Source organism: Humulus lupulus, chromosome 2 (assembly GCF_963169125.1).
Source record: "Humulus lupulus chromosome 2, drHumLupu1.1, whole genome shotgun sequence".
In the NCBI taxonomy this organism is placed as follows: domain Eukaryota; kingdom Viridiplantae; phylum Streptophyta; class Magnoliopsida; order Rosales; family Cannabaceae; genus Humulus; species Humulus lupulus.
In genome coordinates this window covers 209036819-209180997 of record NC_084794.1, presented here as the reverse complement: position 1 = coordinate 209180997, position 144179 = coordinate 209036819, and the positions used below count along the sequence as shown (strand labels likewise).

General features: G+C 41.2%; 2 protein-coding genes and 1 pseudogene across 4 annotated transcripts; 2 read left to right on the top strand and 1 right to left on the bottom strand.

The window, feature by feature from the left end:
- Positions 1–66404: 66404 nt before the first annotated feature.
- Positions 66405–71234, bottom strand: LOC133818931 (uncharacterized). 3 transcript variants are annotated; one of them, XM_062252044.1, is made up of 12 exons: positions 71099–71233; positions 70647–70841; positions 70070–70367; positions 69780–69906; positions 69516–69674; positions 68970–69053; positions 68460–68549; positions 68026–68118; positions 67807–67950; positions 67298–67405; positions 66976–67027; positions 66405–66889 (listed from the first exon to the last, which is right to left on the bottom strand). In XM_062252044.1, exons 3-12 carry the CDS (start codon positions 70318–70320, stop codon positions 66858–66860), a joined length of 1140 nt encoding a protein of 379 aa, XP_062108028.1. In that variant the 5' UTR covers positions 70321–70367; positions 70647–70841; positions 71099–71233; the 3' UTR covers positions 66405–66857. The 3 variants fall into 3 exon arrangements, 2 of the variants coding, with proteins under 2 accessions (XP_062108028.1, XP_062108029.1); XM_062252045.1 differs by having other exon boundaries at positions 70070–70302; positions 71099–71231; XR_009886164.1 differs by having other exon boundaries at positions 66874–66889; positions 66976–67071; positions 71099–71234.
- A 103-nt stretch (positions 71235–71337) lies between these two features.
- Positions 71338–91245, top strand: LOC133818930 (nuclear pore complex protein NUP160). Its single transcript, XM_062252043.1, has 27 exons — positions 71338–71658; positions 71796–71928; positions 72066–72330; positions 72445–72505; positions 72900–73057; positions 73805–73890; positions 80396–80500; positions 80602–80705; positions 80806–80926; positions 81607–81789; positions 81952–82144; positions 82268–82845; positions 83419–83581; positions 83712–83983; positions 84085–84272; positions 85071–85147; positions 85248–85594; positions 86467–86535; positions 86616–86931; positions 87105–87227; positions 87346–87454; positions 87547–87618; positions 87753–87885; positions 88139–88246; positions 89722–89862; positions 90385–90558; positions 90658–91245. The coding sequence occupies exons 1-27, from the start codon at positions 71447–71449 to the stop codon at positions 90688–90690; spliced, it is 4524 nt and encodes a 1507-aa protein (XP_062108027.1). The 5' UTR covers positions 71338–71446; the 3' UTR covers positions 90691–91245.
- Positions 91246–91967: 722 nt separating this feature from the next.
- LOC133815127 (disease resistance-like protein DSC1) lies at positions 91968–119661 on the top strand (annotated as a pseudogene).
- Positions 119662–144179: the final 24518 nt, after the last annotated feature.

Below are 144179 nucleotides of genomic sequence, written 5' to 3'. Positions count from 1 at the left end.
TAGTGCAGTACTGGTACGTGAGGATAAGAAAATACAAAAACCTATATATTAGGTCAGCAAAAGATTATTGGGGGCCGAATCGAGATACCCATTAATGGAAAAACTGGCTCTGAGCCTGATACACGCATCTCGAAAGCTTCGACCCTACTTCCAAGCACACCCTATTCATGTATTAACTGACTAGCCACTACGGCAAGTTCTGTCCAAGCCAGAAGAATCTGGAAGAATGTTGAAGTGGGCTGTCGAACTCGGAAAGTTTGAGATCACTTATTGCCCGAGAACGACTATCAGAGGACAGGCTCTGGCAGATTTTATTGTCAAATGTACTGGGATCTCCAACGACGAAGTTGTAACCCTAGCCCGCGAGCTGTGGAAACTTTACATCGATGAATCCTCTAACGAAAATGGATCGGGGGCAGGCATCGTATTAATCACCCCAACAGGAAATCATTTCCACTCGGCTCTAAGGTTTGGCTTCGAAGCGTCAAACAACGAGGCTGAATATGAGGCATTACTAGCAGGACTTCGATTAGCCAACGAGCTCAAAGCAAGGACTAAGCGACTCGCAGCTGGTTATTAGCCAAGTCCTGGGGGAGTATCAGGCTCGCAGTATAAAAATGGCTGCTTACCTAGAGAAAGTAAAAGAAGCACTCAGATAGTTTGAGTTCTACGCTATAGAGCATGTCCCCCAGGAGCAGAATTCAAATGCAGACGTATTAGCCAGGCTCGCCACAACTAACCAGGCTGATACACTCAATGTTGTCCCAGTAGAATTTCTACCAACCCCAAGTATTAACAAGCTTGACGAAGCAGAAGTATGCATGATTGACTCACAACCAACCTGGATGACCCCAATAGTAAACTATCTCGAAACCGGCACTCACCCAGTAGACCGGAATGAGGCTAGAAAGCTGATGTATCAAATTCCAAGATACATTATTGTTGAAGGGACACTATATAGAAGGGGGTACTCTATGCCATTACTTCAATGTGTAACCCCACCCGAGGAAAAAAAGATTTTGAGAGAAATCCATGAAGGGTTTTGTGGAGATCACAATAGGGGGCATAGTTTGTCGAAAAAGGTGATAAGGCAGGGGTACTTCTAGCCCACAGTCAAGGCGGACTCGTTAGAATATGTCAAACGATGTGATAAATGCCAACAGTTTGCCTCAATTCCATGAGCTCCACCCACCGAGTTCACCATGATGAGTTCCCCATGGCCATTCGCAGTATGGGGAATTGACCTCATAGCTCCTTGCTAACTGGAAAAGGTGGAGTAAGGTATGATGTGGTCGCAGTTGACTATTTTACAAAATTGATCGAAGCTGAACCCCTGGCCACTATTACCTCGAAGAAAGTCCTAGATTTCTTAGTAAAAAATATCATCTGTAGATATGGGGTGCCCAGAAAGATAGTATCAGATAATGGGACCCAGTTCGACAGTGATCTGTTTACACATTTATGCGAAAAAAATGGGATAATAAAAATTTTATCCTCTGTGGCCCATCCCTAGTCAAATAGCCAAGTCGAAGTAATCAATAAGACTTTAAAAATCTCCATGAAGAAAAGGCTTGAAGAGGCGAAGGGGAAATGGCCCGAGGAGTTGCCTCAAGTCTTGTGGGCTTATAGAACCACAACACGGACTTCAACGGTGCATACTCCTTTCTCCCTAGCTTATGGATGCAAGGCCATGTTACCAATTGAGGTAGAAATCCCAACAACACGGCGCGATGCGTACAATCAGGCCTCGAACCAATCTCAGCTCGAAGAAAGTCTAGACCGCATTGAAGAAAGATGAGATGAAGCCCAATTGAAAAATGTTGCATACCAGCAACGAGCTACTAGGTACTTTAACAAGAGGGTTCGAGATAGAAAATTCAGATTGGGAGACTTGGTGCTAAGGCCCGTGTTCTTAGCCACATGAGACCCGTCTGCTGGGGTACTTGGACCTAACTGGGAAGGGTCTTACCAGATCGAGTCTATCATTCGACCTGGAGTGTATAAGCTGGCGAGGTTAAATGGAGAATTGGTTCCGCGAGCTTGGAATGGTGAATATCTACAACCTTATTATAAGTAATGTAGGAATGATGTTTTAATTGTAACCAAGCAAGTGATTGATTTTTGACTTTTTCTTAATTTCGTTCAAAGAGTTGTATTTTCTTTATAGTGTTGTACCTTTTTGCAAACCCTCATAATTCAATAATCCACGATCACACTCATAGGATATTAAGGGGACATAAGTGGTATACAATCATACCATAGGTTTGAAAAAATATAAAATATAGAAAAAGAAAAGTAATGTCTGGATTCTTAACCCGATGTGAAAATTTATAAGTGTATGGATTGAAAACCAAACATGCGAGCTAAATAAGTTTGGAATAAACCAGCAAAACCTAACCGGTAGTAAAATAGTTGGAATTCTAGATAAACCAACTATAAACTAAGTTGACTTTGGGGCTGGGAAATTTTGCAAATAAGTTTCAACCTCGAGAACATACTCGAGGATGAGGAAAAGTAACTAGAAAAGCAAAATATAACTAAACTACTAAGATTACATGCCAATTAAGTACTTTTAAGTGCATGGTAAAAGTAAGGTTCGACCTTGACGATAACAAAGACGAACATGGATACTTTGAATAAACTTTGCATGAATGCATTGAAATTCAAACTTAAATGAAAAAGATGTATTTGTATGAATAAACAAATATGAAAGCAATTCCTTAATATCGGCAGGCTCGAAATATTTCGATCTAGAAATATAAGGCATAATATTAAGGCAAAAAGCTAAAGGAAAAATCAAGTGCATAGAGATTTTTTAGTTAGAAAATTGTTTGCATAAAAATTGATAGTTATAAATTGATAGCTCAAAACAGAGATATAGAATTGTCTCTGCCTCAAGGGCATAAAAAAAAAGATATAGTCACAAAAAACATAAAGGGTCGCAGCCCATGATCTCAGCCTCATGGGTTAGATGCCTCTCTAGCCGCAGTGCTAGCTGCCTCGACTGCCTCCTTAACTTTGAGTTTGGCTTCCTCTTCTTCGAGTCGAGCTTGCTATTTGGCAACAAAGTCAGACTCCAAGTTGGCTAAGAAGCTAGTGTCAAGGTCAGGATTGTTCACCCAAATATGATACTTCGTCATGTCGACAGCATGATCCTTTTTGGACTTGAACTCCTCCAAAAGATGGGCTTTATTGCCTTCGAATACCTCAAAGGTCGCCTTCTTTTCCTCCTCCAACTTGGGATTTAGTTCTCGACGTTCCTTGATTTCAGAGTCTTTCTCCTTGTTCTCAAAATTCTTAGCCTCGACCTCCTTCAAGGTCACCGCCATTGTTGATTCGAGGTCAGACACCTTCTGGGAATTCTCTAAGGCAGCCTTCAGCTTCAGCTCGAGCTCGGAAACCCTCAGAATGGCTGTATCCCTTGCTGCCACTTCCAGCTTCGCTGCTTTGAGTTCATCCGCAAGCTTCAGTTGGGCATCTCTGGCTTCTTGGGCAATTGCCCTGCTCACGGTCACCTCGTTGTTCAGCATGAAATTGTGCTAAACAAAGGAGGCAAAGGCTTGTACACAAAAATAAACATGAGTTATTGAAGGTACAATATAGGTTAGTACAGTACGAGAGGGTCAAAGTAAGAATGACTAGCCGAGGAGATAAGCTCACCACCCTTATCAAAGATGGTGTTGGCATCGTGGCAGGAGGTTAGAAATTGCCATTGTGGGGCACCAAGGCTGCTGAGACTTTGACCCATGCGAGTCAAGATATCCGAGCCCAGATTAACTCCATGCGACCCTGCTGCATTGTCGAGCACAAACTCCGGAACGTGAGGGGAAATCGTCTAGAAACGTCCCGTGTAGGAGCTTGTTTCTTCTGGGGTGCAGGGGCTTTCTGGGTCAGTTGGACAACAGGAGGAGGCAAGGTGGTGGAGGGCGCCACTGGCTCGATATCAGCATTCGCTCTAACTTCAGGAGTGGCTTCAGCAGTCTACCTCGGATCCAGGGTGACCGAGGCTGGAGGAGCCACCTCTGGCCTTTTGGGCCTCTTTGAGGGGCGACCTCCTCTTTGCGATGCTCGTTGGTGCTTGCTAGCCTTCGCGGCCAGAGGTCGGCTGAGCACGTTATCGAGATCGGAATCTATTTCACCTGAAAAACATAAAGGTCATATTTTAGTGATCGAGCATAAGGTTACTGAAAGAAACAAGACTCCAAGATAATGGAAACCTAACTAGTACTCTCGACTGAGCTTGAGCTCGGGGACCAGGAAATTCCCCCATCTTTTGAAGACACTGGGGGAGTCCCATCTCTATAGGTGGGAGATAGCCTTGAAAGGTCTATATATATATATATTGGTTCCACATTGAACGAAAATCCCATCCCAAACCTTGTTTAAACTATACATAGTTTGATACTACCCTAACCAGCTATCGAACCCTAAGATCTACCCATGACCATACTAAGAAATTATTCCTGGGGTCCTTGGTGAGGACCATAACCTCGGGTTTGTGCTTAAGCAATGAAGGAGACCACATGGTGGAATTGAGCACAACTTTACCTCCATCACCCGAGCTTGGTGAGGCTTCATCATGAGCTTCTCTGCCCGAGACAGGCCGATCATGTCGGGGGAAGCAAGGGTGTGAAGTCGCGAGCTAGAAGATTTCCTCCTGGGGGGAAGTCTGTCGGTAGGGAGGAGCACCCACCTCGAGTATTTGCAGTATGTCGAGTCATATGTAGATTGGCCTTCTTATAAATGGCCGCAAGCTCGAAGCTGGTCTTCATGGAGGAGGTAGGACAAAGACCTTCGACCATAAGGCAGTTGAAGCATGGTTACCCTATGCTCCACCATCATTGCTGTTGGTGTGAGGCGGTGGTAATTGGCTATAGGAACAACTAAGTATCAATATTCTGAGCCTAACTATTCAATGGAAAAAGGGACAAGTATGATGAAATACTTACAGATGTGTTGGAAAGAATAATATTTCGAAGGAGCGAGACTGTCTGTCCAGAAAAAGGCGAGCTTGAAATTCGGAGGGTGATTTGGCATGTCCTCGAGCTTTTTCTCCTTCGGGTAGCTCGATAGGTAGTAAAATCCATCCCCTCCCCGAGCTTGAGAAGGGTTGCTCTTGAGACAAAAGAGATATAATTTCTCCTATGGCGAAGGCCCTTCCCATTTTTGCTCATGGTATAGAGACCTAAGGGCTATCGAAACCCTGAAGGAGTTGGTTTGGAGTTGGAATGGGGCGTGCCCGATGAAATCCAAGAAGTTATTGAAATATGACTTCAGGGGAAGCAGAGCCCCCGCCCTCATGTGTTCGCGACTCCAGGCGGCGAGCTTGATTTTATAGTCGGGATTGCCATCTCCTAGGGCAAAGCAGCTCCGTTCGTTTGAGGTCGCTAGCTGGCACGTCAGGGTGCCAGAGAGCCTAAGGTCGTGATACGCCAGCAGCTCGGATATCTGGCTGGTAGATGTGACTAAGCTTCAGTAGTGCTCAGCCTCAAAAAACTCATCTTTCGAGGTGGGGACTGAAAAGGCTTGGGAGGTAGAAGGACGTGATGAAGAGTCTTCCATTAGAGAAAATGAGAGTACACCAGGCTCGAAGGCGACGGTGACTTTGATCTTAGGATCTAACGGGACAGGTCTGATCTCAGGGTCTGGATTTGGATAAGCAGCAACTCAGAGTATCCTTCTCTTTTTCTCCTCGACCTCGTCTATTTGGCGTCGAAAGCGGTCTCAAATATCTTTTTTCTCACACCTTTATCTGTGCTTGCGTATCAGTCGCTGGTTTCGGGTGAAGGGCAATTCAAGACTTGGAGTTGATGGGAGGTAAGGGATAGCGAGCTCGGGCCCCCACCGATTCTCAGAGTACTGCGACATCTAACAAGAAAGAAAAGGGTGAGGGGCCAGTATATTGGAAATTGCAAGAAAAGTATAATTTTGATAACTGGAGCTCGAAAGCTCGAGATAACGAGACTGCCTTAATCAATATTGAGGTCTCGAATGGGCGAGATTAACTCGAAGGTGATCCCTAAACTATTGTAAAGTTCGGGCTTCAAGCATGTACTCACACAAAAGTGGGGAGGTTGGTGCAAAAAAATTCAGATTTTCAGGGAAAAAGCTGGCAGTTACCCAAAAAGGTGATATTTTTGGGATTTGTACATTTAAAACCTTAGATAAAAAAAAAAACCCTATTTCTTAGACTACACGAAACTTTCTCTCACTAGAATAACCCCATTTTTACATTTTTACACTAGAGAATTATGGTCTAAAACTGTGATTTTGATCACATTATAATAGTTTGGATCGTAAGTTTGCTTAATATCGATCAAATAGCCTTTAAAATTAGTGAAAACCCAATAAATATATCCACAATACAGAGGAAACACCTAATAAATACATATATGCCAAAGGAAGAGAGTCAAGAACAGAAACTCACGCGAAGTTGTCGGTGGATATAATGAGATCGTCGTCTGAAGGAGCGGTTGCAGGAAAGACTTCACAGAGTCAAAAGTGCTAGAGTTATTTTGTTTTTCCAGTTTGGAGAACATGCAAAAAATGAAAGCTCTGGTTCGCTCTGGTTCGTGTTTTTTCTCTCTGGATAATGAAATGAAGCTGAGGACAAAGAAGAAAAAGGGTTATATATATGTATTTCATAGGGATGTCAAAATTCAAACAAATTTGGGCCTTTGGTTTGATTTTGAGTCTGATCTGACGGATGGGGTATAAATGTGACATTGGCGGCAAAAAGGAGATATGAAAAGACGTGGGCAGATGTAGGGAGTACTGAAGTACCTGAGTGTACAATCATTAGCTGACGCATGTCCATATTCGAGTATGGCAGGTGGCATAGTTTTCAAAAGTAGAAGTTCAAAAGTTTCTTTCTCATAGGATTCGAACCAATACTTTTGAGGGGGAAAATGTTACACCTAAATTTTGAGAATAGAAATTATGGCCTCGAAAGATAGGCTCGAAAAATGTAAGCTCGAAATGAGCAAGTATGCTACGCCATCAGTATTTACGCGGATTGGGTTTGACAGTCTCGTTCAGTATTAAGACGACGATGATGGAATTGGTAAGCTTGAAACTACGTGCGGTCTTGAAGATGTTTCGAGGTAACAAATTAAGCTCCAAGCTACAACTACAAGGGTTCAACACTTGTATAAATTCCTGATTTGTTTGCATTGGTGAGTGAGTATCAGGCAGGAAGGTTCGAGCCTGGGCACTGCGAGCTCAAAGATGATGATCTCGATAAAGTTACTTTCTATGGATGAGGCTAATCAAAATGATGAGCTCGTGATGTTGGTCGACTTCGAAAGTATGTACATTAAATGTTCGAGATCGGTAATCGCGAGGTCGATAATCTAGTTTAAATACAGTTACTATTCAAAAATCCCTATTTCTTGGGGATTTGTTGTAATCTGATAATGAATCCTGATTATCATGAGATATTATGTAGTTAATGCATTTATTTTTATTTATTTGAAATTGGAATTATAACTTCCCAAATAAGGGGAAAGATATTTTGTAAACCAGCCTATAAATAGACTGGAGAAATTTATTTGGAGATATGCTGAATTTGGTACTAGGAATACTCTGTGAAAATTGCTTTCCAAAAGCTTTGAGAGAATTCCATCATTCAATAATATTGACTCGTGGACTAGGCGGATTTTAACTGCTGAACCACGTAAAATATCGTGTGTTTTTTATTGATTTTTCTAATTCTGCGTTTAGTGCTCTTCTATTCTAAGTTGACAAAAAACAGCATCAACAATACTATAAAGGAGTTGCTTAGTTATTAGAGATATATGACCAAAAAATTGTATTATTTTATGGTTTTCAATTTTCATTTATACTAAAAAGGATAAATGGTATAATTATAAGACATTTTTTGACCGAAAAATTATTATATTGTATTGTGGATGGTGATTATTATTAACAATGCTTTCAATTTATTTTATTTTAGGATACTTTATGTAGATGACATTACTCATTTGTGGGATTATGGATTATATCACTTTATGTCCTTTTGTTTATTTCTATACCAATTTACATTTTTCTTCCTTAATAAATACTGAAATACTATTTTTGTACGCCTTGAAAATCAGCACGTGCCTTTTGAGGCAGCTCGGGTATAGCTGGCAAGAAAAAGGATATGATTAATGTTCCACGTGGTCATCTTTTGTCCGGGGAAGTTCAGCACGATTCCCTAGACAAATATCGCGAGATGATGAGTTCGTGGCAACATATTGCCTGGACCAGGAAGATGTACCAGGATCTACAAACTTTATATTGGTGGTCTGGGATGAAGAAGGAGGTGATTGAATACGTAGCCAAGTCTTTCACCTGTTAGCAGGTAAAGGTTGAACACCAGTGACCAGTGGGGTTGTTACAGCCTTTAGGTATTCCCGAGTAGAAGTGGGAAGATATTGCTATGGATTTTGTGGGAGGTTTGCCCAGGATGGTGGGGCAACACAGCTCGGTGTGGGTGGTAGTAGACAGGTACGCCAAGTCAGCGCACTTTTTGCCAGTGAGGACGACCTATACTATAGATCAGTACGGGGAGTTGTATGTGAGGGAGATTGTATGTCTCCATGGAGTTCCTAAATTTATATTATCAAACTAGGATCCTATATTTACCTCAAAATTTTGGGGTGGTTTATAGAGGGCTATGGGAACAAAGTTGAAGTTCAGTACAGGCTTTCATCCTCAGCCAGACGGACAGTCTGAGAGGATGATTCAGATATTGGAGGACATGCTTAAAGCATGGGTGTTAGACTTTGAGGGGTCTTGGAGTAAGTACCTCCCATTGATTGAGTTTTCGTACAGCAACAATTATCAATCAACGATTGGAGTAGCTCCATACGAGATGTTATATGGAAGGAAGTGTAGATCACCCATTCATTGGGATGAGATAGGGGAGAGGAAGTATTTGGGACTAGAGATGGTTCAGATGAATAATGAAGCTATTGAGAAGATCTGAGCTTGAATGTTCACTTCGTAGAGTAGACAGAAAAGCTATGTTGATCCTAAGCATAGGGACTTGGAGTTCCAGGTAGGGGACCACGTATTTCTGCGAGTTTTTCCATTGAGAGGGGTGAGGAGATTTAGGAAAAAGGGCAAGCTGAGCCCTAGGTTCATAGGACCTTTTGAGATCCTGGAGAGGGTCAGGCAGGTAGCCTATAGATTGGCTTGCCACCATCGTTATCAGGGTTCACGATGTTTTCCACATCTCAATGCTTCGTAAGTGCATCTCGGATTCGACCCATGTATTGGGATACGAGGATCTGGAGCTACAGACAAATTTTACATATGAGGAGTGACCAATTCAGATCCTAGACAAGAAGGATAAAGTTTTGAGTAATAACACGATTCCTTTAGTCAAAGTATTATGGAGGAAAAGTAAGGTCGAGGAAGCGACTTGGGAACTAGAGTCAGCTATGCAAGATCAGTATCCCGAGTTATTCATGTAAATTTCGAGGACGAAATTATAAGTAGGAGGGGATAGTTGTAACATCCCAAAATGCTAATAGGGTTTAGTGCCCTGATTAGTGTGTCGATATGACATAATTGGATATATGTGTGATTAATTGGTTAAATGCATGACTGGGTGGCATGCATGATTTATATGGTAATAAGAATATATTTAGATGCGTGTTTATGAGTATTAAATGTGCATGTGGGTCCATTCTTGTTTATAAGGGCATATTTGTAATTTTTCCCGTTAAGGACATAAATGTGATTATATGTGTTAAATGGTTGGGACCACATTATTATGTGGATATATTTACAGTATTTGGCTCGAGGTGATCCTAGTGAGCGGATTAGCGGAATAGTCACAACGGGTTTAATACCCGGCTCGGGGTGAGCCTAAGGGTATTTTGGGAAACTTAACATATATTTGGGATTTATCGAGTAACGAGTAAGTATTTGGTAGTTAGTTGGGCATGATGGGATTAATTGGTAATTTGTAGGATGACTCGAGGAAATAGCAGAAATTGGGGTTAATGACCATTTTGCCCTTAAGGGAAATTAGGAGGTTGGGTTTGAATAAGGGGCATTTTGGTTATTTTAATTAAAGAGTTATAGTTAGGAAGAATCAGACTTAGGCTAGAACATATCAGAACATTCCCCAGCTCTCTCTTTCTCTCTCTTACACGTTCACTCTCTTTTCCTCTCTTGTGCCTTGAAGCTGAAGGTATTTATGAAAGGAAAAGCTTGGTTTTAAGCTGGGAAATCTGGGGAAATTAAGCTAGGAACAACCAAGAAATTTTTTAGGGTTAAAGCTTCTAACTGAGGTAAGTTTTCAGGTTTTAGGTTGTTGAATTTCTGGTTAGTTGTGATCATGTTAAGGGTTACTTGAGGGGGGTTCTGAATTTGGCATTTAGGGAGGATTGAACTAGTGTTATAGGCTATTTATGTGTTGTTTTTGAAGTGATATTGGGAATTTTGGACCTAGTTTTGACTTGGGTATATAGTTAGGTTGAATTTTGAGGCTATAATTTGGGGAAAAATGCTAAGAAACCCAGGGATTTCTGGGTTCATGGGGGTGCGCCACGATGCAGTTCATGGGTGTCGCAGCCCGTGTGCCCCAGAAGGCCCTGGGAGGGCTTGCTGACTTGTGGGCACACCGCGGCCCTAGAGGGCAAGTCACGGCCCACCTCCCCCCTGGAACAAGAGGCTGGCACCTTTGACTTGAGGCACACCACGACCCTTAGGGCCAGGTCACGGCCCGCCTAGGAAGCCATAGCTAAGTTTCATTTTTAGGCTCGGGGACTTAAACCTAAGCGCTCGGGACGAATTCTACTACCATGTTTAGTAGAATTCGATGCCCCGGAGGCCAGCATTTGATTCCAAAGCATTTAATTGGATTAGATTTTGATAGTTATCCTTTGTCACTTATGACTAGGGTTACCATTAAGGCTCAGGATTGAGGATCGTGCTCGGGACCGCTTCATATCCTCCACTCAGTACTCGAGGTAAGAAAATTGCACCCAAGTTTTGAATGGGACTGAGATTCCCTGTAAATGAACATATGTGTTCTGTAACCTATATATCTGTTATGTGTGAAAGTATGGCCTAAGGGAGTCGGTGCTGATGTTAAACGTACTGAACGCAGCTTAGCCTAAGCGAGTCGGGATCAGCTAAATAACTAGAGGGCTCGGCCTAAGGGCACCAACACCTAAATATTTGTATTAAATATTGAATTATATGTTTGGTAGAATATGTTTACTATTGCCTAACTTATTGCTTGTATCTTGTTGTTTGTTGAACTAGTTGATCTAAACTTTACCGTACACTCTGTTGTTATCTATGCTTGTTGATTATGATTTTCTTGCTGAGCCTTGGCTCATGGGTGCTACATGGTGCAGGTAAAGGCAAGGGTAAGCTGGACCAGCCATGAGTTGGAGAGCTTTGGGGGCGGAGTGTACATCGACATCTACTCGTCCGCCACGACCAAGGGAGATACAGGGACTAGAGCCAAAATTTGTATTTTGCCATTTAGGATGGCTGCAGTTCTATTCACTTTTGGGATCCCATGTATCAAACTCTTATTTTAATGAAAGACAACCATTTTACGATCAAAATCTTATAACCCTTACCTATCAGTTGACCTTAGAAACACATTTACGTTTAACGACTTGGTTAATAAGTCTTGCACTATTTCAAACACATAGTGTAATGGTCTTGGTTATCCAGGGCATTACAGAGCACCTGTGAGCCAAAGCCCAGCAAGAAAACTCAACATATAACATATAACATAACATTTCACCGTATACAGCAAAATAGCCAACGGGCTAAACACATAGTGGCCTACGCCGTCCCATGCGCTTTACCAGACCCTGAGTTCACGGTCTTCACCGAGCTGGTGGATTCAGCACCATAGGAGGGTCTCGCCCTAGCAGCTTGCACTCAGCGTGCTTAATGGCGATCCCGGCCCCCAGCCGTACTCGACTTCTTGCCACTCATGGCCTTCGCCGTTCTAGGCTTTCGCCGTTCTAGGCCTTCGCCGTTCCCGGCTTTTGCCGTTCACTCACAAACATGCATAACAATCACAGTTATCCACACATGTATTAAGCATAGACAATAGGGTCGTGCCCTGAAACACAAACAATAGGGTCGTGCCCTGCTCTACAAGTACAACAGTTTTCTTACCTATGTCCCAAGGTGATAAGCAAATGCAATCCCGAGCACAGTTCCCTAATCCGAGCCTCATTGAAAACCTTGTCACAACGCATTGAAAATTACCACCATCAAGTCTTAAACCAGTAAATAACTTCATAATATTAATCTAGCCTTTGGGACCTTAGATTCTACTAAACCAGGTAGTAGAATCATTCCCTAGCCTTAACCTTCGAGTTCCCAAGCTTAAAACCTCAATTTCCCCTTTTTCCTGCTTTTGAGCCGCGTCATGCCCTCTAGGGCCGCGACCCGCTACTACTCAGAGGGAAAATCCCTCTCTGCTGGCAGACATAGGCTGCGACGCACTATACCCTGCGCCACGGGGCCTGGGCAGATTTCTTAGGCCCCCAGGCCTCTACATTTAAGCGGGTCGTGGCGCTTGATGAACAGGGTCGTGGCTCAAGCCTCTAAACCCAGAATTTCCCATGCATTTCACGAGCCAACCTCCCTGAAACCCACCAATTTCGATCCTTAATCCTAGAATTGAGCCTAGGATTCATATCTAAAAAAACATAACTGATACAAACATTTTAATAACTCAATAAAACCTCATCACAACCTAAGGTTAACACCTAAATTCAACCAAACTTGCACCTAGGCCCTCCTACCAGAAATTACAGCAAATTACTTAAAAATTTCAGTACAGGATTCTTACCGCTATGTTAGTTTTGGCCTGAGCTAATCCCTAAACACCTCAAGCCTCCAATCCTTCAATTCCTTAGTCTAAATCCTAAAAAAAAAATCCTTCAAGCTCCAAAAGAGGGAGAGAGCACCGAGAGATAGAGAGTGAGTAAGAGCTGAGATTGTTTTCTATTTCCTTCCCTTTGTCCTTTCCTTCATTCCAATGTTTTCTAAAAGTCACTCAGCTGCCTAAATGACCAAGCTGCCCCTATGTCTATCCTCATTCCTTTAATGCCACCAAGGGCAATCTCGTCAATTGCCACATCCCCCCAAATCCTCGAGTGTTCCTATAAATCCCCCTTTTAATCCTAACATGCCCAAATAATTGCTAAATTACTACCTGTTACCTGGTAATTCTCGAACATATATTGTATTCCCAAAATACCCCTAGGCTTCTCCTGAGCCGGGTATTCAACCTCGTTGTGACTATTTAGCTAAACTGCTCCCTAGGACCCCCTCGGATCGTGCATCACAAATATATTACCACACCATCGTGGTCTCAATCACAATACACATGTATCACAATTATGCCCCCAACGAGATAAAATTACAAATATTCCCCTAATAACCAAATAGGGCCCACATTCATATTTAATTCACTTAAACATGCATTTCTAATCATATAATCATTAAATTCACATATTAGCATAAAATAATCAATTATTTCCCTCCTAGCACGCTAATCAAGGCCCTAAGCCCTATTAGCAAATTTGGGGCACTACAGCAGTCCTCAAGTGATAAGTGATGTCAAATTGATTTAGTTCGACAGTCCACTTGAGGATTCTCCCTAAGGACTCCGGCTTTTGGAGGACTTGTCGCAAGGGCTAGTTAGTGAGGACCTTGATGGGATGCGCTTGGATAGGAGTCTCTTACTTATGTAGTACACATGGTGCTAAACGTAACCTTCCTCACAAACTAGGGCGGCATTGATGGCATGCTCCAAGACAACCATGTAGAGGAGGAGGGGTTCTTCGTCCATGGGTTTTAACAGGATCATCGGGTTAGTCATATACACCTTCAATTTCTGGAATGCTTTCTTGCATTCCTCTGTCCACTCAAATCTTTGACCTCCTTAGAGGATGTTGAAGAATGGGATGCACTTATCAGTTGCCTTGGAGACAAAGCGACTTAGTGCTTCTATCCTCCCAATGAGGTTTTGTACGTATTTATGCTTTTGGGGGGATGGCATTTTGGTCAAAGCTCTGATCTTCTTTGGATTTCCATCTATTCCACGGGTGCTAACTATGAAGCCCAAGAACTTACTGAAGGAAACTCCAAAAGTGCACTTATGGGGATTCAACTTCATCCTGAATCTGCGGAGGATAGAGAACACTTCCACCAGATCTCTCACGTGGTCAAGGGTTGTTCTAGATTTTACCAACATGTCTTCTATGTAAATCTTCGTGTTCCGACCTAGCTGGTTCTTAAACATCTGGTTTACCAGTCTCTGATAGGTAGCACCATCATTCTTAAGCCTGAAGGGCATCACTTTGTAGCAATATACCCGTTTGTCGATCTGGAAGCTAGTGTGATATTGATCCGCAACATGCATGGAAATCTGGTTATATCCCAAGTACGCGTCAACCATCTGATCGATCTTGGGCAAAGGAAAATAGTCCTTTGGGCAGGCTTTGTTGAGGTCAAAGAAATCTATACAGGTCCTCCAAGTGCCATTTGGATTGGGCACCAGGATCGAGCTAGATAACCACCTAGGGTACTGAGCTTCTCGGATGAACGCATTTGTGAGGAGCTTATCAACCTCCGCCTTTAAAGCCAGTGCTTGGTTCGGGTCAATCATTCTTCATTTTTGCTGTATTAGAGAGACGTTAGAATGTTTAAGGCATGGCATATGATGTTTGGGTCAATGCCTATCATGTCAGATTGAGACTAGGCAAAGACATCTTGATTGTCTTTGAGAAAGCTCACTAAGGCTTCTCGGACATCCACCTTGTGATCTTTCCCGACCTTCATTTTTCTATCTGGGATGGAGGTCTCAAGGATCACCTCCTCTATCTCTTCCATGGTCTCGATAGCCCTCTCTTCATGAACTCTGGGGTCCAGCTCATTGGACTCCCTTTCTTCTTGAATAGCTTGGACCTCCATCTCTTCGGGAGGAGGCTGTTTGGGGCATGTTGTTGCCTCAATTACCATTACTGGATGCTTGAGGGACACATTGTAGCAATGCATGGCCTCCTTTTGGTCTCCACGAATTGTGCCTATTCCTACCTCGGTAGGGAACTTCATGTATAAGTGGCGTATGGAGGTGACAGCTCCAAATTCTTTTAGGTTGGACACCTCAGGATGGCGTTATACGTGGATGAGCAACCCACAACCACAAAAGTGCAGTACTTGAAGGACTGAAGAGGCACTTCTCCAAGTGTCACTGGCAATTTGATTTGCCCCATCAGAATGAGACCTTCTCCCGAGAACCCGTATAAAGTTGAGGTGCAAGGGGACAGGTCACTAGTGGTTAGCCCAATCTTCTCGTAGGTTGTCTTGAATAGGAATTTCACTAAACTCCCGTTGTCCACTGGGATCCGAGCCACCATCGTGTTGGAAATTTGGATCTTGACCACCAAAGGATCATGGTGGGGAAAATTCACCCTCCGAGCATTGTCCTTAGAGAAAATGATGACTTGGTCAGTCATTCGAAGCATTTGTGCTGGTAAATGGGTTAACGTCAGCACTTCATCGTCATGGTTTAGGGCTTGTGCATATCGACTATGTGAACCCCTGGAAGTGCCCCCCAAGTGGGGTCCTCCGAAGATAGTCTCTAATCTCTCGTTCACTAGGGGAGGTCCATGGGCTATCTGTGGTTGTGGGGCCACAGGCACTTGGCTCAAGGCTTGAGGAACTCGTGGTGTGGAAAATGCACCCTCCGAGCAACGTCCTCAGAGAAAATGATGACTTGGTCAGTCATTTGGAGCATCTGTGTTGGTAACTGGGTTAACGTCAGTACTTCATCATCATGGTTTAGGGCCTGCGCATATTGACTATGCAAGCCCCTGGAAGTGCCCCCCAAATTGGGGTCCTCTGGAGATAGTCCCTACTCTCCCATTCACCAAAATCAAAATCAATTTGAAAATGTCAATTTTTAAACACTTAAATCAAAGAAAATAAACCCTCAATGAATTATTTAAACACTTTGATTTATAATGCTTTGGTTTAACATTATCTCCTCATTGAGATTAATTTAAAACATATCACAATCTTTAACCAAAAATGAATAAAATTATCTTTAATATTATTCACCATTGATGTGAAGATTCAAAATTGCTTCTCCAATTTTGTATTGTCTCCTCATTGAGACATTGAATATTTAAGAATTATTGTCACTAAATAATTCTCAAATATTTTCTCTTTTCACCATTCTTTAGACTCCAAGCCTATAAGTCAATATGTCATCCCATAATTTTGGATCCCCTTAATCCATTTTCTTGCAATAGCAAGACACATATCAAAAGATGTGACCCCTTAGGTTCATCTTTTCTCATCTCATAAGTTGAGATGATCAACACATAAATGAGAAATTTTAATTTCTCAAATAATTCCCTTTATTTACCAAATAAATGGTAACTCATCACATTGCAATAATAGAGGATAAAACATATTTATATTATTATCACCTTAATAATCATATTATATGGCACACCATAATAATCATGATAATTCTCATGTATATATCAAAATACTTTTATATATTAACATAATTATGTCTCAAAGAAATTTCACATAATTTGTCAACATATATCCATCATATTAGCATGCATTTTGAATCTCATAATTGTATTGTAAGTATATCACAAATATCATACAATAATTCACATATCCACATATTGATATATACTATTGATTCATAAAGTCAATACATAGGCATGTCAAAAACTACGTAATTATCATGCTTTATAAATTCTCCAAAAATAATTTTCTTGTCAAAAGTATGTCTTACTATCTCACATATAGCATACACATAAGATTATGTAGAGCTTGTCAAAAGTTCACTTCTAAGAATTACACATTATCTTTCACAAGTAGATGTGTCAACCATGTTAACATTTACACAATTATTCATATATCAACATTTGCAAAACATGCTAATACATGAAATAAAATTTCATCACTATTATATAAAATAGTGAATACATGTACTCTTACCTTGTCTTACCACCTAGTTCAATTGGATCCATCAAATCTATGCAACATCACTAGGTCTTGGTTCATGATCTTGATAGTCTCACCTTCCATTGAAACAAACAATGGGATAAGCTTTTGAATGTTAGGAAAAATAGTTTTTCCTCAATGGAAATGGTAAGAAAATACAACTCTAGACAATATATTACAAATAAATATTGATTGATTAAATAAAGTGTTACAACTCTATAACTGAAAAATACAAATAAAAAATGAAAAGAAGAAGAGAATAGTGAAAGATACAACTCTAAAAAAAAGATTACAAGCAAAGTAAAGGTGTTTGAAACAAAAGAGAAGATGATTACAACTCTAAACAAAAGTTACAAGTAAATAGAATAAGAAAATAAGAAGAAAAGCAATAGAGAAAAATGTAAGAACAAAACAAAAGGAAACTCTCACTTACACAACCTAAGTGAAGAGTGTTGGGGATCACCAACTTGAACAAGGTTTAAAACCTTTGTCCAAAAGCTTATTTCCCCCTAACTCAAGCACTAAGGGATCTCTCTCAGATATTGGAAAAGCTTTTTAGAATTATCAAGCCTCAAGGTGTTTCTAGCCAAGTGCTCTAATGGATAGAAATGTTGTATCTTTCAAGTGAGCAATAGGCTCTTATTTATAGAGTTTAGAGACACCCTTTGAATTTAAAATTCCACCAACCCCCATGGCTGTTACCAATGATTAATTTGATTATTATGGAATTAAAAATGAGATTTGGGAGTTATTTGGGTTTTTTGAGCCGTTCAACAAAGATTGAAAAAACTGAAAAATTGGTCAGTTTTTGGCCTGTGGCCGCGGCCAGGGACATCAGTGGTTGCGGTAACTGCACTCTATCCTGCAGGTCGCAGCCACTGACCATTTTCAACACACATTTTTGTGTGTTTTTCCAAACGGTTCCAAACCCTCCTAATTGATTTTGTAACCCCCAAAACACATTATTGGGGTTAAAATCATATCTCTAACAGCCATTTCACATATGGCTTTTATGAAATTCATCTCAATATTGTGTAACACCAAATTTACACAATAAAGGGTAATATTTGGAAGTTACAAATTTGTAGCTGAATTTGTAACACCAAATATGTCACATATTTGGATATTTCTCATATATCTAAATATTGTAACTCTCTATTATATGTTACAATATGTGACACTCTTTGTCACGGTTATTTAATCTAAAACATTATATTATAACATAATATAATAGTACATTATATTATAAAATAATATAACAGGTGGCACTCTAGCTCTAGCTAGGTGCATAGGTGGTACGCCAGTTGGCAGATCTTGTGCCACATCAGCGAGGTGCTCAGGAGGCACGCCCGCTGCATTGACAGGTGGTACTCTAGCTAGGTGCACAGGTGGCACGCTAGCTAGCTGCCTTGGTGGTACTTCACCATGGGGGTCCACTCACAGCCCATGGGCCGCCAAAGTAGACACCTGGCCGCAGAGCGCCATCACTTCTGGCGGATCCTCCACGTCCATGGGCTGAGGATAGTCCTCCTCATAGAAATCGTCACCTTCATCGCCGTAGCCAATGCACTCGTCGTCACCCTGGGTGGAACGCTCTGGGCTCCACAGGCGCTAGCAACCTGGCATTGTCCTCGGGCGCCATGCCCCTGGTCATCATTGGCCTTCTTCGAGGGCTGAATGTGCTCAAAAGCCTGATGAGTTCTCTTCTGCCACTGAGCAGGGTCTTTGTTTACTTTTCCTTTGCCACAATTTTCTGGCACAGGTGGGGCTCTACCTCCAGCTGGGTGCGCAGGTGACACTCCAGCTCCAACTGGGTGCGCAGGTGGCACACTAGCTGGCGGTTCTTATGCCACGCCAGCGAGGTGCTCAGAAGGCACACCTATTGCATTGGCAGGTGGCACTCCAGCTAGGTGTACAAGTGGCACGCCAGCTGGCTGCAGAGCGCCACCACTTCTGGCGAATCCTCCACGTCCATGGGTTGAGGATAATCCTCCTCGTAGAAATTGTCACCTTTGCCGTCGCAATCAACGTTCTCATCGTAATCCTCTTGGGCAATCACATGGAGATCATGTGAAGGTGGCCGCCTGGGTTCTCCCCCCTCAACTCCAGCAGGAGGAGCAACGTCGTCTGGGGCGTTTCTACGCGTGGTCACCATGACTGTTTTTTCAATCTCTCAATGAAAGCACCAAAATATTGACTACCTTTTTCACTATCAACCTAATAACAGAATTTAAAGAAAATAAAGAAGATTGACACTAAGATTTTATGTGGTTAAAGTTATAAAATAGCTCTCGTCCACGAGTCTTTAGTATTTGTGTTCTTGAAGCTTGAGATGGCAAGCTTCAATGGAGGTTTTCTTAGGCAGTGTATAGAGTGCTCTGAGTACAAGAAATTGTGAACCCTTTTACAATGGTGCCCTAGCCTATTTATAGAGGCTAAAGGCCATTAACTCTCTTAATGACGAGTTATTACAAGAATATTCCCACATAAGTGGGATTAAATACCTAATTAAAACACCTTTCTATTGCAAAGGTGGGAGTGGACCCATGCAACATGGGGCCCAATTTTTAGGTTGCAACTCACTCTTTTAGAGAAGGCATGTCCCTGACATTGTAAGAATATGTTTGCATGTTTCCCTATGTTAGGTGCCGTTGTGGGAAATATCAATTGTCGAGTGTACGAACTCGACACCACTACTCGAGACACCCAAAAAGTTGTCAGACGATCTTTTGGTGGCCCAGGGCTGCAGTGATTGACACTTGGCGCTCTCTTTAGGCCCAAGGAAAAACTCCTAGACCTGGAGGACTATCCGGTCAAGAAGGTGGAAAGACCGCTAGAGTGGTCCTCGAGACGTGGCCTCACCTGGAGACATCCACTCCTAAAATGGGATCACATCTTACTGGGGGGAGACTACACTCCTAGGAGCTCTGGGCGAGCTCTACATATCTTTACTATCTCTCGATGAACTTAATTATTTTTCTAATGACTGCCACATTTCTAATAATAAAACTACGGACAACAACAACAACAACAATGATAATAATAATAATAACAATAGAGCTATATATATCTATATAAATGAGAGTTACTAGAAAATGATGTGATACTCTAAAATTGCTTCAAAGCACTATTTCTATTTTCTCATTTTTCACATTTTTTAATTCCTTTTTTTATATTTTATAATTATAAATTATTAATTAAAGAAAAAAAATGTCTACAAGTTAGTTTTAACAATAAATGGTCCAAATGGATAATCGACCAAAATATATTGTTTTTAACAATAAAAGGTCCAAACGGATAGTTAACCAAAGTACACGTGGTTCAAATAATCTATCTATTAATTCTTATTTTCCTAAGGAGATGATGTGACACTTTAAAATTGCTCTAAATCACAATTTCTATTTTTTCACATTTTTTAATTCTTCTTTTTAAATTTTATAATTGTTAATTAATAATTAAAGAAAAAAAAAACATCCAAAAGTTAGTTTTTAACAATAAAGAGTTCAAACGGGTAATCAACCAAAATAAATTGTTTTTAACAATAAAAGGTCCAAACGGATAATCGACCAAAATACACTTTGTTCAAATAATATATCTATTTATTCCTATTTTCCCAAAGAGATGATATGTCACTCTAAAATTACTCTAAAGCACTCTTACTATTTTCTCCTTTTTCCACATATTTTAATTGTTTTTTTCAAATTTTATAATTATTAATTAATAATTAAAAAAAACCAAAATTCATGTGGTTCAAATAATCTATCCATTTATTCTTATTTTCCCAATGAGATGATGTGACACTCTAAAATTTATCCAAAGCACTCTTTCTATTTTCTCATTTTTTTCATATTTTTTAATTCTTCTTTTTAAAATTTTATAATTATTAATTAATAATTAAAGAAAAAATAATAAAATATCTATCTAATTTGAATTCCAATTTGATTATATATTTAATAATTATAATAGATGTCAATTAAAAATATCTATATAATAATAATAATAATAAATAATCTATCTATTTATATTTTTAATCTTTTGACAAAATACGGGGTCCAAAAGTTAGTTTTTAACAATAAATTGTCCAAACGGATAATCGATCAAAATACATGTGGTTCAAATATTCTATCTATTTATTCTTATTTTTCCAAGGAGATGATGTGACACTCTAAAATTACTCCAAATCATTATTTATGCTTTCTCATTTTTTTCACATTTTTTAATTCTTCTTTTTAAATTTTATAATTAATAATTAAATAAAAAATAAAATATTTATCTAATTTGAATTCCAATTTGATTAGATATTTAATAATTATAATAGATGTCAATTAAAAATATTTATATAATAATATGAATATGAATAAATAATCTATCTATTTAAATTTTAAACATTTTAACAAAACACAAGGTCCAAAAGTTAGTTTTTATCAATAAATGGTCTAAATGGGTGCTCGACCAAAATAAACGTGGTTTAAATATTCTATCTATTTATTCTTATTTTTCCAATGAGATGATGTTGCACTCTAATATTTCTCCAAAACATTCTTTCTATTTTCACATTTTTTTAATTCTTCTTTTTAAATTTGATAATTATTAATGAAGAAAACAAACAAAATATCTATCTAATTTGAATTCCAGTTTGATTAGTTTTTAATAATGATAATACATATCAATTAAAAATATTTATATATAATAATAAATAAATAATCCATCTATTTATATTTTTGGTATTTTGACAAAACTTGGGGTCCAAAAGTTAGTTTTTACCAATAAATGGTTCAAATGGATAATTAACCAAAATACACTTGGTTCAAATAATTTTTCTAGGTTTACAAGTTAATTTTTTAAAATAAAGGGTCCAAACGAGTAATTGGTTAAAATACAAGGTTCAAAATGGTGTGAACTCTAAAAATATAAATTATATAAATGTATAATTTAAATTTATAAATAATTTTTATCGTTTTGAATAAATGCATGTTCCAAATGTTAGTTTGTAAAAATAAATGGTCAAAATGGGTAATCAGCTAAAATACAGTGTTCAAATAATCGATCTATCTATTCTTGTTCTTAAACTTTTGACAAAACACGAGGCCTAAAAGTTAATTTTTAAAAATGAAAGATCCAAACGGGTGACCAACCAAAATAACCCTTATTATTCATAATTTCTCAAAAACCTGCAAGAGGTTTGTTGTACAATGAACATCATCATGAAAAAAATACAGTCATGATGCCCTCACGTGTCCATATAAGAAAGATGTTGTACGGATAGGGTGAAAAAGAATATCTACCAGCATTCTCCCAAAAAAATTTAAAATATATTTTTTAATTATTACAAAAGACTTCGTGAAACACATTTATGTTTTATAGTATTTATATAAAGGAGAGTCTCAAAGAGATGACGTGACACTATTAAATTGCCCTAAATCACCCTATTTATTTTCTTAATTTTTCTCATTTTTTTATTCAATTTTTTCTAAAAAAATATACTTTTTTATTATACTTTTTTGTATAAAATATAATAATAATTAACTCTATTTTATTTTATTTTCTAAATATTTATATATAATAATAAATTAATTAACTAATTTAAATGAGAGATATTTAAGTGTCTTTTTAAATATATATTTTTTTAAATATTATAATTAAAATTAAACGTACATGCATATATAAATATGTATTAAAATAACTTAAAATTTTAACTACAACACTGTTATATAAAAGAAAATATATTATGATCCACTCTATATTAGTCAAATATTATTTCCGAAAATTCAGTACTAACTATTTGTTCGTCAAATTTTTTAATAATTTATTTTCCCATTTTAAAAAATAAAGGGTCCAAATAAGTAACCGACCAAAATACATGTGGTTTAAATAATCTATTTATATATTCTTGTTTTTAATGTTTTGACAAAACACAAGATCCAAAAGTTAATTTTTTAATCTATATATTTATGGGAAAATATCATTTTGGCCCCTGTGTTTTTCCCGTATACGTGATTGACCTCTTTGTTTTGTTAAATGACAATTTGGACCATGTGTTTTACAAAATGGATCAAAATAGTACCCTAGACTCGATTTTGGTCAAAATATTTTCAATTATAAGATCAATTCTCGTTTCGTTAATGATGCGATGAGTTAAGAGAAATTGAGAAAGTGACCGAGGAGTTGAGAATGAAAGATTATATTTGAATTTTTTTTTACCAAAATTGGGTATAAGGTACTATTTTGACTCATTTTGTAAAACACGGGGTCTGAATTGTCATTTAACAAAACATAGGGGCCGATCGTGTATTTGAGAAAAACATAGGGGCCAAACTGGTATTTTCCTTATATATATATATAAAGGAGAGCCCTAATGAGATGATGAACACTCTAAAATGCTCTAAATCACTCTATCTATTTTCTCATTTTTATTTAACTTTGTATTAAAAAAAAATATTTTTAGGGAAAATACAATTTTGACCCCTGTATTTTGACCGAATACTCGAATGACCCCTATGTTTTGTTAAATGAAAAAATGAACCATCTATTTTGTAAAATGGAACAATATGATACCCTAAGCCAGATTTTGGTCAAACAATTTTTCAATATGACTAAAATACCCTTAGATTTTTTTAATTAATGAATTAAATTATATAAATAAAATGTTATTAAATTAAAAATGAATATAAAATATAAAAAATGATATTGAAATAATTAATAAAATATATTATAATTAATGAAAATTAAACACATATTTTTAACTCAAAAATTAAATTAAATCATAAATCTTCTACCTAGAAACCCAGACTTTTCATCTTCTACTCCTCGACTGTTCATCTTTCGTTCCTCATAACCCCACTGTTCATCTTCTATCCTAGAACCCAGAACTTACAGAAATGCAATTTGGTTCTTTTTCAGACTGACTGCTCAAATGTGGACACTATCATTTGTTCTACGAGTTCCATGGGAGTTCATGAGAAAAAAGGAAAAGAAAAAAAAGTCTAGATCATGGAAGAAGCCAGAAATTCTCCAGCAATGGCAACCCAGACCTTCTGTGCTTCTTAGAGAGCCACCAACACGTAGGAGGAGATAGAGCTTAAAGGAGCAACCCAGATTCGTAATACTCACAATAGACAACAATGGAAACTAGACAAATAAAATCAAATTCGTAATACTCAATAGGTTTTAATCAAAACTAGACAATAAAAAATTCAGATTTGGGTGGACAGGAAATTAGGGACTTATCATCCTGTAGAATCTGACACTCCAACAAACCATACTGTAAAAAAAAGTACTCATAGGATTGTTTACTTCCATGGACTCCGATCTCTCTGTCAAAACCATAAGGCCAACCATTCATGTCGCTCACCCTGCCCCTCAACCCAGTGCACCACTTCCTCCAATAAGGCAAAGATCCATGTCATTCATCTTTCCCTTGCGAGCGTTCGCCTCCTTCACCAGCCTAAAGACCTAGGTTAGTCTATTTCCCCTGCTTGCACTACCTCCTCCACCAAGCTGAATACCCATCAAGTTGTAACGCCCTGGATAACCAAGACCGTTACATTGTGTGTTTATAATTGTGCTGGACTCGCTAATCAAATCGTTTAGTTGAAAATGTGACCTTAAAAGTCCTAATCAAGCTAGGGTAAAAATATTTTGGTCATAAACATATAAATTTTCATTTAATTAAACGTTTAGTACATAGGATCCCAAAAACGGGGTTTAAAGAACAAATTTACAACTTTCAAAAGTTAAATACAAGCAAAGGCCACTCTAATGGAAAAATACACATTTTAGGTTTTCTTGTCCTTATACTATCCCTCGGCCATGGCGGATGAGCAGCTAACTATGTACATCCTGCCCCAGAGCTCTCCAACTCAGGATCGGTCAACCTTACCTTTGCCTTTACCTGCACCACACAACACCTGTGAGCCGAGGCCCAGCAAGAAAACCATATAACATAGCATAAACAATACAGACAATCAAATGATTCATTAAGCAGTTATCCAAGTAGTCAGCATATTATGACAGACACATAATCAACACTTGAAATCAATAAATCATAATCCATTTAAACCAGTATTTAACAAGCTATAAGAAACAACTTAACAATAGTAAGCATGTCATAGTCATCATACAAAACTCAGGGTCGACGCCCTTGGGCCGCACCCTCTATTTAACCCACTGACTCCTGCTCGCTTAGGCCGAGCTCAGTGATTGTTTAGCTAACCTCAGCTCTCAATGGTCGAGCCGCATCCTGTGTGAAAATATCAATCCCGGCACTCATAGGCCGTTTATTTCATGCTCACAAGGTACATTATAATCATACAGCATTCGTACTCAATATAAGGAACCTTAGTCCCAACACAGCCACACAAAAGGGTGCAGTTTTCTTACCTTTAATTCCGAGTGCTTTGGTTAATAAAAATGACCATCGAGCATAATCTCATTCCGATCCCTAGCGTACACCTAGTCACAATCCATAAACGGTACTTCGATGAGTTTAAATTCTAAAGATAAATCCCGGGGCCAATCTCGCGCTCTCGGGACCCCCAATTCCACCAAACGAAGTGGTGAAACTGTCCCTCGAGCCTCTGAGCAAAAACCCTAAAAAGTACCTAAAAACCAAGTTCTGAAAGCTGAGTAGCGCTACAGTGCTAGAGTCAGAGACCCTAGCCCCCAAAAATCACAGCCTAGCGCTATAGCGCTCCCAACCTAGCGCTACAATGCTGATCCCAAAGTTTCGAAATTCTGGGTTTCTCCCCTCAAATCTCCCTGAGCCAAAGCTCCAAAAATCCTCCCCAATCATCAGCCAAACACATAATTGAGCCTATAAATCACTATACCTCACCCAAAACAACCTAATAACATCAAAACTTAGCTAAAAGCCTCACCAAACATTGAAATCAAAACTGAGCTTTGAAGCTCAAGAACACTAACTAAAAACCAAAAATATTCTCAGAAGATTGAAGGAATCCTTAACTTTAGAGAGGAATTCAACCCTAGGTTGCCTCCAATGCCACTCTAAGCTTCAATTCCTCCAAGTCCCAAGCTTAAATTCCTTAAAACTTCATCCTAAAACCTAAATTCAAAAATCAAACTCAACTAAAACTCAACAAACTTAAAGGTCTGAAACCTTACCTCAATGGTAGCTAAATCCTCAGCTTCAATCCTTGAGCTTAGATTCCCAGACTTCCCAGCTGATTCTTGTCAACTTCCAACCTCAATCCAAGCTTAATTTCCTTCACTAAATTCAAAGCCCCAACACAAGAGAGAGTGAGAGAGAAAACGTGAGTGAGAGGGAGAGGGAGAGTTTTAGAGATTTCTAGTGTATTCTGATACATTCCCAACTCTTTTCTTGTGTATATCCTTAACCCAAAAAGAACATTTTTCCCCCTTAAACTTATTAGCCCTCAAATGGTTTCTAAGGGTAAAACAGTCATTACCCGATTCCCGCTAATACCTCAAGTGTCCCTACCATTTACCAATTAATCCCATCATATCCAAATAATTACCAAATACTTATTCATTACTCACTAAATCCCAAAGTATTCTCTTAATTCCCAAAATACCCCTAGGGTCCCCCAAGCCGGGCATTAAACCCCACTGTGACTATTTCGCTATTCTGCTCACTAGGATCGCCTCGTGCCAAATAATCCAAATACATCCACATAATAATGTTGTCTCGCACTAATATCACATATAATCACATTTATGCCCTCACTAGGCCAAAATTACAAATATGCCCTTATAAGCTAAACAGGGCCCACATGCATATCTAATACTCATAAACATACATTTCACATATCCATATAGTCATTTGATCATGCATATCATATAATCATGCATTTAATCATTAAATCATACATAAACCTATTATGTCCTCCAGACACGCTAATCAAGGCCCTTAAGCCTTATTAGTGATTTTGGGTCGTTACAATTATCCCCTCCTACTAAGAATTTTGTCCTCGAAATTTACCTGAATAACTCAGAATATTGATCCTGCATTGCTGACTCAAGCTCCCGAGTCGCTTCCTCGACCCTGCTATTCCTCCATAACATTTTAACTAGAGGAATCGCCTTGTTCCGTAGAACGTTATCTTTCCTGTCTAAGATCTGAATCGGTCGCTTCTCATAAGATGAATCTGTCTACAATTCCAAGTCTTCATACTTCAACATGTGCATTATATCTGAGATGTACTTTCAAAGCATAGAAACATGGAATACATCATGAACCCCCAACAATGATCGTGGTAGAGCTAATCTGTAAGCCACCTACCTGATCCTCTCCAGGATCTCAAAGGGTCCAATGAATCTAGGGCAGCTTGCCCTTCTTCCCAAACCTTCTCACCCCTCGCAGTGGTGAAACTCGCAAAAACAAGTGGTTCCCTACCTGGAACTCCACGTCCCTACGCTTAGGACCAGCGTAGCTTTTCTGTCTGCTCTGTGAGGCGAGCATCCAAGATCGGATCTTCTCGATAGCCTCATTAGCTTCTAAACCATGTCCGGTCCCAAAGAATTCCTTTCACCCATCTCATCCCAATGAATGAGCGATCTACATCTCCTTCCATATAACATCTCATATGGAGCTACTCTAATCGTTGATTGATAACTGTTGTTGTATGAAAACTCAATCAACAGGAGATACTTACTCCAAGACCCCTCAAAGTCTATCACGCATGCTCTGAGCATATCCTCCAATATCTGAATCTTCCTCTCAGACTGTCCATCAGTCTGAGGATGAAAGGTCGTGCTGAACTTCAACTGAGCCCTCATAGCCTTCTGCAATCCACCCCGAAACTTAGAAGTAAAGATAGGATCCCGATCTGACACTATAGACTTGGGAACCCCATGGAGACGTACAATCTCCCTCACATACAACTCTGCATACTGATCCATAGTATAAGTCGTCCTAACTGGTAGAAAGTGAGCTGAATTGGTGTATCTATCTACTATCACCCACACCGAGTCATGTAGCCCCACTGTCCTAGGTAAACCTTCCACAAAGTCCATTGTAATATCCTCCCATTACCACTTGGGAGCACCCAAAGGTTGTAGCACCCGCGCTGGTCGGTGATGCTTAGCCTTCACCTGTTGACAAGTCAAACACCTGGCCACATACTCTACCACATCCTTCTTTATCCCAGGCCACCAATACAATGTCCGCAGATCCTGATACATCTTCATGGTGCCTGGATGAAGTGAGTACGACGTAGTATGGGATTCATCCAGTATCTCGCATCTAATCCCCACATCAGTCGGAACACAGATCCGACCGTGATACCGTAGCAAACCAACCTCAGAAATGGAATAATCCTCAACCTCTCCCGCTAAGACATTCCTTCTAACTTCTTATAACTGCGTATCTACCAACTGACCATCCTTAATCCGCTCTAGAAGGGTCGACTGCAAAGTAATATTGTCCAACCAGCCCACCACCAACTTTATCCTCGCTCTGAACATATCTTCTTCCAACACTCTCGATATCTGAGTAGAACTAAACAACTATCTCAGGCTTCTCCGGCTCAATGCATCGGCCACTACATTGGCTTTTCCTGGGTGGTAAAGGATATCATAGTCATAGTCCTTTACCAACTCTAGCCAATGCCTCTGCCTCATATTCAAGTACCTCTAGGTGAAGAAGTACTTCAAACTCTTGTGATCAGTGTATATCTCTCACTTATCTCCATACAGATAATGTCGCCACACCTTCAGTGTGAATACCACCACTGCCAACTCTAAATCATAGGTTGGGTACTGCTGCTCATACTCCTTCGGCTGTTGTGATGCATAAGCTATAACTTTCTCATTTTGCATCAACACACAGCCCAAACACAACCTCGACGCGTCACAATATACCATAAACTTTCCTTCCTCCGAAGGAAGACTCAGCACAGGTGCTATAATAAGTCGTCGCTTCAATTCTTGAAAACTGTTCTCACACTTGTCTGACCATACGAACTTCAAAATCTTCCGTGTCAACTCTGTCATCGATGCAACAATCTTTGAGAACCCTTCCACAAACCGTCTATAGTATCCCGCTAATCCGAGGAAACTCCTAACCTCCGAGGCGTTCCTTGGCCTCGGCCAATCTCTAACTGCCTCCACCTTAGATGGATCCACTTTAATCCCATCCTCACCAACAATATGTCCTAGGAATGTCACTTCTAGTAGCCAAAATTCACACTTCTTAAATTTGGCATACAACCGGTGCTCTCTTAATCTCTGCAAGACCTGTCAAAGATGTTGCCCGTGCTCTGCCTCTGAACTGGAGTACACTAAAATGTCATTGATGAAGACAATCACAAATTGATCCAAGGAGTCCTTGAACACCCTATTCATTAGGTCCATGAAGGCTGTTGGGGCATTGGTCAAACCAAATGACATGACCAGAAACTCATAGTGCCCATACCTCGTTCGAAAGGCCGTCTTCGGTATATCCTCGTCCTTGATCCTTAACTGGTGATAACAATATCGAATATCAATCTTTGAGAATACCGTCTTTCCCTACAGCTGATCAAACAAGTTATCAATCCATGGTAGAGGGTACTTATTCTTGATGGTCAACTTGTTCAACTCTCTGTAGTCTATACACATCCTCAGAGTCCCGTCCTTCTTCTTCACAAACAAAATCAGAGCACCCCATGGCGAGTAGCTAGGCCTGATAAACCCTAAATTAAAAAGCTCATGTAACTGTATCTTCAATTCCTTCAGTTCTGCCAGTGCCATTCTATACGGTGCCCTCGACACTGGCTCTATCCCCGACGCCAACTCAATGATGAACTGAATCTCCATGTGCGGCGGCAGCCCTGGTAAATCCTCAGGGAACACATCCAAGAACTCACGAACTAATCTAGTCTCTCCTGACCCTGTTGGCAACATTCTGGTAGTATCCACGACACTAGCCAGAAAACCTAGACATCCTCCCTGTAATAGGTCCTTAGCTCTCAGCACTGATATCAAGGTTATGCGGGGTCCACATACTGCTCCAACAAAAACAAAGGGATCCTCTCCCTTAGGCTCAAAGGTCACCATCTTCTTCCTGCAATCAATGGTAGCCCCATATATAACCAGCCAATCCATCCCTAGAATCATATAAAAGTCTCCCATACCTAACTCAATCAAGTCTACTGATAGTTCCCTACCATCAACCACTACTGGTAGTACTCTAATCCATCTCCTAGAAACTACCAGTTTCCCTGTAGGCAATATAGTCTCGAACCCTGCAGTATAATACTCACTAGGTCTAGTAGCAGCAGCAGCAGCAGTAGCAGCAGCAGTAGCAGTAGCAGTAGTAGTAGCAGGAGTAGTAGTAGTAGTAGTAGTAGTAGTAGTAGTAGTAGTTAGTAATATGTTAGTTACCGTGGATTTTGGTTCAAGTCGGGACTTAGTTGGAAACTCATAGCAACAGTTATAGATTTTATAAGTTTAACCTATAGTCTCATAGCAACAGTTATAGATTTTATAAGTTTAACCTATAGTCTCATAGCAACAGTTATATATTTTATAAGTTTAACCTATAGTTTAAGAATATTAATTGTTATCCCCATTTCCTGCATGGGCTTGGGGCCTTCGTCTTGGCCCGCTGTCAGAGGGCCAGCTCAGCATGTGGACCCGGCCTAAGGTCTCTTGGTATGGAGAATGCCCAAGGGGACGGGTACGGACTGGGGACTCAAGACTGGGCCCATTTGAGGGGTCCGAGATGTCCCTCCGGGTCCGTCCTCATCAAGGATAGTACGGGCAATGTTCAGAGCGTTCAGACCATCGCATCCTACTCGTCCTGGTCCCGGACCCTGATACAGTCCGGGCCTGTGGTAAATGAAGCGGGACAACAGTAAACGGACCTGGATCACCTCACCCCCAGTTGAAGGGGCCAAGCGTCCAGGACCCTGAAGCCGGCTCATTCCACGTGGGCGTTGTCCCCACTTTTCACCTGCAGAAAAGGTCACCTCAGGATTGCACGCCGATGTGTCAGGACTGCGCAGCCAAGTACTCTGACTGGTCTTGTCTCCTGAATCTACCTCGTGACTCGAAGTGATCAGACCCAAAGCGCTGTTTTGTCGGGCGAGACGTAGCTCTAAGGTCAACCTATTAGGCCTTAGCTGGTTTGGATTTCGTGTATTTTGTATCTTTTTGTATTGGGCCTCCACTAGAAAGGCCGCTTGTATCCGTTTCCCCGACGGGCCTGGGTCAGATCCGGCCCAGACCCGGTATTCCCATCAGTTTATAAATATAAGCTACAGAGCACTGTAAACGGGGTCTCCTATTCATAAAAAAGACAGAAACTCTGTCAAGATATAGAGAGAAAACTCCATTGTAAAAGCTTCTTCAAGCTCTAATAATATGGACTCGTGGACTAAGGCTAGTTAACGCCCCAACCACGTAAAAACCCCGTGTCAATCTTCTGTTTTTCATCATTATTATCAGTAAATATTATCCATTAATAGAGTTGCCGAAAATCTCGGTTAACAGTTTGGTGCTTTCATTGAGAGCTGAAGGAAGCTAGTGCCAACGTCAGGCCTTTACTACGATGGTGAACACACGACACACCACCTTCGACCCTACCAATCCAGAGCAAGGCAACGGAGACCCGCCGCCTTCTCAGCAATTCCTCAGGACATGCCTCCTCAGACATCTCACCAAGATGAGTCGCAAGACTACGAGGGTGAGACAGAGTACGGGGTGGAAAACGAAGAAGAGTATTATGAGGAGGAAAATGAGGGGGAGTACCACGACGAAGCAGCGGATCCCAGGACACCCCACACCGATCAACAGGATTTGGAGGTGACTAGACTAAGGCAGCAAGTCCTGGACCAGGAAACCAGGATCGCTGAACAGGCGGAGGCACATCGCCGGATGCAAGAGTCTCTCCAAGCCCTACAGACGCTCATGGCAGCGCAGGGTCCGGCAGCCAACCCCACAGTTGGCCCCCTTCCAGAAATGCAGCAGCCCGCTCCCCAAGAGCAAGCCGGGGTCCCCAGAGGTGCCAGCCCGGTCCGCCCCCCGGAGCCTTTTGCCTAACCGGCTCCAGGAGTCCCGGACAAGGAGCGACGGAAGACCCGGGAGAAGACCACCCCCGTCGAGAAAGCCGGGGCACGTTCACGGCCGTTACCTAGGAAAGAGAAGGTGTGCCCCGTCCCAGGACAAGGCCACCCGATCGATCCGCAGGGGACGCGGCCACAGAATGGAAAGCCCCAGCACGCCCCAGGGCCAAACGAGCGGGAAAGGTCTTTGCACCCAAGTGCCTCGGTCAACAAGAACCGTCGAGAACAACCTCGCCGCGAGGAACGTCACGCCCTCAGTTCTGGGGATGAAACTTCCCGGATAGATTTACGCGATGGGCTGAACACTCGGAAAGAGCGGGCCCACAAGGAAAAAATACTCCCTCGAGACGGCGACCTCAGGAACAACATCAACGACAGGAGGAACGAGAGATTCCCCTTGGAGGATAGCACGGCCAGGTTGCTCATGGAGCAGATCGCCGCATTGAAAAAGGTCACTGATTGCCTGGTCCGCAAGCAGGAAGGCGCAGACACCGACTCCGATGAAAAGGATAAAGAGCCGTGCGCGAGGCACATCCTGGACGCCGTACTGCCCAAGGGGTTCAAGATGCCGAGCCTCACTGCCTATACTGGAAATACCGATCCCAGGGACCACCTGTCCCGATACAACCGGCTCATGACAGTGGCCCATGTCAGCGACGACGGCAAATGCCTCTGCTTCTCGATCACTTTGGGCGGTCCCGCCGAAGAGTGGTGGAAGAGGCTTTAACCGGGGTCCATCCAATCCTGGTCCGGGCTGCAGTCAGCGTTTCGAAAGCAGTTCGTGGCCGCAATGAGGATGGATATGCAAATCAGCGCTCTCGCCAATATTAAGCAACTACCCGCGGAGACATTGAGAGCCTACATCCAGCGCTTTACTGAGGAAGCCTCCAAGACGAAAGTCGATGACGGACAGCGCCTGGTGGCACTGCAGTCCGGGATCCGGGCCGGGTCCCCCCTTTGGGATGACATGCAGTGCAGCAAGGCCGCCACCTTGGAAGAATTCATCAGGAGGGCCCAAGGATTCATCAACTGGGAGGAAGCTCAGATCCAGGCCTTCGGGTGGCCCCCAGCTCCTCACCCCATCTCTCAGACGATTCCGGGATGTGCGGTACAGTTCATGGTGCAGTCCTACGCCACGCCCCCCATTGCCCCGGAATCGGTCGTCACGCCCGGAATCAGTTACACCCCTACGGTATACGGCCCTGCCACCTCGGGGTACGCCCTGGCCCAGTCAACCCACTTCTCCGGTTATGGCGTCGCGCCGGCAGGACACAGCATGGCCCCCGTCGTGGCCCAGCAGTCACAGACGGGAGTGACTGAGGCAAGCGTGAATCCCTCCCGGGGGAAGCGATCAGGCAAAGGCCAGAACCGGCCCAAGCTGGCCAAGAAGGGGAAGAGGGGCTACAAGCCCCAATATTCGGAATACACCAACTTGGTGGACACCCGGGAAAACATCTATCTGGCGACAGAAAGGGTGGTCCACTACCGGAAGCCTAGCCCCATGTTTAAGGGGGGAAGGAATCCGAGAGACACCAGCAAAAGGTGCGCCTATCACAAAGATGTGGGCCACACCACCGACGAGTGTCGGCAGCTCAAAGATGAGATTGAAAATCTCATCAAACTGGGGCACCTCCACCAGTGGGTAAGAATGCCCGTGGGAGTCCCGGGCATGTCAGCAAGCCCCGGAAAATCCACGGCCCCGATAGCAACTCGGACATACCCCCCCCAGGGAGGGTATGCACAGGGACCTCCAGCGCAGGCCCCTCAGGGGGCCCTTGCAGCGCAAGTTCCCAGCCCCGGAATGCCCTATCCCTCCGGAGAAGAACCCCCTCGAGTGGACGGGCATGTGGTGACCATCTCGGGCGGACCTCACCTAGGAGGACCCTCGAGGAATGACCAAAAACGTTATCTGAGCGAGCTGGACCACGACCAAGAAGTTTCCGCCCTTGTCCAAGCTCCGGCTCAGCGCCCTAAACTGATGATCCTCCCCATCACTTTCATGGAGGACGACGCCCGCAACGTCCATTTCCCGCACCATGATCCGCTGGTCATAGATGCGCAAATCGCCAACAAATTGGTGTCCCGCGTGCTGGTGGATGATGGAAGCTCCGTCAACCTGTTGTTCAAACCTGCCTTCGCCACCATTGGCTTGACAGAAGCAGATCTGGCGTCCTGCCCGACCCAAATCTACGGCTTCAACGGAGACGCGCTTCTCCCCATGGGAAAGATCCAGCTGCCAGTAACGCTGGGGGGTGAATTGCAGTACTCGTTCAAGTTCTGCACCTTTGTTGTGGTGGATTGCCCCACCGCTTACAACGTCATCTTTGGCCGGCCCGCACTGGTCGAGTTCGGGGCCATCACCTCCATCCGCCATCTTTGCATGAAGTTCCCATGCGACAACGGAGGGGTAGGGATCGTCCGGGGAGACCAAAAGAGCACCCAAAAGTGTTACCATATCTCCGGCCGGCCCATATACATGGTCCGAGAGGAGCCCGTCGAACGAGCCCTCCTTCCTGCTGAACAAGTGGTACAGGAAGAGGATGATCTAGACCTGCGCATAGGAGACGATCGCGTCTTGGAGCCAATGGACGAAATAGAAGAGGTATGCATCAGCGAAACCGACCCGGCCAGGATCATCCAAGTAGGAAAGAGCCTGCCGGCAGACATTCAGGCAGCCATCATCGCCCAAGTCCAGGAAAACCAGGACCTTCTGGCCTGGTCCCACTCCGACATGACCGGGATCGACCGCAATATCATCTGCCATGCGTTAAGTATCGACCCAAACGCGACCCCGGTCCGCCAGAAGTGCAAGCCTCTGGGGACAGAGAGGGCTGAGGCCCTCAAGCTGGAGGTGGAGAAGTTGTCTTCCATCAACTTCATACGCGAAGCTGTATATCCTGTGTGGCTGGCCAATCCCGTCTTGGTGCCAAAACCTAACGGGACCTGGAGGATATGCATTGACTTCACGGATCTTAACAAAGCATGTCCAAAGGACTGTTTCCCGCTCCCCCGAATCGACCAAATGGTAGATGCTACGTTTGGATACGAAATATTGAGTTTCATGGATGCCTACTCCGGCTACAACCAGATCTCCATGCACGTGGCGGACCGGAAGCATACCAGTTTTCAAACCGACAAGGGCATCTATTGCTACATAGTCATGCCTTTCGGACTCAAGAATGTCGGAGCAACGTACCAAAGGCTCGTCAATCGAATGTTTCAGGCCCAACTAGGGCGAAACATGGAGGTGTACATTGATGATATGCTAGTCAAGTCCAAGACGTCCCAGAACCATTCAGACGACTTGGCAGAGGCTTTCCCAGTTGTCCGGAAGTACGGGATGAAGCTGAACCCTAAGAAGTGCACTTTCGGCGTGGCTTCCGGGAAGTTCCTGGGCTTCATAGTGAGCTTTCGGGGAATAGAAGCCAACCCAGACAAAATCAAGGCACTGATCGACATGGCCTCTCCCCGGAAGCATAAGGACGTGCAAAGCCTGACGGGGCGAGTGGCCGCCCTGAGCCGTTTCGTTTCTAAAGCCACGGATAAGTGCGTCCCTTTCTTCAACGTCCTTCGAGGAAACCAACGTTTTGAGTGGTCGCCCGAGTGCGAGGAGGCCTTCCGGCAGCTGAAAGAGCACCTGGCCAAAGCCCCTATCCTGGCGAAACCAATAGAAGGAGAGCCATTGTATCTATACCTGGCCGTGACCGAGCACGTGATCAGCGCCGCGCTGGTGCGAGAAGAAGAAAGGACGCAACTCCCAGTATACTATGTGAGCAAGCGGCTACTAGACGCCAAGTCTCGATACCCATTGATCGAAAAGCTGACCTTCTGCCTGTTGATGGCATCCAAGAATCTTCGACCTTACTTCCAGGCTCATGCCATAAAGGTCTTAACCAACCATCCCCTGCGGCAGGTATTGCAGAAACCCGAGTCATCGGGAAGACTCCTGAAGTGGGCAATGGAGCTGAGCCAGTTCGATATATCTTACGTCCTCCGGGTATCCATCAAGGGACAGGCCCTGGCCGATTTCATCGACGAATGTTCCGAGATTTCTTCTGAAGACAGTATTCCCGCAGCCCCCGCGGCACCCTTGTGGAAAATCTTCGTAGACGGAGCCTCGAACGAGAATGGTGCTGGGGTCGGGATCATCTTGGTGTCACCACAGGGGCACTAGCTACAGAATGCCCTCCGTTTCCAGTTCAAAGCATCGAACAACGAGGCAGAGCATGAAGCTGTCCTAGCCGGTTTGCGCCTGGCCCGGGTGGTAGGGGCAGCGAACCTGGAAATTTACAGCGATTCTCAGCTAGTCGTTAGACAAATCTCAGGGGAGTATCAGACCAAGGGAGAGAGAATGGCGGCATACGTGACTCAAGCGAGGGAAATGCTCCAAACGTTCGCAGTGCATTCCATCCGTCAGATCCCCCAGGAGCAAAATGTCTTCGCAGATACACTAGCGAAGCTGGCGACCGACGCAGAGGCTGAGTTAGCCGGACTGGTTCCCGTCAACCACCTCCCCGTCCCGAGCATCAGGGCCCTCACCGTCCACACCGTCGACCACTCCATTTCCTGGATGGGACCACTGATCCGATACTTATCCACCGAAGAAGTTCCAATCGACCGGACCGCAGCCAAGAAACTCCTGTACCAGGCGCACCGGTACGTCATGATGGATGGAAAAATCTACCGCCGGGGGCTATCCATGCCTTGCCTCAGGTGCGTGTCTGGAACTGAGCTGAGTGCCATCATGCATGAGGTGCATGAGGGTTTTTGCGGAGATCACACGGCCGGGCCCAGTCTGTCCAAAAAGATCCTGTGCCAAGGATACTTCTGGCCCACCATGAAGAAAGACTGTGTAGACTACGTCCGCAAGTGCGAACAGTGCCAGAGGTACGCAAAGGTCCCACGGGCCCCCCCGACAGAAATAACCTTGATGAATATTCCCTGACCCTTCGCTGTGTGGGGGATCGATCATGTGGGATCCCTCTCGACCGGGAAGGGAGGGGTTAAGTACGCCATTGTGGCTGTGGACTATTACACAAAATGGGTTGAGGCAGAGCCCATGAACACGATCACTTCCAAAAAGTCCTTAGATTTCGTCATCAACAACATAGTGTGTCGGTATGGCCTCCCCTACAAAATCGTGTCCGACAACGGGAAGCAGTTCGACAGCGCCTACTTCACGGATTTTTGCGAGAGACACGGTATAGTGAAGAGCTTCTCCGCGGTTGCCAGGCCTCAGGCCAATGGGCAGGCAGAAGCCGTGAATAAAATCCTAAAAGGGACGCTGAAGAAAAAGCTCCAGGCCTGTAAGAGCAAATGGCCCGAGGAACTCCCCCGCGTGCTATGGGCCTACCGGACGACCGAGAGGACGTCAACAAGACACACCCCCTACTCTATGGTCTATGGATGTGAAGCCGTCATCCCAATCGAAACGACCGTCCCGTACCACTGACGCGACACGTATGATCCCACCCAGAACCACGCCTTACTTCAGGAATCGCTGGATCTCATCGAAGAAATCCAGGAGGAGTCACAGGTGCAGCTGAAGATGTACCAGGGCAAGATCGCGCGGCATTTCAACTCCAGAGTCAAGATCCGTAAGTTTGAAACCGGCGATCTAGTCCTGCGAAGAGTCTTCCCTGCTACTCAAGATCCGGGAGTGGGGGTTCTGGGCCCTAATTGGGAGGGGCCATACGAGATCCAACATGAGGTATGTCCCGGAACGTACCGCCTGAAGCGGCTCGACGGTTCAGAAGTCCCGCGAGCCTGGAACGCGGAGCATCTCCGCAAATACTATCAATAGTCCTAGAACTTTTCCCTATTTAATATTTTCGTTGTAAACAATGTACACCTCAGGGCGAATTTCTTTCGAACAATGAAAATGACGTGTGCAAGACGTCATGCAGGGCTATTGTCACAACTATGCCAAATCTTTCTCAAGTGACCCCAGACCTGTCTCCGCTCACATGCGGGGGGTACCATCCCAGGTATAAGCAAACACTTGGCGGGGCGCAAGCTCACGCTAGTCCCGGCTCGGAATACAGTCCGAGAAATCCGAGGACCGAGCCCCAGGCCGGTCCCACCCCGGACGAACGACGTCCGGGGGTATAAAAAAGGGCCACGCCTAAGGCTGGTCCCGCCCCGGATGAACGGTGTCCGGGGGTATAAAATAAAGAGGACCGAGCCCAAGGTCGGTCCCACCCCGGACGAGCGACGTCCGGGGGTATAAAAAAGGGGCCATGCCTAAGGCTGGTCCGACCCCGGACGAACGACGTTCGGGGGTATAAAAAGGGGCCACACCTAAGGCTGGTCCCGCCCCGGACGAACGATGTCCGGGGGTATAAAATATAGAGGACTGAGCCCAAGGCCGATCCCACCCCAAACGAGCGACGTCCGGGGGTATAAAACGGGGCCACGCCTAAGGCTGGTCCCGCCCTGGACGAACGATGTTCGGGGGTATAAAATAAAGAGGACCGAGCCCAAGGCTGGTCCCAGCTCGGACGAGCGACGTCCGGGGGTATAAAAAAGGGGTCGCGCCTAAGGCATGTCCCGCCCCGGACGAACGATGTCTGGGGGTATAAAATAAAGAGGACCGAGCCCAACGTTAGTCCCGCCCCGGACGATCGACGTCCGGGGGTATAAAAAGGGGCCACGCCTAAGGCTGGTCCCGCCCCGGACGAACGGCGTCCGGGGGTATAAAAAGGGGCCACGCTTAAGGCTGGTCCCGCCCCGGACAAACGATGTCCGGGGGTATAAAATATAGAGGACCGAGCCCAAGGCCAGTCCCACCCTGGACGAGCGATGTCCGGGGGTATAAAAAAGGGGCCGCGCCTAAGGCATGTCACGCCCAGGACGAACGATGTCCAGGGGTATAAAATAAATAGGACCGAGCCCAAGGCCGATCCCACCCCAGACGAGCGATGTCCGGGGGTATAAAAAAGGGGCCGCACCTAAGGCATGTCCCGCCCTGGACGAACGATGTCCGGGGGTATAAAATAAAGAGGACCGAGCCCAAGGCTAGTCCCGCCCTACACGAACGACGTCCGGGGGTATAAAAAGGGGCCACGCCTAAGGCTGGTCCCGCCGCGGACGAACGATGTCCGGGGGTATAAAATATAGAGGACGGAGCCCATGGCCGGTGCCACCCCGGACGAGCGACGTCCGGGGGTATAAAAAAGGGGCCACGCTTAAGGCTGGTCCCGCCCCGGACCAACGACGTCCGGGGGTATAAAAAGGGGCCATGCCTAAGGCTGGTTCCGTCCCGGACGAATGATGTCCAGGGGTATAAAATATAGAGGACCGAGCCCAAGGCCGGTCCCACCCCGGATGAGCGACGTCCGGGGGTATAAAAAAGGGGCCGCGCCTAAGGCATGTCCTGCCCCGGACGAACGATGTCTGGGGGTATAAAATATAGACGACCGAGCCCAAGGTCGGTCCCACCCCGGACGAGCGACGTCCGAGGGTATAAAAAAGTGGCCACGCCTAAGGCTGGTCCTGCCCCGGACGAACAACGTCCGGGGGTATAAAAAGGGGCCACGCCTAAGGCTAGTTCCGCCCCGGACGAATGATGTCCGGGGGTATAAAATATAGAGGACCGAGCCCAAGGCCGGTCCTACCCCGGACGAGCGACGTCCGGGGGTATAAAAAAGGGACGCGCCTAAGGCATGTCCCGCCCCGGACGAACGATGTCCGGGGGTATAAAATATAGAGGACCGAGCCCAAGGTCGGTCCCACCCCGGACTAGCGACGTCCGGGGGTATAAAAAAGGGGCCGCGCCTAAGGCTTGTCCCGCCCCAGACGAACGATGTCCGGGGGTATAAAATAAAGAGGACCGAGCCCAAGGCCGATCCCACCTCGGACGAGCGACGTCTGGGGGTATAAAAAAGGGGTCGCGCCTAAGGCATGTCCTGCCCCAGACGAACGATGTCCAGGGGTATAAAATAAAGAGGACCGAGCCCAAGGCCGGTCCCACCCCGGACGAGCGATGTCCGGGGTTATAAAAAGGGGCCACGCCTAAGGCTGGTCCTACCCCAGACGAACGATGTCCGGGGGTATAAAATAAAGAGGACCGAGCCCAAGGCCGGTCCCTCCCCGGACGAGTGACGCCCGGGGGTATAAAAAAGGGGGTCGCGCCTAAGGCATTTCCCACCCCGGACAAAAGATGTCCGGGGGTATAAAAGCATCCGCTTTGCCCCAGGGTAAAGCCAAGGTCTAAAACTGATAAAAGGACAAAACACCTAGTTAAGCCAAGCTCTGAGGGCCCTGGACTGGGTGTCAGGATTAGTGACTTGGAAAGTTAAGCCGTTTGGTCTAGTCCAGGCCGTTGGAACCGGAACTAAACCCCTGCAATCAGTTAGTCGCGAGAACAAAATGAAATTTCTACGGAACATTGGAAGGAGGCCTTCGTAAAACTAAAGAAAGTAGCAGTGTTTTAAATTTAATTACAAGTAAAAAACACTAATAAAAAAAAATCAAGGCCGGGGGTAGGGCCTACAGCGCATCCGCCCGGAGGTCCGCATCCTCCCTCTCCTTGGCCTCGTACTCGGCCCGCTTTGACTCAGGATCGGGGAAGACAAGGAGATTCATACTCTTATCCTTGCACCAGGCCATGTAGATGGCCTCATCAAAGGTGACATCCAGTAGGCCCTCAGCCTCCTCCTTTCCCTGACGGGTCGTTTCATGCGCCGCCTTCTTCTGAAGCAGAGAGTCGCCCAGTTCACAGACTCGGGCCTTCAAGGCCAGGATCTCCTCCTTGTCCAGGGCAGATTGTGTTGCGGCCGTCTCCAAGAGCGTCGCCCGTTCGTCGGCATCCTTTGTCTTCCGGGACAACTCCTCTTCCAATCCGACTTTGGCACGGCCGAGCGCCTCGTGCTCCGCCTTCACACGGGCCACTTCTTCCTGCAGGCGGGCCATCTCCCAGCCAAGGGTCTCCTTGACGGCCTCCCTCTGATTCACGGCCGCCTCCAGCTCTAGCTTGGTCGTCTCCATCTTTATGGAAACCTAGGCCACCAGATCGGCACTCTGCTGGGACAACAGATCAACCTGGAGCAAAGAAAAGTTAGAAAACAAAACCATCATCAACAAGTGAGGTAAGGAGTTTGAGAGAAGTTAAAGTTACCGTGGTGGCCTGGTGGTGGAGAGCCTGGGAGATGAACAGCACGTCCGGGTTGGCTATCGTGGTGTACCTCTTCAGCTGAAGGTTGGACATAGTGCTCCCAACCTGGTCCAGAAGATCAGCCGCCAGGGGGGCTGTGTCCTGGCCGAGCTTGGGCCGGAAGCCTGCTTCGGCGACTAGCCGGTCCAAGATCGGCTGGGAGGCGCTGAACTCGGCAGGGCGGTCCGAGAACTCGACCTGGCGACGGATTGTCAGGGCCTTATAAGTGTCGTCCCTCTAGCATCGGTCGTTTTCCTAGGTCCGGTTGATCATCCGAGACTGGTCATCCCGCAGGGCTAACTCCCCCTCCTCGAGAAGAGTTGGGCGAAGGGGAAGAACTGGCGGGGCGGGGATTTCTTTCGCGTTCAGCCGGCTCTCCCCGTGTGATTCTTCAGTCGAGCCTGCCCGCGTCGTCCGGGGCCTCTTCCCGATGTTGCCTTCTCCGGCGTCAGCCTACGGGCCCCTCTTCCCGGAGTTCTGGCTGGTAGCCGCGCCCGCCTCCAAATCAATCACGGGGGGCTGGTCAGAGGCGAAGTCTGCAGCAGGCTCCACGGCTTGGAAGGGAACCACGGCCAGAGCCTCTCCACCCAGACAGAGCTCGGTCCTGGGCGTTTCCCTGGTAAGGTGGGGCTCCGGGCCCGTCACCTCATTTCCTTTCTTGGCTGCCTTCTTGGCCGCCCTGTCCTTGATGAGTCTCCTCATTTCGCTGGCCGGGTTCGACATGTCAGAGCCTTCTGCAAAAGTACAGAAAAAGGAGTCAGGACAGTAAACCAAACAGATGAAAACACACAGCAGTCAAAGACGACCCGGGACGAACCCTCTTCTAGGCCCTCGGCAAGACTCAATTCCCTTAAAGCGAATGAATGGACCCGATCCCCTACGTCGTCCGGGTTCAGAAAACCCCCGTACTGGAGGAACCCGGATAAGAACATTAGGACCTCTGAGCCTACGGGGACAGGAGCTGAAGGCCTCATCTCCCCATCGGCCCCAAACCTGGGGCCCGGGGGGTACTAGCCTATCCCTAGCTAAGTCCCCAACTTGGGGAGCATACATTAAGATTAAAGGGGAGTTACCTCGCCCCGATACACTAGCCCTAGGAGTCCCGACATTTGGTAGGGCATCTTCGAAGAGCTCCTCCAGCTCCTCTAAGGTGGCCGCTTCCGCCAGGGGCTGGTTCTTCTTACGCTAGGCCGCATCGGCCCGCGCCGCTCTCACCACCGTGGCAATGTGGTCGAGGGCCAATTGCTCCTGGACGTCGACGTTCTTCTCGTAGGGTATGCCCCGAAGGTTCGGGATAACAATGGTCTGGGTGGCTGCGAGCATCCCAACCAGCCGGAGGTTGTCGTCCCTGACGTAGCCCCCTACATCCAGCTCCTCCGCAGTCAACTTAGCATAAAACCTCCTCCTTTCCAGAATGAACTCGGTAAGGGGGGTTTGAGCGAAGGGCCCTGCGACCCGGAAGACATGATAAGAGACGAGTAGAAAAGATGAATAAAAGAGAGAGGTCCGGAGGAATACTTACCCACTCGCTGAAAGTCCAGCAATAGTGTGGGGTTCTTGTCAACAAGGAACCCGGACGTCATGAACCAATAATGCCTGACATCCGGGGGGTGCCTCCAGGAGCTGGTAGGAGCAGGATAGCTACTACGCGGCTGCAGCCTGTAAAAGCAATCCAGGGTCTTATTTTTGATGTTGACCTGCAGCACCAGCTTGTAGAAGTATAAGACTTCCGTAGGGGTAGGCTCCTCGATCTCCTTCGCGACACAAAACAACCTCCACCCAGCAAGCAGGCGGTACACTTGCGGCAACAGCTGGAATGGTGCGATCCCCACGTACGTCAGGAACCGCACGAAATAGTCATGAAGTGGGAGCGTAGCTCCCGCGCTGATATGACTGGCGCTCCAGGCTCCGAATCCTTCCACGGACGTATGCGCCCACTCCTCGAGCCTGGCCAGGTGATTGTGAAAGAGGCCCGGGGTTGATTCGATGCCCAGTTTCTTCTCCAGGAGCAGCATCATCTGGTAGTTCCGGAACGAGTTGGCCATTACGTCCATTTCCCACCTATTTCCCTTGGGCGTCCGGGATCCGGGAACGACGACAGGGGCCCTATTGACCTCTTCTTCAGAGTGGAGCGTAACGCCCATTGCCATAATTGACGATCTGGGAACAAAGAAAGAAAGACCAAGCAGTCAGTACCTAAACCCAAGAAAGTCGGTCAAGGTACAGGGAATCTCCTAAGGACTGCTTGGAGTCCCTTCGGATTAGGTCTGGGCCCCCGGAAAGCCCTGGAACCCTGATCGGGAGAGGAGACTACTAAGGCCCTCCCCTTGTCCGGGAGGCATCCGAATACAGAGCAACCCGAACCAGGCAGCCTTCCTAGCAATTTCTAAAGCACAGAGCCTAAACGCACGCATCAAGAGAACGTAAGTTCACAAAGTTGGCAAGAGAGTTAAAAAATACTTACTGTATGGTGTCGACCGTTGAAGATGATGGTTGTCCGACTGTAAGGATGGCAGAACCTCGTTCTTGAAGTGGTGTAGCCGGTGTAGTAGTTCGTCGACGGGACAAACCCGAGAAGCGTCGTCAGGTAGAAGAGCAGAAGGTGGGGTTCTGGGAAACAGGCGGCGGCGCAGAACTAGCAGGTGGCGGTGTATGTCGTCGGCAATGTCGAACATGCAAAGCTCAAATAGTGTTTGCGTTTTCTTAAGCTGGTTCGAAGAGGTAAAAGTGCCAAATGTGGTTTTCTTGGGGTATTTATACTAGCCCCAAATTCTGGCCCACGATCCAACGGACGGGTGTCTCTTCATCAGACGGTCAGGAGTCGCGCAGGGGCATTTATGAGTCCTTTCAGGTTGGATTATCGCCGCCTCAGATCCGACGGCCCAGGAGTGGCGGATGCAAAAGGTCGCCCCATCCTACGGTCCACCTCATTCCAGGGACATTAATGATGGCCCCCCCGTGCGGATGGGACGCCTCGAGACGTGCACTGACACCCTAGTCTAGGCCTAGCGACCCTTGGGAGGTCTAGGCGACCCTTCAAGACCCGTACAGCAATCACCCGGCGACACGTGTATCCTTGCCATTAAGCGGGCCGTAGGTAAACGGCCCCGGATCGTGGTAAACGATCTGGGCTAAGCATCCAACCAGTGCCACGGCCTTCTGCCTGGACCCACAAACTCGGGAAAGAACTGGGGAGGTAAACTGGTGAGCGCTGCGGGGACGATGCAACCCTCCTCCCGGCGAGCCCAGGCGAAGGCTTGGGGGGTAAATGTTATCCCCATTTCCTGCATGGGCTCGGGGCCTTTGTCTTGGCCCGTTGTCAGAGGGCCAGCTCAGGACGTGGACCCGGCCCAAGGTCTCTTGGTATGGAGAATGCCCAAGGGGACGGGTACGGACCGGGGACTCAAGACTGGGCCCATTGGAGGGGTCCGGGATGTCCCTCCGGGTCCGTCCTCAGCAAGGATAGTCCAGGCGATGTCCAGAGCGTTTGGACCATCGCATCCTACTCGTCCTGGTCCCGGACCCTGATACGATCCAGGCCTGTGGTAAATGAAGTGGGACAACGGTAAACGGACCTGGATCACCTCACCCCCAGTTGAAGGGGCCAAGCGTCCAGGACCCTGAAGCCGCCTCATTCCACGTGGGCGTTGTCCCCACTTTTCACCTGCAGAAAAGGTCACCTCGGGATCGCACGCCGATGTGTCAGGACTGCGCAGCCAAGTACTCTGACTGGCCTTGTCTCCTGAATCTGCCTCGTGACTCAAAGTGATCAGACCCAAAGCGCCGTTTTGTCAGGCGAGACGTAGCTCTAAGGTCAACCTATTGGGCCTTAGCTGGTTTGGATTTCGTGTATTTTGTATCTTTTTGTATTGGGCCTCCACTAGAAAGGCCGCTTGTATCCGTTTCCTCGACGAGCCTAGGTCGGATCCGGCCCAGACCCGGTATTCCCATCAGTTTATAAATATAAGCTACAGAGCACTGTAAACGGGGTCTCCTATTCATAAAAAATACAGAAACTTTGTCAAGATATAGAGAGAGAGAGAGAGAAAACTCCATTGTAAAAGCTTCTTCAAGCTCTAATAATATGGACTCGTGGACTAAGGCTAGTTAACGCCCCAACCACGTAAAAACCCCGTGTCAATCTTCTGTTTTTCATCATTATTATCAGTAAATATTATTCATTAATAGAGTTGCTGAAAATCTCGGTTAACATTAATTATAACCTAAGGTTTGATTAATATTGTTGGTCATAGATATATTATTTATTATAACCTAAGGTTTAGATGGAACCATTAAGAGCATGACACTTGTCATAATCATGTTTATTAAGGAATTAAGTATTTTGATGAGTAGTTTTAATAAAAGAAAGATCTAGAAGCTCTAGAAACTTCCAGCAACTGTTAGGATCGTATTATGACTTAGTCAAAGATGTTTATCTAATTCAAATTATGCTGAAAAAGTATAATTACGTGTTTAATATGTTCACATATGCCGATATATCGCAGCATAGGGACCGATATATCATCTAACGGAAGATACGAAAAACACGTCGACTTTGCACAAACGATCGAACAAACCTCGGAAATACAGGGGGAGGCGATATATCGCCTAGGGTGGGCGATATATCGGCTCCATAAGTATATTTTTTAAAGTTTGACTTTTTATATTTTAAAAATACCCTTAACCACTTAGACCTGCCTTTGAACGATTTTGACCGAGTTATGGGCGTCAGTTGAACGAAAATTCAAATCTTTTTCATTTTATGATCATTTATTTATTCAAATTAAAAGGGGTTAGTTTCACTCCTTGAACCCTATAAATAGGACCTAGTGCTCAGCCATTTTCATCATTCTTCAACCATTTGATCAGAGCCTCCAAGGTGCTAGTGTTACTATAGAGAGATACACTTGGGTTTTGGGTTAAAGCTTTATTATTCTAAGCTTTTATAAACACTTGGGAAGTGAGGAATAGTGTGATTTTGGTATTGTAGTTTAGACCAACTCATAAGGTCATTCAAGGTATTCCTATTCCTTTAAGTTCAGTTCTATATAATTCTTTAGTTTTCTTTAGCTTCTTTTATTCAGATCCTAACTCTTGTTATTGATTCTTGATTAGGTATTTAAGTTTTTGAAACATAAGGTCTTTCTTGGTAAGTTTCTTCTTGATGATTTAGTTTCCATATTCATCTTTATTCTTAAAGATTCTCACCCTTTTCTACTATTGATTTATAGGAGTTTCTAAATCTCGTTCTTGTTTCCAAATATCCCAACTTTTGGTAAGGAAAATAGGATAGATTTTATATGTTTATGTTATGATATGATATGTTATAATATGTTTATGTTATGATATATATGAATACGTCTTGTAGTCCTTGGGGCTTATAGTTATTTAGCTAGCAAACCTCAATGATTTTATGTTGCTTGAGGCTTATAGATGCTTAGCTAGCAAACCCCAATGTTTTTATGTTGCTTGGGGCTTATAGTTGCTTAGATAGCAAGCCCCAAGATTACCATGATCATGGGTTAGAGTTGTGATATATATTTTATAGTATGTGGTTATGATATAGTCTTATGCTTTTGATTTTGATGTATGTTGTTAGTAGATTTTTCCTTACTGAGCATTAGGCTCACTCCTTTATTTTTAGTATGATGCAGGAAAATAGATATGGAGGCGGAAGGATTCTTGGTAGCTTGGCTTGTGTGTTGAGGATGAATGGACTGTGTGTCGATCGAGGATGAAGTTATTTACTTTTAGTCTTTTAAATTATGTTTTCTTAATGTAGTTCCGCAATTAGTATTTAAAATTATGTTTTTTGTTTTGTTTTGTAAACAATGGGATCCCATACCCTATCATATTTTATTTTATACTTTTATGTTATTGATACAATATTATTTTAGAGTTTCAATAAAGTTATGATTATTTCTTATGTATGTTTTCTCCAAGAGTAGTAGCTATGTCTAGTAGTTTTAATGGTCCAAGGTCTTAGTAATAGTTGGGTCATTACAGTACTAGAAACAAATGAATGTGTAGCACCAGAGTTAATTAACACAGTAAAAGGAGAGCCAGCGCTAGAAAGCTGACCTGCCACTACTGAGGGACTATCCTCGGCCTCTATTGAGTTAAGGTGAACACTCGAGCTGGAATCAAGTAGTCCACCAACCCAGCTTCCCCTTTCTTCACTGTTGGGCAGTCCTTCTTGAGGTGTCCCACCACCCCACATACATAACAGGCCTTGGCCCGACACTTGCTGTAACGCCCTGGTTACCCCAGAACAGTTACGGTGAACCGGAAATTTGACTCGCTACTCGAGTCCTTTGGTTAAAAAACGTGATCTAGGTACCATTAACAGGTTAAGGTGAAAAACCGATAAAAAGGAAAGGGTACATTTCATTAAGTAAATAAACTGCTCATGAGCCTTTTAAAATGTTTACAAGTAGTTCAAGTTACAAAAGAGTTGCTACAGTTCCAAATATACAATCTCCGCCGGCCTAAGCGGCAAAAATAGGGTAAACCCCTAGTCCCTCTGAGAACTCCTTGACCGTGGCGGTCAAGCGGCCCTGTATGTACATTACATCGCCCAAGCTCTCCACTCAAGGCTGGCCAAGCTTTTCCTTTCCTTTACCTGCACCACATAGCACCCATGAGCCAAGGCCCAGCAAGAAAACATAGCAAGACATGATATAATATCAACAACGTTCATAATGACCATTCAGGACTATCAGTCCAACAAATAGGTGACAATAGCCAAAAGTCACAATAATGAGCATCGCTCCCTCTAGCCATGTGACGATAGGGTCACCAGGGCTTAATCGATAAGTGTTTCATTTATAAGTTTGTTTAGGACAGGTGCAAGGTGATTAGTCACCAACATAACCTTCCTCACGACTCTAGAGTCGAAACTATGGACAACGTCCCTTAGCCTTGTGACAAACGGTCACCGGGGTCATATACCTTGGCTATAATCATCTGGTCGTAGACCAGGCAAGCGCTTATAAGTTTCTCGACCCCAGGGTCGGTCTAGCATTAATGCTATAGAGCCATTCAATGCATGATTCTCGACTTTAGAGTCGGTCCTTGACTAGTCAGTGTCTCAAGCAGGTATTCAGCATTCACTAGCACTTAATACGCAATCCATGTCCACATATATCAACCAGCATGCCTCAAATATCAAATCATACATGCCATATACCTGTACAGGGTGCAACTATATTCATACACTGTTTTCTTACCTCTGGTTCGAGTGAGTATTATAATATGAACGACCCCTGAGAACGATCAACCTTTAAATTCCTCGACGGTCACCTGGTCATAACCAAAATATAGGATTCATCAATAAAAATGATAATCAAGGGTTCCCAAACCAAATCCCAGCCCCCGAGACATCAAATACTACCCAACCGGGTACTAGGTCCAACCCCGAGGCCTATGGTTTGAATCCCTAAGCTAAAAACCTTATTTTAGCAAAATTGGCTCTAAGGGCCGCGGCCCCCTCTGCTGCGCCGCGGCGCGCCCCCCTGACAGAGAAGCTCCCCATCTGCCAGGCGCCAAGGGCCGCGACGCTCCCTTGCTGATACCATTATGTGACGCCCCACATCACTATGGCTGCTTTCTGGAATGACGACTAGCCCTACAAACCAAGACAAGTCTTTCCAGCGTGCTTTGTCCTCACTCGTACACTTCCTGGGAAAACTTCCCAAGAGGTCACCCATCCCTAGATTACTCCAGGCCAAGCAGGCTTAACCATGGAGTTCTCAAGTGATGGGCTACCGAAAAGAAGATGCATCTTCCTGATATAGGTAGTACCTATCAATCCATTTAAGCCCTCTTCAACAGTGTAGTCCCATACCTACACAGTCTTAGAATCATTACACTTGACCTTCCCCAGGCGGTGTGGGATTGCACAGCTTACCCGGTCATTCCCCTTACAGATCACGGGATTTTGACTGTCACAATCACCCCCCTTACGGGCCCGACGTCCCAGTCGGCCACACTTCCGGCTGGGTCAAGGCTCTGATACTTGCCATGATGGCGTCTTCTACATCTCGTGCACTCTGGGTAGCTCCTCCATGTGCCACCGCCTCCTTGGCGGCCACCCTGAACACCCCGACCCCTCCTATCAGGGCCAGCATCGGTCGAAGTGTCAGGGGTCTTCCTCTTCAGATCATTGGGGCCTCCGCCCCTACCAGATCCTGAATATGGAGGCACCACCCTGCGAACCTCCCGTCTAGCAGCGTTCTCCCTCCAAATCTTGTTCTTCGCTTCCTCAGCGGTAAGAGCCTTCTCAACAGCCTATGCATAAGTCGTCCCCTCAGGTACTGTTGTAATTCTCACATCTCGGGCTATCATAGCATTGAGCCCTTTGATAAATCTGTCCTACCTAGCTGCATCAGTAGGCACAAGGTCTAGTGCGAACTTCGCAAGTCGATCAAACTTCAGGGCATACTCTATAACTGTCATATTGCCCTGTACCAACCCCACAAATTCATTCACTTTCGCTACCCTGACAGCAATGCTATAATACTTCTGGCTGAACAAATCCTTGAATCAATCCCAACCTAGAGTAGTAAAATCTCTAGTTTGGGATACCACTTCCCACTAGATGCGGGCATCCTCTCTCAGCATATATGTGGCACAGGCCACCCGGTCATTACCCTTTACCCTCATGAAATCTAGGATAGCGGTAATCATACTCATCCACTGTTCGACCTTTAGTGGATCTGGTCCTCCCTCGAAGGTTGGAGGATGTTGTCTCCTAAACTGCTCATACAACGGCTCCCACCTGTTCGCAATCTCAGGTGCCTGAACAGCTGGTGCAATAACAGGTGGCACAATAGATGCAGTACTCCCTGACGGAGCCTGCTGTCTCAGTAAACGAATCTACTCTTCCTAGCTCTGAAGTCGGGCTTGCATGTCTACCAATATTAGTTTCCAGTTCTCAAGGACTGGCGAAGGGTTTTGGCCCTGGTCATCATCTCTAGCCTCAGACCCAGTGCCGACTAGTCGTATAGATCACCTTGGACGTATAGTTATCCAAGTTAATCTGCAATCAACGACTCGACGTTCAGACTATGATGACAGGGTAACAATCTTTCTGTGATCCATCATTGGAACACAACCAATCACAAATAATCAAGATATAACAATTATCCAAAAATTCATCCACATGCAACAGCAATGCTTGTAAGTACGCCTCAATATCATCACACCGCAATCAAGGGCCAGGCCCTATCAGTATCTCATGCTCCCTATTAGTCAACATATAAAAGCATTCTTATTCCTTTCAAACACTTAAGCATATAAACGTGAATATACAATTACCAAACCTTGAGTCAAGCTTGTCTTGAGCAGTGAGTGTACATGTCCAGCCAGTCTTCAGGAACCCTTAAACCTAGACCACTCTTATACCAAGTTGTAACGCCCTGGATAACCAAGACCATTACATTGTGTGTTCATAATTGTGCAGGACTCGCTAATCAAGTTGTTTAGTTGAAAATGTGACCCTAAAGTCCTAATCAAGCTAGGGTTAAAATATTTTGGTCATAAACAGATAAATTTTCATTTAATTAAACGTTTAGTACATGGGATCCCAAAAACAGGGTTTAAAGAAAAAATTCACAACTTTCAAAAGTTAAATACAAGCAAAGGCCACTCTAATGGCAAAATACACATTTTAGGTTTTCATGTCCCTGTACTATCCCTCAGCCGTGGCTGACGAGCAGCTGACTATGTTCATCCTGCCCCTAGTGTAATGCCCCAAATTTCCTAATAAGATTTAGGACCTTGATTAGGAGGTCGGGAGGGCCATAATTGATTTATTATGTTATTAAATGATAATATGCATGTTTAGGTGTATTAAATATGCATGTGAACCCATCTCTGATTAATTGGGTGATTTTCATATTTTGGCCATTTCGGGCATATTTGAAATATATGTGATATGTGTGGTGCTTTATTATTATTTGGTTATGCTAGGGTTACTCAGCACGAGATGATCCAAGGAGGTAAGCTAGTGGAATAGTTACAACGAGATTTATTCTTGACTCGAAGTGAGTCAAGGGGCATTTAGAGCATTACCGGGTTATTGGGTAATGGGAATCAATATTTGATGAGAAATTGGGAGTTAATAAGATTAGGGAAAATTCTTGAGGTTTTGACTATTTTGCCCCCGGGGACGTTTTCGGGACCCTGAGTTTTGAGGCTACTTAAGCTTGAAGTAACCTTTTAAGAAATAAAAAGAACATTCAGTAAGTTCTCTCTCCCTCTAAGTTCCACTTTCGTCTCCCGGTCGTATTTTTGAAGGAAACTTGAGTTCTAGGACTCAGATTCAAGCGAGGATCGAGGCATAGTGATCCTAGGGAAGATTAGAAGCTTATTAGCGGGAGGATTTAGTTGGGAAATAACTTAATTGGAGGTAATTCAAGTTTTAAGTTCTATGTTTTTGAAGTTTTAAGCTTGAATTGGACTTTGTGCTTTGATGAGTTTTTGCTTAATTTGAGACTTGGGTTTTGTTGGTTTTGGATCATGGGGATGTTTGGGAACTTTAATTTTTGAGTTTGGAGATTTTTGAATAGGTTTTAAAATGGTAAAATCAGGGAAAAATGGCTGGTTCGTGGTTGGGTCGCGGCCCTGTTCTTGGGCGCCGCGGCCCAGGCTCGATGAAGCAGCTGGTGGTTTCTGTTAGGCCTGAGGACCGCGACTCTTGTCAGGGGGGTCGCGGCGCTTGTTTCCATTTGTGGCCAAAATGAAGTTTTGATTCTGGGAACTCAAACATTAGGCCTCGGGATCGTTCCTACTAGCCGGTTTAGTGGGAATCGATGTCCCGGAGGCTAGGTCTTGGTTCCGGGTTTGGTTTTAGAACTTGAACTCATTGGATCACCGTTTATGGTTATGACTAGGTTATCACTAGGGGCTTGGAATCAGGATCGTGCTTGTGGCTCGTTTATTGGTAACCTGTACTTGGACCAAAGGTAAGAAAACGATACCCCGTATATGACATGCATGGTTATTATTGAGGCATGTCGAGTGTTTAAATGTGATGCCTGTGATGCACAAGGAACATGTGGTTAGGGCATGCCATGAATGTTAAATATGAGATTGATCAAAGCTTGAGTCTTTGTATTTGTGCATGATCCTAATTATGCTAGCAATTGTTAAGTAAGCATGCTGAATGCCCTGTATTCAGATATTTGACATATGATATATGCCTGGTAGCATTGCTTACTTGTGCGTGTTACTGACCTAAGAGTCAGAAGCAGCATAAGCGTCATGAACGCAGAGTTGATAAAAGATTAGATCTTATCAACATCGGCATTTAATGACTCATATGGAGCATTAATGCTGGACCGACCCTAAGTTCGATGAAAATTATAAGCGCTTGCCTAGTTCTATGACTAGTTACTCAGAGTCGAGGCCAAAGGCCCAGGTGACCCTATCGTCACATGGATAAGGGAGCGGTACCCATAATTGTGACCCTATGGTCACTCCCTTTTTGTCTAGTCTATGACTAGTTACTCAGAGCCAGAGCCAAAGGTCTAGGTGACTGTTTTGTCACATGGTTGAGGGAAACGGAATCCCACGTTAGTGACTCTAGGGTCACTCGGTAGGTTTATGTTGGTGACTATTTCATCAAATACCTATTTTGTTTAAGCTAGTGAAAGGATCACTTATTGCAAAGCCTAGGTGACCGTATTGTCACAAGGCTAATGGGAACGGAATCCACCTTAGTGACTTTTACAACTGTCACTCTTCTATTTAGGGCTAAAAGCCCTGGATGATTATTATGATCATCAGTTGATGTTATATACTCATCATTATCAGAATTTATTTGCATGCGTGATTAAGGCTATTATTGCTAGGCACGCACGTTATAATTTGATGACATGATATTACTGATCATGAGCATATTGAGTTTTCTTGCAGGGCTTCGGCTCACAGGTGCTATGTGGTGCAGGAAAAGGCAAAAGGAAAGCTGGACCATCCTTGAGTTGGAGAGCTTAGGTGACGATGTGTACATATGCGGCTGCTTGACCGCCACGGTCGAGGGTTGAAAAAAGAACCAGGGTTAAACCCTGTTTTGCCGCTTAGATCGGCTGGTTGTAAATATTTTCTTGTAATAGGCCTTTAAATTATATTTTTGGGATCCTAATGTATACAGTAAACGTTCTAGTGAAACATTATATCTTAACCAAATTTTTTAATCCTAAACCGCTAATCATACTTAGTTACACAATTATGGCCAAATGACTCGATTAGCGAGTTTAGCACTGTTTAAAATGCGCACCGTAATGGTCCCTGGAGTTTAGGGCGTTACACCTAGAGCTCTCCAACTCAAGATTGGTCCACCTTACCCTTGCATTTACCTACACCACGCAACACCCATGAGTCGAGGCCCAGCAACAAAACCATATAACATAGCATAAAAAATACAGACAATCAAATGATTCATTAAGCAGTTATCCAGATATTCATCACATTATGACAGACACATAATCAACACTAGAAATCAACAAATCATAAGCCATTTAAACTAGTATTTAACAAGCTATAAGCAACAACTTAACAATAGTAAACATGTCATAGTCATCATACAAAACTCAAGGTCGGCGCCCTTAGGCCGCACCCTCAATTTTAATCCACTGACTCCTGCTCGCTTAGGCCAAGCTCAGTGATTGTTTAGCTAACCTCAGCTCTCAATGGCCAAGCCACGTCCTGTGCGCAAATATCAATCATGGCACTCATAGGCCGTTTATTTCATGCTCACATGGCGCATCATGATCATACAACATTCGTACTCAATATAAGGAACCATAGTCCTAACACAGCCACACAAAAGGGTGTAGTTTTCTTACATTTAATTCTGAGTGCTTTGGTTAATAAAAACGACCCTCGAGCATGATCCCATTCCGAGCCCTAGCATACACCTACTCACAATCCATAAATGGTACTTCAAAGATTTTAAATTCCAAAGAACAATCTCGAGACCAATCTCGCACTCTCGGAACCCCCAATTCCACCAAACGAAGTGGTGAAACCGTCCCCCGAGCCCCTGAGCAAAAACCTTAAAAAGTACCCAAAAACCAAGTTCTGGAAGCTAAGTAGCGCTACAGTGCTACCTATTGGGCGCTACAGAACTAGAGTCAAAGACCCTAGCCCCCAAAAATCACAGCCTAGCGTTGTAGCGTTCCCAACCTAGCGCTACAACACTGATCGCAGAGTTTCAAAATTCTGGGTTTCTCCCCTCGAATCTCCCTGAGCCGAAGTTCTAAAAATCCTCCCCAATCATCAGCCAAACACATTGTAGAGTCCAAGAATTTTACTTAGCTAGTTAGATAGTAGTAGCAATAGTAATGGTTGTAGTATTTTTATGACTATGGATTTTGGTTCAGACCGGGATTTAGTTGGACACTCGTAGTAACACTTGTAGATTTTCCAAGTTTAACCTATAGTTTAAGAATATTAATTTTAACCTAAGGTTTGATTAATATGACTGATATTGGTGGTGATATTTATTATATTATAAGGTTTAGATAGACCCAATAAGATAGTAACACTTGTCTTGTGTATGTTTAATGATAATTAAGTATTTTTGAGGAATAAGTTTATTAAGATAAATATTTGAATATCCTAGGGTCTGTCAGCAGCTTTGAAATCGTTAGAGGACTTAGTCAAGGTTGTTTACTCAATTCAAATTAGGCTGAAAATGTGCAATTTCGTGTTTAATATTTCAGCGTATGCCGATATATCACAGCTATAGGGGCGATATATCGGCTCCCTTGAAGGATTTTTGAATGTTTTTAAAACCAATTTCATTTTAATCTTTAACCTCTTGATAAGTCCAACATCTTCTGAGGAAAACATAGTCTCCTACCTGAAACTCCACATTCCTGCGCTTGGGATCTGCATAGCTCTTCTGTCTACTCTGAGAAGCAAGCATTCTAGCTCTAATCTTCTCTATAGCCTCACTGGTCCTCTGAACTGCATCAGGACCTAAGTACCTCCTTTCTCCTGTCTCATCCCAATGGATGGGAGATCTGCACTTCCTACCATATAGCATCTCATAAGGTGCTACTCCAATGGTAGACTGGTAACTGTTGTTGTAGGAGAATTCTATCAAAGGCAGATACTTACTCCAAGAACCACCGAAATCCAGTACGCATGCTCTCAGCATGTCCTCCAAAATTTGAATCTTCCTCTCAGATTGCCCATCTGTCTGAGGATGATAAGTTGTACTGAACTTCAATTTTGTCCCCATGGCTTTCTGCAAACTCCCCCAAAACTTGGAAGTAAAAGTGGGGTCCCGATCTCACACGATCGATCTAGGTGCACCATGGAGCCGCACGATCTCTCTCACATAGAGATCTGCATACTGATCAACTGTATATGTAGTCCTCACTGACAAGAAGTGAGCTGACTTGGTATAGCGATCCACTATCACCCAAATAGAATCATGCTGACCAGTAGTCCTGGGCAAGCCCACCACAAAATCCATCGTGATGTCTTCCCACTTCCACTCAGGAATATCCAGAGGCTGCAGTGACCCTGCCGGCCTCTGATGCTCAGCCTTGACTTGCTGACATGTCAAGCACTTAGCCACATACTCTACTACATCTCTCTTCATCCCCGGCCACCAATATAACGATCTCACATCCTGGTACATCTTCGTGGTGCCTGGATGTAAAGAGTAAGGTGTAGTATGAGATTCATCCAGAATCTCTCGCCTCATTGCAGTGTCTAACGGAACACATATCCGCCCTTTGTATCTCAACAAGCCTACCTCACACACTATATAATCCCTGGATGCTCCAGCTAGAACATCCTCTCTAATCCTGATCAGTTGTGGATCACTCAGCTGACCCTCTTTGATCCTCTCTAACAGTGTAGACTGTAGCGTAATGTTAGCCAACTGGCCCACCAGCAACTCTATACCAGCTCTGGTCATATCATCTGCTAACTCTCTGGCTATCAGCCTCACACCATGAATCTGCCTCGGACCCTTCTGACTCAAAGCATCAGCTACCACGTTGGCTTTTCCTGGATGATACAAAATCTCACAATCATAGTCCTTCACTAACTCCAGCCAACGCCTTTGCCTCATATTCAGGTCTTTCTGAGTGAAGAAATATTTCAGGCTCTTGTGGTCTGTAAAGATCTCACATTTCTCTCCATAGAGATAATGCCTCCATATCTTTAAAGCAAAAACCACCGCTGCCAACTCCAGATCATGAGTAGGATACCTCTTTTCATACTCCTTCAGCTGACGAGAAGCATAGGCAATAACCCTCTCTGATTGCATCAAAACACAACCCAAACCCTGATGAGAAACGTCACAGTAAATCACAAACTTCTCCTGGTCTGTAGGAAGACTCAGAATCGGTGCTGTAATCAACCTCTGCTTCAGTTCCTGGAAGCTGTTCTCACACTTATCTGACCACACAAACTTCTGGCTCTTGCGTGTCAGCTCAGTCAAAGCACTAGCAATCTTTGAGAACCCTTCCACGAACCGTCTGTAATAACCTGCCAATCCAAGGAAACTTCTAACCTCAGAAGCATTCTTTGGCCTTGGCCAATCTCTGACCGCTTCGATCTTTGCTGGATCCACCTTAATCCCCTCCTTACTGACAATGTGTCCAAGAAAGGATACCTGAGACAACCAGAACTCACACTTCTTAAACTTAGCAAACAATCTGTGTTCTCTTAGTCTCTGCAGAACCAACCTCAGATGGTGCTCATGTTCCAACTCAGTCTGAGAATACACCAGAATATCATCGATGAAGACGATCACAAACTGGTCTAAGTAATCCTTGAACACTCTGTTCATCATATCCATGAAAGCGGCAGGAGCATTAGTCAACCCAAATGACATAACCAGAAACTCATAATGCCCATACCTGGTACGAAAAGCAGTCTTCGGTATATCTCCCTCCTTGACCCTCAACTGATGATAACCAGAACGAAGGTCAATCTTAGAGAATACCTTCATACCCTGCAACTGATCGAACAGGTCGTCTATCCTTGGCAAAGGATATCGGTTCTTAATTGTCAACTTATTCAGTTCCCTGTAATCTATACACATTCTCAGAGAACCATCTTTCTTCTTTACAAACAGAACTGGCGCACCCCAGGGTGAGAAACTAGGTCTGATGAAACCCATATCCAGCAGCTCTTGCAACTGCACTTTCAATTCTTTCAACTCAGCTGGGGCCATTCTGTACGGTGCTCTAGACACTGGCTCTGTCCCTGGTGCCAGTTCTATAACGAACTCAATCTCTCTGTGTGGTGGCAACCCTGGAAAATCCTCTGGAAACACATCCAGAAACTCACATACAAGTCTAGTATCCTCTGGTCCCACTGGCATGACCTGGGTGGTATCAACCACACTGGCTAAGAATCCAATGCATCCTCTCTGCAAAAGATCCCTGGCCCTTAACACAGAAATCATAGGTACACGAGGTCCATGCACAGTACCAACGAATACAAAAGGATCCTCACCTTCAGGCTCAAAGGTGACCATCTTCCTTCTGCAGTCAATAGTTGCCCCATATTTTGCCAACCAGTCCATACCCAGTATCATATCAAAGTCAGTCATAACTAACTCTATCAAATCCACTGACAACTCTCTGCCCTCTACTGTCACTGGCAAAGATCTGACCCATCTCCTGGATACCACTATCTCCCCAGTGGGTAACAAAGTACCAAACCCCACAGCATAGAAATCACAAGGTCTACACAACCTATCAATAATGCTACTAGCAACAAAGGAATGTGTAGCACCAGAATCAATTAACACATGATAAGGGGTTCCTGCACTAAGAAGCTGACCTGTAACAACTGAGGGGGAAGCCTCAGCTTCTGCTTGAGTCAACGTGAACACTCGAGCTGGGGCCGAGCTGTCCACCTTTCTGGGTTCCTCTTTCCCTAACTGAGGGCAATCTTTCTTAAGGTGACCCACTACTCCACACAGAAAGCAGGCCTTTGCCCTACACTCTCCCAAATGGTGCCTCTTGCACCTAGGGCATTCAGGACGAGTCTTCCAGGCTTCATTGCTCCCAGGACGACCTATTGTAACACCACGAGGTCTCCTGTCAGGACCTGGAACTGGGAAGGTATCAGGAACCTTCCTCTTCTGATCACTGGGGCCAACACCCCTACCAGAACCAACAAATGGAGGACCTAGCCTCCTGAAATCCCTTCTGTCTGCATTGTCACGCCAGATCTTAATCTCTGCACTCTCAGCTGTGAGTGCCTTCTCCACCACCTGTGCATAAGTAATGACTCCTGCCACAGTGGTGATGCGAACGTCACGAGCTAACCTGGGCTGTAGCCCCTGGAGGAATCTCTCTCTCCTGGTCCCATCAGTGGGCACCAGCTCTTTGGCAAACTTTTCCAAACGGTCAAACCTTAAGGCATACTCAGTAACTGATAAGCTTCCCTGAAGTAGCCTCATAAATTCATCGGCCTTCGCCGCTCTTATAGCATCATTATAGTACTTCTCATTAAACAAGGTCTGAAACTCCTCCCAGCTCAGAAGATTAACATCTTTGGTCTGACCAACCACTTCCCACCATATCCGGGCATCTTCCCGAAACATATAGGCAGCACAGGCCACCCTCTCACTACCCACTACCTTCATAAAGTCAAGGATAGTGTTAAGCATGCTCATCCATTGTTCAGCTTTAATAGGATCAGCGCTGCCTTCAAAAACAGGAGGTTGCTGTTTCCTGAACCGCTCATAAAGAGGTTCCAATCTGTTTTCAACCCCAGGCTACTGCCCAATAACTGGCATTGACACAGAAGGTGCCTCTGGTACATTAACCACTGTAGGCATTTGTTGCTGCCTCAGGAGACGAAGCTCCTCCCCCTGTTTCAACATTATAGCCTGCAAATCACTAAACAACTGCTGCCAGTTTGCAGGTGCTGGCTGTGGAATCTGAGAATGGTCATTCTCTTGACCCTGGCTATTGTCATTATTCTGACCCTGACCACTCTGGCCAGCTGTAGTGTCTGTCTGTTCTGGGTTCATCCTGTCACTGATACCTTACTGAAACAATAATAACCAATACGGCCAGTCAGGTAGTAATAACTAAACCTCTTGCCGCCTCACGGTCCAAGAACAAGCAGACAATTATCATATTCCACAGTCATTCAATATGCACAAACAGATACATGTTTATGGCACTCAGCACTCAGCATGTATCATATAACAATTCATGATATCTCACACATACAGGTAAAGCATTTGCACCACATTTAGGCAGTTATGCACATAACTACATAAAGAGTTACCAAACCAAGAGTCGAGCTTGACTTCAGTGATGTGTGTACATGCTCAGCCAGTCTACAGGAACCTTAACCTTGGCATTGCTCTGATACCAAGTTGTAACGCCCTGGCTACCCCAGAACAGTTACGGTGAACGGTGGACCGGAAATTTGACTCGTTACCCGAGTCCTTTGGTCAAAAATGTGCTCTAAGTGTAATTGACAGGTTAAGGTGTAAAACCAATAAAAAGGAAATGGTGATTTTATTACAAACTGCTCTGCAGAGCTAAACAAAACATTTACAAGTGGTTCTCAGTTCAAAATGGTCATTATAGTTTTAAATTTACAATCCCGCCGACCTAAGCGGCAAAAATAGGGCAAACCCCCTAGTTCCTCTGAGAACACCATGACCGTGGCGGTCAAGCGGCCGCATATGTACACACCACCACATCAGCTCTCCACTCAAGGCTAGGTGAGCTTTTCTTTCCCTTTACCTGCACCACATAGCACCCATGAGCCAAGGCCCAGCAAGAAAACATAACATTTTTCAATAACATTATCAAATGATTATCATTATAATCATACTGAACATAAAGCTTTCAACAAGCAAATGAACATCACATGATTTTAGCGGGAGAGTGGCTGTTAAGTAAGCCACTAGCCTCCAAGCTCTCTTTTCTAGCGGGAGAGTGGCTGTTAGGTAAGCCACTGGCCTCCAAGCTCTGTTTGTTCATCGACCCTCAGGGTCGGTCAGGCATTAATGCTCCTTGAGTCATTCAATGCTAATAATCGATTAGATCTAATCTCTATTGGCTTGCGTGAACCACGCTAAGTCCATCCTTGACTAATAAGTCAGCGATAAGTGACCAGTGTCCAATGTCACCGCCGAACCTGACTAATAAGTCACAGCTTCACAGCTGACACTAACACCTTTGCCAATTGTGACTGACAAGTCAGTGCAACGTGACCAGTGCCCAGTACCACTGCCGAACCTGACTAATCAGTCACAGCTTCACAGTTGATACTAGCACCTTTGCCAAACCTGACTAATTAGTCAGTGCTATGCACAAGCGAACAACATACGCTAAGCATCCATATTCAATCCGTGTTCATATTACACAATCAACATGCCTTAAAAATATCCATGCATGTCACACTTGGGGTGCAGTTTTCTTACCTCCGGTTCGAGCAAGAACAAATAATAGAGTGACCCTGAGAACGATCGAATTTTTGGTCCTTTAGCGATTACCTGGTCATAACCAAATTATGGGATTCCATCAATAAAATGAATAATAAAAGGTTCCCAAACCAAAACCTAACCTCCGGGACCTCAAACACTACTCAAACGGGTAGTAGGTTCAACCCCGAGGCCTTAGACTTGAATCCCCATGCTAAAAAGCTTACTTTGCCCAAAAATGCCTTAAGGGTCGCGACCCTCCTTGGCCATGCCGCGGCCCGCCCCTCAGACAGAGGCGCCTAAACCCAGCAGCCACCAAGGGCCGCGGCTCACCCTGGCCATGCCGCGGCGCAACGCCCAGTTCAGCCAAAACCCCTGTTTTTCTTCCTCTACGATTTCACTTAGAACCAACCCTTCAAACCCAACTTAAACACCACCCAAACCTCTCTCAAACACCCATTTAAACCCCTAAACAACACTCAAAACTCTCCTTCATCATAACCCGAGACAACCCCCTAAAACCTCCATCAATTCCAACAATCCTCCATAAAACTCAAGCTGAAACTTATCATTAAAACATGGCAAAACCAGAAAAACAATTGATAAAACTCACCTCAAACCTGGAATTGAACCCTCTCCAATGGCTGAACCAAGTCTATAGCTTAAGCCCCTTGATTTCCTAGCTTAATTCCACTCCTTGAGCTCAAAATCTCCAAAGGAGAAGCAAAGAAAATGAAGAGAAGGGAAGGTACGGGAAGGATGAAGCAAACTCTGTTTTGGGTTCTGTTTTACAGCCTTCCATACATCATATATATCCATATACCAAAAGACCATTATACCCCTAGGTCTTTAAAAGTCTCTAAAGTCAACTCAAGGGCAATTTTGACATTTTCCACCTACACCGTCAATCATAATTAACGCTTCCCAATTCCTGCTAATCTCAATATTCTCAAACACCAATATTTCACATCCCATTACCCTTTAATACCCAGTAACACTCTAAACATTAAAAGCACCCCGAGACTCACCCCGAGCCCCAAGCTTAAGCCAGTTATGACCAAACCGATAATTAACATTCCTTGATCGTCTCATGCCAAATAGCTCGAACAAACCCACATTATAATGTGGTCTCAAATTATATCACCAACATGTGAATAAATAATCAATTTACCCTCAACGGGTCAAATTACCATCACACCCCTGTATAAAGAAATATGGACACATATGCATGCATTTCACATCATATCATAATATAATCAACATATACATGCATTTAATCAACTAATAGCATAATTAAACAAGTATGGCCCTCCCGGCCTACTGTTCACGCCGTTAAATACATCGGAGAATTCGGGGCATTACAAATTTCGAGGACGAAATTATTTTTAGTAGGGGAGAATTGTAGAGTCCAAGAACTTTACTTAGCTAGTTAGATAGTAGTAGCAATAGTAATAGTTGTAGTATTTTTATGACTATGGATTTTGGTTCAGACCGAGATTTAGTTGGACACTCGTAGTAACACTTGTAGATTTTCTAAGTTTAACCTATAGTTTAAGAATATTAATTTTAACCTAAGGTTTGATTAATATGACTGATATTGATGGTGATATTTATTATATTATAAGGTTTAGATAAACCCAATAAGATAGTAACACTTGTCTTGTGTATGTTTAATGATAATTAAGTATTTTTGAGGAATAAGTTTATTAAGATAAATATTTGAATATCCTAGGGTCTGTCAGCAGCTTTGAAATTATTAGAGGACTTAGTCAAGGCTGTTTACTCAATTCAAATTAGGCTGAAAATGTGCAATTTTGTGTTTAATATTTCAGCGTATGCTGATATATCGCAGCTATAGGGGGCGATATATCGCCATACGGGGATACGAAAAACACGTAACTTCGCACGGCCACCTTGATGAGCCTCGGGCATATTAGCCCATGCGATATATCGCCTACTAGGGGTGATATATCGGCTCCTTTGAAGGATTTTTGAATGTTTTTAAAACCAAGCTCATTTTAATCTTTAACCTCTTGATAAGTCGAGCATCTTTCTGACCGAGTCTTCAGCCTCTGCTGAACGATAATTCAAATATTTTTCACTTAAAAATCCATTATTTTATTCAAGTTAAATGAAGATCTTTTCATTCTTGAACTCTATAAATAGGACCTAATACCCACCATTTATTCATTCATCAAGCTAAGTTCAGAGTCTGCAAGCTGCTAGGTTATTTTTGAGTGCTTAAACACTTGGGTTGGGGTCATAAGCTTTATCTTTATAAGCTTAATAAACACTCGGGAAGTAAGGTTTATAGTATATTTCGGGTTCGAGGAGTATTTCGGTCATAGAAGCATTAAAGGTATTCCAAATTCTAGTTCATTTTTGTATTGTTTCCTTAAGTTCTTATAGTTTTCTACTCAAAATCCTAACTCTATTCTTTATTCTTGGTTAGGAAATCTAAGATCTTGAACATAAGATTCTTGGTAAGTATATTTTCGATGTTATAGTTCTTTCATTCTTTTCATCCCTTTTTCTTTAGTATACTCACCTTTCTTTGATGGTTTTTAGGAGTGTTCCAAAGTCCCAATCCTGTTCTCATATCCCGGTATATTTGGTAAGGAAAATAGGATAGGATTTTATATGTTATCTTATGATTTATGTGTTATGTTATATGTTATATTATGTATGATTGTAGACTTGGGCATATGACTTGTATAACTAACAAGCCCCAATAAATTTATGGGCATATGACTTTCTTAGCTAGCAAGCCCCGCAAATCTAATGGGCATATGACTTGTTTAGTTTACGAGCCCCAAGTAATAATGGCCATTATAGTATATGTGACATATGTTTATGATATGTTTTAATCTATGTTGCGATATGAATTTTATGTATATGATTTATGTGTTAGATTTTCCTTGCTGGGCATTAGGCTCATTCCTTTATGTTTATATGTGCAGGAAAATAGCTATGGTGGCGGTAAGGTTTTTTGGCAGCTTGGGGGTTGTGTATTGAGGCAGGATGGAATCAGTGGATTGAGTGTTCGATTCAAGGATGAAGTCGCTTCTTAGTCTTTTAAAAATTATGCTTTATATGCATTTTCCGCACTTTATTTTTTTAATCCATTTATTTAAAGTTATGTTATGTTTATATTTTAAAAACAATGGGATCCCATATCCTACTTTAAATTTTATGTAGTTTAACATTTGTCTTACAAGTTTTAATGAAGTTATGATTATTTCACTAGTGAGTTCTATTAAAGATTAGTGTCTATGTATAAGTAGTCATTAATAGTACAAAGTCTAGAGTAGTTGGGTCATTACACACATAATTGAGCCTATAAATCACTATAGCTCACCCAAAACAACCTAATAACATCAAAACTTAGCTAAAAACCTCACCAAACACTTAAATCAAAACTGAGCTTTAAAGCTCAAGAACACTAACTAAAAGCCAGAAAACTTCACAGAAGATTGAAGGAATCCTTACCTTTAGAGAGGAATTCTACCCTAAGTTGCCTCCAATGCCACTCCAAGCTTCAATTCCTCAAATTCCCAATCGTAAATTCCTTAAAACTTCATCCCAAAACCTAAATTCAGAAATCAAACTCAACTAAAACTCAACAAACTTAAAGGTCTGAAACCTTACCTCAATGGCAGCTAAATCCTCAGCTTCAATCCTCCAATCCTTGAGTTTAGATTCCCAGACTTCCCAGCTGATTATTGTCAACTTCCAACCTCAATCCAAGCTTAATTTCTTTCACTAAATTCAAAGCCCCAACACAAGAGGGAGTGAGAGAGAGAACGTGAGTGAAAGGGAAAGGGAGAGTTTTAGAGATTTCTAGTGTATTCTGATACATTCCCAACTCTTTTCCTGTGTATATCTTTAAAAAGACCATTTTGCCCCTTTATTAGCCCTCAAATGGTTTCTAAGGGTAAAACGATCTTACCCGATTCCCGCTAATACCTCAAGTGTCCTTACCATTTACCAATTAATCCCGTCATATCCAAATAATTACCAAATACTTATTCATTACGCACTAAATCCTAAAGTATTCTCTAAATTCCCAAAATACCCCTAGGCTCCCTCGAGCCGGACATTAAACCCCACTGTGACTATTTCACTATTCTGCTCACTAGGATCGCCTTGTGCCAAATAATCCAAATACATCCACATAATAATGTGGTTTCACACTAATATCACATATAATCACATTTATGCCCTCAACGAGCCAAAATTACAAATATGACCTTATAAGCTAAACAGGGCCCACGTGCATATCTAATACTAATAAACATATATTTCACATATCCATATAATCATTTGATCATGCATATCATATAATCATGCATTTAATCATTAAATTATACATAAACCAATTATGCCCTCCTGGCACGCTAATAAAGGCCCTTAAGCCTTATTAGTGATTTTGGGTTGTTACACAAGTCGTCTTCACCCTCTACGCACACTTATTTATGGCTGAGATAATGTCAGCCATGGAGGTTCAACACTGATCTAGAAATAGATAAGAAGAATAAGTTGGTCATGGAGGTTTTGTGCCCCAGATCTAGAAATAGATAAAGAAGAAGAAGAATGAGAAAGAGAAGTTGAAGATGGTCGACTTGGAAGAAGTTGATATTGTTGATGATGGTGGTGGTGGTTGTTATTGTTTTTGTTAGGTTAGAGTTGCTGGAGGCAGTGTAGAGAGAGAAGAAACGAAAGAGAAGAGAAAATGAGGAGAGAAAGAGAGAATAAAATAACCTAATTTGAATATTTTTATTTTAAAATTAATTTAATTTTTATTATTAAATTTATTTATCATTATATAATTTAATTTTTTGATTAATAAAATTAGGGGTATTTTAGTCATATTGAAAAATTGGTTGACCAAAATTGGGTGTAGGATATCATTTTGTTCCATTTTGTAAAGCATAAGGTCTGTTTTGTCATTTAACAAAACATAGGGGCCGATCGAGTATTCAGGCAAAACACAAGGGCCAAATTGGTATTTTCCCATACTTTTTTTTAAAAAAAATATAATAATAATAATAGTAATTAACTCTATTTTATTTTATATTAGTTTCTAAACATCTATATATAATAATAAATTAATTTAAATGAGAGATATTTTTTCAAAATTATTATAATTAAAATGAAACGTATATGCATATATAAATATATATATTAAAATGACTCAAAAATTAAACTACAACACAATTACATAAAAAAAAATATATTATGATCTACTCTATTTTAGTCAAATATTATTTATGAAAATTCAATACTAACTCTTTCTTTGACAAATTTGTAATAATTTAATTTACAATTTTTAAAATAAAGGATCAAAATAAGTAATCGACCAAAATATATGTGGTTAAAATAATCTATCCGTATATTCTTATTTTTAATGTTTTGACAAAATATGAGGTCCAAAAGTTATTTTTTAAAAATAAAGAATCCAAACAAGTAATCGGCTAAAATAGAAGATTTAAAATGGTATAAATGCTTGCACAAAACATATTATATATATATTTAATTATTTTTTTTAACATTTTGAATACATACATGGTCTACAAAGTTAATTTTTAAAAATAAATGTCAAAATAAGTACTCAATCAAAATAGATTGTTCAAATAATCAATCTATCTATTCCTGTTTTTAACATTTTGACAAAATAAGAAAACTAAAAATTATGAGCGAGAATAAACCTTGTACAAAACATAAATTTATTTATACATAATTTAGATTTTTTTTATATTAAAAAACTATGCAAAATGTATAATAACAACAATATTAATAATAAAAATTGTTTCCAACAAATTGTTTGAACTTTATTTTCATTTGCTATATAATGAACACCGTTATAGACAAAAAAGAAAAAAAAGTAACTGGGATCAAATTATGTCATGAGAAAGAATTGTTATCTTCACATCATTCATGATCTCATCTATTTCCATTTGAGTTTCCTTTGTGTCATAAGTTAGTTGTCCCCATTCAAGGCACTGTTGAAGAGCCCGAGTTAGAAAGTTCAAGTTCATCAGAAATAATGATACGAACGTCTTCTTGTTTGGGTAGATTCCGAAGTAGAGACTAACTCTAAATACTACTAGGCCTTCTTGAGAAATCGGTCATCTACTGGAGCAAATGAATATCGATCAATTCCATTACATAAGGGGAGGCTTAAATTTCTGAATGCCACACCAACAAGAATGATTACAGGTTGCTACTTCAACTATGTGGCACATTCTTCTTGGACTTGACCATCTGCAGCATCCCACCATGTTCAGTTTTTTACATTCATGAATTGATTGAATAAAAGTTACTGTTTAAAGGGAAATAAGTGGTCTCACCGGCAAGGTCGACTGCCAAGTTTGCTTCAGCATCAGCCTCTGAGTTTAAGCCCTTTAGAAGATATACACGACAATATCAGATACCAGAGATGTTGGCTGCATCAACTCGCCTTGGTGGTGTGAGGTTTGAGAAAATAAATTTTAAAAGAATAATGGACTTTGCTTCTAGTTCAAAGAAGTTTTAACTAAGATTAGACGATTAGGAAGATAGTGTGGGAGGAATGTTGGTGAAATAAATTGTTATACAAATAAAAAATTAATATCAGAAAATGAAAGGCAGCTTAGGGGATCAGAAAACCTAAGCAGAATCAACTTTACTCACCCTCAAAACATGTTTGATCTGGAAAGAAACAAATTGATCCTTAAGTTTCTTCACCTCATCACACAAGTTTGACATGTTCTCATTTCTTGCCCTCCATAAACCTTGAACCTGTTGCAGAAAATAACTCCAGTCAATTTGATGATTAAAACTTAATCTCAAGTTTCTTCTGAGCTAATATACTAAAGAATAAATATCCCTCTCGCAGAAGCAACAACCTAAGGATTGATATTAACAATGATTGGAAGAAAGTTGAATTTTATTTCTTCTAGGGTTAATTAGTTGATGTAATGAACTAGAGTGCATGTGCAACTCTGTACCAGAAAAATGGTATAATGTATGCACAAGTATCATGGAAAAATAAAGGTGAAAAGAAAACCATGAAGAAAATCACTGAAGAAACTACGACAATAAAGTTATGAATACTAAGGCTGCTCATTGATCTTGACACTGTTTCTATTCCAATATCATATTAGGCGAAGGAAGATAAACCGATGAAGAAGGTAACAAACCTGCATACAAACAAGCTTGGAGTCTCCTTGGACAGAGATCCTATTAAAACCTTTTTTAATAGCATATCTCAATCCTAATAAAACAGCTCGATACTCAGCCACATTATTGGTAGCTATACCTAGGCCTTCCCGCAACTTACAAATCTAAGAAGAAACAAAGGTTAGAAGGAGAAGAAAATAAAAGGTATAGAAACCATATAGAGTAAAAGTAAAGTTTACCAAGCTTCCATCATCAGATAGCAGCACAGCCCCTGCACCAGCTCTTCCAGGATTTCCTTTTGATGCACCATCAAACTTAAGAATACATGAATGCTACGTGTGTAATAATATCACAGAGGTCAGGTTTTTATAATTGTAAAAGCCATCCAGAACTCAATATAAAAAAAAACACTAAAGATGTGTCTCAATACACTATCTATTATGTGATAAAATATGAGAAAAGAATCCAGGAAAAACAGGTTTTGGTTAAGAGGCTTAGTCAATTCAATGATTATTTGAACGAAATCAAAGGCTCTTAGTTTCTTTTCATTGCCTGCACGAGCTTCAGATCGTAATATATGGACCTGTATAAAATACAATGGGACACCAAGCTTGCAACATATCGTTTCCCCTGCTATCATCATTTCATCAGGCATTAACATAATCTAGCTTACACTGTTCACTGTCGACAATTTCCCCACATCAGAATGATCTAACTTGAGATGCTTTCTTGAAGGATCAGTTGACATAGAACCAATTGCTTCCTGAAAAACAATCAGAATTCACTACTTTGGAGCAGCAAAATATAAAGATTTAAGGGGGAAAAACATAACAAGACGTTTGATAGAATAAAATGTGAAATGCATTGAGCCATGTCCTCTTATGTGCACACAAATTCATCCTAGCTATAAGTGCAAACTCTGCATGACTTCAATGGATTTAACATTTGCATAGTGGTATACAGAATTTACAAAACAGACATGACAAGGCAAATGCATGGATTCAACATTGATACATTTATCTTAATATAAAATTATGTTGACAAAATAAAACAGGTTGTTCTCTTAACTAGTACAAAATATTATACCAACAAACTTTAGAAAAAGATCCTATGTTTCTTTTACTTCCTTCAGAAAAAGATTTCCAGTCCGAATATTTTCATGTACTCATGCATCCCAACTTACCATATCTTCTGATCCATCTACTAGCTGTGATCTCTTTTTGGATGTATCCTTGGTAGATGTTTCCCCTAATGAAGGAGTTGGAATCTGAAATTATAGGGAAAAAAATAAACCAAATTTATTTCCACACTTAATACCATAGAAATTTTAATCTGAAAGCATACATTTAAAAACATGTAAGACAACCTAGCAATCCCAAGGATCAAGGAAGATAGGAAAACATTCCACATAGTTTCTGAGCTCATATTTCAATATTTAATAGCAAAAAGAACTACAAAAGCCAAGACAACAAATTGCTGCATTGATCACAGCCAAAAATAAAAAAGCATTAGAAACCTTGGCAAATCAAACTTCCGGTTTAAATTGCTCAAAATCCTCAGCACATTGGTGAAATTCATAGAGATGATTGCAGAATTTTAAGTAAAGAGAAACTGAAGAAACATGATATCCTTTACTCCATAGGTTGTCTTAGAAGGTAATTTCTCTTAAAACAAATCACAGTTTTTAACCCAGACAACACATCTGAGAAGAGTTTACAACTCATCTTACCTGCAATGGACATTGCACAAGTGTGCCAAAAATGCCCTCTTCCATATCATCAGCTCTGATAGTGTAGAGTGCATCCTTAAGTCCCCGCGAAGTGAGATACTCTTCAGTATCGATTGCCAAATGGTATCCTTTGAACACGCTAACGGGAGGGTCACATATCTAATTAATCAAAGAAAAAAAAACCATAAAATCCACAACCAACATTCCAAGTTTCCAAACAAAAATCTCTCAGACCCTCACTATAAATTCAATCAAACACTTTACCGAAGAACCAACTTGCGCCTGGCAATCATTTAAATTTCTGTAAACACCAATGACATCCCCCTTGCGCACAACATAGAAGGCATCTTTCTCCTGCTCCATTGCTGGATCGGGCTTCAATTTCCTTCTCCTAACAAAAACAAGGAACAAACTTCATCATTTTTGACATCTACCCTTCTCCAAATTCAAATCGATGGATTCATTAAGTTAACTCTTGAGTTGATTAACTAACAGAGAATGTCCGAAAGCACACTAGAATCTGTAAAGCCCAGTACATATAGTTCTATCACTACCTTGGCGTGGTTTCAGTTCCACTGCTGCTAGTGTCCTTTTTGGCTACTTTTCTTGAGGAGTAAAACCGAGCACCAAAACTGGTCAGTGAAGAGTTGAGATTGACATGTGGAGTAATGCGGTAACTATAGTCGACTCTTTTATTACTCCATGAAGAAGAAGCATAAGCTCCGCACCAACAAGTCCGAGCTCTGAAATGACTGATTCTGAATATTGCTTCAATGTGCGACGAAAACTGCGACAAGCAGTTCATTACACGTTCTGGGTTTCTTCTCTAATCATCCAAACTTGGCATTTCAACTGCCAAATTAGAACCAAACAAAAATGACCCAAAAACTACTTTTTTAACATTAAAATCTCTTAGAAAAAAATATGACAGAAATGGTTTTTAAAGTACCCTTTATAGAAAAGTGACCAAACTTGACACTCGGGAAATAAGTAAATAAACAAACACAAAACTTAGTTGCTCGCTCTCAACGTTTAACATCGGGACATGTCATCAGTGAGCATTAATTAATTTACAGAAAAAAATTAAAGTCCAAAATTAATTTTTTTTAAGAAAAAATAATGCTTGCTAACCTGATTTTTAATCAGAGAGCTTCGACAAGTATAATCTTGGTATCCAAGAATGTCAGTAGCAGAGATTTTGGGTTTTTTGTTTTGCTAAATAAATAATGCGAGGGAGAGCCAACTAAGCACGAGTGAAAGGGAAGGTAATAGGGTTGCACACGGGACAGGGGACGGTGAATCCCCGTCGGAGATGGAGACCCCGACCTGTTATATCAAAAAGAAAGTATATATTATATATACTACCAAAATGAATCATTTGATATCAACCCATGCAATTCAAAGACTTGTATAAACCGTTTTAAGCACATACATGGACATATACTCTTGTCCCTTAAAATGCAGAATCGAATCAAATCTTCCTAGTTACATGGCAAATCTTTTAGATAGCCCTTTCATAATATATTTCTTACACTACTAACAGTAACACAAAACAGACCCTTAAAAATAAGAGAAGAAAACACCTGTTAGTTCGTCGTCGAAAAATTATTGACGCCGGAGGCGGTCGGAGGTAAAGTCAGGCGAGGAGGGGGAGAGAGAGAGAGAAAGAGGAGAAAAGAAAACACAAAGAGGCGGACGGTCACTACTACTATCAGTAGTAAATATCCCTTCGAAGAGGGTAGTTTGGACTTTTCCTATTTTAGAAATGGCTCATTTTTATTGGTCGAGTCCTGATTCAATTTTAGGGTTATTTGGCGCAATTTCCCCGCCGGGTTGATCAGGCCATAGCTTAAAACCCCAAATACAGTGATACAGTAGAGAGTAGGGTTTTACTACTCTCTCTCTCTCTCTTCTTCCATTTTGGGACGGCGATGGCAACTACGTGCACTCTAGCTGGCGTGGAAGTCCCCATTATCGGCAGCGACTCCGTTAAATGGATCGACCTTGAGCTTCCTCCTTCCTCTGCTGCCATTGCCATTGCCGATTCTGAAGCTAATCTTGATGTTGGAACTACTTGTACCCCTCTCGCTGACGATTTCGCGTCTTCCTCTGCCATCGGCGACCCTCCTACTTATCTCATATGGTTTCTCTTTCCTTCCCTCGCTTTTTTTGAATTTCGTCTTGTGATTATGGAATTGGTCTCTGAATCTTTGTTTGAAAAGAGTATGGAGTTGTTGTTTACTTTGAGCATGTATATATATTATGTTTTTATTATTACAGGAGAATCCACAAGTCTCTCCCCACTGCTCTGGAGCTACTTGAGTTGTCTGCTGATAAAGAATTTCCCAGAATTGGATTGCGAATCGCTTTCCCGGATGCGCTCTCTGCTTTTGCTTACGTCTGCAAAAACGAGGTGCCTTTAACTGTGTTCTTAGTGTTGATAATCTTGGAAATTTCGTTTTGTAAGATTGAAAGAGAAAATAAAGAGATAGATGAAGAAAGTGCAATATGAGTTTCGTTAAGATTTAATGATATTGTGTTTGCATTCAGGTTGATGTAAATTCTAGAAACCACCCTTACCTGCTTTATGCATTGACTGTGTCGGGAATTGCTTACCTTTTGAGAATAAGAAACATCTCGGCATACAAATCCTACTTCATTTTGCCAGCGGAGGATGTGATCAGAGTGTTTGACATGCGGAGTTATGGCCATATAACAAGTGTAGCAGCAATGCCTTCTGGATGTCTTATAGCTGGAAGAACCGATGGATCTACTGGTTGTTTTCAACTAGGCATGCCTAACCCTAGTGCTCCAGGTACTGCGGCTTCATGTTGCTTCCTCTTTCTAGTGTGCCTTCAACTCAATGGCTGAAGGATTTTGTCTTGGACAGCATAACATCTGTTTCTAATGTTTTCTCTTGTCCTTTCAGCTTCTGTGCTTGAGCTTCGGGATGATTCAGGATTTGGTCGTTTATGGGGTCTTGTGTCAAGGTACTTATAAGCTATCTCGTTGCTAGAATATTCAACAAAAATGCATTCTCAAGGACATCTGTCTTGTAGCATACTGTATATGGTAGTTTTACATTCTTTATTCACAGCAGACTCAGATAATGTCATACTATTAGTTTTATTGGAGGTCCTTTGGTATATGAGTGGTTGAGCATTTTTGATTGCAAATATGTACATATTAACTCTTCTTGAAAGTCATTAATTTTGATTCTTAATAACAATTTCTTTAGATATTTAAAAATAAAAGAAAGTAAGCAACTTCTTCATGGTTAGCTAGCGAAAGTAATTATTTCAAACATACCATCATTTCTAATGCTTAGTGTTTCAGAAAACATAGCTATTGATATGATAACTATATACTAAACATTTTATGCAGAGGTAGAACTGTTGAGGCAGTACAAGATTTGGTGGTAGCAAAAGTTTGTGGAAAACGACTTTTATTTGTGCTTCATTCAGATGGGACACTTCGAATTTGGGATCTTTCAAGTCATACCAAGGTCTTTAGCCATAATATGAATCATCCGACATTAACAGGCAAATTTCTCTACTTTTTCATGAAATTTCTTTCACTTTTATGGTTAAGAATGGACATCTCTAATAACTTGTCAAGTGAAAAAAAAAAATAGAGAGAGAGAGATTCTCCCTCCTATTGCTAGCTATTCCTATTTTACGTACGCAGTAGCAGTTACTTACCCAAAATCATGCTTATCTATCAAGTAGACAGGCAGTTCCAGTTGGAATTTTGACTATCTATCAAAATAGATTTCAGACAGATATTAAAACTGTTAATAACCCTTCACTTAAGGGGAAGAGATGAAGGCTTAAAGAGAAGAAGGTTTTTAACAGTCTTGTTTTCTTTCACATTGAGTGTCTCAATTGGAAATAAGGTTCTTCATGGTCATCTTGTTACCTTGAGCATATGATGACAACTTGTCATTCTATAGTCTGTTACTTTGCGTGTAGCTCTCAGCTATTGAGATCACCTTAAACCCTAATTAGCATGGGAAAGCCTCTTATTTTCTTTACATGAAATAAGCAGAGACATATGCTGCATCTAATGTGCCTTCTGATGAGTTGGGGATTGGCCTTTTATTTTGCTATAAATTAGTTTCACCATATGTTTCTGGTCGGTACCTTCTTTATGCATGTCTCTTAGGGGTCAAGTATTTCTTTGCGGCTGTTTTTCTCATAGTTTGTGTAGTAATGTGGTCTTTCTATAGTTGGATGCCTTTTAGTGCTCTTAAACATTTTTTTCTAATGTTTCGTATTTCGTACATCCAGGAGCTGCATTGGTAAGGCTATGGATTGGTGAAGCTGATCGAGATTCAAGTGTTGTGTATTTGGCTGTCTTGTCTAGACATACTTCGGTATGTAAATCAAACTCGAGGTTTCCTTCCTACATATTTTATTTCTTCCTATTTTCTAGAATTTTGTTGAGAGAAAAAAGAAAGTAATAATTTTGTTGAAAGAAAAAAGTATGGTGTTTGATAGATAGAATCAGGGTTTGTGAAACTTTTGTGTTGATTTAAGGTCTTGGATGTTGAGAGTTGAAACCTATTATTGGCACTTGGATCTGTTTTTGATAGGCCACCGTTAACCTTTGTGTACGCGCGTAGAGGCAAGGGCAGTAACAGTGAGGGTACTGAGCTGGCATAGTTTGTTATATGAGAGATGCTAGTGTATGGGAGGGTACAGGGTACTTGGCTAGGGAAGGTATATGTGTATATGGGAGGGTACAGGGTACTTAGTTAGTTATGGACTGATTGAGTGTGTAATCAAAGGGAGAGAACTAGGCTCTCGAACATCCTAGCTACTCAATACAGACAGTTATTCATTTTTCTGGCCATTTGCATTCTTTCTGGGTTCTGTTTCTAATTTTCTGTGCAGGAAACTCTACCAAAGTGGTATCAGAGCCACCGAGACCATGGGACCGAAGAAGGATTCACAACTTGAGCTGGTGGAGGATCGCTTGGAGGCCGTTCAATCGGAATTTACCCGGAGTTTGGAGGAGGTCCGATCTGAATTCCAGCAGCTTCCGAAGGAGATTGACTTGCTGAAATCAGAGGTTCAGCGATTACCGGAGATCGAGAAGAAAATGGATTTCATACTTCTGAAATTGGCACAGTGGTTACCTCAGTCAGAGAAGATGACTTCGCATTCGACCGCAGCAAGCATCGATCGTGGTCGACAAGCAGTAGAGGGCGACGTTACATCGACCAAGCATCCGAGCTCACCTCCGTCGACTGTTTCACCGATCGCACACCCGGGAGCTCCACCGTCCACGGCCGTTCCGGACACATTGCTTCCGACCCAGATTTTCGGAACCGACTACAGACCTCCACGAATGGAGCTTCCACTTTTTTCGGGGGATAATCCAGAAGGCTGGATCTGCAGAGCGGAGAGATATTTTTTGTTAACGAGGTTAGCGGAACCTCAGATGCTAGAAGCTGCCATTGTTGGGCTGGAAGGTGATGCCCTAACCTGGTTTCAGTGGGAAAACCAGCGGAGACCCATTCGTTCATGGGCAAGTTTGAAGCATCAATTATTGCTTCGGTTCCGTGCAGTTCCCATCGGAACGGTGTCGGAGGAGTTCATGTCAGTTACCCAGACGTCCACAGTTCGTGATTATCGCCTCCGTTGGGAAGCTTTGGCCTCACGAGTTCCCGACGTGCCGGAGCATATCCTCGAAGGCAGTTTCGTCAAAGGTCTGAAGGAAGAAATTAAGGGAGCTCTGCATATTTTGCAACCAGTTGGGCTGGCCCAGATCATGGACACGGCCCAGAGAGTGGAGGAGGGCCACCAACTGTTCACAACGGGCCAAACACCGAGAGCTTCAACACCCAGGCCCAATCTAAGTCCGATTGTTCCCTCTCGGCCACCCATGCACTACGCATTCCCGAAACCAGCACCCACTACCGTTCAACAACCTTCATCATCTTCGTTTGGCGCGACTCAAGCTTCTGTAAAAACTGCAAGAAACCCACCAGTCCGCCGGTTGACAGAAGCTGAATACCAAGAAAAAAAGGCACGGGGAATATGTTTCAGATGCGACAAAAAATATCACTGCGGGCACGAATGCGACCAGAAGCTTCTTCAAGTGATGTTGATTTTGGATGAAGAGGAAGCCAGTTCCCCATCCGACTCTCCTCCCCCAACACCTGATTCTGAAGAAATCTTAGTTTCTGAGGAAACATTAGCCACCCTTTCATTAAATTCTTTGGTGGGAATAACATCAGCCCATACCATGAAATTGGCGGGACACATTGGGCAGCAGGCAGTGACGGTCCTTATCGACAGTGGGGCTACCCACAACTTCTTATCGATGGACGTGGTAACGGCAGCTGGTATTTCGATTACACCCACCACCTGTTATGGCATTTTACTGGGTACCGGTGGCAAAGTTCGAACGGAGGGAATATGTTCTCAAGTAGCTTTGGATTTGGGCGCTGTGCGCGTTGTCGCTGATTTTTTACCGCTGGATTTAGGTGGGGCGGATGTCATATTGGGCATAAAATGGTTAGAAACCTTGGGTAATATGGAGGTGAATTGGAAAACGATGGTGATGCGCTTTGAAATGGCTGGAGTTTGGGTAACATTGCAAGGGGATCCGAGTTTGTGTAAATCTCCCTTCTCTTTGAAAGCGACGATTCAGACAGTAGAGCACGATGGCATTGGGTTTTGGGTTCAGCTGGGTAATTTGGCAGCGGAGGTAATCGACGAACAGCCACAAACGCCACTGCCAGTGGCCCAATTACTCAGTCGTTTTGAGCTGGTTTTTTCTATGCCATCCGGACTTCCACCTCCACGAGCAAGGGAACATTCGATTTTGTTGAAGGAAGGGGTGGGGCCTATTTCGGTGAGGCCTTATAGGTACGCTCAAGCGCAAAAAAATGAAATAGAGCGGCTGGTTGTGGAAATGATGCAAGTAGGAATTATTCAACCAAGCACCAGTCCGTTTTCTAGTCCCGTGCTACTTGTGAAGAAAAAAGATGGCAGCTGGAGGTTCTGCGTCGATTACCGTGCTTTGAATAGGGAAACGGTGGCTGATAAGTTCCCTATTCCTGTGATAGACGAGCTCTTAGATGAGTTACATGGAGCCACAGTCTTTTCCAAGTTAGACTTGAAGTCGGGATATCATCAAATAAGAGTGGCAGCAAAGGATGTGGAGAAGACTGCTTTTCGCACTCACGAGGGACACTATGAGTTCCTAGTTATGCCTTTCGGCCTTAGCAACGCCCCAGCCACATTTCAAGGCCTAATGAATGAGGTGTTTCGTACTTTTTTGCGAAAATTTGTATAAGTATTTTTTGATGATATACTTGTGTATAGCAGGTCACTTGAGGAACATTTGGGTCACCTTGAGATAGTGCTGGAACAACTAAGGGTGCATTGTTTATATGCAAACAAGAAAAAGTGTTTATTTGCTCAACCAAGTGTGGAATATTTAGGGCACATCATATCAGCTGAGGGCGTGGTAGCGGACCCTAAGAAAATTGAGGCAATGCAAAGCTGGCAGGTTCCTACATCATTGAAGGCGTTAAGAGGATTTTTGGGACTGACGGGCTATTACAGAAAGTTTATACGTGGGTATGGGCAGATTGCAAAACCGTTAATTGACCAGCTGAAAAAGGACGCTTTTGGATGGAATATGGAAGCCGAGGAAGCATTCAAGACCCTCAAAGCAGCTATGTGTACAGCCCCTGTGTTAGCACTTCCAGATTTTACAGCCCCTTTCATTGTAGAGACAGATGCGTCTGGGACAGAATTGGGTGCGGTTTTGATGCAAAACCAGCGACCCATAGCTTTTTTCAGCCAGGTACTCTCAATTCGGGCTAGTACAAAATCTGTTTATGAGCGAGAATTAATGGCAATAGTGCTAGCAATACAAAAATGGAGACCGTACTTGTTGGGAAGGAAGTTTATTGTGAGAACAGATCAAAAAAGCCTAAGGTATTTGCTGGAACAAAGATTAGTGGCAACTGAACATCAAAAGTGGTTAACTAAATTGCTGGGTTATGATTTCGAAATACAGTACAGGCCGGGGTCAGAAAATCGTGCGGCTGATGCATTATCTAGGCAGCACAGTTAGATAACTTTCGCTGCCATTTCGATACCCAGCATTGTATCCATACCTGATTTAAAGGCACACGTAGTTTCAGACCCAACTCTTTGCAAGATAATGCAGGATTTGAAGCAAGGGAAGGATTGTGGTGGTTACTCGCTGGTTGGGGACTGTTTGAAGTTTAAAGGACGCATGGTAATACTGCCCGTGTCATCACCATTTATTCCTCTTTTACTGCAAGAGTATCACAGCGGCAATATAGGGGGACATTCTGGTGTTTTTAAAACGTTCCAGCGGCTGGCAGCTGATTTTTACTGGGCTGGGATGCGGTCAGCGGTTCAAAAATTTGTGGCTGAATGCAGTATTTGTCAAAAAAATAAATATGTGGCCCAATCCCCTACTGGGTTACTTCAACCACTGCCTGTTCCAGACCAAATATGGGAAGATATATCGCTGGATTTTATCGAGGGACTACCCATGTCGAATGGTTTTGATTCAATATTGGTAGTGGTGGATCGCCTAAGCAAATATGGGCATTTCATAGCACTTCGGCACCCTTTCACGGTAGTAACGGTGGCTGCTGTTTTTGTCAGAGACATTATCAAACTTCATGGAATTCCTCGTTCAATTGTGTCTGACAGGGACAAAATCTTCATCAGCATTTTTTGGAAGGAACTTTTCCGCCTACAAGGGACATTGTTGAAGAGGAGCACAGCATATCATCCACAAACAGATGGCCAAACAGAAGTGGTGAATAGATGTCTCGAAACATACCTCAGATGTTTCGTAAGCTCTAAACCGAGCCAGTGGTCGAAGTGGTTGCCGTGGTCAGAATATTGGTATAACACAGCCTATCATTCAGCTGCTGGAATGACCCCTTTCAAGGCTGTTTATGGTCGCGACCCGCCACCTCTAGTCCGATATGAACCAGCCAGCACGCGGGTATCGGCGGTGGATCAAAATCTGCAATTGAGAGACGAAATTCTGGGGTTGTTGAAACAGAATTTATTGTGGGCTCAACAAAAAATGAAGGCACAGGCGGATAGAAAGAGAAGGGATGTCCAATTTGAGGTAGGAGACCTCGTTTACATTAAATTGCAGCCCTATAGGCAAAGAACTGTTGCCAAACGACTTAATGAGAAGCTGGCCCCAAGATTTTTTGGCCCTTTTCCTGTTAAAGAAAAGATCGGGAGTGCCGCTTATCATTTACAGCTTCCACCAGATGCATCAATTCACCCAGTCTTCCATGTTTCGCTGCTGAAAGCTGCTTTGGGACCTAATCAACAAGCCACCAAGCTTCCACCAGGTCTGACCGCTGATTTAGAATGGATTCTGGAACCCGAGGAGGTGCTGGATTTTCGGCCAGGCACCCACAAAGCACCACCCCAGGCGCTCATTAAGTGGGCAAACATTCCTGCATTTGAGGCCACTAGGGAGGATTTTCGAGTAATCCAAGACCAGTTTCCCAGCTTTCACCTTGAGGACAAGGTGCGACTTCGAGGGGGCGGTATTGATAGGCCACTGTTAACCTTTGTGTACGCGCGTAGAGGCAAGGGTAGTAACAGTGAGGGTACTGAGCTGGCATAGTTTGTTATATGAGAGATGCTAGTGTATGGGAGGGTACAGGGTACTTGGCTAGGGAAGGTATATGTGTATATGGGAGGGTACAGGGTACTTAGTTAGTTATGGACTGATTGAGTGTGTAATCAAAGGGAGAGAACTAGGCTCTCGAACATCCTAGCTACTCAATACAGACAGTTATTCATTTTTCTGGCCATTTGCATTCTTTCTTGGTTCTGTTTCTAATTTTCTGTGCAGGAAACTCTACCAGTTTTCAACTTTAAACCTCTAGTGATGGATGTTCAAACCTTGCAATGGCACTTGTTCTGTTCAAACTTTAAAGCTCGTTTGATTTCTTTTTTTACCTAAGCTTCAATTTTCATATCTTCTTGAAATCTGTAAAAGGCTTGTATTCGATCTACTTGATGTCTTCATTCAATACACTTATTTTAAACTTGAAGTGTGTCACTGTGATGTGTGAGATGTTGATACATGCTTGCAACTTCTTTTGGAAGGTAAGGCATGTAAGCATAAAGGTTCAGTTTTGGTTTATTGGTTTGTTAGTGCATAATAAAATGGAAACTCTTGAGATGATGCCAAGAAAAAAGATACCATGTAAGTAGTTATCTGTAAAGAAGGGGTAACTGTGTATAGATTGGTTAGTCTATTTTTGTGTTGTTAAGTTGCCTTTTTAAGTGAGTGTGAAGTAGGGTGAGAGTTTTTGAACTTTCGACCTCAACATTAGTTACCAATTAGGCTAAGTTTATAAATCAACTTGTTTTAAAACTATTGTTTAATCTGCTTAAGAAATTAAATCTAGTTTGGGCATTGCCAAAAAGTTGTTCAGTGGTATTTAAGGGTTTTACTTGGTAGTAAAGAATTTTAAATTCAATTTGGAATTAACTGTTTTGGCACTGGTTTGGATTGTTTATCTCGGGGGACTAAGAGAATTTTTAAGAATGTAGAAGGATGTGGATTATGGGCATCTGGTATGAGAATTTCAGGATTTTCTTCTATGTTTATCTTTAGATAATCTATACTCTCAAAGGTTTACTAGTTATAAAAAGAGTAGAGAATATCAAATAGAGCATCATGCTTGGTCAAGTGGAAGACAACAGAACAGTGGCAGTTTTTGTTTTAGTATGCTGAACATGAACTTATATCCTTAAGTATAGTTAGTCGCATCAACCTGAGATTGTGCTAATTATTTCACATGTGATTCTTATTGATTACTTTGCCTACCTTTAAAGGATGTTAGCTTCGAGATGGTTTACTTGTACAGTCTGCACTGTAGTTTGGGGGACAAAATTGTTTTGCTACTGGATCCTTCAATTTCAACTATTCCCTTGGAAGATGTAAGTAATTTGTTTTATCCATCCACTGTTTTGCTGTTGATTTCATTGTAGTTTGATGCTTTGTTCCTTTACTAAGGGGGTACTCTTTTGGCTTTGTCAAGGGGGCGTGCATTGATGTCAAGCTTACTTCAGATAAGATATGGCTACTGAAAGAAAATGGGTTGGTAGCTCAAAGTCTGTCTCATAACAACGTAAATGTTGATGTGTAAGTGCATAAATAAGCCTTGGTAGTCTTTAAATGTCCAAGTTTCCAACTATATTTTTATCTTAGCTCAAGCTATCTCCTCTTTTGCTAACTTTTGTAGGGAAGAGACAAGCTATTACACTTTGCAGGAAGAATTTGTTGCTGATCAGCTATTTCAGAGTCCTGAGTATTTGTCAGATGACCTTTTATTGATGACTCATTCAGTTTTTTCATCTGCGAAGGTACTTCTTTTTCAGTTGAAAGGAACAAAATAATTTGAGCAAGTGTTTAGGATCAAGGGTCTCTTTTGGAAGAGTTAATTTCTTAGGTTTTGTTTCCAAGGGTTTCAAAGAGACTCCTCTTCTCTGCTTTTTTGACGAAATGGAGAGATGTTTATTGTGTTAAATACCTAGTTTGCTTGGGCCGTTCTCATTTTCTGTGTGAGGACTTCTTGTCCCCTGTTTGTATTTTTTTAATTAATATATAATAGTGAATTGGGAATTTCAAGTGACCAGTTATGTACCCTGTCTTCGAAGAAAATATTATGAGTTTTTCTCAAATTGTCCAACTAGCAGATTTTTCTAAAAACCATATGTTTTTTTGTAATGGGGAGATTTTTTCCCAACTGTGGGATACAATTAGAAATTGGGTAGTTACATGGGTTGTCTTGTCAATGCAAAGGAATTTAAGGGTTTATTGTTTGCTGATTTGTTTGTGGTTGGAGTTTTTTGTTGTAATATTCTGGTTTGTAGATGTTTAAGAGTTTTTCTGATTGTAAACTTCTGTTCTCAGACTTGTTTGTATGGTCTCTATATTAACACAAGAATTTTTTCTTTCACCCACAAAAGTGGCATGGCATGTCAGAAGTTCTTAACTGTTGAAAATATTGCTTACACATTATATCTAATCAAAATTTTGCCAGGCTCAAATTTTGTCAGTTGTATCTTCCATTTTCTTACGAAGGCTGCTTCATCCTGGAGTATATCACAATATTGCATTGCGTGCAACTTTCCTGGACTATAATAGACACTGGACTGACTCTGATTTCCAGTCGTTAACTGCTGATGGATTAAAGAAGGAAATCCTTTCTCTGATTGAAGATGAGGTTTATTTTTCAATTCTATTAATTCTTACTTCCCTTCTCTGTCTCTCTGACAAATCCTGATGTATATGTATACTTTATCTTTTTTCCCATTTTCTGGCTGTTTTTTGAAAATAGGTTACTAAATTTTAGTGCACTGATGATAACAAATGAATTGTGTGGCAGGATGTCAGTGAAAATTTAGTGTCAATTCATTGCTCTTGGAAAAACTTCTGTTCTCGCTACATCCTTAATTGGTGCAAGAGCAATGCACCTTGCGGTTTGCTTGTTGAGTCAATAGCTGGCTCTGTTGGCTTAATCAGAAAAAGTTCAGTATCTCTATTCCGCTGTTCAGAGGACATTGAACGGTTACTTGATGGTATGTCAGTGATCCTTATTGTATTTGAAGTTGGAGTGATTCTTGTTTTGTTTGCTTTGACATTTTTTTTCTTTATTTTCTTTAGCAAATTTCTGAACTAATGTTTTTATGTTCTCATTTTAGGTTTTTCTACTGATGAAATTGGTGATAGTGCTGTTAGTTTTGGTATAGAATTTTTTGACAATAAGCATGAATATGGGATTCTAGTTGATCTGCTCAGATGTGTCATTAGTATCAGTCAACAACTAGGAAAATCAGCGTCTGCTATATTTTATGAATCACTTGTTAGCAGATCCATTTTCCCAAGTGAAGAAATTGTTCCTCATGTATTGAAGATATTAGAAATTGGATATAATTCAACGTTAGTGGCTGTGAGTGTATCTGAGTTTGGTAATGATATTGCTTGGGAGAAAAAACTGAAGGATCACAAAAGCTTGAGGAAATTTTCTATTGACATGCTCTTATCTCTTCATGCCTTGTGTGAGAATGCTACTACGTGGAGCAGGGTTTTGAATATTATTGAAAATTATCTAAAGTTTCTTGTACCTCGGAAAATGATACAGAATTTGGATGCCATCCCTTCCTTAAGCATTAATGCTTCCATCTTGGTCCAGGCTACTTCTCAAATTTCAAAGACAATGTTTGAGTCTGCATTGGACATTCTTATTTTCCTAAGCTATCTTGTAAACAACAGTGGGCAGGTTAGTGTTTTAATTATCTTTCGTTTGTTTTTTCTTTGTTATTATTGTTGTTTTCTTTGTTTTGATCTAGTTTAGAGTAAATATTTATTTTGGCAGAAGAAAATGGCTTTGTATGCATTTATGAAACAAAAATAGCCACTTACTGAAATTAAGAAGCAAACTGTGGATGCCGTGATTCATGTAGCAATATCTTCCTTAACCGTGCTTTGTCTTCAGCAGATATGCAATTAAAAAGTAAAGTCCCATTTTACCTGTTGATAAACCATGATGCTCTTGCTAGACAATACTCAAATTGTGTTATGGGGTTTCATTTATACTGGATGGGGGATTGTAATGTGTGATTTATTTATTGTTGTTGTTATTATTTTTGTGTTTGTTTGCACTTGCATATCAATTGCTATAGTTCCCTGCTCCAAATCTTTTAGGGTTAGGTGGAGATCTCCCATTTTGAGCTTGGACCCACTAAGCAAGTTTGAAGATCCCCTTTTTAATGTTATTTAAGCTATTTCAATGAATTTCCCTATTTCTTTCACAAAAAATGTTCTGGAACTTGAGATTAAATTTGGCATGCAGATCCATATGTTGCCTGACAATGTGTCTAAGATACAATTGGAGATGATTCCCATGATTCAAGAAATCATTTCTGAGTGGCTTATCATTCACTTTGTCACCACCACGTCATCTGAATCAGCATCAATTGAAGATTTCAGCTCTCAACTTTCTCTGTTACAAATTGGTTAGCTTTAAAATTTTTCATGCACACACACACACACCAAGCGTATTAATTGGAAGATGCAAGGATTTGGGGTTGCAGAATTTGATGTTATGCAAGTCATGTTGATTTCCTATCAATTTTCATGGTCCAGATAACAATGCAAGCAAAAGATCATGGAATGAAAAGCTTGGCAAATGCGATTTCCCTTTGGCTTTTGTGCTCTTGTTAAATACCAGAAGTTCCACCAGAGATAGTCATCTTTATTCAAAATATCTTCCAAATTTGCATGACATTATTAGGTCTGTTCGGAATTTCAGTAGCTGGATTATTTGGGGCAAGACCGGGGAATCATCTACTTTCTTGAGCCATTCAACTGAGCTTGCATTGATCCTGCTAAAGAATGGACAGTATGATGCTGTTGAGGTTTGCTTCCTACAGCTGGAACTTGATTTCCATTAAGATTTTTCTTTTTCTTTTATTAAATTGACTATTAATTTGTTTGTTTATTTATAATTTATGTAAAGCTCCTACTCGGTATGGTCGAGGCACATTCACAGAAGGAGAAGACATTGGAAACTATTCAAGATACCGATGTTGGATGGTGCATACTTCACCATGTTCTTGGATGCTGCCTTCTTGCTCAAGCACAACGTGGATTGCATGGAAAGCTGAAAGAGAGGAAAGTCAGTGAGGCTGTCAGATGTTTCTTCAGGTATTCTATATTCTGTAAGCTTTTCATGTGGCCTTTTCTTTACTTATTTTAATATTTATTATTTAATTTTATAAATAGAAAAAATAAAAAGTATTTTTCTAAAAGTAAACTAAACTATGATGAAGGAACCAGCGATCTACCAACCAAAAAAAGAAAAGCAGACAATTAGACAACTTTTTTCCTGTCATGAGTACTTGATAGAATAAGGAAGTATCTTAATCGTCCATTTGGCCTTATCAGCTTCATTTCCAAGTTGGGTCTTTCCATATCATGCTTGATCCTTCATTCCTCCTGGGTTACTGGTCTATTTTCTGAAAAATTCAACATCGGAATTTCTAATTCTTGCTCTCCCTCATATCAAGTTTTCTAGTGGAGCAGAAAATTTTCTCCCTGAATTGGAATTATAAGGACCCCTTGTATATATATGTATAAATTCTATAACAATGAAAGAATACTAATGTTTTTGAGTTTTGATGCTAGGGCTACTATATGTTTGGAATGACCCAAGGCCAGTATAGTAAATTTATTTTCTTTAGTAGAATCCGTAGCTGTAGTTTAATCATGCCTAAGACAGATATGGCATGTTTGCTTATATGTCATATTGCCTTTTAATAATTTAAATTCTTTAGCTCTTTTAGTAGAAGTATCTCAGAAACTGGTGTTTCTTGATTATTGAGTGAAGCTAGGTAGGTCATGTATGTTTTGACCAAAATGAATATTTTTTTGAGGTCATTGCTCCCTTGTCGACTTGCTTAAAGTTCCGCATTTATTTTGAAATATTAACAATTTTGTATTTAGAGCTTCATCCGTGAAAGATGCTGCCCAAACTTTGCAGAGTTTGCCTCCAGAAGTAGGAATTCCACATCTTGGCTTCAGTAAGTTAGTCTTATTAGAATTTCAGTTACATATTAACTAGATCTTTCAATATGGCTGTCATTGGTACCAAACTTTTTGCTTGTTTTGTTGCCATTGCAGGTGTTAATGCATCAGGTGCTGCATGGAAGCTACATTATTATCAGTGGGCAATGCAAATATTTGAGCAATATAATATTAGTGAAGGTGCATGTCAGTTTGCTCTTGCTGCACTTGAGCAAGTCGAGGAAGCTTTAACTATGAATAGTGAGCACTATGGTAGAGATCCATTTGATGAATCAGCAACTATCATTAAAGGACGACTTTGGGCAAATGTCTTCAAATTTACATTAGATCTTCATCACTTTTACGATGCATATTGTGCAATAATATCAAATCCAGATGAGGAGAGCAAGCACATTTGTTTGAGGCGTTTCATAATTGTACTTTATGAGTGCAGTGCCGTTAAGGTTTCTACCAAGCTACCCTCCCTTTACCACACCCTCTATTTACTTTCTTCATTTTCAGTGTTCTCTTTTAATTTCATCTTTGGTAGATTGTGCGGTAGAATATATCAATGATTTCAGGAGATAATATTTTAGAAAATCAGAAAGAGAATTATATGTCAGTAAAAGTATTTATCAAAATATTTGGAATAGCCAAATAAAGAGTAAATATTTTTCAAATGACAAACCAAAATGTGAGAGTTGACATTTATATGTTGTATTTAATTAGCAGCAAACTTTGTTTAGGCATTTTATTTCTCTATTTTGGAGATAGTATTCCTGCATTGCCATCTATTTAAATGATGTTAAAATGTTGCAAAATATATTCCAAATTATAAGGATTTTGTGATAAACCTCCAGTTAAGTTTGTTTATAATGGGAGGCCACGAAATGACTAAAGGCAGGGCTGTTTTGTTTGTTGCTTTATTGTATTTTGTTTCCTTCTTTTATCTAGCTGGCATTTATTTAGGAGGGGCTGAGTTGTAATAATTCTATAGGATCCTAGCTGACATCATGTTATGCTGTCCAATACCTACAAATAGATGTGGGGGATTCAATTGTAAGGGTAGCTGGGAAATAGAAGAGTTTTACTAAGGAGAGAGCAGCCCTCTAGAAAGGTTGTAAATTGAAGAGACTAGCCTCTCGAAAGCTAGGTGTATTCTTTGCCACTCTCATCAATAAAGGAATTCTTTGAGGAAAATTTATTCTTGTGTTCTGAATTATAGGTAGAAAATTCTAGTCTAAAGAAAATTTTATCAGATTGTTACCTTTCTGCTGAGTCTAATGTTTCCTTACATGTTGATTGCTTTGAATCTTATATTCATTTTCATTGTTAGATTCTTTGCAGTGGCCAGCTTCCATTCATTGGTTTAATTGACAAGGTAGAGCAGGAGCTTGCCTGGAAGGTATATCTTTGTAAAGTAATTTGTTCACCATAGTCTCCTTGTAGTTAATGCAATTTAATGGTAAGGTAATTTGTTTGCAGGCAGAGCGCTCAGATATTTTAGCAAGGCCAAACTTGTACAAGCTGCTTTATTCTTTTGAAATGCATCGACACAACTGGCGAAAAGCGGCAAGTTACATATATCAATATTCTACCCGTTTAAAGACTGAAGCAGATCAAAGAGGCTACCAACAGAGTTCATTGGATTTGCAAGAAAGATTAAATGGGCTCTCTGCTGCAATCAATGCGCTTCATCTTGTTCATCCAGCATATGCTTGGATTGATCCTATGTTTGAGAGGCCTGTCCATGAAGCGCATTATCCAAGTAAAAAGGCTAAAAGAACAGTAGAGGAAGAACGTAATAGTGCAGCAAGCAATTTTACTATTATTATGTTGACATCTTCAATTATTTTTTGTGGCACAGAATTATTTTGCATCCTTCACTGACAATGCCATGAGATTTGTGTTGTTGGAATTTTGCATTGCATCTTCTGTTTGTTCGACTGAATACTATGTTTGAATTTTTCGCAGAAGATATAGATATTCAACCCAAAAAATGGCGATGTATTGATATCGAAAGAATTGATAATGAGTTTGTGCTAACATCGGCAGAATATTTACTTTCATTAGCACAAGTGAAATTAAAATACAATGGTAAGAATATTATAATTTGGCTTTGTGATAATACATCCTCGAAACAATTTAACTGTTGTTTATACCCTTTTCTTTGTGTGTGTGTGTTTCTTATTTATTTTTCCAAAATATTTTACAGAAATTCGTGAGAATTTGCCCAATTTGATTGGTATTTTAGTCGAGGCAGATTTATATGATATGGCATTCACAGTTGTTCTAAGATTCTTTAAAGGTTCAGACTTGAAGAGGTATAACTCTTGCTCACTATAAAATATCATCAATGAATGTGATGAGGCTTTGCTCTCTTAAAAAGTATGACTTGGAATCTGTTTCCACTCAGGGAACTCGAAAGGGTTTTTACTGTGATGTCAATGAAATGCTGCCCAGATAAAGTTGATTCATCGTGGACAGGGTAAGATCCATCCTTCTTGTTCAACTAGCATTACATGTTTTTCAAGAACTTTGCATCCATATCTGGTTGCTATTCTATTTTCCAAATTTAATGCAGTTGCATAAAAATGAATTTGTATAATTAATCATTTTCAGGGATGATCGCCAAAAGCGTCGTCTTCTGTTAACTTCATCAAAGAATGAAGTGGCTGTACGCGGTTCACCTGATATTAATTCAACTCAACAATTCAAGGGAAATAGTCAATGGGCTTCTCTTGAGCGTTATCTTGTTAGTATTTCTGCCTACTCTAAATTGATCAGTTTTTAATCCTGTAATGAAACTGAAAGATTACCTGTTATTTGTTCCATTTTTATGAGTTAAAAATGTATTCTGTTATTAATACATGGAAAAGAAGGTTAAGTTTTTTACATATGGATCCTGTGAGTTTAGCTCCCTCTCCCCTTCCCCATTTAAGGCTTTCTTAACTTCTTCAAGTCACTTTCTCATTTTCTTGTTCTTTTTATATGTTGGTGATTGTTAGGAAAAGTACAAGGAATTTCATGCCAGATTACCCTTAATTGCTGCTGAAACTCTTCTTCGTACGGATCCTCAAATCGAATTGCCTCTCTGGCTTGTGAACATGTTCAAGGTAATTTTCTAGTTACAAGTTCACTGTTTTTTCTAGCTCTCGTAAGGTTTCCTTATTAATGTACTGAAGTTGATTAGGCTTTTCTAGCGCCCATGCAGTTTCAATGTTAATGTACCTATTCCCTTGTCAGAAGTTGATTAAGCTTTTCTAGTCTCCATGTAGTTTCAATGTTTATGTGCTCTTTCTTTTATCATTGGACTATTTTTTCGAAGAATGTAATGGACAACTACCCTGTTTTCATAAAAATAAAGAAGTCCAGTGGCACACATATATACAAAAAAAATAAAAAAATTGTGATTCTTTGCATTTGGAACTTTTGTTGTCAAAAAACCAAGGGACACATATTTTGAGCATTGCTACAAGGCACCCTAGGGTGTCCAACACCCTAGGAGGTTGCATATTGCCATCAGTGTGATTTAATATCAAGTCTCACATATTTTAATTTAATTGAAATATGTGGGACCTGATATTTACTTCCACCAATAACGGTATGTCATGTCCAAGGATGTTGGGCACCCTAGCGTGCCCTTTAGCATTTCTCATATATTTTACATGCATGCATGCGCACACAAATTTGTGTGCATATTAAGTACCCATATAAGAAGTTAAACTAACATGCATACAACATTAAGTTGATGTCAACATGCTCATCTGAGAATTGATATGTGGGTATCAAATTTATTGAATGCCAAGTTTTCTTGGGGGCCAAAATTATATGATCTTATTTTACTTACTACTGGTTATCATTTTTCATTCTATTTATTCAATTCACAATTTCAATAATTAATTTTATTGGTTATACCTTTGTGTAACATATCACTAGATCTAGGCCTATCTTATTTTAAAATAACGCTAAGCTTCTAATATGGCTGCAAAAAGATCAACAGTGTAACCAGAGAGAAAAGAAGAAACAGAGGACTATGGTAATAAACCCCAGGAATTTGAGAGCCTGGTCTCTCTTACAAGCACTCAATGTCAAAAAGCTGCCTAATCTGACCTCACCTTTAACACCCACTTGTATTCCATTTGCTCCTGCATAAAACAGAAAGAGCCCAAATCCCTATACAAAGTAACACCCGAGAATATTCCCTTCAAGTCAGCCAACGATTGGTCATACAATCTACACACCAAAACTTGCATTTTCCTCACCCCTATAAATTTTCTTAGTTCTTTTGAACATTCCTTCTATTGATATTTTTCTCCCCTTTTATCTTTATGAGAAATCTGATTGTAACATCTTCTAAGGCAGTTATTTAATTCCGTATCGTTGCTATTCATCATGAAGTTACTCTTCCCAGGACACAAAGTATCCAGGAAAAGGGGGTCGGCAAATTTTTAGGGGAGATGTATTATATCCTAGATTAACTTGAGTCTTTAGTCATCCAATTTTCATACTGCTGATTGTATCTTTTTTTATTTTTCAACTTTACAACTGAGTTTGAAATGATGCTCATCATTTGCTGGAATTATGACAGGATGGTCGAAGTGAAAGGTCCTGGAAGATGACTGGCCAAGAATCAAATCCTGCATTGTTATTTAGGCTATATGTTGATTATGGTCGTTATACAGAAGCTACAAATCTTTTGCTTGAGTATATAGAATCTTACGCATCAATGGTATTTTCTTTTCCTCTCCTATATTTTTCTGAAAGTCAAGTAATTAATGTAAATGCAGTGACAGGTTGAGCCATTTCTTCGTTACAATAATGCTAAAATTTCCACGCTTTCAGTTGGGTCTGTTTTTCCTAGGGGATAGGATAACTGTATTTATCTGGATTTTCTAGATTATGTCTTTGCTGAACATATTAGTATGTTGAGTGTCTTGCATATTATATAAAATTATTGTCCATTGGCTCTATAAGCTGTAATGGATAATGCAATATTGTGGATAGATTCCTTGGTAGTAAAAATAATTATCTCATGAATCTGATCCTCTTACCTTATATTGTATTTTAATGAATGTCAGCCCTTTGTTCGCTGTCATGAATCTTTTAAAATTCTTTGCCAAGGCATGACTTCCTGACTATTGTTTTCATGTTTGTGATCTTTATACAGTTACAGTATTCACTACAACTCTACCTTAAGTTCTCATTTGCTCTAGTCAGCTAAGTATTTTTCATTTTATATCCCATTTTACAGAAACCAGCAGACATAATCAACCGTAAAAGACCATTTGCAGTTTGGTTTCCGTACACTGCAATCCAGCGTCTCTGGTTTTCACTCGAGGAACTCATCAGTTTGGGTCACATGGTAGATCAATGTGAGAAACTCAAAAAGCTTTTACATGGAGCTTTGCATAGACATCTGAAGCTGGTAAAACTTTATTTTCCATCTGCAGCGATTTATTAGTGTTTAACCCTATGACTTCTTCGCATGAGGTGGCATAAGACGACTTTATCAATGCTCTTTCAGGTAAAGGTGGACTCAGACGACTTGAAGATCTAAGTTGGTTATTTTGTGAGAAGCACAAAAGAGTAGTAATTATTCGGAAGAAGAGTACCAGTTCTTAGTTACATGACAATTTTGGCAGGAAAATGTATGTATTCGACCTTGTTATAGAATATTTAAGCATTGTAAATTTTTTGCATTCACAGAGTAGGACCGGTGTCACTTATTGTTGTTGAAAAGCTCGATATTAGCAGAAATAAAACACGTGCTTGACCTAAAGAAAGAACAGTGAAATTAATTTTGCCTACGACGAACTAAGAAGTATCCAAATGACAAGGTATGCTCTGCTGGATCCAAAAACCGAAATGATATGTTGCTTTACAAGTTCCAAGTTGAGTGCTTTTTTTTTCAACCACTCGATAAAAATCGCAACGAACTAGAAACAAATATGAGATTGGAGACTGATTTTTTTGTTCTTTTCTAGAGAATTCGTTATGTTAGAGGACTCCGACATTTTTAATAAGAACATTGATATAGGACGCCCATATGGTGTCCAGTAACGCCTCTTCATGGCTGTAATTTAATGTCAAATTTTATATTTAAGTTACAATATGTTTTTAAATAGCACTAATAATAATAATATGCCATGTGAGATGGTGTTGGTGTTGGGCACCAACGATACTCAGCAATATTCGATTAGATCATCAAAGCAATAACTATTGGTATACATTGTTCATAATTACCTTCAAAGAACTGTACGATTCTTTAGTTCAAAATTTCTTATGTTTTTAAAATATTGTAATTTTATATTCAATATTTTTTTGATAAATATACCTAATGTTTTAAAATGTAATATTTTTATAAGCATTTTTCGTTATGTTGTTAAAAAAATTAAGTATATTTATTGTTAAAAAAATTATTAATAAAAGTAACATTTTTGAAACACTTTGTGTTTTAGCCATTATTTACTATTTTAAAAAATTTATGATAAAATGTTACGAAGAATAGTGGGCTCCATTAATATATATATATATATATATATGTTCTTGTGAGTAAAATAATCTACTCTACTAGTTGCAACTAAATAATTTAGTAAGCAAACAATGTCAACTGATAAACTCATTAATTAAAGAACCAGTCTGATATATACCTCCTAGGAAGATAGGCAAATAGCTACCAATCCTGGCGATTTTTACTTGGTATCTTCTTCGTGGAAATTTTAAATAGAGAAGGTACGCAATCGATCTTTTCTTAAGGATTCTTCCATTGATTATATGTGTGTAAATAAAAGAAGTTAAAATATTTGTGTTTATAGATCACAAATTTGCAGGAATATGTCTATCCAACCTCTTGAGAAGAATGACGTTTTTTTTAGTTTTAGAGGAGAAGATACGCGTAATACTATCACTAGTCATCTCTATGCTGTTTTAGGTCAAGAGAAAATCGAAACTTACATAGATAACAAACTTGAAAGAGGAGATGAAATTGGACCTGCCCTTTTGAAGGCCATAGAGGAATCAAAGATTTCAGTGATAATTTTTTCAAAAAACTATGGCTCTTCCTCATGGTGTTTGGATGAACTTGTTCATATACTCAAATGCAACAAAAGGAATGGACAAATTGTCATACCTATATTTTACCAGGTGGATCCTAAACACATACGTAATCAGCTAGAGAGTTATGCAACTGCATTTGATGGCCACGAAAATAAATTTAAGGATAACATTGTTAAGGTGGAACAATGGAGGGTTGCTCTAAAAGAGGCAGCCAATATTGCTGGGTGGGATTCTCTAGTCATAAGGTAATTAATTAGTTTACACTATTTCATTCTCTATTGATTTATATAAATTGAACAATAAATTTGAGCTATTATTATTCATTAACTAAAATTAGCCAGCTAGCATCGGGGTTGAGGGTAATCTATATGATTAATGAGTACTCTTTAAACAAAAAGAAAAATAAGTAAATAGTGAAAATTGTTTATACTAAGTTGGCACCTTCCAATTGAATTGTATCGCACCTTTATTTTATTTTATTTTTTTGGTAGTCTAAAATTGCTATCGTTATTAATTGTATTTATATAATTTCTAATTATAACCATTTCCCCTTTCAATAATGCTAAGGAGTTCACCTATTATTACACATTTTTAATACCGACTCGTGTGGTCTGTTTTGTCATGTTTTAATTAGTGATTAAAAAATTCCACAAATTACTAATTGGTTTGTTGACAATTATGTATCACGTTAATTGGTATTAAAAATGCAAGATAATGGCTGAAATCCTTATTATTATTATTAATTTCTTTATCATAACATAATAGCCTAGAGACGAAATTACTCGAGAAAGTTATTGATGATATCAAGAAGAAACTAGATTGTGTATCGTCAAATAATGATAATCTTAAAGACCTAGTTGGAATATCCAGACATCTTGAACAAATTAAGTCACTGATGAAACATGAATCACAAGGTTTTGTCATTATAGGGATTTGGGGCATGGGTGGTATAGGCAAAACAACTCTTGCTAATGCCATAGTCAGTCAAAACTTTTCAAGATTTGAAAGATATTGTTTTCTTGCAAATATAAGGGAAGAGTCAAAGATACAAGGACTAATCACCTTACGAAATAAGCTTCTTGCTAAATTATTAGGGGAAAAAGACTTTGACATGGGTTCCCCATCTTTAAGATCAACTTTTGTTGAAGAGAGGCTCCAAAGAGCAAAAGTGCTTGTTGTTCTTGATGATGTAGATGATCTAGATCAATTCTTGGAAATCATGATCATGACCATAAATTTGGCCATGGAAGTAGAATCATAGTTACAACGAGAGACGTACAAGTGCTCAAGTGCATTGGAGCTCATCAAAGATACAATATTCAAGAACTAGATTACCATGAAGCTCGTCAACTCTTTCATTCATATGCTTTTGAAAATACTTCTCCAACAACACAACAAGTGCGTTTTACAGAATTGTCAACAAGGGTGATAAATTATGCTCGAGGAAATCCACTAGCTCTTATTGTTTTGGGCTCTTATCTTCGTTCCAGGAGCGAATTAGAATGGGAAAATGCATTGGAGAAATTGAAAGTTGTTCCCAACTTGAAAATTCATAACGTATTGAAAATAAGTTACGATGGATTAGATGACAATGAAAAAGATATTTTTCTTGATATCGCTTGTTTCTTTCATGGCAACGATAAAGATGTTGTGGAAAGAATGTTAAACGGGTGTGACTTATATGCTAGTATAGGAATTAGGGTTCTTATGGATAAGTGTCTCATATCTATAATAGACAACAAGATAAGAATGCATGATTTATTACAAGATTTGGGACGAGGGATTGTTTGTCAAGAGTCTAAAGAGCCTGGAAAGCGAAGTAGATTATGGAATCCTCAAGATGTCTATCGTGTGTTAAAAAATAACACTGTAAGTAAAACTAAATATCTATATATAGTAAAATACTTACCATTTTATATGCATATATAGTGTGATCTAGCTAGTACTTAATTAATTTTTTTGTATAAATATTGTAGGGAAGCGCATCAGTTGAAGGAATATTTGTAGATGTGTCTGAGATTAGAGAGATACAGTTAAGTCCAAGAGTGTTTGAAGAGATGTATAATCTAAGATTGCTAAAGATATATAATTCTGGCAACGGACACAAGTGTAAGTTGTATCTTCCAAAAGGTCTTCAATCTCTTCCTGATTGGATTAGGTATCTTCACTGGGATCAATACCCTTTGAAATCCTTACCATCATCTTTTACTCCTCACAATCTTATTGAACTTGTCTTGCCCAATAGTCAGCTTCACCAACTTTGGAATGGCGCCCAGGTACTTTATAAATACATGTGCGTATACATATATATATATATATATAGAGAGAGAGAGAGAGAGAGAGATGATTAATTAATGAATTCGTATATATAATACATGATAAGTAATTTATAATTGAAAAATTATGCATTCACTGGTCGGACATTAATTAGGACACCAAAATTAGATAATGAATTTTAATTCCTTAAGATTTTCCCCCGAATGATTGAAAAAGAAAGAAAATAATATGTGCATACAAAACATCAAACATTATAAACAATGACATGTTAGTGTTAGATATTTTTAATATGATGTGTATCATCTTTAAAACAAATAAAAAATAAAAAAAAGATTGGTCACAAAATTTTGTGTGCATCTGCCGTTGCTAGAAATTAATAACCATATCATCTTTTAAAGCTCTTATAGATTGAAACAAAACTCTTACCATATTTTTGAGATGATCAACCTCATTAAGACTAATAATTTGTTTTAATGTATGTAACAGGATCTACAAAACTTGAAAAAGATCAATCTCAGTTCCTCAAAGTACCTTACTCAAATACCAGATCTTTCAAAGGCTCCAAATGTTGAGATCATTGATCTTTCTTCATGTGCTAACTTGCTTCAAATTCCATCCTACTTTAAGAATGTTGATATGCTTAAAAGCCTCAATCTTTCCCGATGCTCAAATCTTCACGAGTTTCCAAAGCTTCCAAGAAATATAAAAACACTATACATGTCTGAGACAGCAATCAAAGAAGTACCCTCATCAATTGAGTGCAACCAAAATCTTCAGTCTATAAATTTCAGTGGATGTAAAGAGCTTGAGAGTCTTTCAACCAGCATTAGTAAGTTGAAATATATTAGTCGTATATATCTATGTGGTTGCTTCAAGTTGGATAGCTTTCCAAAAATCCTAGAGCCCATGGAAAGTCTGGTATATCTTATGTTGGAAGAAGTAGCAATTAAAAAGCTACCCTCTTCAATCGAAAACTTAGTTGGTCTTCAAAAATTGGAATTGAGTATGTGTCTAAAGCTAGAGTTTATCCCAGAAAATATCTCAAATTTAAACTCTCTTGGAGATCTTACAATTCGTAATTGTCCAAAACTTAAAGCTTTGCCGGCACTTCCACGGTACATAAAAAAGGTTCTCATATATGGTTGCACTTCCCTTGGGGCCGTGTCAAGTTCAGTATTTGCATTCAGAAAATGTTGGGATGAGTTCAACAAACTTTACGGTGAGTTATTTGCATTTTATGATTGCCCAAGTTTGGATCATAATGCTCGAACCAACATCATGGCTGATGCACTACCCAGGGTTTTACGTATGGCAACTTTTGCTTCAATACATGTATGTCTCTCTCTCCTCCCTCTATCTTAAGAAATTTTATAACTTATTCATTTCTTAATCTGTATTTTAAGCTATTAAGATTTTTTTTGGAATTTAGATTTTACCAAAAAAAAGAAACACAAAAAAAATAGAGAAAATATATATTTTAAAAAGTATAATACCATTTAGATATTCTGTTTTTATTAAATACATGATTGGACCTTCTATTTTGAAATATATTTTTTTTCAATATTGTATTACTTAAATTGGATCAAAATAGTCCCATGAGTCCGATTTTTATTAAAATAATATTTTTATTATAATATCATAAAAATGAATACTCGCCAAGGATCCACTTGTTTTCTAGGTGATCCCATAGATAATATTTTTTTAATCTAATCAAGTCAAATGGACTATTTTGATCTAATTTTTCAAAACATTAGGTGCAAAAAAATATATTTTAAGACAGAAGATCCAAACATGTGTTTAGTAAAAATAAAGGGTAAAAAAATGATATTATCTCTTGTCAATATTCTATAACAAATAATTTTTTAATATATTTATAAAAATTAACCCAACATCAAAAAAATTCTTATTTTCTTAATACAAACAATAAAAAATAATATTCTTTAGATTTTTTTTATTTATTTCTTACAATCTAAGGGCATGTTTGGTTGGGGTAATAGAATGAAATTAATTTTTATTCAATTTCTTTGTTTTGTTGTATTTTAAAGCATTGGAATGTTATTATAATAGAATGGTTTTTCCATTTGGTTGGGAGTAATTAAAACAATGGAAAGTGAATGAGAATGGTAATAGGAATAGGAATAGGAATGGAATTGAATGAAATAAAATATAATATGAGTAAAAATAAATAAATAAAAATTAATATATTTTTTTATTTGTATATCAAAATGGTTTTTCCTTCCACTTTTAAAATGAACAATAGTCATTCCACCATAATGATGGAAAAACCATTCCACTGTGAAGGCATTCCAATGTTATATAAAACAACCAAACAAATGAATGAGAAAAAAATGGTTTTCATTTCATTACCCCCAACCAAATATACCTCGGATGAATGACTATTCCTTCCAAAATGGGAGGAAATACCATTTCAATGCAAGATGAAAAAAAATTATTTTTTTTCATCTTCTATTAGAATGATCTTTCGTCCCATTTTAGGAAAGAATAGTCATTCTACCAAAATGATGGAAATGTCATTCCAATACTTTTAAATGCAATCAAATAAAAGAATGGAATGAAAATTTATTCATTCCCTTTCCCTTCCTTTCCATTACTCCCAACCAAACATAAGCTAAGTTCTGAACAAAATCAAAAGGATTACAATGTTTGATTTATGTATTTCATTTTCATTGTAGGGAAATCATATAGCTGATAATTTGATTTCTTGTCCAACAAATGACATTCCGTCGTGGCTTAGTTATCAGTCTAAGGGATCTTCAGTAAAAATCTTGCTTCCTCAGAACTGGTGTAGTTCTAACTTTTTGGGTTTTGCATTTTGTGTTGTTGTTGATTTTGGTAACTTTGAAAAGAGGAGGAATTTTCAACTTATTTGTGAATCTCATCGAGTAGACCTTGATACTAAAGAATTGATGCTTTGGGACAAATGGAATCGGACATGTCAAGATTATTTTAGATATAATACAACAATCGAAACTTGTTGCCCTGCTAGTCAAGTCTTCCTGTTCTATGGATATAGCCAAAGCCAACATTATGATAATTTAAGAACAAAGTATGGAGTGGATTGGTCTCCTGCTACTAGCCACAAAGATGGTACCCTAATCACGTCTTTTGTTTTTTATCTCCAAGAGCAAGAAGGTTCCAAAAGACAAATTTATGCATTAAGCAATGTCAAAATTCGAAAGTGTGGAATTCATCCTCTATATGCCCAAGACGCAGAAAAAATGTTCATTAATGAATTAGTGTAGCAATAGAATTATATAAGGAGCCACATCAAATTGTTGCATCTTGTATGTATGTGTATTGATTTTTCTACGAAAGAAGAAGAAATCACAACAAATATCACAAGAAATTCAAATTTGAAATTGTTCGTGTTTGAATGAATAGTAATATTTACAGAATTATTCTTGTAATTATATATATATATATATATATGATTTTCTGATATGTGGGCGTACGAAACGCCCACACATGTGCGGGATTTTTGGAATTATTTTGAACCATTGATAAATAAGCACAAGGCATAATATAGTTAGTATCCTAGATGATATGGTGGATCATATCACATATGATATTTTCCTATACAGCCAGTGAAACACGTGGGTAAGTGGGGTCTTTTGTATTATTATTATTTTTTTAACAAAGTCTTCTTTCCTTTGTAATAAAGCATGACTTTGAAATAATTGAAAATAAATAAACAGAGAAACTCTTGTTTTGAAACCTGGTCGCTAGAAAGAAAAGTGTTGGAGATTTTTCTAAAATTGAAGAGAATGGACTAGTCTTGTGTGAACCTATATTTTTGGAGAAATGACGGGAAGGCTTCGACAGTTTATGCTCCAATGTTAGATCAGATAAAGGACTGAGGATAATTTTGTTTTGTGGTTATTTAGGTTTTGGTGTTCTTCTTAAATTTGGGGGTTTTAGTTTTGTATTGAAGGAATTTATGAAGTGATATTTTTTGAGTTAGGTCATTGTATGTAAGTATTATGTTGTTATTCGAATGAGTCTTTTGGGTTGGAATTTGTACAAATTGGGATTTTTTCCTAATTTTCTTGATTCAATGGGTCTGTGCGAGAACATTACAATGACTTTGAATTAGTTTTGATCAGTTTTTTTTTTTTTAATCTGGCTTAAATTTGTACTGGTAAAAGATGAATGTCTTGTTCAATTTTAATATTTAATGGGTTGTTGGCTTTATTTATGTAAGGTGATGAGGAAATTGATTCGGGTATGTTATTCTGTCAATAGGTGCAATGTTATGTGATGGTAATTTTATATTTAATTTGAACACTTGAAGGTCAGTGTAGGTATTTTGAAGGTAAGCATTTTTGTAATGTGTAATTTTTATATTAAAATTTTAAATTTTCATATTATAATAAGCATTAATGTTGATGTAGATGATGAGATATGTAATTGATTTGTAATTTCTTTGTTATTTACGTTTAATTGATTCATTATGTGTTGTTCACTTAAATTTTATTGAAAAAGCTCGTTAATTGCATTGATATGGGGAATGTTGTCTTTGAAGCGTAGTACAAACACTTGAGGGTCGTACCTCACGGAGCAGTTCTTGTTTCCATGTTTTGGGTGATTATATATTTGAAAGTTTGTTATTGTTGTTAAACGTGAACTTGGCAGATGTAAAGAGAAATGGACCTAATTTACAAAGTTATTTTGAATGACTTATGTAATGCCCTGGATAGCCAAGACCGTTACACTGTGTATTTATAAAAGTGTCAGACTTGCTAATCAAATCATTTAATTTAAAACGTGCTATTGAAACTACAACTGAACTAGGGTTAAAAGATTTTGGTCTCAAAAGCTGCATTTCTTAGAAAATAACGTTTTCTGTTTACACGGGATCCCAAAACTAATAAGATTAAAATCATTTACAAAGATTCAAGATTTAAATATAGTAATTAGCCGTTCTAAGGCGAAACAGACGGTTAGGCATTCCCTGTCCTGATCCACTCATCGGCCATGGCGACCAAACAGCTGACTATGAACATTCAGGCCCGCAGCTCTCCCTCTCAGGATTGGTCCAACTTGCCTTTGCCTTTACCTGCACCACGTAGCACCCGTGAGCCAAGGCCCATCAAGAAAACACATCAACAAAGCATAATTAATCAATAAACAATCCACTATCTCATATCACATAAGCAAGTTCTCATTAGACCAAACATCCATGATAATCAAATATTTAGCATACCAAACATATCATTTCACATCAATAATTAATCACAAATGATAACTGGGGCTAGTGCCCTTAGGCCGCACCCTCTGTTTATCCCACTGACTTCGGCCCGCTTAAACCGAGCTCAGTGAATATTAAGCTGTCCTCGGCTACCAGTGGCCAAGCCGCGCCCTGTGCATAAATATTGTATACGACACCCTTAGGCCGTTTATCACATGTCTCATGGCATAATACCATCTATGACATTATACAGATATCGGGAGAACTTAGTCCCATCACAAGCATATAACCGGGTGCAGTTTTCTTGCCTTTAAATTTGCTAGCTTTGTTCACTTTGATCCTTGAGCACGATCCCTCTTGAGCCCTAGCGCACACCTAGTCACAACCATAGGTCAGAATCATCACCAACCCTCAAGTCTAAAACCTAACCTCAGGACCAATCCCGAGCCCTCGGGAAGCCCCAATTCCACCAAACGGAGTGGTGGAATCGAACCCTGAACCCCCGGGCAAAAACCCTTGAAAATAACTCAAAAAACCTCTTCTGGAAGCAGGGTAGCGCTACAGCACTCTTTGGAGGGCGCTACAGCGCTACAAACAGAACCAAAAACACCCTCAGAAAACTTGGCCTGGCGCTACAGCACCCAAAGGCTAGCGCTGTAGCGCTAGTTACAGAACCAACAACCCTGCATTTTCCTTCCTGCGATTTCCCCGAGCCAAACCCTACCAAAACTTTTCCAATCTTCAACATGCTCCACTCATCCCAAGCATCCCAAATACACAAAACCCAATCACATGCATCCCTAAACATAGAATTCACCATAGTTGAACCTAAACTCAGAAACTTAGCAAAAACCATAGAAATCTCAGAGCTTGAAACCAAATTTCCTTACCTTTAATTGGAAAGTTGATGTTAGGATATCCTCTACTCTTCCTTGGCTTCCTCCTCCTCAAACCCTTGGCTTGAATTCCCTAGAATTCCCATCAAATTCTACTTAGATATCAAAGTTCAACACCAAAACCAGAAAGTGAAGAAAACCTCAAAGTCTTACCTTCACTGAATGAATTGCCCTGCCAATTGCTCAAGCTTAACTCAGAAACCTAATTGCTTAGCTTGACCTAGCTCTCCACTGAACTTTGCTCCAAGAAACCTCAAGAAAATGGTGGAGAAGAGCCTAAACCGACCGACCTTGCTTTTCTTTCCCTTCTTTCTCTTTCTTTTCTTTCCTTTTCTTTCCTTCAGACTTCTATTTCATTCTACAAACTCCACTAAGCATAAAGCCTCAGTTATGCCTATCCTTTATAAGCCAAATGACCACAATACCCTCACTTAAATCCAAAGTCTTTTAATCCACCTAGGGGCATTTTGGTCATTTCACCCAATTCCCGCTAATTCCTCGAGTGTCCAATACTTAACTAATCACCAATTATATTCCCTCGATGTCAAAATAGACCCCAATATATTCTCTAAATTCCATAAATACCCCCAGGCACCCCCCGAGCCGGGTATAAATCCCCGCCGTGACTTTTTCGCTAAACCGCTCACTAGGATCATCTCGAACCATAGATCACAAATATATCCACATTATAATGTGGTCTCAACAATTATCACATATATATACAATTATGCCCTCAACGGGCCAAAATTACAGTTATGCCCTTTCTAACCTAATGAGGGCCTACATGCATACTCATACACATAGTCATGCATCTCAGATATTCAAATAGTCATATAGCATAATTTTAATAATTAAATCACATATATTCCAATTATGCCCTCCCAGCACACTAATCAAGGCCCCTAAGCCTTATTAGTAAATTTGGGTCGTTACACTATCCCCTCCTAACGAGAATTTCATCCTCGAAATTTACCTGAATAACTCGGGATATTGATCCCGCATTGCTGTCTCAAGCTCCCAGGTCGCCTCCTCGACCCTAGTATTCCTCCACAATACTTTAACAAGAGGAATCATCTTATTCCGTAATACCTTATCTTTTCGATCCAAGATCTGAACCGGTTGCTCTTCATAAGCCAAATCTGTCTATAACTCCAAGTCTTTATACCTCAACACATGAGTCACATCTGAGACGTACTTCCGGAGCATGGAAACATGGAAACATGGAATACGTCATGAACTCCAGACAACAATGGTGGCAAGGGTAACCTGTAAGCCACCTGACCAATCCTTTCCAAGATCTCAAATGGTCCAATGAACCTAGGACTTAGCTTGCCCTTCTTTCCAAACCTCCTCACCCCTGGCAGAGGTGAAACTCGAAGGAACACGTGGTCCCCAACCTGGAACTCCACATCCCTACGCTTAGGATTAGCGTAGCTTTTCTGTCTACTCTGAAAGGCGAGTATCCTAGCTCGGATCTTCTCTATAGCTTCACTTGTTTTCTGAACCATATCTGGCCCCAAATACTTCCTCTCACCCATCTCATCCCAATGAATGGGTGATCTACACTTCCTCCCATACAACATCTCATAGGGAGCCACTCCAATCGTTGATTGATAACTATTGTTATACGAAAACTCAATCAACGGAAGATACTTACTCCATGAACCCTCAAAGTCAATCACACATGCTCTGCATATCCTCCAACACCTGAATTGTCCTCTCAGACTGCCCATCAGTTTGAGGATGGAAGGTTGTACTGAACTTCAACTGAGTTCCCAAAGCCTTCTGCAGACCACCCCAAAACTTGGAAGTGAAGATAGGATCCCGGTCCGACACTATAGACTTAGGAACCCCATGGAGACGTACGATCTCCCTCACACACAATTCAACATACTGATCCACAGTATAAGTCGACCTTACTGGAAGAAAATGGGCTGACTTGGCGTACCTGTCCACTATCACCCACACCGAGTCATGAATCCCCACTGTTCTGGGTAAACCTCCCACAAAATCCATACTAATGTCCTCCCATTTCCACTTGGGAATACCCAAAGGCTAAAGCAACCCTGCTGGTCGCTAATGCTCAGCTTTCACCTGCTAACAGGTTAAGCATCTGGCTACGTACTCTACCACATCCTTTTTCATCTCGGGCCACCAATACAACATTCGTAGATCCTGGTACATCTTCGTGGTACCCGGATGAAGCGAGTACGGCGTCGTATGAGACTCATCTAGTATCTCATGTCTGATCCCTTCATCAGATAGAACACATATCTGTTCCTGATACCGAAGCAAACCAACCTCAGATATAGAATAGTCCTTAGTTACTCCCGCTAAGACATTCTCTTTAATCCCTTGTAATTGAGCGTCTGCCAAATGTCCTTCTCTAATTCGCTCTAGCAGGGTCGACTGTAGAGTAATATTGGCCAACCGACCTACCACCAACTCTATCCCCGCTTTGACCATCTCATCAGCTAACTCCCTTGAGATCTGAATGGAACTATATAACTGACCTGGGCCTCTCCGGCTCAATGCATCTGCCAGCACATTGGCTTTCCTCGGATGGTAAAGAATATCACAATCATAGTCCTTTACCAACTCAAGCCAATGCCTCTGTCTCATGTTCAGGTCCTTCTGTGTAAAGAAACACTTCAGACTCTTATGGTCAGTGTATACCTCGCACTTCTCCCCATACAGATAATGTCGCCAAATCTTCAGTGCGAATACCACCGCTGCTAACTCCAAATCATGGGTAGGATACCGCTGCTCATACTCCTTCAGCTGCCGTGATGCATAAGCTATAACCTTCTCATTCTGCATCAACACACAACCTAATCCCAACCTTGATGCATCGCAATAAACAACAAACTTCCCTTCCCCTGAAGGAAGACTCAACACAAGCGTTGTAATAAGCTGTCGCTTCAACTCTTGAAAACTGCCTTCGTACTTGTCTAACCAGATAAACTTCAAATTCCTCTGTGTCAATTCTGTCATCGGTGCCGCTATCTTCGAGAAGCCTTCCACAAACCGTCTGTAGTAACCTGCCAAATCAAGAAAACTCCGCACCTCCGAGGCGTTCCTTGGCCTCGACCAATCCCTAACCGCCTCTACCTTAGATGGATCCACCTTAATCCCATATGCACCCACTATATGTCCAAGGAATGTCACTTCTGGTAACCAAAATTCACATTTCTTAAACTTGGCGTACAACTGATGCTCCCTCAACCTCTGAAGAACCTGTCGAAGATGAAGCTCATGCTCTGCCTCTGAACTGGAATACACTAAGATGTCGTCGATGAAGACAATAACGAACTGATCCAGAAAATCCTTGAACACCCTATTCATTAGATCCATAAAGGCTACTGGGGCGTTGGTCAAACCAAACGACATGACCAGAAACTCATAGTGCCCGTACCGCGTTCGAAAGGCCGTCTTCGGTATGTCCTCATCCTTGATCCTTAGCTGGTGATAACCAGATCGAAGATCAATCTTTGAGAACACCGTCTTACCCTGCAGCTGGTCGAACAAGTCATCAATCCTTGGTAGGGGATACTTATTCTTGATAGTCAACTTGTTCAATTCCCGGTAGTCTATACACATTCTCAAAGTCCCATCATTCTTCTTCACGAATAAAATTGGAGCACCCCATGGCGAGTAGCTAGGTCTGTTGAACCCCAAATCCAGAAGCTCCTGCAACTGTATCTTCAATTCTCTCAGTTCTGCCGATGCCATCCTATATGGTGCCCTCGACACTAGCTCTGTCCCCGATGCCAACTCAATGACAAAATGAATCTCTATACGCAGCGGCAACCCTGGCAAGTCCTCAGGAAACACATCTAGGAACTCGTAAACCAACCTGGTTTCTTCCGGTCCTGTTGGAAAAACCCTGGTGGTATCCACCACACTAGCCAGAAAACCTATACACCCTCCTTGTAACATATCTCTGGCTCTCAACACTGATATCCTGGGTACGTGGGGTCCATGCACCGCTCCCACAAAAACAAAGGGATCCTCACCCTCTGGCTCAAAAGTCACCATCTTCTTCCTGCAGTCAATGGTAGCTCCATATCTAACCAACCAATCCATACCTAGAATCATATCAAAGTCTTCCATACTCAACTCAATTAAGTCTACTGATAACTCCCTACCATCAACTATCACTGGCAGTGCCCTAATCCACCTCTTAGATACTACCAATTCCCATGTAGGCAAAATAGTCCCAAACCCTGAAACACAATACTCACTAGGTCTACACAGTCTATCAATCACCTTACTAGAAACAAATGAGTGTGTAGCACCAGAGTCAATCAATACAGTAAAAGGTGAGCCAGCACTAGAAAGCTGACCTATCACTACCGAGGGACTAGCCTCGGCCTCCGCCTGCGTCAGGGTGAACACTCGAGCTGGAGTCAAGTTGTCCACCTTTCCCCGCATCTCCCTTCTTCATTGTCGGGCAGTATTTCTTGAGGTGTCCCACCACCCCGCACACATAACAGACCTTAGCTCGACACTCGCCCGGATGGCATCTCCTACACCTCGTGCACTCAGGGTAAGTCTTCCAAGTATCACCGCCTCCCTAACGGCCACCCTGAATACCCTGACCTCTCCTGTCAGGACCAGGAGCGATCGAAGCATCATGAGTCTTCCTCTTCACATCACTGGGGCCTCCACCCCTACCAGAACTAGCATATGGAGGCACCGCCCTGTGGCCCTCTCGTCTCACTGCACTCTCTCTCCATATCTAATTCTCCGCTTCCTCAGCGGTAAGAGCCTTTTCTACAGCCTGGGCATAAGTTGTCCCTCCAGGTACTGTTGTAATCCTCACATCACGGGCAATCAAAGCATTAAGCCCTCTAATGAATCTGTCCTGCCTAGCTGCATCAGTAGGCACAAGATCTGGTGCGAATTTTTCAAGTATGTCAAAATTCAGGGCATACTCTGTAACTGTCATACTGCCCTGAACTAGCCCCACGAACTCATTCACTTTCGCTGCCCTGATGGCAACATTATAATACTTCTGACCGAACAAGTCCTTGAATCCTTCCCAAGTCAAAGCAGTAACATCTCTGGTCTATGATGCCACCTCCCACTAGATTCGGGCATCCTCTCTCAGCATATATGTGGCATAGGCCACTTTGTCATGTCCCTCTACCCTCATAAAATCAAGAATGGTAGTAATCATGGTCATCCACTGTTAAGCCTTCAATGGATCAGGTCCTCCCTCAAAGGTCTAAGGCTGTTGCTTTCTGAACCGCTCATACAATGGTTCCCACTTGTTCTCAACCTCAACTAGTTGCACAACAGGTACCACTGCAGGTGGCACAATGGGGCAACACTCCCAGATAGAGCCTGCTGCCGCAGGATTCAGATCTGTTCATCTTGGCTCTGTAGTCGAGCCTGCATATTTTCCATCAGCTGCTGCCAGTTCTTAGGGACTGGCGGAGGGGTCTGGCTCTGATCATCATCTCTAGTCCCAAACCTTCTGTCTAGTCGCGTAGATTTTCTTGGACGCATAATTATCCAAGTCAATCTGCAATGAATGACTCGGCAATCAGACTATGATGACAGGGTAATAATCCTTTCATAATCCATCACTGGAAACTCCAATCATTCACAAGCAAACAATTTCATAGCAATTTATCCATATATTCATTCACATGCATAGCAATGCTGATAAGCATGCCTCAATAACATCATGCAATAGTCAAGGGCCAGGCCCTATCAGTATCTCATGCTCCCTATTAATCAAACATATATCAATAGTCATATCTCATTCAAATCATTTAAGCACATAATCATATGTACACAATTACCAAACCCTGAGTCGAGCTTGTCTCTCGCGGAAAATGTACATGTCCAGCCAGTCTTCAGGAACCCATAAACCTAGGACGCTCTGATACCAAGTTGTAGCGCCCTGGATAGCCAAGACCGTTACACTGTGTGTTTATAAAAGTGCCAGACTTGCTAATCAAATCATTTAATTTAAAACGTGCTACTGAAACTACAACTGAACTAGGGTTAAAAGATTTTGGTCTCAAAAGCTGCATTTCTTAGAAAATAACGTTTTCTGTTTACACGGGATCCCAAAAATAATAAGATTAAAACCATTTACAAAGATTCAAGATTTAAATACAGTAATTAGCCGTTCTAAGGAAAAATAGACGGTTAGGCATTCCCTGTCCTGGTCCACTCCTCAGCCATGGCGACCGAACAGCGGACTATTTACATTCAGGCCCGCAGCTCTCCATCTCAGGATTGTTCCAACTTGCCTTTGCCTTTACCTGCACCACGTAGCACCCGTGAGCCAAGGCCAAGCAAGAAAACACATCAACAGAGCATAATCAATCAATAAACAATCCACTATCTCATATCACACAAGCAAGTTCTCATTAGACCAAACATCCATGATAATCAAATATTCAGCATACCAAACATATCATTTCACATCAATAATTAATCACAAATGATAACTAGGGTTAGCGCCCTTAGGCCGCACCCTCTGTTTATCCCACTGACTTCGGCCCGCTTAAACCGAGCTCAGTGAATATTAAGCTGTCCTCGGCTACCAGTGGCCAAGCCGCGCCCTGTGCGCAAATATTGTATACGGCACCCTTAGGCCGTTTATCACATGTCCCATGGCATAATACCATCTATGAAATTATACAGATATCAAGAGCACTTAGTCCCATCACAAGCATATAACCGGGTGCAGTTTTCTTACCTTTAAATTCGCTAGCTTTGTTCACTTTGATCCTTGAGCACGATCCCTCTTGAGCCCTAGCGCACACCTAGTCACAACCATAGGTCAGAATCATCACCAACCCTCAAGTCCAAAACCTAACCTCGGGACCAATCCCAAGCCCTCGGGAAGCCCCAATTCCACCAAACGGGGTGGTGGAATTGAACCCCGAAACCCCGGGCAAAATCCCTTGAAAATAACTCAAAAACCCTCTTCTGGAAGCAGGGTAGCGCTACAACGCTCTTTGGAGGGCACTACAAACATATCCAAAAACACCCTCAGAAAACTTGGCCTAGCGCTAGAGCGCCCAAAGGCTAGCGCTGTAGCGCTAGTTACAGAACCAACAACCCTGCATTTTCCTTTCTGTGATTTCCCCGAGCCAAACCTTACCAAAACTTTTCCAATCTTCAACCAAACCTAAAAACAAGCTTATCAACATGCTCCACTCGTCCCAAGCATCCCAAATACACAAAACCCAATCACATGCATCCCTAAACAAATAATTCACCATAGTTGAACCTAAACTAAGAAACTCAGCAAAAACCATAGAAATCTCAGAGCTTGAAACCAAAGTTCCTTACCTTTAATTGGAAAGTTGATGTTAGGATATCCTCTACTCTTCCTTGGCTTCCTCCTCCTCAAACCCTTGGCTTGAATTCCCTAGAATTCCCATCAAATTCTACTTAGATATCAAAGTTCAACACCAAAACCAGAAAGTGAAGAAAACCTTAAAGTCTTACCTTCACTGAATGAATTGCCCTACCAATTGCTCAAGCTTAACTCAGAAACCTAATTGCTCAGCTTGACCTAGCTCTCCTCTGAACTTTGCTCCAAGAAACCTCAAGAAAATGGTGGAGAAGAGCCTAAACCGACCGACCTTGCTTTTCTTTCCCTTCTTTCTCTTTCTTTTCTTTCCTTTTCTTTCCTTCAGACTTCTATTTCATTCTACAAACTCCACTAAGCATAAAGCCTCAGTTATGCCTATCCTTTATAAGCCAAATGACCACAATACCCTCACTTAAATCCTAAGTCTTTTAATCCACCTAGGGGCATTTTGGTCATTTCACCCAATTCCCGCTAATTCCTCGAGTGTCTCTAATATTTACCGCTTACTTCCCAATACTTAACTAATCACCAATTATATTCCTCGATGTCAAAATAGACCCCAATATATTCTCTAAATTCTAGAAATACCCCCAGTCTCCCCCCGAGCCGGGTATAAATCCCCGCCGTGACTTTTTCGCTAAACCGCTCACTAGGATCGTCTCGAAGCACAGATCACAAATATATCCACATAATAATGTGGTCTCAATAATTATCACATATATATACAGTTATGCCCTCAACGGGCCAAAATTACAGTTATGCCCTTTCTAACCTAATCAGGGCCTACATGCATACTAATACACATAGTCATGCATCTCAGATATTCAAATAGTCATATAGCATAATTTTAATCATTAAATCACATATATTCCAATTATGCCCTCCTGACACACTAATCAAGGCCCCTAAGCCTTATTAGTAAATTTAGGTCGTTACAACTTAGAACTAATTTCATAGGCTGGAAGTAGGTTGATAGGCAAAGTATTTTTGTATAGAACATGGTAATTTATATGAGAATGGAGTGATATATTAGATTCATATATGTATATATAGGAAAAATCTAACATACGGGCATCTAGATCATTTTATTAGATAGAGAAGTCTTGTTTTAGTTTTTTTGTGTGAATGGGTTTTTTTCATAGGTGTAGGGCTTGAATAAGTAAGACACTTTGGAAATTCCTTTGGGTATGTCATTGTGTTAATTGTTATAATATTTTGTCATTCAATCATGTTTATAATTGACAATTTAGTGTCAATTTAAGTATTGTAAAGAACATAGATATTAGATTTATAAATTGAGTAATTTACATATTTAATATATAAATTTTATAATAACTTAGTGTTGATTTTTTTATTGAAATTTGTATTAATAGTAATGTAGATGGTGATAGATGCGTTAGGTGGTTGATTTTAGTTTCTATGTTAGTTGTGTACTATTATTTTTGTTTAATTCATTGCGATGGTTGTGGTCGCTAAAATTATTTTTCTTTTAATGATCGTACTATTAAATGGAGAATAAGGAAATATGAAATGAGTGGTATTTTGATGTTACGTACTTTGCTACATAAAAAAATGTCTTTGAATAGAATGGATACATAACATTATTTGACTTCTATTAGTTTTCATTTTAGGTAATTATGGAATAAAGCAAGTTATGATATTTTGCTGGCATTGATTTCACACGAGGGTGAATTAAAAGAATTTAAGTGTAAACTCTCATGGCGTTTTTGAGTTATTGGCTCATTCGTTTAGAGAAGTTATAGATGAGAATTCATATTATATGTTGGTTGAGGAACCAGCTTGCATAATGAATGAATTTCAAAGTTGTACTAAAAAATTTAGGATTCCTTCTGGTGATTCAAAGGTAAATGTCAGAAACAAAGATTTGTGAAGCCTTTGTTCAGGAGATTTGAATGCGGAGAGAATAGATGGTGATTTGTAGGAGCCTACTGTAGGTGCTATTAATGTAGACAGTGTGTGAGCTGACTTGCATCTGGTTGGGTTAGGTAATACAAATTCTATTGATGTTGAGGGGTAGTTGCATAATATTGGTAGGTTCATAGTTGGGATATGGAAGTTGAGGCTATTTTCTTAGGTTCGTTGAATGCAAAAAGTGGAGCACTTAACATGTAATCGAATCCTTCAGGTATTGTGATTGTGTCAAACGCAGAAGGCAACATCGATGATAGTGATTTGAAGCATGATCCTAAAAAGCATTACAATTTTAATTTTGATGAAGGTGATGTTGTAGATGTAAAAGAAAAGTTGAAATCTAAAAGTTCTGCAATGGTTAGGCAAGGGAAATTGGTTGAGGTAGACGTTGTCGAAGAAGAGGGAATTCTGATAGTAGATTTGGAGGACATCTGCTTAAATTGTAATTGTTCTAAGATATTTGAGAATGAAGGTTTAAAAAAGTGGTATAGATAATTTTGTTGGAAATGATGAGTCCAATACATCCACTGAAATGGATGAGTTTTCTTTGTATCTTGATTGAATCATTGATTTGTTTAGCGATGGAAATCAAAGATGCAATCGAAGATTTTGTACTCATGAGGATGAAATAAAGTGGCACTTTAAAGATGAGATGAAATTGGTGTCGAAATATGGTGGTTCTAGATTTGATTGTCATATGTTTGATGTTAGAGGCAGTGAAATTGGAACCGTTGTTTCTTCTGTGAATTTTTCTTTATTACAAAAGATATTTTTTTAGTTTTTTCATATTAAATTATTTGTTGGGTTGTCTGCTATATAAATTTAGGTTGTTATAGAAATCATGTGTACCATTGTGCAACAGCCGATTATGGTTTCAGTATTTCCACCTAGGATAATTAATCATGCTGGGTGGAGAGATTTGGATGCTTTCAATGATTTGGGAAAATTTTTGACGAATTATGTCATGGACCGTAAATTACCTACAATGTAAGTTTTAAAGCGTTGTTTGGTATTGTACTGCTAGGAATTGTTAGTGTAATGTTCTACTGAATATTTTTATTTCTTCGAAATGTATTTTTTTAATATTTTATAATTATTTTGTATCGTGAGAGTGTATTTTTTTGGAGATAAAGTGATTAGGAGGAGGTCAAACTTCCTAACATTGGCGTCGAAGCAACTTGTCAGCGCTAGAATATGTTCAATAATAGTGTCATATGTATTCTTATTTCTGTTATACGAGATGAGTGTGGATTTATTTTTTATTTTTTTTGAAGGTTTTCAATTGTCTACTAGAGATTTTATCAGTAGAGGAGGTGGATGGACATGGTAAGTGTTAAGATTGATTAAATATAATGGTTAAGATGTTTACACGTTGAGGTGCAAAACACTTAACGATTTTCACTTAAGGAGAAGTGAAAACATGAGATTGTGTAGAAGGATCTAAAAGTGACTTTTATGGGTCTAAAGTGATACAATGAGATATCCAAACATTCCCAAAAAGTTTGGTAGCATTTGGAGAAATTTGAGGACCATTGGAAGCATCCAAAGTTAGAGAGGGTGGCGATGTGTCACCCCCTAAGTGGCGTAGCATCGCCAAAATGAGAAGGGCTTCAAAAGCGCCAGTAAGCGATGCATTGCTTGCTAGTAGACGATGTATCGCCTGCCAGGCAATACATCGCTTGGGTGGTCTTTTAGGGTCGTAAAATGCTCCAAATGACATGTTTTAATTACTCTTATCCTATTGGTTAGAGTAATGACTATGCCTACACTATAAATATGGACTATTAGAGTTGTAAAGCCTTGATCACACTTTCTAACTCTCTCTCTCTCTCTAGCTCTCAAAGACAAAAATTTTCTCCAAGAAAATCATCAAGCTTTGCTTGACTTGCATGAGTTTTAGGGCTTGTTAAATCCTGAAATTTCATTCTACTTAGTTGAAGCTTCAAGCAATAAGGGAAGGCTTGGAATAGAGATTTTGGACAACAATATTATTATTTGTGTATAAGCCTTAGAACTTCCCCAAGTTTGAAGATTTAAGTTGCTCTAAATCAAATGTTGTATCTATCTAACCATAACTTTGTTTTGTGTTACTCTATTATATTTTCATTGTTAGTATTGATGATTAATTTTTTTTAAGTTCATCTTGTCATCATTTAATCAGTTAGTTTCTTATAATCAAGATAGTCATTTATACTATGAACATGTTTATTTGATTATCAAGAATTGCATCTATACTTTGAATAAGGTTTTTGTTTAGCATTCAGGGTTTCAAATATTAAATTATTTCCATTGTTAATTGTTGATTTGAAAAGTGTAAAGCCATATATTCCCAACAATCAAATATCTAATTCTAATTACTTTGTTTTTGTGTTTTGCATAATCAACAATGAGGGAAATTTGTTCATCTTCTACAATCTTCAAATCCTTGCTTCAAGATTTGGTTTGTGTTGAACACATAACCATGAGATCAAAGAAAGTTCTATTTGGAAATACTCTACATGAATGTGGATTATGATTCAAAGTCTTCATCAACAAAAGATGAGACAACTTAATGGGATTACATGCTTAAGGAGAGTGGTATCATCAAATTCCTTATTTCTAAATGTGTAGGTTTCAAGAATTTAAATGAAATGTATTTGCTGCCATATCTTTGTGAGTTTGAGTTTATTGCTAATATTAAGAGTACAATGGTGAATGTTAATGAACAATTCAATGGTGATTGTTATACTTGTTTTGTTTGTAAAGTTATTAATCATCATGTGAGATATGGTAATTGTAAAATTAACCATAATGAGTTTAGGTTTAAGGCAATTGATGTTGAGATCATTGCATTTCTAAATAAATTTAATTTGGTCACTTTAATTGATAATTAGATCTTTGTGACTCTGATTAAATTTAATGCATTTAGTGAGGAATGTATTGTAACCCTAATTGAGAATAATACATTTGATGAGGAATGTATGATAACCCTAAATAGAATTGGCATAGCTCATTCATGTAGTGATGAGACTAATGCAACCTTAAGAGAAGGTGAACATGTCAATGCAATTGATGATGAGAATATTGCAAATGAAAGTGAAGATACTAAGGTCAATGCATTTGATGTTGAGATCATTGAAAACCTAAGTAATGATACCAAGGTCAATGCATTTGATGTTGAAATCATTGCAACCTTGAGTGAATTTAATGTAACCCAAGGAAAGGTACAAGGATAATGGTATGATACGTGTGCCACCATTCATGCAACCTATGATAAAAATCTTTTCAAAACACTTGAAAGTGCAAAGGTGGGACTTGAAGTCCAAATGGGAAATGAAAAGAGATCCAAGATACATGGAAATGGTTGCATTGATGTGTTCTTCACTAATGGAAAGAAAGTGACCCTAACTAATGGTTTCTATGTTCACAATATGACTAGAAACATTATGAGTGGAAGTCTATTGAGTAAATCCTGCATCAAACTGGAGTTTGAATTCAGTAAACTCAATTTGACTAAATTGGGCACTTTTGTGGGAAAGTATTATACATGTGATGGAATGATCAAACTTTGTACTCTTGATAATAACAATAATGATATGGCATCTAAATCTTGCAATGTGGTTAATTCCAATTCTATTACTTGTGGCATAATAGACTTACTCATATAGGTTATAGCACAATTAAAAGAGTTATTAAATGTGGATTAATTAATTATGATGTGAATGAGCATGATAAATGTGAATTATGTATTAAGTCTAAAATAATAAAGACACATTTTCCAAGTGTTGATAGATGTTAAAACTTGCTAGATTTAATACATAGTGATTTATGTGAATTGAATGGCATGTTGACTAGAGGAGGAAATAGATACTTCATGACTTTTGTAGATGATTGCTCTAGATATACTTATGTGTATTTTGTTAAAATTAAGGATTAGGCATTTAATGCAATTAAAATCTATAAAGCTGAAGTAAAAAATCAATTGGAAAGGAAAATAAAGACTCTTAGAAGTGATAGAGGTGGTAAATACTTTTCAAATGATTTTAATGTGTTTTGTGAATAACATGGCATTATAAATGAATGCACTGCCATACACTCCACAAAAAAATGGAATAGTTGAAACAAAAATTATGACTTTTCTTGAGATGATTAACTCTATGATTTTACATGCTAAATTATATTATAATTTGTGGGGTGAAGTTTTGCTTGTTGCGTGTCATATATTGAATCGAATTCCTATGAAAAAGAACAATGTATCTCCATATGAGTTATGGAGAGAAAAGAAGCCTAACCTAGGTTATCTTAAAGTGTGGGGGTGTCTTGCTTATTTCAAGAGCACGGAGCGTAAAATGACGAAGTTTGGTCCAAGGGTTGTGAAGTGTGCATTTGTTGGCTATGCCCCAAATAGTAAGGCTATAGGTTATTAGACTTGGAGTCTAATGTGATAATTGAATGAAGAGAAGTGGAGTTCTTTGAGAATATGTTATATTGTGATAAAAATTCTCAAGAACCCACATGTGTTGGAGAATCTCTTAAAGAGAAAGATCCAAAGTTTGATGAGCAACCCATATTGCCTCTGAGAAGCCAAAGACTTAAAGAATTGGGGTCAATTGAGAAATGTTCTCAAGTAGAGATAATCTACGGTAGACTTGAAGAAGTCAGATGGAAATTTCCTACGATTCTTCAAGTTGAGGATGATCCCAAAACCTACCAAGAAGCAATGCCTTCGAGAGACTATGTTTTATGAAAGAGGCGATAAATGATGAGGTGGATTCAATTATGTAAAACCATACATGTTAATTAGTAGACCTTTCACAAGGTTCAAAACCAATTGGATGCAAGTGGGTATTTTAGAGGAAATATCACACCGATGGCACATACAAATCCTTCAAAGCTAGATGAGTAGCTAAAGGGTTTAAACAAAAAGAAGAATCGATTATTTTGACACGTATGCACCAGTTGCTAGGATACCCATAAAAAGAGTTTTGTTTCCTTATCATCAATATATAACCTTTATGTTCGTCAAAATGTCAAAACGACATTCCTAAATGGAGATCTCGCTGAGGAGATCTATATGGAACAACTAGAGGGTTTTGTTCTAAGAGGAAATGAACATAAAGTGTGTAGGCTTGTTAAATCATTATATAGTTTAAAGAAATCACTAAAAAAATGGCATGAGAAAATTAATGAAGCCATAATTTCTATTGGGTTTGGACACAATAATGCGGACAAGTGCTTATACTCTAAGACTTGTGATGACTATGTCATCTTGTTGTGTCTATATGTTGATGATATGTTGATTTGAGTAATGAGATGAAAGCATAATAAAAACGAAGAGGTTTCTATTTTCCACTTTCAAGATGAAAAACCTTGGAAAGTTTGATACCATATTGGGTATAAAAGTCAGAAGAAATAGTGGGGGTTATGCCTTAAGTCAAGAACACTATGTTGAGAAAGTGCTTGACAAGTTTAGTCATCTCAAAATCAAAGAGGCAAATACACCATTTGATTCAAGCATAAAGCTTGAAAAGAATAATGGTAGAGCGGTGGCTCAACTTGAGTATGCAAGTGCATTAGGGAGTCTAATGTACTCCGCAAATTGTACAAGAGCAGATATTGCATATGCGGTTAGTAAACTAAGTAGGTTTACTAGGAATCCAAGTATGGAACATTAGAAAGAAATTGAGAGAGTTCTAGGGTACCTTAAAATGACAGTGCAGCTATGCCTCCAATATTCAAAGTTCCCGAAGATACTTGAAGGATATTCTTATGCAAGTTGGATATCGAGTGTGGGAGATAATCTCTCCACAAGTGTTTGGGTGTTTATGCTCAGAGGAGCGATTTCTTGGGGTTCCAAGAAACAAACATGTATTTCATACTCAACAATGATGATCGAGTTTATAGCTTTAGTGACAACCGACAAAGAGGCCAAGTGGCTTAGAGATCTGTTGTTGGATATCTCAATCTCCATAGATGAGGTATCGACGATCTCGATATATTGTGATAGTCAAGCCACATTAGTTATAGCTTATAGTGGCATATATAATGGGAAGTCTAGACATATAAGTCTAAGACATGAATATGTGAGACAATTGATTCGAGGAGGAATCAAATCAATCTCATATGTTAAGACAAGTGAGAACTTAGCAGATCCATTTATAAAACCTCTTGCGAAGAGGTTAGTAAGTTCCAATTCAAAAGGGATGGGACTAAAACTCCTAGAATAATATATTCACCAATGATGGAAACCCAACTCCAAACTTGTGAACATCAAGGGAAGGAGTTCAATGGGTAAGAACAAGTTATTGGCTAAATAGTTTCAATACTAACAAAGTCATGAGTTCCATCCAAGGATGGTTAGTGTTGGTTGCTACTGAGTGAGGGTTAAGCCTAGGGATTTTAATGAAGTTCATTTGTGTGCAACAATCATCTCTAATGGTTGCAAAGATGTTGTAAGAACTTCACTCTAACGTCCAGAATTTGCTATTAAGGCTGAGTGCCTTGATTACTGTGCCATGAGGGCATAATCAGATTTATATGCGGAATTAATTTGATATATGTGTGATTATGAAAAATAAATAGTTTATATGGTAATGTGAATATTTATGCATGTTTATGTGTATAAAATATGCATGCGTGCCCGTTTTTGTAACTGTGGAATATTTGTAATTTTTGATCTGTTGAGGGTATATTTGTATTATGTATGCTTTATGAGTGGGACCTCAGTGTTATGGGGACATATCTGAGATGAGTGGTCCGAGGTGATCCTAGTGAACGGATTAGCGGAACAGTCACAACAGGGTTAAATACCCGACTCGGGGTGAGCCTAGGTGTATTTTGGGAAACTTAGCATGTGTGCGGGGTTTATCGGGTAATAGGTAGTTATTTGGTGATTATTTGGGTATGTCGGGATTAATCGGGGATTTATAGTGCAATTTGAGGATTAGGGGGGAATGTGGAAAATGACAGTATCGCCCTTGGGGCATTAAAGAGTAAGGCTTGGAGTTAGGGGCATTTTAGTCTTTTGGGGTGTCAAGGGATAGACTTAGGAAGCCTAGAACCAAGTAGAACAAGCACTCTCAGCAAACTACTCCCTCTCTCTCACATTTATCTCCCTCCCTTGAGACTTAGTAGGGGTTTGAGGCATTTTGGAGGAGTTTGGCTTAGGAAATCGAAGGATGGAGTAGGGATTGATTGAGGTTCAGTTTAGGGGTCGTGATTCTCATTGAGGTAAGCTTCAATTCTGTTATTGATTAGGTTTTGATCGGTTTATTTTGGTGCTCTTGAGTTTTTAACTTGAGGGGTGAGTTTTAAGCTATAAGGGAGTTTTAGTTTAGTTGTTTCTCTGATTGTGCTGCCTTAGGTGTAATATTGAGGTTTTGGGACTCAATTGTGGCTTGGGTTCTTGTTTAGGATGGATTTTGATAAGTTTGGCTCGGGGAAAACGTAGGGAAAACGCTGGAATTTCTGGGTTTGCCGGGTCAATAAACCGCCTTAGCGCCACGATGTGTGTCTAGGGAATTTTGGGTTTTGCTCTCTGACTTGTTGTGTCGCGATCCTTAACAGGGGGAGCCACTACCCTTAATGAGGGACACCGTGACTCTAATAGAGAACATTGGCCAATTAAGGTTTTTAAGCTTGGGAACTCAAACCTAATGGTTCAGGAAGGATTCTACTACTCGGTTTAGTAGAATTCGAGATCCTGAAGGCTAGAAGTATACCTTGAAACTCTTGAATAGTCTAAGTGATTAATGATTATCCATTATTGCGTTGTGACTAGGTTATGCCTCTAAGGCTCGGGAAAAGGGACCGTGCTCGAGATTTCCATACGCTATCTGCTCGAGACTCAAGGTAAGAAAACTGCACCCGGGTTTTGATCGAGGCACAGACCACTGTTAATAAATATGAGTATGACTATTACTATACGTGAGAATATGGCTATACATTTATTTGAGAATATCTAGTAGGGCATGGTTGTATATGCTGCATCTGATTGCGTGTTGTTTAATATATATGTGATTATATCTATTTTGAAGGTCGCCGAGCCCGACAGTAAGCGTGCAGAACGCTGCCCAGCTTAAGCGTGCCAGGGTCAGCTATAAGACCAGAGGACTCGACCTAAGGGCCTTGGGCCTGAACGTTATAAAAATAAACAGAAGTGTTAATTGCATTTAACTAACTATATTGATTGTTGAGATTGGATTATGTGTTTGATTGAGTAGATTATTACTGTGAAGCTTATTGCTTATATCCTGTTGCTGATTGAATTTATTGATTTAAGTTTATTGTTTATATATTGTTGCTCATTTGTATTTGTTGATTTAAGTTTTCTTCCTGATCCTTGGCTCATGGGTGCTGTGTGGTGCAGATAAGGGAAAGGGAAAGCCGGACCAGCCATGAGTTGGAGAGATTTAGGGGCAGTGTGTAAATATGCATACTTGATCGCCACGGCCGGGATAACTTGGGGGAAATAGGGTTGAACCCTGATTTTCCGCTTAGGTTGGAAAATTTGTATTCCATTTGTCTTTTATCAGTTTGTAACCACTTTTTGGGATCTCGTGTATAAACTTAATATTTTAATGAAAAATAATTACTTCATTGACCAAAATTTTTAGTACCTAACCTTGATTTAGTCTTTAATTACACATTTAAGTCCAAATGACTCGCTTAGAGAGTTAAGCACTATTTTAAACACATAGTGTGTCTTGTTTAACCAGGGCATTACAACTTAGTATTAGAGCAGTCTAGGTTTAAGGAATCCTGAAAACTGGCTGGGCATGTACACTCGCTGCTAAAGATAAGCTTGACTTGCGGTCTGGTATCTAATAATGTGACATGTGTTTAACTGTTTAAATTGAACCTAAATGCCTTATCTGCGTGCTAGAATAGAGAGCATAATTTGTATATGTATCTTATGGGAGTAAGGCTTGATAATTTATGCATGAATGTTATAGACTTGTGTCTTGGTATGCATACTCTATGTGGCTATTGTGTTGTTTGGCCCTGCTCGTGGAATAGTTTTGGATACGATTATCATGCTTGATAGGTTAAGTCATTGACTGCGGATAGATTTGGAAGTTATGTATCTAAGGCAGTCAATTAGACCAAGCATGGTTAATATCGGGTTTGCGAATGATAGCCGAGGCTAGAACCCTCCATCTGCCCCTGGAATTGGCAGCAGATGTTTGCTGGCATGCAAGCAAGATTGCAAAATCAAGGGGAAGAGATTAGGTGGCTGGGTTCCATCAGGGAACACTACTTCGTATGTTTTGACAACAATGGCACCAGTTTCGGTTCGACCTGAGGGTAGAAACATGAATTATTGTCTAAAAGATTCCAAAAGTATTATCCTCCAATTTTTTAGGGAGGCTTGGATCCGTTCAGAGCTGAACAGTGGATGGGCATGATTAGCTCCATCCTTAACTATATGGGAGTGGTAGGCAATGATAGAGTGGCTTGTGCATCATATATGATGGGGAGGATGCCCGAACATGGTGGGAAGTGGTATCCCAGATCCGGAATGTTATCATGATGGGTTGGGAGTTCAGACAATTGTTCAACGAGAATTATTATTGTGACACAGTTTGAATTGTGAAGACCAATGAGTTTATGAACTTGGTTCAGGGTAGTAATACAGTGACAGAGTATGTAAAAGAATTTGATGGGTTAGCCAAATTCGCTTTTGATTTGGGACCAACAGATGTGGCCCGAAAGGAACGATTCAATCGAGGATTGAACTCTGGGGTAGCCCAGAGAGTGAGGATTGCTCCATTACATGAGATTTCTACCTACCGTAAGGCAGTAGGGAGGGCCCCTGCCATAAGGGACGCATGAGATGAGATATAGAGCGAGAGTGTCGTAGGGTAGGAAGCTCAGACAATGGTACCCCAATTGGCGGGATCAGGTAAGGGCGGAGGCCCTAATAACCAAAAAAGAAAGACCCCTGATAGTTTTACTACTCTAGATCTTGATAGGAGAGGTTATAGTATACAGGGTGGCCACCAGGGTGACAATGAGGTCTGGAGGAGTTATCCAGTATGCATCGGGTGCAGGAGATGCCATCTGGGAGAATGTCGAGTGAAGGCATGTTTTCTATGTAGAATAGTTGGGTTCGAAGAAAGGAAATTACCAATTGCCTGAGATCGAAGAAAGGAAAACCAAGGAGTGTGAATAGCTCGACTCTGGCTCCAGTGTCTGCCTTGATGCAATCAGAGCCCGAGGTGAGTCCCTCGGAGGCGATAGATTGGCTTTCTAGTTCTCATTCTTTTATATTGTGCTGATTGAGTTTGGTGCTACGTATCTCTTAGTAGAGACATAGATATGTGATACATACTATATGATTATTACGATACAAGGTTTGAGATTTTAGTGTCTGCCGGGGAAATTGGTAATTTCTCGGAGATGGGTCAGAGTATTATTGGTAGAAAGTTAACAGTAATAATTGATTGAGTTGGTTATATGAGAGTTTTGGTATGATCCCGAGTATGGATTAGTTTGCCAAATAAGGGACAACCATGGACTGTAAGCAAGGATAATGACTTCTGAGTTAAAAAGGAAAGGACTCGGTTGTGTTTACGGGAAGCCTAACTATTGTGGTAGGTACCACTAGAGATATATCAGTTGGACTAGATGAAAATTGGATCAGCCAGTGAGGTTCGGGTGGGTTTATGAGGATTTGCGGGGATTGCTGTCGAGTCAAGGAATTTAGTGTGTAACGGGATTAAGGCAGGATAGAACTGGTATTAGAGACATCATGAAGAATGGCACTAGCTGAGCATTATGAATTAAAGGTTCAATCGAAGTAGTTATTTGGCTTGAGGGTTGATCAGATGGAGCATCTCACCATGGGATGTGTCAACACCATTTATTAAGGAGGACAAGTTTGCGAGAATGTGTACCGCATATGGATAGCCGAATAATGCAATTGTCAAGAATAGGTATCCATTGCCAAGGATGGATGACTCATTTGCCTGATTGCAAGGTAGGACACTGCTCCCGAGAATTGACCCTCGATCTGGTTATTACCAGCTGTGGATCAAGGAAAGAAACATTTCGTGAATTACCTCTCGCACCAAGTATGATGTGATGGATTTTCAGTGAAGGCTCTTGAATTGACCAATGCTCTAGTGGCCACGTAAATTCAACAAGTAGAGTGTATAGGAATGGTGTGGACAAGTCGTATTTGGATTGATCGAGGATGTTTTGGACTATTTCTGGTTAGAAACAAAGCACAAGTAACATTTTTGATGATACTACCGAGGCTGAGGAAGCGGGGATTACAAGTAAGGTTCTGAAAGGGATAAGTTCCGATTTTCCAGATGATATTCAAGGTCACCTTAGGGTAAGTGATGGGATCATGTATAACTTAATTAAGGTAGAAACAATAAGGAATTGGATAAATGGGGCGTTTTAGAGCTTAGAAGTATCGTGGAACACATCGACTTTTACTTGAAGAATCTTTGAGGATTGCCATACCCTTAACTGAAGTAACGTAAGAACCTAAAGTTTGTCTAAATGGATAGTCATGTATGAGAATTTCAGAAGTTGAATTAACGGTTAATTAGCACACCATGGTATTATAATATGCATGTGATGGGCTGATACAGGAGGACGGTATTGTGGACACTGACCTTGCTTAAAATGAAGAGTTAATAGTGTGGTGCGTCAAGGACTAGGTGTTGGGGTTTTCTGCCCTAATTAAAACTCAATTTCTTTGTAATATCATTTTATTATCAATAGAAGAATAGAAATCATTTTTGACTTGGTCAATCACTTCGTTCACATGTTTTATTTTCATGATTATTTGTTTAATATAAACGTCTATTAAATTCTAAGCATATAGCAAATCATATTTATAGTGACGTAATCACAGTGGAATATAAATATGATTATGTGTTCAAAATAAGTTAGTCCTAAGATTAGTCAATGTACAGGATTTACACTGACTTTCCAATCTACAATATAAATAACTTACACATTGTAGTGTTATGTTCTTTCCAGAACATTAGCAAAGTAGATAAAATCAGATGTATTTGTTACATCGGACTGGACCGATATTGACAGTAGATAGGATAAGTAAACATACCGTTATTATCTATTCTAATCATATCATATAGTTGACCATAGGTCAATTCAATCTCAACTCTGAGTGGTTAGTATTCTAACTGATTGTATTATTTGAGTTCTTTGACTTGTTCGTTACCAGCTTACCCTACAGACTAGCCCATACTTACATCTTGAGAACTCGGTAGTATAATTGAGTGAGAGTGTTAGTCATATATATGAACATCTATATCTTCTGATGAAGAAGTAAAACGATGGTTTCCTTTTAGTTTGGTTCAATGTGCTAAATGATAGAGATATCATTTCAGTAATTAATATTAGTTTACTGAAATATCATTTACAAGGAACTAAGTGTTTTAAGGATAAAATACAATGAGGGGTAAAACTTTATTTTAGTCCCATCTCATTGTAGACCGTCTATAGAGGATTGAGTGATAATTATGTTGTAACAATGGATAATTAATACAATATCTAATGCTTATAGAGCGTTCTATGAAGTCAATAGTGCAATTTTGAGTCTTTAGTGAAGTCACGAGGAATTAATAAGTTAGTAAATTTATTTGTTAAATTTATGATAACTTATTGGAGCTTGACTTCATAGGCCCATGACCCCCACTATACCTTGGATAAAATTATCTAGATAGTCTCAATTAATTTATTTAATTATCAATTAGAATTATCAAAGTTGACCAGGTCAATTTTGGATAATTTCATAGAGTTAAAATTTTTTGAGAAGAAAATAGATTTTAGGGCTGATTTATTAATTAAGAAAAATTGGTGTTTAAATTAATAAATAAGTTTAAATCAAGGTTCAATTTATAAATGATTAATTTTATAAATGATTTAAATATTTATTTAATTAATTAATAAATAGAGAATAATGCATGCATTAATTTTAAGTCCAACGGGCTTATAATTAAATGAGAAATTCACGAGCCTAAATCCCATGTTAATTTCGACCTAATGAATGATAGTATCTATTATTTTATTTATTTTTTAAAATTAAATAAATGACCTAATTGAGTCTATAAAAGGAATGCTAAGTGAGAGTTGAAATCAGACGATCTGACATATGATCAAAACATCTAGTTTTGATGCTCTAAGTTTTTAGACTCTCTCTATAGCATAAGTCTTTTTCTAAGCCTCAATATTCTTTTCTCTTATTCTTCTCTTTGTATCTATCTCATGTGTTGATAATTTCCCACTCTAGTCTAGGTGATCCTAGGAATACTTTGGAAGACTGTGATGAAATTAGAAGATCGGTTCAGTTTCTTGGTGATACTCTGCGACAGAAAGGATTCAATGGTTAGAGAAACTGAAGTAAGAACTAATACATTTCCCTGTGTATAATGTAAGTGTTCATATCATTATTTCTATTTAAATTTAATTATAGCAACATGTTCTAGGTTGTCTTATATTAATTTGTTTAATATAAGATTTATATGAAAAAAAAGATCATGTATATGTTTTCTCAACAACTGGCCTTAGAGCCTTTGGTAATCTTTATTTTCATGCATGAACAGGGTAAAAAATTAAATTATTTGATATGTTGAGTAATTGGATGAATTTCATATTTTTTATGAAGCATATTGATTTTTATGTGATTATTAGCAAATTTGGGTTATTTTGTTGTTTTTTCTATGCAATTAATTTTTATAAATGATTTATTTGGTGTAAAACATTGTAAAAATTATTTAGAAAACATTTTGGGTTGAAAAATTATACAATTTTTTTGAAAATTTTTGGTTGTTGTGCGCACCCACGCGCACACACTTGCATAAATTCTACAAAATCAATTGTGGTATTTTTGCAAATGAAATAAATTGTGGTATTTTTGCATAAATTTATAGTCTTGCTCATACAGCAATATGATTAGGCTCATCCAATTATAACATGTATGTTTGCTATATATGTGGTATTTTTGCAATTGGGCTTAAATGCATATAGCTGCTCAAATGTTTGCTTAATATATGGATTTCGTTGAATAAAACATTTATAAAAGGATAGGTTTTATTTGGGCCCATTAGAAATGTAAAGTTTAAATTCCTCTCTTGTGGGTGGTTCCACTTGTGAAGGCTCATTCGCTTTGCATGACTATAGTGAGCTTAATCAATTAATAACAATTAATAAAACGAAGATTTAAATTCCCGTCTTTTGGACCTTGTATGGAAGTATGGTGGCCTTAGTAGTGAGAGCGGCATACTGGACCCAACCCTCCTCCATACAAGCCCAATTGTTAAGGCTCATTTTCCTTAGTTGGACTTAATTGTATAGATTCATTATAATAGTTAAACCTAAATATTGATTAGCAATAAATTAATTCTAATTTAATTGAATTTGTTTCAAAGTGACACTTCAGAATTAATAGAAAATTATAAGAATTTGGTTTTAAGAATTTAATTTTACAATTTTTTGGAGAACCATAGTCATTAATTTTCAAAAATTAATTATAAAAATACTATTTTTTAATTAAATAATGAGCTTATTTTTCAATTATATTCGATCTCCACCGTTTGTTTAACAATGTCAATAACTTAATGGGGCATCGAGATGCTTTGATTCGCACCCCTAAGGAAGGTGTTCATTAGTTATTTTGACAAGGTTAGATTTCAAAAGATAGATAATTATAGGTCAAATTCTACTAAACTCACCCCTACGGTGACTACTAGGACTAAATCTATGATTATCAAAACTGTGGGTCTAGCTCATAAAATAAGAGATTTTGTTTTCTTATTTTGATCGAATAGTAGGTCGTTAATAATTGTGTCCATTATTAAATGAGATTACAACTCTATTTAACTAATCATATTTTTTTACTCTCGCGAACCGAGACAACGATATCATAGAATAGTTAAAAACCTAAAGAAATAGAGATGTGATTATTTTAGTATTTTTTCCATATCTTACATATTTATGGTATATGTTGTGTTATTTCTTGAAATTAAAGTGAATATAAGTTTTATTGAGAAAATGTGATTGATTTCTATATTATTGATAATATGTAGTATTATAATGGGTGTGTCTACTCCCATCCTTTCTCAACTTTCTATGAAAAAACTCACTGGAGAAAACTTCCTTAAGTGGAAGAAAAATATCAACATAGTGTTGATTGGTGACAACGCCAAGTTCGTCATGACTGAGGAATCCCCAGAAGTTCCAGCTGAAGGAGCTATTAAATCTGAAAAAGACAAATATGAGCGTTGACAGGCGGCCAATAACAAGGCATGGTACTATATGTTTACTAGTATGATCGAAACTCTCAAGACAAAGATGGAGAATGTCGAGATAGCCAACAAAATCATGGATCAACTCCAAGACATGTTCAGTGCAAAGTCTGTGCAGACTCGTTTTGAGGACACCAAGAAATATGCCAATGCTCGGATGGCACCGTCTCAACATGTTCGCAATCATCTAATGAAAATGACCAACTACTTTCAGGAAGCTGAACTGCACGAAACAATAATAGATGAGGAGACTCAAGTCGGCTTAATCCTCAACAATCTCTCTCCACCTTTCCTACCGTTCACCACCAACTATCTGATGAATAAAATCCACTATGGTCTGACGCAGCTCATGAACGAGCTTCAGACTTTTGAGTCTATCATGAGTGGACCAAGTGAGGGAGCAGAAAAGAAGACTACTGTTGCTGCAGCTAATCCAGCTAAGGTTGAAGCTAGCCTAGCTTCATCTTCAAAAGCTGGAAACAAGACGAAAGATGGACAAAACCCCAACCCTAGGTCTGCAAAGGCTGAAAAGACGAGTGCACAACCAAGTGCACAGACACCTAAGGGAAAGAAAAAGAAAAACAAGTAAGGTAAAGGTAAGGGTAAAGGCTTTCACTGCAATGAGAAGGGGCATTGGAAACAAGATTGCCCAAAGTTTCTAGTAGCGAAAAACAAAGGTAATGATTGTAGTTCATTTATCTTAGAATCATGTGTTTTAGAGAATGATAAATTCGTCTGGATTATTGATTCTTGATCTAGTAACCATGTTTGTAACTCCTTACAACTTCTTGAATTGTGGGAGGAAGTGGATGAAGGCGGATTAAAGCTTAGAGTTAGGAACGGAGCGTTTGTTATGGTCCAAGCTAGAGGAAGAGCTCACCAGATGTTCGGAAATAAAAATTTGATTTTGAAAGATGTATTTTTTGTCCCAGATTTTAGTAGAAATTTAATTTCAGTTTCCATGTTGCAATTAGAACGATTTGTTATAACTTTCACAAGTTCTAATATATCTATTTCATTCAATGGATCACAATTGTATATTGCATGTTTGGAAAACGGGCTTTATATTCTGCGAGCTAACGAACCCCTCGAGCATTGATTTGTTTAAAGTAGCTAAACCTAGGACCAATAAACATCAAAAGACCGATAATGATAACATGACATATTTATGGCACTTGATACTAGTTCACATTGGCTATGATAGAATACAAATACTTACAAAGGACTGGCCTTTGAGGCAACTCATCTTAGGTGAATTACCTCTCTGTGAATCTTGTCTAGAAGGCAAACTGACCAAGCATCCATTCTCTGCAAAGGGTGATGGGGCAAAGAACCAATTGGACTTGTTCATTCAGATGTTTGTGGACCTTTGAATGTACAAGCCAGGGGTGGTTTTGAGTATTTTGTCACTTTCATTGACAATAACTCTAGATACTCATGTCTTTACCTAATGCGTAGGAAATCAGAAACATTTTCAAAGTCTAAGGAATTCCTAGCTATGGCTCATAACCAATTAGGTAAAATGTTAAAGATCTTGCGATCTGATAGGGTGGAGAATATTTGGATATGCAGTTCCAAGATCATTTAACTGAACTTGGGATTTTATCACAACTTACTGCCCCGGGTACACCGCAACAAAAATAGTGTAGCGGAACACCGGAACAAAACTTTATTAGAAATGGTTAGATGCATGCTTAGTTACTAAACTCTGCCAACTTCATTCTGGGGACATGCAATTGAAACTGCAATGAAATTCTAAATGTTTTACAGTCCAAATCAATCCCCAAAACAACTTTAGAATGCTGGAATGGTCGTGAACCTAGTTTATGTCATTCTAGAATCTGGAGGTGTCCCGCCAACGTCTTGAGGAAAAAGGAAGGAAAGATAGAACCGCGAATCGAATTTTGCATGTTTGTTGGCTATCCTAAAGGCACTCGGGGTGGACTTTTCTATAGTCATTCATAAAAGAAAGTGTTTACTTCAACGAATGCTACTTTTATGAAAAATGACTATGTCCAAAAATTCAAACCGTGCAGCAAAGTAGTTTTAGAGGAGATGGATGGAGAATTTAATCCAACCAATGTTCCATCACCATCATTGTAAGTTGATGATGAAATTCCCACTTTTCATGTCCAACCAACACAAGTCGATTTAAATGAAGAAAGTACCACTGTTCCTGAGCAAACAGTCACAGAGCCTTGTCGTAGTGTGAGGGTTTCTAGGAGTCCGGTTCGCTATGGTTTGGATGGTGAAGCCAATATGGTTGTTGGTGACATTCGTGATGTTATTCTGTTGTCTTTCAAATGGGAAATGGCTCGAAGCCATGAAACAGGAAATGTAGTCCATATACTCAAATTTCGTTTGGAATCTTGTTGAAGCACCTAGTGACTTTAGGGCCATTGGGTGCAAGTGGATCTACAAGAAGAAACAAGGTGTTGATGGTAAGATCGAAACTTATAATGCTTGATTAATGGCAAAGGGTTATACACAGAGAGAAGGCGTGGACTATGAGGAAACTTTTAGTCCGGTAGCCATGCTCAAGTCCATCCACATCCTCCTATACATAGCAGCCGCTCTCGACTATGAGATCCTGAAAATGGACGTCAAGACATATTTTCTTAATGGGAAGCTTGACGAAGTCATTTATATGGATCAACCAGAAGGATTTAAAGTAGCAGGACAATAAGGAAAAGTTTGCAAGTTGAATAGGTCCATTTATGGACTTAAGCAAGCTTTCCAGATGAAGGATTTGGGTGAAATAAGTTATGTTCTAGGTATCCAGATCATTAGGGATAGAAAGAAAAAACTCATAGCTCTATCTCAAGCAGCTTACATTGATAAAGTGCTTGAACAATTTTCAATAACAAATTTCAAGAAATGACATCTACCGTCATGCCATGGAATTCATCTTTAAAAGAAGCAGTCTCCCCAGACTCCTGAAGAGGAAGATTCAATGAGAAAAGTTCTTTATGCATATGCAGTTCGAAGTCTGATGTAAGTTATGTTGTGTACTAGACCAAATATTTGCTATGCAGTGGGAGTAGTGAGTAGGTATCAGTCAAACCCACGACCCGAACATTGGATAGTAGTTAAGCATATTCTAATGTATTTAAGGCAGACTAGGGATTATATGTTAGTATACAAGGGTGGTGTTTTGAGCCCTGTTGGCTACACTGATTCCAATTTTTAGACTGATGTCAATGATAGGAAGTTTACTTCTGGAATGGTGTTTACTCTTGGGGGTGGAACAGTGATATGAAGAAGCATAAAGCAGTCTGCGATCTCGGATTCCACCATGGAGTGGCCCCTTTATACATGGTGGTCCCTCAGGACAAAATAGTACGTGAGTACACTGTTAGGGTAGTAGCACAAGTGGTAGTGGTGTTGGAAGAGTGGTGGTCTACTCTAGTATGTGTCAGGGGTCTGCAAAAGTACTCCTGCCTTTGTATCATATTATGCCTCCACTACTTGTCAGGTATGGACCTAATGAGCGTGCTGAGGGAGTCCTTACCATGTACCATTCTTGTACTGCCACTACCTATCTGGTGGGGACACCGTGTCCGTACTCTGACTCCTCTAGGTTTGTAGGTACATTTCATACTTGTGTGTGTACCCTGCACCTAGTGGATGTTTTCAATTTCTGAAGGTGTGCATGTTGATCTAGCCCTTTTATGTCTATCTAAGCATTAGATTGCTTATTGACGGGAAAGGATACATATGTGAGGTAAACTTTGCTAGTTGGATTAAAGGGGTAAGGTGTGAGAGGTCATGCGGGGTGCCCAAGCGCGAGGCCAACCTACGGGCGAGCATGGGTCCGAAGCTGTCTCAGAAGGTCTTAGACACGAGGCTATGGTGAGGCCATCTCTTGTGAGGCCCCTAAGGGCGTGGCTGGTGCGCAAGATGTCTTGGGGTGTCTTGAGGGCCGTGAGATACCCATCTCCTAGTGGTGTTGCGAGGCTAGGCGTGCGGGTTCATGGTTGTGTCACGAGGCCAGGCACAGTCCCAGGCATGCGCAGGTGCGAGGCCCTGATGTGCGAGTGCCCCTGGTGGGGTCGCGAGGCGTGTGCAGTCCCGGGCATGCGCGGGTGCGAGGCCCTGATGCACGGGTGCCCCTGGTGGTGTTGCGAGGCGTGTGCGGTCCCTGGCATACACGGGTGCGAGGTCATGGGAGTCGCGGGACCATGGTGGTGCGAGGCCATGGGAACTGCGAGACCATGGTGGTGCGAGGCAATGGGAGTCATGAGACCATGGTGGTGTGAAGCACCTTGCGGGCCGCGGTACCATGGTGGTGCGAGGCCATGGGAGCGGCGAGAAAATGGTGGTGCGAGACACCTTGGGGGCTGAAGGACCATGGAGGTTCGAGGCCATGGGAGCCACAAGACCATGGTGGTGCGAGGCACCTTTGGGACCGCGGGGCCATGGTGGTGCGAGGCCATGGGAGCCGCGAGACCATGGTGGTGCGAGGCACCTTGGGGGCCACAGAACCATGGTGGTGCTAGGCCATGGGAGCTGTGAGTCCATGGTGGTACGAGGCCATGGGAACCACGAGACCATGGTGGTGTGAGGCACCTTGGGGTCTGTGAGATGATGGTGGCGCGAGACCCTTCCAGGCGCAAGGCTCCCCAGGCGGGAGACGCCTCCTGGCCGAGGCATCAACGTGCGTGAAACCCTCCTGGCAGTGCACGAGGCCCTGATGCGTGGGTGCCCCTGGTGGTGTCGTGAGGCGTGTACGGTCCCTGGCATGTGCGGGTAAGAGGTCATGGGAGTCGCAGGACCATGGTGGTGCGAGGCCATGGGAACCGCGAGACTATGGTGGTGCGAGGCCATGGGAGTCACGAGACCATGGTGGTGCGAGGCCATGGGAGTCACGAGACCATGGTGGTGTGAGGCACCTTGGGGGCCAATGGACCATGTGTGTGCGAGGCCATGGGAGTCACGAGACCATGGTGGTTCAAGGCACATTGGGGGCCGCGGGACCATGGTGGTGCGAGGCCATGGGAGTCGCGAGACCATGGTGGTGCGAGGCCATGGGAGTAACAAGACCATGGTGGTGCGAGGCACCTTGGGGGTCGCGGGACCATGGTGGTGCGAAGCCATTGGAGCCGTGGGACCATGGTGGTGTGAGGCACCTTGGGGGCTGCGGGTGTAATTCCCTGGTTACCCAAGAACAGTTACTGTGATCAGTGAACCAGAAATTTGACCCGCTACCCGAGTCCTTTGGTTAAAAACGTGCATCTAAGTGTTATTAACATGCTAAGGTGGAAACCAATAAAAAGGTAAGGATTTATTTTATTAAATACATAAAACTGTTCATGGGCCCATAAAAACATTTACAAGTTATTTACATCTCAAAATGGTCATTATTGTTCCAAATTTACAAACCCACCGACCTAAGCGGAAAAAATAGGGTAAACCCCCTAGTTCCTCTGAGAATGCCTTGGCCGTGGTGGTCAAGCGGCCGCATATGTACACATCACCACCTAAGCTCTCCACTCAAGGCTGGGTGAGCTTTTCTTTCCCTTTACCTGCACCACATAGCACCCATGAGCAAAGGCCCAGCAAGAAAACACACTACAACATGATATAATATCAACAATGATCATAATAATCATTCAGGATTATCAGTCCAAAACAGATAAGTGACAGTCACAAAAGTCACCCGGATGGGGACAGCTCCCTTTATCCATGTGACGATAGGGTCACCGGGGCTTAATAGATAAGTGAACCTTTCACTAGCTTAACCAAGATAGGTGCATGATGACTAGTCACCAACATAACCTTCCTCATGACTCTAGAGTCATAACTATGGAACTCTGTTCCCTAGCCATGTGACAAGCAGCCACCTAGGCCTTAGGTCCTGGCTCTGAGTAACTAGTCTTAGACTAGTCAAGCGCTAATAAGATTAATCGACCTTAGGGTCAGTCCAGCATTAATGCCTTAGATTCATTCAACGTTGATATCGATTAGATTTAATCTTCATTCGGCCCTGCGTTCAGGACGCTTATGCCGTTTCTGACTCTTAGGTTAGTGTCCCTGACTAGTCAGTGTCATATACAAGTAAACAATATTCACTAGCATTTAATATGCAATCAATGTCCACATTTATCAACCAAAATGCCTCAACAACAATCATGCATGTCACATACACAGGGTGCAGTTTTCTTACCTCAGGTTCGAGCGAGAAATATAATAAGAACGACTCCTGAGAACGATCAACCTTTTAGTTCCTTAGTGGTTACCTAATCACAACAAATTATAACCTTCATTAATGAAAATCAACATGGAAAGGGTCTTAACCTAAGCACCACTCTCAAGACCTCGAAACATGCCCACACGGTGAGTAGATTCGATCTCGTGCCTTAAGGATTGAAACCCCAAGCCAAAAACCCTTAAAAACACTCAAAACGAGACTTTGAAGGAACAGAGCAGCGCTACAGCGCTGCTCCCTAGCACCCCAGCGCAATTCTCAGAACCCCAAAAACACCCAAATGCCTCCTGTGTAGCATTGTAGCGCCCTAGGGTGGGCGCTATAGCGCTACCTCAAGACCAAGTACCCCCTGAAACCTCCTTCTTCAACTCCTTCGATTCTAACTTTATTCTAGTGCTTCCAAATCCCATTTTTGATGCCAAATGAACCCAAAAACCATCCAAACATACCCCAAACATCATAACCATAAGAACCCTAGGCAAAACTCCCAGCAAGACCAAGTATTCAACCAAGAAATCATTCAAGAAAACCAGAACCAAAACAGGGCAAACCAGAGAATTCAATGGCTAGAAACTTACCCAAAGCTCAGCTTATGATGCTCCTCAATGGAGGAACACTCTCCCAAACTTCCAAGGCTTACTTCCCAAGCTTGAATCCTAAAGAATGGTTAAAAAAATCATGAAGAAAATGAAGGAAAGGATGGTACGGGAAGGCTCTTGGAGAAGTTCTGTTTTTTCTACCTCTTTCACAGCTCAAAAATGGTTTATATCTATCCTAGGGGTGAAAAGACCAAAATACCCCTAGGTCAAATAAGGTTTTCCAAAGGCTCCCAAGGACAAAATTGGTATTCCCCACCTATCTTGTTAATCATAATTAATGCTCTCCAATTCCCGCTATTCTCAATAATCTCAAACACCAATAATTCACATCTCGTTACTCTTTAATTCCCGGTAACGCTCTAATCATTAAAATCACCTCGAGACTCATCCCGAGCCCCGAAATTAAACCTATTATGACTAGACCGCTAATCAATAATTCATGATCGTCTCATGCCGAATAGCTCGAACAAACCCACATTATAATGTGGTCTCAACAGTTTATCACCGACATACATACAAATATACAATTATACCCTCAACGAGCCAAATTACCATCACACCTCTGTTATTAAAATGTGGACCCACATGCATGCATTTAACATCATATTATAATATAATTCAGATATACATGGAGATTATCAACTAATGGCATAATTAAGCAAGTATGGCCCTCCCGGCCTACTAATCCCACCATTAAACCACATCCGAGAATTCGGGGCATTACAACTATCCCCTCACAGAAATTTCGTCCTCAAAATTTACCTGAACAGCTCGGGATACTGACTCTGCATATCTGACTTCAGCTCCCAGGTCGCTTCCTCGACCTTGCTGTTCCTCCACAATACCTTAACCAAACGTATTGTCTTATTCCTGAGGACCTTGTCCTTTCTGTCAAGTATCTGAACGGGTTGCTCCTCAAAGGAGAGATCTGGCTCAAGCTCCAGATCTTCATAACTCAAAATATGATTCACATCAGATACATACCTCCAAAGAGCTGAGACATGAAATACATTATGCACGGCTCACAACGCCGGAGGCAAGGCCAATCTATAAGCCACTTTACCAACCCTCTCTAGGATCTCAAATGGACCTACAAACCTGGGCTCAGCTTGCCTTTCTTCCCAAACCTTCTCACTCCTTTCCATGGCGAGACTTTAAGGAAGACATAGTCTCCCACTTGGAACTCCACATTCCTGCGCTTGGGATCTGCATAGCTCCTCTGTCTACTCTGAGAAGTAAGCATCCGAGCTCTAATCTTCTCAATAGCCTCGCTAGTCCTCTAAACTGCCTTAGGACCTAAGTATCTCCTTTCACCTGTCTCATCCCAATGAATGGGAGATCTACACTTCCTACCATACAGCATCTCATAAGGTGCAACTCCAATGGTAGAATGATAACTGTTGTTGTAGGAGAACTCTATCAAAGGCAGATACTTACTCCAAGATCCACCGAAGTCCAGCACACATGCCCGTAGCATGTCTTCCAAAATCTGGATCGTCCTCTCAGATTGCCCATCTGTCTGAGGATGATAAGCAGTACTGAACTTCAGTTGTGTCCCCATGACCTTCTGCAAACTTCCCCAGAACTTGGAAGTAAAAGTAGGGTCCCGATCTGACACGATCAACCTAGGTGCTCCATGGAGGTGCACGATCTCTCTCACATAGAGATCTGCATATTGATCAACTGTATAGGTAGTCCTCACTGGCAGAAAGTGAGTTGATTTGGTGTAGCGATCTACTATCACCCAAATAGAATCATGTTGACCAACAGTCCTGGGTAAGCCCTCCACGAAATCCATCGTGATGTCTTCCCACTTCCACTCTGGGATATCCAGAGGCTGCAATAACCCTGCTGGCCTCTGATGCTCAGCCTTGACCTGTTGACATGTCAAGCACTTAGCCACATACTCTACTACATCTCTCTTCATTCCTAGCCACCAATACAACGATCTCACATCTTGATACATCTCCGTGGTGCCTGGATGCAAAGAGTAAGGTGTAGTATGAGATTCATCTAGAATCTCTCGCCACAAAGCGGTGTCTAGCGGAACACATATCCGCCCCTTGTACCTCAACAAGCCTAACTCAGACACTGTATAATCTCTGGATGCTCCAGCCAAAACATCCTCTCTGATCTTGATCAGCTGTGGATCACTCAGCTGACCCTCCTTAATCCTCTCTAACAGCGTAGACTGTAGCGTAATATTAGCCAACTGCCCCAGCAGCAACTCTATACCAGCTCTAGTCATATCATCAGCTAACTCCCTGGCTATAAGCCTCATACCATGAATCTGTCCTGGACCCTTCCGGCTTAAAGCATCAGCTACCACGTTGGCCTTTCCTGGATGATACAAAATCTCACAATCATAATCTTTTACTAACTCTAGCCAATGCCTTTGCCTCATATTCAAATCTTTCTGGGTGAAGAAGTATTTCAGGTTCTTGTGGTCTGTATAGATCTCACACTTTTCTCCATAAAGATAATGCCTCCATATCTTCAAAGCAAAAACCACATCTGCTAACTCTATATCATGAGTGGGATATCTCTTTTCATACTCCTTCAACTGACGAGAAGCATAAGAAATTACCTTCTCTGACTGCATTAGAACACAGCCCAAACCTTGATGAGAAGCATCACAGTAAATCACAAACTTCTCCTGATCTGTTGGAAGACTCAGAATTGGAGCTGTAATCAATCTCTGCTTCAGTTCCTGGAAGTTGTTCTCACATTTATCTGGCCACACAAATTTCTGACTCTTGCGTGTCAGCTCAGTCAATGCACTAGCAATCTTTGAGAACCCTTCCACGAAACGTCTATAATAACCTGCCAATCCAAGGAGACTTCTATTCTCAGAAGCATTCTTTGGCCTTGGCCAATCTCTGACCGCTTCAATCTTCATTAGATCTACTTTAATCCCCTCCTTACTGACAATATGCCCAAGAAAGGATACCTGAGACAATCAGAACTCACACTTCTTGAACTTTGCAAATAGTCTGTGTTCCCTCAGTCTCTGTAGAACCAACCTTAGATGCTGCTCATGCTCTGACTCAGTCTGACAATACAGCAGAATATCATCGATGAAGACGATCACAAACTGGTCCAAATAATCCTTGAAGACTTGGTTCATCAGATCCATAAAAGTAGCAGGGGCATTAGTCAATCCAAATGACATAACTAAGAACTAATAATGCTCATACCTGGTACAAAAAGCAGTCTTCGGTATTTCTCCCTCCTTGACCCTTAACTGATGATAACCAGAACGAAGGTCAATCTTTGAGAATACATTCTTACTTTGCAACTGATCAAACGGATCATCTATCCTTGGCAAAGGATACTTGTTCTTAATCGTTAGCTTATTCAGTTCTCTGTAATCAATACACATTCTCAGAGAACCATCCTTTTTCTTTACAAACAGAACTGGTGCACCCCAAGGTGATAAACTAGGTCTGATAAAACCCAAATCTAACAGTTCTTGCAACTGTACTTTTAATTCTTTTAACTCAGCTGGGGCCATTCTGTAAGGGGCTCTAGACACTGGCTCCGTCCCTGGTGCCATTTCTACCACGAACTCAATTTCTCTGTGCGGTGGCAACCTTGGCAAATCTTCTGGAAATACATCCAGGAATTCACAAAAAGTCTGGTCTCTTTTGATCTCACTGGCACGACCTGAGTGGTATCAACCACACTGGCTAAGAACCCAACCCTAGCCCTCAATGCATAATTCATAGGTATGCGAGGTCCATGCACAGCACCAACAAACACAAAAGGATCCTCACCTTCAAGCTCAAAGGTGACCATCTTCCTTCTGCAATCAATGGTTGCCCCATACTTTGCTAACCAGTCCATACCCAATATCATGTCAAAGTCAGTCATAACCAACTCTATCAAATCCACTGACAACTCTCTACCCTCCACTGTCACTGGCAAAGATCTGACCCATCTCCTGGATACCACTAACTCACCCGTGGGTAACAAAGTTCCAAACCCCATAGCATAAAAATCACAGGGTCTACACAATCTATCAATAATACTACCAGCAACAAAAGAGTGTGTAGCACCAAAATCAATCAATAAATTATAAGGGGTTCCAGTACTAAGAAGCTGACCTGTAACAACTGAGGGAGAAGCCTCAGCTTCTGCTTAAGTCAATGCGAACAATCGAGTTGGGGCCGAGCTGTCCGCTTTCCTGGGTTCTTCTTTTCTTGCCTTAGGGCAATCCTTTTTAAGATGGCCCACTGCTCCACATGAGAAGCAGGCCCTTTCCCTACACTCTCCCAAATGATGCCTCTTGCATCTAGGGCACTCAGGATAAGACTTCCATGCTTCACTACCACCTGGACGACCCATAGAAATACCACGGGCCGCCTATCAGGACCTGGAACTGGGAAGGTGTCAGGAACCTTCCTCTTCTGCTCACTGGGGCCTACACCCCTACCAGAACCCACAAATGGAGGACCTGTCCTCCTGAAATCCTTCTTGGCTGCACTGTCACGCCAAATCCTGTTCTCTGCACTCTCAGCTGTGAGTGCCTTCTCAACCACCTATGCATAGGTAGTAACCCCAGCCACAGTGGTGATACGTACAACACGAGCTAATCTGGGCTGAAGCCCCTGCAAAAACTTCTCTCTTCTGGTCCCATCAATGGGCACCAGCTCCATGGCAAACTTTGCCAAACGATCAAATTTCAAGGCATACTCAGTGACTGACAAATTTCCCTGAAATAGCCTAATGAATTCCTCAGCTTTAGCCGCCCTGATAGCATCATTATAGTATTTCTCATTAAACAGAGTTTGAAACTCTTCCCAGCTCAGGGCATTAACATTCTTGGTCTGGGTAATCACTTCCCACCAAATCCGGGCATCCTCCCGAAACATATAAGTGGCACAGGCCACCCTCTCATTACAGGATACCCTCATGAAATCAAGGATAGTGGTAATCATACTCATCCATTATTTTGCCTTGGCAGGATCTGCACTGCCCTCAAATACCGGAGGTTTCTACTTCTTGAACCTTTCATAGAGAGGCTCCCATTTATTTCCAACCTCGGGCAGCTGCTCAGCTGCTGGCACCGACACAGGAGGTGCCTCTGGTACACTATCCACTGCAGGCACTTGCTGCTGTCTCAGGAGACGAAGCTCCTCTCCCTGTCTTAACACTGTTGCCTGCAGATCACTGACTATCTGCTGCCAGTTTACAGGAGCTGGCTGTGGAATCTGTGACTGGTCATTTTCCTGACCCTGGCTATTATTATTCTGGCCCTGATCACTCAGGCCAGCTGAAGTATATGTCTGCCCTGGATTCATTCTTATCTGACACCTTGCTAAAATAATGATTAATACGACCAATCATGTAGTAATAACTAAACCTCTTGTCGCCTTACGGTCCAAGAACAAGCAGACAGTTATCACATTCCACAGTCAAACAATTATACAGGCAGATACATGTTTATAGCATTTAGCACTCAGCATGTATCACATAGTAATTCACAATCAACCATACAAATAAGTATGTTCCAGCAATCTCAGTAATAATTAGCACACATTTGCTGAGGATATAATATTTCAGGGCACAGGTTTAACATGGTGTCTCGTGCATACAGGTAAAGCATATATACTATATTTAAGATGTTATACATATAACTACATAAATAGTTACCAAACCATGAGTCGAGCTTCACTTCAGTGATGTGTGTACATGCCCAGCCAGTCTACAGGAACCCTAACCTTGGCACGCTCTGATACCATGTTATAATTCCCTGGTTACCCCAGAACAGTTACGGTGCTCGGTGAACTAGAAATTTGACCCGCTACCCGAGTCCTTCGGTTAAAAACGTGCATCTAAGTGTTATTAACAGGCTAAGGTGGAAACCCAATAAAAAGGTAAGGATTTATTTTATTAAATACATAAAACTGTTCATGGACCCATAAAAACATTTACAAGTTATTTACATCTCAAAATGGTCATTACTGTTCCAAATTTACAAACCCGCCGACCTAAGCGGCAAACATAGGGTAAACCCCCTAGTTCCTCTGAGAACGCCTTGGACGTGGTGGTCAAGTGGCCGCATATGTACACATCACCACCTAAGCTCTCCTCTCAAGGCTGGGTGAGCTTTTCTTTCCCTTTACCTGCACCACATAGCATCCATGAGCCAAGGCCCAGGAAGAAAACACAATACAGCATGATATAATATCAACAATGATCATAATAATCATTCAGGATTATCAGTCCAAAACAGATAAGTGACAGTCACAAAAGTCATCCGGATGGGAACAACTCCCTTTAGCCATGTGACGATAGGGTCACTGAGGCTTAAAAAATAAGTGAACCTTTCACTAGCTTAAACAGGATAGGTGCATGATGACTAGTCACCAACATAACCTTCCTCATGACTCTAGAGTCATAACTATGGAACTCTGTTCCCTAGCCATGTGACAAGCAGCCACCTAGGCCTTAGGTCCTGGCTCTGAGTAACTAGTCTTAGACTAGTCAAGCGCTTATAAGATTAATCGACCTTAGGGTCAGTCCAGCATTAATGCCTTAGATTCATTCAACATTGATATCGATTAGATTTAATCTTCATTCGGCCCTGCGTTCAGGATGCTTATGCCGTTTCTGACTCCTGAGAACAATCAACCTTTTAGTTCCTTAGCGGTTACCTAATCACAACCAATTATAACCTCCATTAATGAAAATCAACAAGGAAAGGGTCTTAACCTAAGCACCACTCTCGGGACCTCGAAACATGCCCACACGGTGAGTAGATTCGATCCCGGGCCTTAAGGATTGAAACCCCAAGCCAAAAACCCTTAAAAACACTCAAAACGGGACTTTGAAGGAACAGAGAAGTGCTACAGCGCTGCTCCTTAGCGCCCCAGCGCTATTCTCAGAACCCCAAAAATGCCCAAATGCCTCTTGTGTAGCGCTGTAGCGCCCTAGGGTGGACGATACGCCGCTACCTCTAGACCAGGTACCCCTTGAAACCTCCTTCTTCAACTCCTTCGATTCTAAATTTATTATAGTGCTTCCAAATCCCATTTTTGGTGTCAAATGAACCCAAAAACCATCATAACATACCCCAAACATCACAACCATAAGAACCCTAGCCAAAACTCCCAACAAGACCAAGTATTCAACCTAGAAATCATTCAAGAAAACGAGAACCAAAACAGGGCAAACTAGAGAATTCAATGGCTAGAAACTTACCCAAAGCTCAGCTTATGATGCTCTTCATTGGAGGAACACTCCCCCAAACTTCCAAGGCTTACTTCCCAAGCTTGAATCCTTAAGAATGGTTCAAAAATCACAAAGAAAATGAAGGAAAGGATGGCACGTGAAGGCTCTTGAAGAAGCTCTATTTTTTCTACCTCTTTCACAGCTCAAAAATGGTTTATATCTATCCTAGGGGTGAAAAGACCAAAATACCCCTAGGTCAAATAAGGTTTTCCAAAGTCTCCCGAAGGCAAAATTGGTATTCCTCACCTATCTCGTTAATCATAATTAACGCTCTCCAATTCCCTCTATTCTCAATAATCTCAAACACCAATAATTCACATCCCGTTACCCTTTAATTCCCGGTAACGCTCTAATCATTAAAATCACCTCGAGACTCGTCCCGAGCCCCGAAATTAAACCTGTTATGACTAGACCGCTAATCAATAATTCAAGATCGTCTCATGCCGAATAGATCGAACAAACCCACATTATAATGTGGTCTCAACAGTTTATCACCGACATACATATAAATATACAATTATACCCTCAACGGGCCAAATTACCATCACACCCTTGTAATTAAAATGTGGACCCACATGCATGCATTTAACATCATATTATAATATAATTCACATATACATGCATATTATCAACTAATGGAATAATTAAGCAAGTATGGCCCTCCCGACCTACTAATTCCGCCATTAAGCCACATTGTAGAATTCAGGGCATTACAGCAGGACCATGGTGGTGCGAGGCCATGGGAGCCGCGAGACCATGGTGATACGAGGCACCTTGGGGTCCATGAGATGATGGTGGCGCGAGACCCTTCCAGGAGCGAGGTTCCCTAGGCGTGAGGCGCCTCCTGGCCGAGGCATCAGCGCGGGGGAGGCTCTCTTGCCAGTGCTCGGGGCCCTGATGTGCAGGTGCCCTGGTGGTGTCGCGAGGCATGTGCGGGTGCGAGGCCCTGATGCGCGGCTGCCCTTGGTGATGTCGCGAGGCATGTCCGGTCCCTGGCATGCTGGGGTGAGGCCCTGATGCGTTGGTGCCCTTGGTGTTTTCGCGAGGCGTGCGCGATCCTTGGCATGCCCTGGTCCGAGGTCATGGGAGTCGCGGGACCATGGTGGTGCGAGGACATGGGAGCTGCGAGACCATGGTGGTGCAAGGTCATGGGAGCCGCGAGACCATGGTGGTGCAAGGCACCTTGGGGGCCTCGGGACCATGGTGGTGCGAGGCACCTTGGGGGCCATGGGACCATGGTTGTGCAAGGCCATGGGTGCCGCGAGACCATGGTGGTGCAAGGCCATGGCATCCGCAAGACCATGGTGGTGCGAGGCACCTTGGGGGCCGTGGGATGGTGGTGGCGCGAGGCCCTTCCAAGCGCAAGGCACCCTAGGCATGAGGCGCCTCCTGGCCGAGGCATCAGCGCGCGCGAGGCCCTCCTGGTAGCGCGCGTGGCCTTCCTGGCTGAGACATCATCAGGCGGGGCTCCTTGGCTGAATATGAGGCGGGATGGTCCCATTGGGCACGCAGGTCTCGCGGAGGTGCAACATGGTGGCACTTGGGTGTAAGGTGACTTAGTCTCCAGAAAGGCAAAGTCTTATGAGGCTTTGAGAGTTTTGGCCAGAACGTGGTCTCGTGAGACGTATTGGTACGAACCCGATAACATGACTAAGTGACCCTTAGCCATGTGTTCCATGTAGGGACTAGAGATTTTTTTCTTGGTGGATTTTCGGCATCCACACTTGCCCCCCAGTCTATAGGGAGGCCTTTAGGCGTTCTTGTAGACTCTTCTCTTTCTTTTTATTTTTATTATTTTTTTTTTTATTTATCATGCTCGAGGTCCTTTGGAGCCCACGTGAAAGGGGGTTCGATAGGTCTCTCTTTGGTGCACCTTGATTGTATCTATAAGAATATGTTGACCACTTGGGTTCAAGTCATCCTTTTATATACTTTTGCGCGCGCTTATTATCTCTTGCGAGAAGCGTCCTTCTCATCATTAGGCATAGTACTATTTTTGCAAGCGTCTTCTTTGAGACCCTTTTCGGAAGTGTCTACTTTGAGACCCTTTTTGCAAGCATCTACTTTGAGATCCTTTTTGCAAACGTCTACTTTGAGACCCTTTTTGCAAGCGTCTACTTTGAGACCCTTTTTTTGAAAGCGTCTACTTTGAGACCCTTTTTTCAAGCGTCTACTTTGAGACCATTTTTGCAAGCGTCTACTTTAAGACCCTTTTTTTCTGCAAGCGTCTACTTTGAGACCTTTTTTGCATGAACCTACTTTGAGACCTTTTTTTCTTATGGTGATCTCCCCTCGGTCGGGACCTTTATGGCTAGATGGTCCTTGTCCAATTTTAAACTTGGTCAGTGACCCCTCTAGCACGACGTTCTCTTCATTATGGAATCTTTAGACGTACTGGTAGTAGGGCGACTGGAGGAAGGTTTGCTTCCCTCAACATGCGAGTTCTTATGCCCCTCTTCCACACGTATGTGCTTTTGTGCTCTTTCATAGAAATGATCTAAATTTGAAACTTCTCTTTTGAGCATGTTACCCCATAATTTGCTTCTTAGACGAACTCCAGCCGTAATAGCCATCTTGAGCTCCGCTTTGGTTAAACTTCCCACCTTTGTTGCTTCCATATTAAACCTATGGATGTAATTCTTCAGACTTTCATTTTCTCCTTGCTTTACGTAAGCAAGGCTGGTAATTGGCATAACGTAATCACAGACCGCCTGGTGCTGCTGAAGAAATTCGCCAGAGAATTGTTGCCATGATTTGATTGTTCCTGGCCTTAACCTCTTGAACCACTTGTACGCAACACCTTTAAGTGTAACAACAAAGAAATGGAATTTTGCTCTGCTGTTGACCCCTCTTAACCTCATCAAGTTATTGAAGTAGTCTAAGTGATACTTTGGGCCGTAGTACCCTCGTATGGAGTCATGCGAGGCTCTCTGAGGTTAGCGGGGATTTTCTCAGCGTGGATCTCCCTTGTGAAGGGCTAATCATGGTCAAATTCTTCATCTTCTCTGTGCCCCAGGTACGGTGATAATCTTGCTTAAGGGTGCTGCAATTTGATGTCTAGTTTCCTTCTTTTTTTGCTTAAGGAGTCTTGCGGGTTCTCAAACTGATCCCTTGCCTTGGTTGTGCTCCTTAGGGGAGCCATGGGGGGTGCGTTTCTTACTTCTGAACTCTTCCTATAGAGCTTTTCTTTTAGGCCAGGGGGCGCCTCTTTTGAGGTGACTTCTGCTTCGTTCTTACAACCATCGTCTCCCCTCGGCCTTTGCTCCTGGGGACATTTCGTCAGTCTAGGTCCCTCATGGTACTTTGTCTGGGGATTTTTACTGGTGGAAAGTCGGTTTTTCCCATCGTCTACGGGGACAGTGTTTTCCCCTTTTTCACACTCCTTCTCTTTTCGCTTAGGAAGGGGTATGCTCGACTTTCCTTGCAGTAGGTTGTTTAAGACCTCCTGCATGTTCTCTATCATGGTTTCTAGCCTTCAAGTCTTTTTATGTAACTCGTGAATCTCATCCTTGTAGAAGTGAGTCCTTAAGCTGGAACTTACTGAGTGTACCCTAGGACCCTTGCTTGGCCCGTGCGTCGATGGACCTGGGTCTTGGTGGCCTGAGCGTGGTGCCACCAGGGGCCGGTGAATAAGATGCACTGGCGGCTTTGAATGACCTCCGTCGGGCTAGATAGGCGGGGATGATGCTTCCTTCTCCTCCCTTGGGGGAAGAGGTTCCTCTGGCCTACCTCCATGCTTAGGCGGAAGGGGGTCTTTCTTGGAAGCCCTCTGCTCTACTCCGTCCCGGCGAACCTCAGCATCTTGTAGTTGTCGTAGGCATTTTGAATGGCTTAGCATCTTTCTTTGCTGGAAGTAATGAAAGAACGTTGGCTTGATACTTGTTCTTCCCACAGATGGTGCCAAACTGTTGATGGTGAAATCTCGTCAACGAAATTAGATTGGAAAACTCAAAGTAAGTATGAAGATATTTAGATAAGAACTTAGAATGAACTTGTGGAAGGATAAACACATATCAACAATGGAGTGAGCCTTTGTATATTGCTTAATAGCTTGAGTGTACAATGAATTTTCCAACCCCTTATTATGAGGGGTGAAGGTCTCTTTATAGCTGGGCTCTAATGGCCCCTTTATACATGGTGGCCCCTCAAGACAAAATAGTACGTGAGTACACTGTTAGGGTAGTAGCACAGGTGGTAGTGCTTTTGGAAGAGTGGTGGTCTGCTCTAGTACGTGTCAGGGGTCTGCAAAAGTACTCTAGCCTTGGTATCATATTATGCCTCCACTACTTGTCGGGTACGGACCTCACAAGCGTACTGAGGGAGTCCTTACCATGTACCATTCTTGTATTGCCACTACCTGTCTGGCGGGGACACCATGTCCATACTCTGATTCGTCTAGGTTTGAAGGTACATTTCATACTCGTGCTTGTACCCTACACCTAGAGGATGTTTTCACCTTCTGAAGGTGTGCATGTTGATCTAGCCCCTTTATGTCTATCTAAGCATTAAATTGCTGATTGATGGGAAAGGATACATATGGGAGGTAAACTTTGCTGGTTTGATTAAAGGGGTAAGGTGTGAGAGGTCCCCCAGGGTGCCCAAGCACGAGGCCAACCCTCGGGCGAGCATGGGTGTGAAGCCGTCTCCTAGGGTCTTAGGCACGAGGCTATGGTGAGGCCATCTCTCGCGAGGCCCCTAAGGGTGTGGCTGGTGCGTGAGACTTCTTGGAGCGTCTTGAGGGCCGTGAGACATCTGTCTCCTAGTGGTGTTGGAAGGTTAGGTGTGCGGGTTCATGGTGGTGTGGCGAGGCCAGGAGCGGTCCCTGGCGTGTGCGGGTGCCTTTGGTGGTGTCGCGAGGTGTGTGTGGTCCCTGGCATGCACGGGTGCGAGGCCTTGATGCGCTGGTGCCCCTGGTAGTGTCACGAGGCGTGTGCGGTCTCTGGCATGCGCGAGTTCAAGGTCATGGGATCTGCGGGACCATGGTGTTGTGAGGCCATGGGAGCCGCGAGACCATGGTGGTGC

Coding starts and splice junctions, on each gene's coding strand:
- LOC133818930 (XM_062252043.1), top strand. CDS start 71,447: ATGGCAACTACGTGCACTCTAGCTGGCGTGGAAGTCCCCATTATCGGC. Junction 83,582..83,711: donor ACTTTCTCTGTTACAAATTG/GTTAGCTTTAAA, acceptor TTCATGGTCCAG/ATAACAATGCAAGCAAAAGA. Junction 89,863..90,384: donor TAGAATCTTACGCATCAATG/GTATTTTCTTTT, acceptor CCCATTTTACAG/AAACCAGCAGACATAATCAA.
- LOC133818931 (XM_062252044.1), bottom strand. CDS start 70,320: ATGAACTGCTTGTCGCAGTTTTCGTCGCACATTGAAGCAATATTCAGA. Junction 69,907..70,069: donor GGAACTGAAACCACGCCAAG/GTAGTGATAGAA, acceptor TGTTTTTGTTAG/GAGAAGGAAATTGAAGCCCG. Junction 68,119..68,459: donor AATTGTCGACAGTGAACAGT/GTAAGCTAGATT, acceptor TTACACACGTAG/CATTCATGTATTCTTAAGTT.